This window comes from Zootoca vivipara, chromosome 3 (assembly GCF_965207765.1).
Source record: "Zootoca vivipara chromosome 3, rZooViv2.hap1.1, whole genome shotgun sequence".
Taxonomy (NCBI): Eukaryota; Metazoa; Chordata; class Lepidosauria; order Squamata; family Lacertidae; genus Zootoca; species Zootoca vivipara.
In genome coordinates this window covers 85,166,706-85,310,884 of record NC_142586.1, presented here as the reverse complement: position 1 = coordinate 85,310,884, position 144,179 = coordinate 85,166,706, and positions in this window count along the sequence as shown.

Genomic DNA, 144,179 nt, shown 5'->3' with positions numbered 1-144,179 from the left:
TCAACTGAGCTCACAGTTCATTTTCACACAAAAATTCCCTCCTGATTCCCTCCGTCTCTCTCCATTTCAGCCGTCTAATTTAGGTGGGAGAAAATCAGTTTGTTGTTGCTCTTGTTAAACAATTGGGACTCTGAACTGCTTGCTGATCTACTGCAAATCACCCCCCCCCCCCAAGATCTACCAACAAATCTTGATCTGGTTGATATCTATGCAGATGTTCAGAGGGTACCATTTTGCTTGCTGTGGTAATGTGGATTTTCTTTCTTTCTTTTAAAGACGCGTTTCTTTTGCTTAAGGAAGAAAAACAAGAGTCTGAAGAGTGACACTTATTGAGGGATTTCTTCCTCATAAATAACCATGCACCTAACCTTTGTATTGCACCGCATTCTTTTCAGCGACAATAACAATGCGAAGCCGATCATGATTAAAGGTTCACCAGCAACAAGAGACAATTGCTTTCGGGTAAGCAGGTAGTCTGCTTTGGAGAAGACAAGGATGGATGTGGAAATCCCCTAACATTTCAAATAGAAACCAAGCAAAAACCTTTGTAAAGTTTGAAAGGCGAGCAAAACAGAAGGCCCTGATCGAAGATCTGAGAACAGAAAGAGGAGACATGCAAACATGCACCAACACACACAGAGACATATCTTGGTAGTTGGGCATGTTTAGGAGCTCAGACTAGTCAACCAGGATTGATTTGGCTCCATAGGATGCCTGGTAAGTAAGATTGGAGGAAGAAAGTCAATTCATCTTGCATTTAAAGGCAAACTTACCACATTCACATTTGAGGAAACAATATGCATGCCAAAATACTGCTGTCCTTCAAAATGTGCACATCTGGATTTTGCAATGCAGTTCTCTAGCCAAGCAGTCTCCACTGTGGGAGGATGTATGGATCCAGAATTGGCCTCCACAGTCACTTACGGACTCACTGCTAAAACCCTGTTTTGGAAGACAATCTTACTCGGCTACGAGTGATCGCCAAAGAAGAAGACAGGAATGTATATAGTAGGTTAAAGTGTGCATATAAATGCTAATAATAATAGTAATAATTATTTACTGAACATATTTGTCATATTTTTTAAACATAACTCAGACTGACTTAAAATTAAAAATAAACAGTCAATCAAAAAGAGTCAAGAAAAAAAGAGGTTGCTTCAAAACTGGTGAGATTTTAAACGTACCAGGACACAGCAGGCCTCGGGATTCAGTCTGATGCCTGAAGCTACCTTACAGGGCCTGCATATAATTTCAAGGCAACAATGTGGTCCAAGTAAAGAGGAAGGATGCATTCCTTGTAAAGCTCCCTTGCCAGGAAGGATAGCAGAAAGGTCTGCAGAGATGGGTTCCCATCAAGTGGTTGAAATTAATATTCTGCTTGCAGAGTTGGAAAGCATTGGTGGAAGTTTAAAATTAAAAGGGGAATTGCTCACAGAAGACCCATTCAGCATGGGCTTCATCAATCTAGGAAACAGCTGCTTTGGTTGCTTATGAATACCCTCTTTATCTGGATTCATTTGCACACAGTTTGCAGGACGGTTGCACAATGTCAGCTGTCTATTGAGCATTCATTCTGATTTGTTTCTGGGAAGGTTATACAATGTGTCACCTAGCGATTGTTATCCCACACTTTCAGCACATTACCCCACTGCTTTCTTTACTGAACATTGTCTGAGGTTTTTTTTTGGGGGGGGGGTGAGAGAGAGTGGAGTGGGTTTGTTGTGCAACCTGAATTTGGTAAGTAAACCATTGAATTCAACCCACAAAATAGAGACTGCCTAGAAGATACTGCACTGCCGCTGTTAGTTCTCTTTAAACCACTGGTGAAACACACAAACACACACACACAGAGAGAGAGAGAGAATGAGAGAGAGAGCACATCACAAGCCATTTGGAGGTGATGCAAAGGTATTTATTTTCCCATGAACTATTTGGGTTCCTGCTTTCTTAGTTGGTGCTGGACTGCAAAACCCAGTAGGAAGAAAAACATCCCTTCTTAATTAATTTCATTTCAGTGCTCCATAAAATCTAGTGGGAGGCCATATGACATTTATTATGACTGCTGCACTCCCAGCTGGTTCCAGAGGTCTCTAGGCTAAAGACTGAACCTGCAAGGCATCTGTCAAAACTGGTTAAACTAAAATGCATAGGAAGAGAATTATTCACTGCTCTGGCCTTAAGATCATGAATACCATCAATAAAATATTGAACTGAAAAAAAATAAATTTAACAAAAAGGCTCTTCTGACTGTTTTTCAAAAAAACCTACCATTTCCACAAAGCCTTTGGCTTTAACCCCCCCCCCCCCGTATCATTCTCAATGGAAACAAGACCTCCTCTTGTTCACTTTATATCCTCATCCTTCTCCCACTTTTTCATTTTCTTTTGCGGCGTAACTTCTTTCTCTTACTCTGTCTTCACCTCCCTCTGCAGTACACTATTTTTGAACAAGCTGTACGGAACAGTGAACTTTTGTCTAGATTACAGAGTAAGTGCTGGGGATGGGATCAATTTGTTCAGTTCACATTTTAAATGCAAACCTACCTAACTCAACCTTCCTGAAACAATATGAGAACCAGCACACAGCTATCCTTCACAAATCATGCTTTTCTGAGTTTTGTGGTACGGTTCTCCAATCAAAAAGGGAAAGGTGTGCCCCCCCCCAATGCATATATAGGTGAAATTTATATACAAAATGCATTATATTCAGGGGAAATCCTTGCAAGAATGCACAAATTGGACACATCCTTTAGGAGAAATGTGTTTGAAAATGAACACAAATGTTTATGCAAATTTATGCAGAGAATTTGTGAGCCACAAATGGGGCTAGCTGAACTTAAGACCGGAAGAATGAGAAACTCAGAGAAGCCATTGTCGGAATCATCCATCCCTAGGGCCCAAACATCATCCACCCCACCAGTTCAAACATGGCTTCCCTTCCATACATATTCCATCATCCCATCTTACAGTGTACAAGAAGAGCCCCGCTGAATCTGGCCAATGGCCACCTTGAAAAGGAAACAGGGATCCAGTGATACCACCATGGTACTAGATGGTACTAGAAAATGTACCTAAGGTTGCAACTGCATGCACACTTACTGGGAGTAAACCTCACTGAACTTGATGGGGCTCTCTTCTGAGTTGACTTGCATAGGATTTCACTGTAAATATCTCGCAGCCGTTCAATCAAATAGAAAGATCATTTGCTCCAGATGCCTCAACCAAGTGAGAGGGACTCTTTGTTCATGGAATGCTCTACCCAGAGCGGCTTGCCTGATGCCTTACTTATGGCAATTGCAGCGCCAGGCAAGGAGCTCCTCCTCCTCCTCTTCCTTCTTCTTCAAACTCTTTAAACTGTGATCTTAATGTTTCTGAATTGTAAGCCATCATTTATGTGCCACATATTTTTATTCATGCCGTGAAACTGGTTTAATTTCTCTCTCTCTCTCTGCTCACAATTTGTATGCTGCGATTTGTTGTTTGATGACATTGTCTTTTGATAGCATGGCACTTTATTATTTTATGTCTGCCAGCCTATACATATGTGGCCTATATAAATAAATAAATAATAGAGCGCTGTCCCAGGAGCACTGAGGATTACATCACCATCCGCCTGGCCCTTAGTTAACAGACGAGAAGTGCAGAAACCAGTGACAGAGATTGCTGGATCTCCTGGCCATTACTGCCTTATTGCCTCCAATATATTCTCCAGTGCTTCGATTAGCCTAGCTTTACATGAGCTTCAATCACTTCCATTCACTAGCTAATGTGAAGCACCATGCAACTCCCCACTGGGAGAGAGGGATATATTTCAACATGGCTGTGCAAAGCTTAGTTTTCCTTTGTTGCATTTTATCACATTACTCATCCCTTAACAATGCTTTGCCGTTTCTTCAGCTGAGTTTAAATCCTTAAGTGCTTGCTAATGGCCAGTGTACCCTCTTTGCTCATCTATCAAACTGTGCACGATAGAGATCTTCAGTTACAGTACTTTAAATATTTCTCCAACTCATGCCAGCTTTTTCTTTTCTTTTCATGGTCTACCATTCTTCTGGCACCTTCAGGCACATCCTTAACTGGTGTAAACAGAATTACTAGTCTATGATAGTCCAGATATGCTGTTTACACACACACACACACACACACACACACACACACACACACACACACCTCGTTTCATTTCCTTTGAAACATCTCATTTGTGTACTTTGAGATTTTTGATATTGCATTTCAGCATAGCAAATCACTGAATGGAGAATGGAAGTCAAACTTCATTCTGTACAGAAGCAGATTTTTGGATGAGTAAATTCATCACAATAAGGTGTAGGGTCCAAGCCATTTCACACATTTTATGGCAATAAACTAGAGTCTGCTCTTGAGTGCAAATCAACGGGGAGGTGATTTTTCTATGATACATGCATTTGTTGTATTCACAAACTGCATGTTATGTTGGACTTCATAATGGAACGCTCAACAAAATTCTGTTTCTCAATATGGAATTTGGATCTGAGCCATGGTGCTTATGGGATTGGGGTGGAACCCTTTGCTTCCATGCCATTTCCTCAACCTCTGCCTCCATTGGCCACAGAGGGGGAAACAATGGACATCCATATGTTTCTTTCTTTGTGGTTGATAGCCACTTCAGGATGAGTGTGATATAAACTGAGACCACAGTTTGAGGGAAAAGGTTGGTCCTACTTCAAATGACCATCATCCATTTGCTTGAATGATAGGGCCCAACAACATACCCAGCACTGGCACAGGAGCCTTCCTTGATGAGAATATGAGAAGAGTATTCTGGATCAGGCCAATGGCAGACCAATGACCAATCTGGTCCACCATCCTGTTCTCACAGTGACCAACCAGATGCTGGTGAGAAGCTTGCAAGCTGGACATGAGCTTGCAACAGCACTCTGCCCACCTGTGATTCCCAGCATAATGCCTCTGACAGTGGAGGTAGAACACAGCCACATAGTGGAGGGGGAACATGAGGACAGGGAAGGGACCAGGCAGGGTCCAAAGAAAGGCAAGGCTATTCTGAACCTATCTTGCAGGCATAATGCTGTACACAGGATTTCCTAGCAAAAAAATGACTTTTTCAAATGGTGTGTGTGCGAGAGAGAGCACTAGTTGTCTGTATCCATCCCATTTGTCAAATGCGGAGTACCACCTTCGCTCCAGGGCTCTAGCATCTTATGCAGGAATGGCTAAGGATGTGGTATATGCCTGGGTGGTCTGTACTATTCCCTAGGATAACAAAGACCAGGGTTAGCAGGCTCCCAGAAACAAAGGCTACTGTGTGTAATGGAAACATGACAGATCTGCTATCGTTTCAAAGCTTTTAGCTTTTAAAAACTAAAAAAAATGCACAAGAAGGGCTTTTGCATTGATTTCAGAAGGTGACTCCATGCAAGTAACCTTGGCAATTTCCCCCTGACTCAGCTCCCCAGCTGGATGGCTTCCTTCCTTTTCTTTTTGCTGCACGAGTGACTCTGATTCACATAAGCGGGGGAGCTTTATGAGGCTACAAGAAGATTGCAATAATTATATTGTCTTGTATATGTTTCTATGAGATTATGAAGTTACTGCGTGTGAATTCTATTACTGAGTCTTTTCCATTTCATGTAGATGCAACTTTTGACCTCCTGTATGAGTTTCTGTCTGGTGCAGTTTTGGCCTACATAGTAATGATCATTATACCGACATCTATATCTTGAATACTGAAGCAGTAGAGAAATAACATTGATGAGTTTGGATGCGTACAGTACAAAGGAACTTAGTCTTTTAAGTTAATTTCAAACTCAAATGACTTGGACAGCTAAACACCTTGTCCAGCAGATGTCTAGGGGCCATAGCCATAGTTTTTTTTCCTCATAAGCTTTGGACTTTTAAAAATGATCCCTTCCCCTTCACTCCCCAATGTATTATTCTGGTCTGTCAAAATCTATTCACTAGTACCACTAATAACCCAAATCGCCAACTCTGAGCAGTCCCCTTGTGGCTGAATACTCCAGCGCCAAACTCTCCACAATTTAAGCCTCTCAATTACATGGGACACTGTCAGAAAACTGGTTTATTTTGTTGACAATGGCCAATAGTGGCCCTCTGGGGTTTCAGATATGAGCCTTCCCCATACCTGCCTGCAAACAAAGTATGCACTCCATCACTGAACTATGGCCTTTTTCTTGCGCTCCCAAATCCCAGGAATTCCATCTTACCAGGCTAAACATCCCTGCCATTCCAATTTCCTCCTCCCTATAATCTTTACCAGCCAAAGACCACCATCACGTATTTATAGACTTCACCCTGCAAATGCCAATTTCGTACTCTCCAAATTCCTTGATACCGTCATTTAAAAGAAATATAGGGGAATATGATGTTGAGGACAAACTCTGTGCCCTATTATAGGCATCACTTCCAAGCCCTGAACATCATTCTATAATTTGTGTGCAGAGTGGTAAGTAGCCCATCCATTTGGGACCCTCAAGGGGATTTATGTTAGACAATCATCAACCATCAAATATATAAATGCAAAATTCAAACTAATCTGTGTTGGCTTGTTGCCACTGTACCTTCTATTATTATTATTATTATTATTATTATTATTATTATTATTATTATTATTAGCAGTATTCATGATATTTGATTTGTTTATGTACTACAATTCAATGCCCACAGCATTTTACAGATATCAACATTGCAAATTTGAGTTCTTGGGATGTGACTGCAACACAAACAAACACAAGCCCCGGCATGATGTGAGCCAGTTGAGCTATCCCAGTGACAGATATCCAAGCCCACAGGCCTTATCTGCTTAGCCAATTGTGCCTGAAATGGTCTTCCAATTAAGAAGCAACATGTTAGTTCTAACAAAGACTTTCCAGACACTTTGTTGTTTGCCAGCTGTTCAGTAATCCACTCTTTATTAAGTCAAGTAAAGTCACTTACATCACCCGCCTGTGCTTCCACTTCAGCTGAATGGCTGAAATGTTTTAATGCAGAAAAGACGACATGTTGGAAGCAACTCGTTCGAATTCCAGTTTGTGAACTTTCCAGAACTCATCCTGGTTTTCTAGCTCCAAGATCAGCCTCTTGGCTTTGAGCTGAGAAAACAGGGGACACTCATTCTGATTTTTTTAATATATAAATGCTCCATCAATTTGAAAGATGATGGTGACAGCAACAAAAATTGGGGCTCCCTTTCTAGTTTAAAGAACCAACTTGCTTTGCCCCAAGGTGACTAGAGAAGTAACAAAAAACGAAGGGGGAAGGAGGAGATCGGCATCTCTTACGATGCCATCCTTTTCTGTATCTCGTCTGGCTATGCATTTATATTGCTCTGATCAGCTTGGATTCAGAGTGATTCATGGGAACTACACCGCTTGGGTTAAATGTATACATATGGCAACTAAGCGGAAATGGTATGCCTACAAATTCAGGGACATTTGGGTGCCTTTGAGCTGCACTATTCGCAGGCCATACGTCAAGAGCAGCCACACATCTGGAATGTGCGTCTTTGCTACTTAAAGGAGATGAGCATAACTCATTCTTAATAGGGCCCTCAAGGCAATAAAGGTTAACTGCACAGCACCACAGTAGCTATTAGGAGGACCTGCTCAAACCTTAAGAACCTCGGCTAGATTAACTGTTTGGGGATTTGTCACAGGCAGGCACCATCCTGCTTTTGTACATTCTGTAATGCGTTAGCATTGCCTCAGTAGCTGAACCTTGGTGTAATTCAGAGGCTCTTGACAATGCCCATCTCATTCATTAGCTGTGGAAGCAACTGTGGCTCACTATGTGGCAATGACCCGTGGGTACTGATGCTATCCACATGGAAGCAGCCTTCCTATTTTGTTTCCTATTCCCTGTGGGCCATCTACATCTCCCCCCTCTCATTGAACCATGCTTCTCTCCCCTTTCTGCCACTTTCCCTCGATGGTCCCCCACCCCTTTCCGTATAGCTCTGGGTTGAGAAAGGGCTCAATACCTCTGGGGAAAGGCTGGAGCTCATTGGTAAAGCAACTGCATCATTTGCCAAGGTCTCAACTCAGTCTGTGGAGGCAATGCTGAGTTGGACACACAGATAATCTCACTCAATATAAGGCAGCTTCCTATGTTCCTCTCTTGTCCCAAACACCTTCCCAGGACAGCAGGGGTTGGGAACCACCACATTCTCCTCTCGGCAATTTTCCAGGGACCACATTCGAGTGGTGGGCAGGGCCGGAGAGGAACGTGGGCAAAGCTGAAAATGTAAATTTTGCCTTATACTGTAAGCTAGTTTCTGCACACACAAACACACACACATAGCCCTCAGTCCAGGCAAGAAAGAAGCATTATCAGAATACAAGAACCCATTTCCACCAGGCAAAAACTATTGGGATGGGAAGCATTGTCAGTGAGGGGTGCAGCTTGGGGAGAGTTCTGAGGGCCAGAGATGGAAGACTGGAAGGTGACATTGGCCGCTGGATACATTATTCCCCATCCCTGTTTTAGGCCCTGGATGAGGTTAACTCTTTCTCTCCCTGCAACAGTCAAGACAAAAATCACCACTCTTGCAGCTACTTGCATTTCAAAGGAAGCCTCCATTGCTTCCAGTGGGAGCTTACCTTGAAATGCAGATAGCAACTTCAGAGGGGATTCTTGCCAGCATCATAGCGGGGAAGGAAAGAGCTGAACTCCCCATTCCCCTTGGGTTCCGAGGCTGCTCAGTTTTCACCACAGATGCTTTTTATGTAATTAAAACATGCACAGTAATTGCATTCACATTAAGGCTGTCTGAAGCTCTGAATAGAGGAGTACTCCTGATAAGGGCCAAGGATGCACTGCAGTGTTTTGCTGTGAGCCTCTATTTGGGTAAGCTGTAGAAACATTAAGGCAGAACATAGGACTGGGTGCTCCTCAGCTGCAAAAAACATGGTTTTTTATGTTCCAGCTTTGAGGATGGCCTCTCTTAGTTCAGATTATTATTATTATTATTATTATTATTATTATTATTATTATTATTATTATTATTATACAACCCACCCTACAGATAAAAATAAGAACTGCTATTTACATCAAAAAGCAATAATTAAAAAACAATTAAATGTTGATAGAATTAAAACTATACACATATATCAAATCTATTGTTTAAAACTGTGGAGCTGGAAAAGACAAGCACTCTGCAAGATGAACTGTTGGCTCTGGGTTTAATAGCCATCAACATTGCTGGGCTACAAGGCCCTATCTGAACTATGCATTTTAAGCTATGTTATACCACTTCAAATAGTCATTGCTTCCGCCAAAGGAGCTGTAATTTGTTGAAGGTGCTGGGTGTTGTTCGGCGAACCCTCTTCACCCTACACAGCTGCAACTCCCAGAGTTCTCTGGGAAAGAGGAATTGGCTGTTAAACCACTTTGAGAACTGGCTTCTTAGAAACACAATCTTGATAGCTGTATGAGCAAGAGCTCAAAAAGAAATTGACCATTGTAGTATTGCTATATTATGCCTGCTGTCTTTGTCAAAGGGTGTTTTCTTGGCAGGGATACTGGAGTGGCCTGCCGGTTCCTGCTCCAGGTGGATCATGATTGGTCAAAACTCTTCACTATGACCTGTCCGTCTTAGGTGGCCCTGCACGGCATAGCTCATAACTTCTCTGAGTTATTCAAGCCCCTTCGCCACGACAAGGCAGTGATCCATGAAGGAGTGAGAGCTGGACCATAAAGAAGGCTGATCGCCGAAGAATTGATGCTTTTGAATTATGGTGCTGGAGGAGACTCTTGAGAGTCCCATGGACTGCAAGAAGATCAAACCTATCAATTCTTAAGGAAATCAGCCCTGAGTGCTCACTGGAAGGACAGATCGTGAAGCTGAGGCTCCAATACTTTGGCCACTTCATGAGAAGAGAAGACTCCCTGGAAAGGACCCTGATGTTGGGAAAGATTGAGGGCACAAGGAGAAGGGGACGACAGAGGACGAGATGGTTGGACAGTGTTCTTGAAGCTACGAACATGAGTTTGACCATGCTGCGGGAGGCAGTGGAAGACAGGAGTGCCTGGCGTGCTCTGGTCCATGGGGTCATGAAGAGTCGGACACAACTAAACAACTAAACAACAAGTATTGCTATGAGGGATGAGAGGAGTAAGCACAGGAAACAGCTACTGTTGAAAAGCAACATAGATTTGTATACATCATTTCGTGTTTTTTAAAAATAAATCTTACCCTCTTACTGAAAAAGAATTACAGTAGATCTCAACAGTGCCCAAGGTTTGGAGTGTTGTTGTCTTTAGTCTATTGAATGTCATTTCTGACCTCCAACTGACTGCATAATTTGGCCTACTTAAAGCTTAGCATGAGAGAGAGAGAGAAATAAATAAATAGCATTGTGCATATATTCTTCACCAGCTTGCTGTGTCCCTTTATGAGAAATTAAATCTTAAAAATTCTTTATTGTAGAATTAAAAAAAAAATCAATCCCATGCGGCATGTTTGTGCCTAACAGAGTTTTCCGGCCAAATCCAATTTTGTCTTGCTGGTGCTGGGTGGTTGTTAGGGAGGGAGGGTGTTAGGTTAAGTGAGTTTCCCTGACATAAATTGGAAAGAAGGAGCATTTTGTTTCCATCAGTTAATGTGGAACGAGACTTCCGTGTACCGCCTGATGTTTTCTAATCCTGCCTGAAGTCTTGACAGAAGGTGCACAGTGCTCAGTACAGAAAGCTTGGCTTCCCCAAGGAAAGGAAAGAGGTAAATGAAAGGCAGTGAGAACAGATGAGGCTCCCACTTGGGAGGTAAAGGGAAGGAACTGTCAAGCCCACCTACTCATCCATTAGTTTATAGAAGTTGGTGCTGCAGAATACGGGATATTTTTGGAGGGAGGTAATAATGTTTCCAAATGCCAGTTGCTGGAAACCGAAGGAGAGGAGAGGAGAGGGTTCTTGTGCTCCGATCCTGATCGAATTTTCACACAGGGATCTGAGCCTCTGTGAGAACAGGATGCTGGAGTAGCCAGGCAACTGCGCTGATCCAGCAGGCTCTTCTATTCTTCTTATAGATGTAGGAAGGAAGGTGTCTGCTTTTGTGAGGCTCCCCCCCCCATTATCTTGGCCCAAAGACACAAGTGAAGTTCACTTTTCTATTCAGGATACTGTTAATACAGGAAATCATGGTGCCTGTTTAGAGTTGTCATGAAGAACCCTCCAGATGTTGCTGTACTAAGATGACTAAAGGTGGCATAATATAAGTTAGGATAGATCACATGAAGACAGAACATTCAGGAGAAAACTCAGTAGGTTTGGTCACCTACACTTGTGGCCAAAATTGTGGGAACGTTTTTTGGGGAAAATGTATTTCCGAGGTTTGATGGTTCGTAACACCTGATTGGCTCTCTAAACACTCATGCTCATTGGCTGCATTCAAATGCAGGAAAGCTACTGCATATCAACCTAAACAAGTTACAGGCGCGTAGCAAGGGAGGGGCAAAGAGAGCGGGTCGCCCCTAGCTCCGATCTGCCGGGAGCAGCACGGAGGCAGCGCCCCCGGCCCCCGGCCCACCTCTAGCCTCCTCCGCCCGAGCAGGAAGAAGCAGAGTGCACTACGGAGCAGGTTGCCAGGTGGCGGCAGTGGCAAACCGCTCTGTAGCGTGCTCTGCTTCAGAGCGCGCCAGCCGAGCAGAGCAGCAGCGCCAACCTGGACGGACTGTGCATGTGCGGACATGTGTAGTCTGTCCTGGCTCGTCACGGCGCATGCATCAGGATGCATGCGCGCTGCGGTGTGACGCCCCGGCCCCAGGGGGTGCCGCCTCAGGCAGCCAAGCAACACTGTTCGCCACTGACAAGTTGTGCTTCCTTTTTCTGGTTATTTGGCTATAACTTTTGATAGAATACAGATAATTGAACAAACTTTGTTGCATTACATTCTCCATTAAAGTATTTTCCCATTGATAGATAGTTTTATGGTATTACTCCAAAAGAAAGTGGTGTTATGACACATCAGACCTCAGAAATACACTTTCCCCAAAAGGTTTCCACAATTTTGGCCCCTAGCGTAGAGGGAGGATGGGGAACCTCAGTCTTCTTTTGGGTGTTGTTGGTGTCCTCTTCAGACTCGGATCCTCAAACCAGCACCATGACTGGAAGGTTTAAAGGTTTTGTTCAAATACTGCATCCCAGGGTAGGCCTACAGATGACAAGTTGATAAGGCATAACAGAGATCTACAGTACATGGATAGGCATGAGCAAAGACATTGTTCCAGTGACCGACATGCATTCTGCATTCACAACAGGCACAGCTATTTGATGCATTTGCCTTAGGACTAAACAAGCAAACGGACACTCCTCTGTAGATACGGGGCATTCAAGGTCTGTTCACACTGGCACCTTTGTGCTTACAGATGGAGGTAGAGTCAATGGAGCTAGCTTGCTGTTGGATTTATACCATATGCCTCCCCATAAGGAAATGGCTCATTGCTGACAGGGGAAGGAGCCTGAGCTACCTCAACAGGCAATGACTTTACACTTGGGTTATCTGTTTACATGGAGGCCATCAGAATATTCTCCTGGCAACCTGCTTCTTCCTTTCCCAGAATGCATATCTCCACCTCCCAAGTCACTAGAATCCTTTGCAGAATCAGACTCCTCCTGGTGTCTAGAATCCTCACACCCCAGTTAGAGTGTAGCTGGTTTAAAATGAAACCCATATGTGCTGTTTTGTGCCCCACTGAGAAATAGTAGGTTAAAAAAATCATCTAACAAATAAAATAATAATAATTTTGGATAGTCTTGCGGACATTTAATTTAAAAAATGTTATACAATGTGGGATATAATTTGTCAGCATAACTGGAGAGTGGCTTATGAAATAAAATATAATCAGTCAGTAAGAGTGTATTGAGGGGATGGGTAGGAATAAAGACTGGAGATATTCAGCCCCAAATATTATTATAGTAGACACAGCCAATATATTCTGCTATAGAGGCAGTATTCCTCTAGGTGTGCCTTGCATGTTCTGAAGGGATAGGCATGATCTAAATCCCACAAATAAATAATAAACAATCCACGCACAGTGATGCCATTTGGGTCATAAAGTTTTCCTGATGGCATCTTATTGCTGGTTCAAGTTCTCTTTGCTTCCCACCACATGCTCTCTGGAGCAACATCACACCCAAGCAAATCATCGCCATGTTGCAGGGAAAATGGTCCCCATGTTGCCTTTGAGCTTTCTGCTCTTGTTGTCCTTTGCGTTTTATGTTTCAACATTTGTTTGGATTAACTTTGTTACTGGCAGCTGAGATGCAACTGGAAAACCCTTTCCTCTTTCCATGAGCAATAAACAACTCTGCATTTTCCGCACAAATGACTATTATTTAGGGGATGCTGAAAATGGAAAGGAAAGGAGGAGGAAGGCTGTGTGCTGCACTCTGATTCTCATTTTTCAGAACTCCACCTTTCCACATCAGTTTGATATTTTTTTTAAAAAAATTCCTCATGAGGATTCATCAACATCGTGTGAATTTCTCCCAATATACGCATTTCATGCAATTTTGTGGTGTTACGGTTACAGAGTTGGACTTTGATCTTGGAGATCAGGATTTAAATCCCCTCGCAGCCATGAAGTTCACTGTTGTGATGGTCAGTTGTTTCAATCTGTTTTCAAAGCTGTATTTTTACATTGTTGTAACCCACCTAGGGACCTTAGGGTGAAGGGGTGCAGTAAGAAATTATTGTTAATAAATTATTGGCAAAATCAAATTTTCTTCCTTTTATTTTCTTTCTTTCTTTTTTTGCTGTTACATTTCAAAACCATTGGGGGGGGGGGTAGCAGAGTATGAAACCTATCAATGATGGAAAAATTCTAGGGTCACCAGCTGATTACTACTGTATTAGAGGAAGGGCAGTGAATATTATAATTTATTATGAATTTTATAAATGCTATTGAGATCATTTTAAGTTCACGTCCATGGCTTAAAAAGATTTGCAGTGATCCTATAATATCACGCTTTCATTATATGTGGGATAAGATTAAGAAGATTTAAGTCTGCATTATCTGCAATGATATTAGTGATTTTAAGACAAGAAGAACCCTCCTGGATAAGTACCATAACTTCCACATCCTCTTCCATCCTACAGTGGCCAATGAGATGCTTCTGGGAAGCCCCCAAGCAGACCTTGATGTCTCTGAACCTGGAGGTTTCATATATACAGCCTTTTATTATTATCTTTGTCTATGGAGTTTTCTTGGCAGGGATACTGGAGTGGCTTGCCAGTTCCTTCTCCAGGTGGATCACGTTTAGTCAAAACTCTCCACTATGACCTGTCCATCTTGGGTGGCCCTGCATGGCATAGCTCATAGCTTCTCTGAGTTATTCAAGCCCCTTTGCCACGACAAGGCATTGATCCATGAAGGGGATCAATGCCTTGAGGGCACAAGGAGAAGAGGACGACAGAGGACGAGATGGTTGGACAGTGTTCTCGAAGCTACGAACATGAGTTTGACCAAACTGTGGGAGGCAGTGCAAGACAGGAGTGCCTGGCGTGCTATGGTCCATGGGGTCACGAAGAGTCGGACACGACTAAACGACTAAACAACAAACAACATTATTAATTATTATTATTATTATTATTTTATTATTATTATTATTACCCACCCTTGACCAGCAGGTCCCATGGCAGGTTACAACAAGCTGATATTCAAAATTAAAACAATTAGAACAGATTACAATCACAGGAATAGGGTGGGCCCTGAAAACACACATCTCAGGTGTCAAAGGTAAAAATGTGCATCTTCAGTTTTTGCCTAAAGCTGTATAGTAAAGTTGCCAAGCAAACCTCTGTGGGGAGGGAATTTCACAACTGACTATGACTATCAAAACGAAATAAAAAAATCCTTCCAGTAGCACCTTAGAGCCAACTAAGTTTGTCATAGGTATGACCTTTCGTGTGCATGCACACAAAAGCTCATACGTATGACAAACTTAGTTGGTGTCTAAGGTGCTACTGGAAGGATTTTTTTTTAAAAAAAAAAAATTGACTACGCCAGACCAAAACTATTTTGTTTAAAAATATATTTATTAAGATTTTTTTCAAACAAATAAAAAACATTTAAAAAATACAAAACAGAAAAGAACATACAACACAAAAAAGTACAATACAAAAAATACAAAAAATATGAAAACAAAAATTCAGACTTATAACCCTAGTTGCTAATCTATTGACTTCCTCATTCCTCCTCCTTCTGCGATTCTTTACATATCTTCAGTAGTAAAGTCTAAATCTTATATACTTTCTAATTATTACTTTAATATTACCTTGTTTCTATATCTTTTACATCTTAACCTTACCTACCTTACCTTAACCTTACCTACCTACCTGTAACTATGACTATCAGTCATTGATGAATTTATCAAAGCTTGTGGTGAGTCTGTCACCACTTCTTGAGGCAGTTTCTTCCACAAATTAATTCTCTGTTCCGTGAATAAGTATTTTATTTTGCTTGTCCTGAATCTACTTAAATCAATGTCACTGGAAGACCCTAATTCTAGTATTGTGAGAGAGAAGGCAGTGAAATATTTCTTTCTTCACATCATACACAATATGAATCTTCTCGTGGCCAGCATTGTGATACTGGCAGTTTTATTCCTCATCCCTTTCCTAAGAACCAAGACCATGGAAGTGGCTTCTCTCTTTTACATCTCCCACATACTGATTTGCTACCCTGCCCCCATTGGACTATCTGCCCCAACCCCAAGGTATTATTATCATTTCTTATTATGATTTATTAAATGTGTGCGCCCTTCATCTGAAGATCACAGAGTGGTTCAAAACATAAAAATACAAAATGAGAATACGAAATGCATAATAAAGCAAACACACACAAACACACTAACCACCCTCCCACAAACACATTTAAATGGCCGTGGAGTGTTAACCTATTAGGAAATAATATTGGGGAACACTGGGTATTAATAGTGCTAACACAAATCATATACCCCAGTTTCCCAGTGGCCCTTCAAAGTACGCTTCACGCAGAGTTTATAGAAAAACAAAATACGCAAACAGAAGTTGACTTGGCTAAAATACACCACCAAGAGTTTAAAGACCAACCTAGCATGAAACCCCTGACTGGCAGTATACTGTTTAAAGTATACAGAAGATAAAAAAAAAAGGTTGGCTTTCTTTAACAGAAAAACAAACTTACTCGGAAGAGACTTTAAACTAAAGATAAACACTCTCTCCCCCAGCAACTTTACATACCCACATTCCAACCCTTCAACCCTCCCACACAACTACCACACAAAATGCTTTCCAACAGAGCCTTATATACGCCTGTGAGCAATTAAACAGAAATTACCGGCACCTGTTTTTCTTAAACAGACAGTATTGACATTAGACCGGCTCAAAAGCAACTTTGCTTATTCAAGAAACCCAACATAACCAGCGTAAGATTATAGAGAAACATTTTCCCCTGGTGCCTAAAGATGTGTAATGAAGGTGCCAGGTGAGCCTCCCTGGTCACCAGCATATCAGTTTCAGTCAGCGTGTATGTCAAGTTTGCAGAGCTTTCATTCAAACATGAAATGTTCTTAAATGGGGGGGAAACTTTTCTGGCTGTGTTTATTGAATAGGTTAGACACTGATTGAATGCCATTAAATTGTTCTGAAAGACTGCTGCTTACTCAACTATAAAGAATGTGTGCAAATTGGGAAGGGCCATAGCTTCATGGCAGAGCAACCATTTTGCATGCACAAGATCGCAGATTCAATCCGCAGCTTTCTCCAAGTAGAGCCGGGAGAGAACCCAACTTGAAACCCTGTAGAGCCCCTGCCAATCAGTGCAGACAATACTGAGCTAGATGGACCAGTAGTCTGACTCAGGATAAGGCATCATCCTAAATGAGAGGAATTTAATCCCTCATATTCCAGTATTTCCTGATGAGTCACAGGTTGGGTTAGGAAAAATCAGGTAGAAAGACGTGACATTTTCCAAGGGGAAAAACACATTTAAAGTGGTACAGCTAAGGGTCTCCTTTCTCAATATTGTGATGTTGTTTTGAAAGCTGACATTCCTCTTGAATTAATAATAGGCTATGCAAAAAGATGTAAATTTTAACATTACAAAAGATGTGGTGGAGTATGCACTTATGCAAAAAACCAGACATTCTGTACCAAGCGATTTAAGGAGAAAACTCTGGAACATATTGTCTACGTTTGAGGATCATTCAGATTTAGATCCTTTCAAATCACTCTTCTGTCTCTCTCTGCTTCAGAAATGATTGATTTTTAATATCGTGTAAATCCCTGTGACGGGGTGAGCTCCCGTTGCTTGGTCCCAGCTCCTGCCAACCTAGCAGTTCGAAAGCACATCAAAATGCAAGTAGATAAATAGGAACCGCTACAGCGGGAAGGTAAACGGTGTTTCCGTGTGCTGCTCTGGTTTGCCAGAAGCGGCTTTGTCATGCTGGCCACATGACCTGGAAGCTATACTCTGGCTCCCTCGGCCAATAATGTGAGATGAGCGCGCAACCCCAGAGTCGGTCACGACTGGACCTAATGGTCAGGGGTCCCTTTACCTTTACCTTTAAACCACTTTGAGATTTTTCTTTAAAATATAAAGCAGTATAGAAATGGGACATAGGTGGCACTGTGGGTTAAACCACAGAGCCTAGGGCTTGCCAATCAGAAGGTCGGCGGTTTGAATCCCCATGACGGGGTGAGCTCCCGTTGCTCGGTCCCTGCTCCTGCCAACGTAGCAGTTCGAAAGCACGAAGTGCAAGTAGATAAACAGGTACCGCTCTGGTGGGAAGGTAAACGGCTTTTCTGTGCATGGCTCCGGTTCGCCAGAAGCGGCTTAGTCATGCTGGCCACATAACCTAGAAGCTATACACCGGCTCCCTCGGCCAGTAAAGCGAGATGAGTGCTGCAACCCCAGAGTTTTCCGCAACTGGACCTAATGGTCAGGGGTCCCTTTACCTTTACCTATAGAAATGAAAATAATAAAAAATTAAATAAACAAGGGACAGTCGTGGTGTGGGTGGGAAGAAAGCCACCCAAGCAGAGAAGACTTACAAAGATATAATTTCATTTTGTTATACAGTGGTACCTTAGTTTATGAACTTAATCAGTTCCAGAAGTCCATTGTTAAACCGAAACCGTTCTTAAACCGAGGTGCGCTTTCCCTAATGAGGCCTCCTGCCGCTGCTGCCCTTCCACCATTCAGCTTCCGTTTTTAGACCGAGGTAAAGTTCACAAACCAGGACACTACTTCCGGTTTTGCAGAGTTCGTAAACCGAATAGTTCCTAAACAGGGCTGTTCTTAATTGCAATTAATAAAAGCATGTGCCAAAAGAATATGGACAAATATGTACATATAACTGAGTTTAGATGTTGCTGCTAACATGGCGGGGTGGGATGTCAGATGCTTCCCACGAGCGGGGAAAGGAATTCAGAGCATGTGCCTTGGACACATTAATGAGTAGATGGACTCTGAGGCTTAGTATTAATTAATGTAGACAATACAAATCCTGGATTTCCTTAAAGCTAACGAGGGGCTCTTTGGTGAGAAGATCAGTTACAAAGGACCCACCTCCTTGAAATACAGCTTCCTCATTAACTCGCCATCTTCCCCTAGTTAAAAGCAGCCAAGGGGAGAGTTATAACGAACATGACACATTTTGGATTCACACCAGCAACTGTGTGAGATCCAATAGACCTTGTTAGTGCCCTGCATGAATGGAGTGTGTGCTCAGAAGTTCTAGGAAATGCTCCCAGAATCCTGTGAAACATGAAGGGATTCAGGTCCCCTGAAGCTAGATGGGAGATAGACCAATGATTCGACTCTGTATGATGCAATTTCACATGAAAACAGTTTTTCCCGGTTAATCCTGCCAGACCTAGCTTGCTTCCTTATGTGATGGTCATGTGAGTCCCCGCATAGAGATGTGCACAAACACACTTCACATCCCCTCTAAGCAATAATCCTGACTCTAGGAGCAGTGATCTGAGTGCTCTCTAAAAACACCAAGCGCATCATGATGATAGGTTTGTGGCTGTGAATGGCCTATTCGCTGCATGTGATGGAAGGTTAAATTGGACATGGCAGTGAAATGGGCCATTGCAACAGAGCAATACTCTTATAGCAGCCAACATGAGCATTTTTCCTCTCTTGACAAGTTTGAAGCCATATGACAAGAGAGACTGAGAATACCCACCTTTTTCATTTCATTGTAGGTGAGCCAGGAGACAACGAAAGAAGCTTAATTAGGACTAATGGGATAAAACTGCTTTTAAAAACACACACCAAAAAACCCTAAGAGGAAACCATTTAGGTCATAAGGCTAGGAAACACTTCCTGACAGTAAGATGTATTACTGCAGGAGTTATTTTTTCTTAAAGAGAAGACTTGCTTTTAACTTAATAACATCGTTTATTAACTACAAGAATGGCAAATTAAAGAACCACCCTGTTAAGCCTATTTAATAGACTCTTAACTCTCAGGCCAATGCTCAAGAGATAGCAAAGCAGGTGTAAGAGAGTTTGCAGACAGCTCGTTTGGAGATGCAAAGAACTCACCATTCTCCACAGAGGCAAGGTAGCTTGCTAACTAAGTCATACCCAGAGGAGACCTATAGAACTCACTGGGCTTGTCCATTGAAGTCAATAGGTCTGCTCTAAACACAACAAACGTTGATACCATCCATTTTTAAAATGGTAAGTGGGCAGCTGTTTTAGACTAGGTCAGAAACTATAACTCTATTTAGGCACTTGTTTCCTTTAGGGAGAAAGAATGTGAGGGAGAATGGGGATGTGCTGGTAAGTCTCAGCATTATGATTTGAATTATTTGTTGTACAACCATCCTTGATGTCCTCCACACTTGGAGGGCTAACATCTAAAATAGGGTGTCTGGTGTAACTGCTTTGGCTCTGTATTAAAATTTGAAGCCTGCTAAATCAGGGAGTATATGCTAACACAGTAGGCTTCAGAAGTTAATCCTCTCTCTCTCTCTCTCTCTCTCTCTCTCTCTCTCTCTCTCTCTCTCTCTCTCTCTCTCACACACACACACACACACACACACACACACACACACACAGCACTACTTTTCTCTCTTAATATTAATAATAAAAACCCAACCAAGCTAGTCAAACTAGCCACCACACCCTTCTCCTAGATAGCTGCAAAGAATGTGCTTTAAGGTGTGGCTTTCAAGGAAACCGCTCTGAGCATGCTCAGACTGCCCCTCAAGATAGCTCTATTAGGCCAGTACTGAGACCGCTGGTCAGCCCTTGTAGCAACCCAAGCAGTAAGAGCTTTCCCCACAGAGGCAGGGCCCTCCCCTACAATTCAAATTGTTTTTCTGCCCAGAGACACATAGAAGGGACCTCTTTGCCCTTGCTATGCTTTTGGCAAAGTGCTACAGAGACCTGATCGACCAGAGAACAGCAGACTGACAGAAGTGTTTGCAGAGCTTCTCTGGATTAAAATAGAAGCATAAAATTGGGGGTGGGGGTGGGGTGGGATGGACAGGAAAGAGTGGAAGTGTGACTCCGGAATCATCACAGCCAGGAGTTGAGGAACCTTGACCTAATTCACCTAAATAGTGGATGAGGTGGTAACACTGTTTTTGAACTATTCCAATCTGCAGGGGATAGGGGCATCACATAGTTGATTGCTTCCTCTTGGGGTGATGGTGGGGATGAAATCCCTGCAGATACAAAGCAGTACTTCAGTGAGGAAACTAGATTACATTCCTTCTCTGTTACATCCAGTTTTCTATGTGCCTGCAGTCTGAAACAGAACAGGCTACAACATTTTGGGACCAGGTTTCCCAAGGGATTGCCTCACCTCATATGCCAGTGATGGCCAAACTTGACCCCCCAACTGTTTTGGGACTACAATTCTCATCATCCCTGACCACTGGTCTTGTTAGCTAGGGATGATGGGAGTTGTAGTCCCGAAACAGCTGGAGGGTCAAGTTTGGCCATCACTGTCATATGCTCCCTGTCTGACGACTGCTGAGAGTGCTGCATGCCCAAGAGGTGCACTTAGCTTGTACTAGAAACCAGACTTTTAGTGCTGCAGCTCCAGCCCTCTGGAATCCACTATGTACCTGCTGAAATTAGGCAGACCCCCTGCATTGTGGTGTTAAAGCACCCACCAAATAAGTGGTTTTTTTTGTTTTGTTTTTAAGAAGGCTTTCCCTGTGACATGGCCCAGTTATTTATGAAATATTCATTGTAAAGGTGAAGGAATGTTTTTATTGTTTTACTAGCTGGCCCTGCACACGTTGCTGTGCGTTAGTCTGTCAAATGGAGGGTAATAGGCCCCCTTCAGATCCCCCTGAGCCTCAGAGTCCCCCTGTTTTACAGGATCTCGTGGCGGAGGCGGGGTTTGTGGGTGTGGCGCGTTGTTGTGGCTAAACCCTGTGACTGCCCCCACATGTCCCGATCCATGATCTATTCTGTTTGTCCCCCCCCCCCGTGACCGGCGTATCTCATGACGTTTTGAAGGATGGTATTTATTTTTGTCTTATGGTTATTTGGTGGTGGATTTAGGGGTGGTGGTGCTAAATTTTAAAGTAAAAGCCCCTTGCTGTGCCCCCAAGTGTGTTGCTGTGGGTTACCCCCCCCGGGCCTAGTGGGGGCCTGGCAGGGGCCTACATTAAACAAAGGTCGTGCTGTGGCCTGCGATCCAAGCGCTTGTCCTCTCCTCCCCCCAGGCCTAGTGGGGGCCTGGTGGCCTGGCAGGGGCCTACATAAAACAAAGGCTGTGCTGTGGTCTGCGACCTGGGCACTCGCCCTCTCCCCCCCGGGCCTAGTGGGGGCCTAGCAGCCTGGCAGGGGCCTAGGCATGTGATAATGGCCGCCTTGGTTGTTTCAATTGCTTGGCTATTTGGTTTGTGGGTGTGGTGTAGATTTCACAGGAAGGGAGGGGGTGTACTGTGGGAGAAATTCCACTTGAGGACGCTGTTTTACTTTGTGGAAAAGCAGGTTTCTACCTGCCCAGGTGTGAAATTTGAGGGTTTTTTTTAACAACGCTCAGGGAGTGGCCTGGATCATTGTGTCAAAATTTCAGGACGATCGGTCAAGCGGTTACGGAGAAAAGTGGAACACACACTTTCACAATTTTTACATTTATATATACCGTGTTTCTCATATTTTAAGGCATCCCTACAAAATAAGGCATGGCAGGATTTTCCTGAGGTGGAAAAATATAAGGCATACCTCGAAAATAAGCCGTACCGGGTGGTGGAAGAAGGTCTGTGGCAAAGAAGGGTTGCTGCTGCCGCGTTAACCCCCGAGACCTGGCTGCAGCCTCAGCGCGCAGCGCGCGCAGCCCCAGAACCCAGCTGTAGCCTTTGCGCGCGGACACCCGGGACCCGGCTGCAGCTTCAGCGCGCAGCCCCAGGACCCGGCTGCAGCCTCTGCCTTCCGCGCGTGCAGCCCCAGGACCCGGCTGCAGCCTCTGCCTGCCGCGCACACAGCCCCAGGACCCGGCTGCAGCCTCTGCCTGCCGCGCGCGAAGACCCGGTGGGAGCAGGTCTGTGGTCTGTACAGATACCGGTACCGGTACTTATTTTTTAATTAAGACATCCCTTGAAAATAAGCCATGCTGTGTTTTTTTCAGGAAAAATTAATATAAGACATGACTTATAATATGAGAAACACGGTATATAGATTTTAGAGTTTGCATTATTTGTATTTTACCTTATTTCATTTGTACTGTAAACTAATGCGTCAGGCTGTGAAGCTGTTTATGAGTTTGAGAAAGAAAAACACAAAAGTTTGCAGTTTGGATGTAATGCAGGCCTATGTTGCTGCTGCCTCCTACTTTTAGAACAGCACCGTCTGGCAGCGCATGGTAGTATTAATTAAATCAGCAACAGATGAGAGGCTAGGACTGGCAGTGCCATGTGCAGTCACAGAACTGTAGTGATATGGATCAAGCAGTGCAGCGTTTGGCTGCTTTTTTAGGTGTTCCTAATCTTAACAGCTGGCTGTGTATTAACCAACCATCAAGAGATCCCAGATTGCTGTAATGATGGAAGAAGCCAAGAGGTCTCTCTGTGCTCCTGATTTACAGTGAAGAAATGAATCAGCCCTTTGCATAAAAGCACAGCCAAGTATATTTATGCGCTTCTCAAGGAAATGAGCGGAGGCATTTGGAGAGGACACTTTCCATATTTATGTTTGTCATGCTGCTTTTGTAATGGTTCGGGCTGTTTGAGGCATCAGGCAATGAAGATTAAGTAGTTTTGAGACATAGAAAATGATTACACCTTGGAAAGTTTCTCTAGTAAGGTTCAGAGCACATATCACTAAGCACCTCCTTCACATATTATTCCTGTGATGGTGCAAAGCAGGAAGAAAGGGGCTGCAGGGCCATGCTTCTGAACAGCACATGTTTTCACTTTGTCCCACCTTTGTCCCACCTCCATCATCTGGTGTACTGGGTGAACAGAGCAGTGCTGCCATGTTCTGCCACAGGTGCAACCTCCAGGCACCCCAAGGGTAGCCCCACAAAGTGTGCATTGCAGTAGTCCAGCAATGAGGTTACCAATGCATGAACAACTGTAGTCAACCTATTCTGATCTAGGAACAGCCCTATCTATCAACTATCTATCTATCTATCTATCTATCTATCTATCTATCTATCTATCTATCTATCTATCATCTATCTATCTATCATCTATCTATCATCTATCTATCTATCTATCTATATCTATCTATCATCTATCTATCTATCATCTATCTATCTATCTATCTATCTATCTATCTATCTATCTATCTATCTATCTATCTATCTACCTACCTACCTATAATCCAATTTTATTATAAATAAAGACAGTGCTCCAGAAATATACAGCATGAAGGAACAGCAGCAGAAAGGATTACTTTAGTGAGAGCCAGTGTGGTGTAGTGGTTAAGAGCGGTAGACTCGTAATCTGGGGAACCGGGTTCGCGTCTCCGCTCCTCCACATACAGCTGCTGGGTGACCTTGGGCTAGTCACACTTCTCTGAAGTCTCTCAGCCCCACTCACCTCACAGAGTGTTTGTTGTGGGGGAGGAAGGGAAAGGAGAATGTTAGCCACTTTGAGACTCCTTCAGGTAGTGATAAAGCGGGATATCAAATCCAAACTCTTCTTTTTTATATTGTAACATTTCTGGGTCCAAGGACAGGCACCAAGAATGAGGAATAGTTTTAACACAAGGGTGGTGAGACTGCGATCTACTCACAGTTAAAAACTGGCAACAATCTACCCCTTTTTGGGTTGTTGAGCTTTTTTTTTAGGAAGGAGGAAGGCCCATTTTGGGGGGGTTCGGGTCAAAGTTGTTGAGTTTTTTCCAGGGAGGAGGTAAAATGTTGAGCTTTTTTGTAGGGGAGCCACAGTTGTTCAGCTTCTTTGGGGGGAGCCAATGATCTACCAGTGATCTTACCTGTTGGACATGCCTGGTTTAACAGAAAGAGCTTTATTCAAAGGAGCCCCCAAGACCACCTACTAGAGCTGAAACTAAAAGCCTAAGGAGCTGCCTCCAGGGCAAGTCCTCAAATGGACAAATCCTTGACACTAATGAAATGTCAACAAATTGCAAGTTCTATCATCATATAGAGAGGGGGGGCATGACGGCAGTTTGCATTGCATTCTGTTGCAAGAGCTCGGATTGTGCTTTTTTATTTTTTAGGAAGAAGGGAAATAATAGGTTCCACTCCCCTCTCTTCCTTTCACTAACTTCTTACCTATGCTCGAGGAATATTTTCCTGGTAGTGCAAAATGCTAGCACAGGTTAGAGAAACAGCCAGATGACAAGCTCATTTGGCTAAGATTAAGTGAATAGAAAGTCATTTCACATGCCACTGATTTTTCTCCAAACTAAACAGCTCCACCTCTGTTTTGCCACATGCTCATAGATCTTATTATAGAAAGAACAAACACTGTTCCTCAATAGGGGAGGTAAGTGAAAGAAAATTGTCACCCCATCTCTCAGGGGCCCCACCAATTGACTTGGTGACTTCCCTATTGGTGGGGGTGATTTTTAGCTCTTAAAAATGGTTAAGGAAGCAAGGGGAGCAGTTCTTGTGGATGAATTTTCCATCCAGCCCTAAGATTCTGCAGTCCCGCATACAAACCTGCCTGGATCCTGAGATCACCATCTAAAACCTGTCTTCGTGTCTGGATGTAATGCTAAGCCAGGGCATGGTATGATTCCTGGCACTGTTGCATGAGAGAGGGAGGAGTGAATCACCTGTGATTTCAGCAACATGCACCAATGCACAGCATGCTCAAATCTGTATCATAGTTTCAGTGGTACCTCTGGTTATGAACTTAATTCGTTCCGGAGGTCCGTTCTTAACCTGAAACTGTTCTTAACCTGAGGTACCACTTTAGCTAATGGGGCCTCCCACTGCTGCCGTGCCGCTGCTGCACGATTTCTGTTCTCATCCTGAGGTAAAGTTCTTAACCTGAGGTACTACTTCCGGGTTAGAGGAGTCTGTAAGGTGAAGTGTTTGTAACCTGAGGTGTTTGTAACCCAAGGTACCACTGTATTGTTTGGTGTGCAAATGAGGTCATTGCCCATTAATGGCTGCTATACGTCAGGTGCTTTCAATGTCATAGAATCATAGAGTTGGAAGAGACCACAAGGGCCATCCAGTCCAACCCCCTGCCAAGCAGGAAACACCATCAAAGCATTCCTGACATATGTCAACTGTCAGCATTTGGAAGATACTGAACAATATGGAACTTTTAAGATGTCAAATAATGATGCTTGGGGGGGGATTGGCTTCCCTCCAAATAATTGTGGGAACTGTAGTTTGTTACGGTGCTGGGAATAGTTATGAGACCCCTAGAACGACAATTGTCAGAGTGGTTTAGCAGTCCTTCCTGGGCAACTCTGAAAATTGTTGCTTTGTGAGGGCAATAGCTGCCCCCTTATAACACCCACAACCTTTAATAACCCACAGCACCCAGGCTTTAGTCAGAACACTGTTGCAGGAAAAAGAGCCGAAAGAAAAAAGCTAGAGGGCTGCAGTAGATCCAGACTCCAGGAACAGCAGAAACCGAACACCAGGAGACTGGAAAATGCTTTACAGAGATTTGGCTTGAATAGGGAAACAGTCTAGACAAAGTTTAGCCAGATGCATCTTCCTATTTTATTCTCATTTGCTCTTATGATTAGCTGCTCGAACTGCTTTGAAACAAGTCCCCCCACCCATGAAAAAATGTTTTAAATTGTTTCCTTAAAATAAATGAAAAAAAATAGTAGCTAGATTTGTTTTAACTTTGAGATCTTGTTACTTAACTTACACCGGGGTCCCCAAACTAAGGCCCGAGGGCCAGATGCGGCCCAATCGCCTTCTAAATCCGGCCCGATGACGGTCCGGGAATCAGCATGTTTTTACATGAGTAGAATGTGTCCTTTTATTTAAAATGCATCTCTGGGTTATTTGGGGGGCATAGGAATTCGTTCATTTTTTTTCTTCAAAATATAGTCCGGCCCCCCACAAGTTTTGAGGGACAGTGGACCGGCCCCCTGCTGAAAAGGTTTGCTGACCCCTACCCTAACTGCTTTACTATACTAACCAGTGCAGAGAGTTGACTGGGCCAGCAAGTAAATTTCAGAGATTAAAGGTCAGTTCATTGGTGACAGCCAGATGGTCAATATATCCACTTGGTGGCAGTGCTGAGAAAGAAAGAAGAAAGAAAGAACTGGATTGGTTCGCATGCCTTCCCTTTCCAACACAAGCTATAAAGCAAGGACTAAAGTTAGTCACAACAAGTACAATTCCATCGCTTTCAAAGGAATTTACATAGTGACGCATTTTGATTGGGTTGTTCCCATTCTTTATGGGAGTTCAAAAAAGGAGTAAATCATCAGTTCATCTCTAATTAAAACACTTTTATATTAGAATGGATATTTTGAAACAGCTTTTCACTGCTCGTGCTAAATACAATTACGCATTCAATTTAATTTGTTTAATATATCTGTAAAAATAATAAAAGGCAGGGCAATTAAGGAGCCCTATGAAAAGACATAATGTTCATTTAGCACGGGAATTCAATCACAGTTCTCACTTTAAAAAAAGAAGACGTGAATGACTGGTTTTCATTAGACGTTTTAATTAGAGTTTGTTAATGGAAACATTACACAAATTATACTCAAAGACAAACGCCCAGAAACGTTACGAAGGGAAGAAACTGTGTCACTGAAGGAGATGTCGCAGGCTGGCTCCAGCAGAAGCTCTTCCAGAAGGAAGACTTGGGAAAGCCACTTGGCTCAATATTTATTTTGATAAATGGTAGTAGATGGTTTGCAGGCAGAGCTTCTATCAGGGGGACACACATCTGTGTATATACAGGTGAAACTCGGAAAATTAGAATTATTATCGAAAAGTGCATTTATTTCAGTAATGCAACTTAAAAGGTGAAACCAATATATGAGATACAGTGGTACCTCTACTTACGAATGTAATGCGTTCCAAACACACATTCGTAAGTAGAAAAAAATTGTAGGTCAAATCCCATAGGAATGCATTGGGAGAAAAAATCCGTAAGTAGAAGCAACCCTATCTAAAAATTCGTAAGTAGAAAAAATCCTATCTAAACCGCATCCAAGATGGCGGACGGAGCTCCATTCGTAAGTAGAAACATTCGTAAGTAGAGTTATTCATAAGTAGAGGTACCACTGTAGATGCATGACATGCAAAGCAAGATATGTCAAGCCTTTATTTGTTGTAATTGTAATTATTTGTCGTTAGGCGGGTCAATTATAAATGGAATGTAATTAATTAAATGTAATAGTGATGTTTATTTTATTATTATTATTATTATAACTATTTGTTTTATTACTGTGGAATTTCCAAAAGAAAGCATTTGTAAAAATAAAAATAAAAAGTTGCATTAGTTAGATAAATGCACTTTTCGATGATATTCTAATTTTCTGAGTTTCACCTGTAGTCAATGCAAATGTATAAGCAGCTAAGAACACAAAAAAACCCCTTGAAGATGGGAGAGTGGGACCATGCCACTGGCCGTGACCTGTATGGACAAGCCGGTGGCCCTGCAGAGGCGCTTTTCTCACCCCATTCTTTTCCTTGCAACACCAGTGCCTCAATTCCCCCTGGTCTAGAGGGGTGTGTGCAAATGTCCAACGGGTGTGTTTCAAACTGAATCTTTGACCTAGGTGAAAGAAAACCAATTTTTGCCCCTGAGGAAGGAGTCACAGGCAGGGCAGAAAAACCCTCTTGCTTGCCTGATGCCCAGTCCCTCTCTCTGCTCAACGAGTGGTGGATCATGGCAAGTTGGGAAGGCACCCTTCGGTCTTGGTAGGGAGTGGGGGAAGGCGATGCAATATCTGGGGTTTAAAAACCCAAACTAAACATTAGGCTCACCCCTGAATGGAGATCAGGGCAGGTTAACTTGATGCCCACCTCCCTGGATCAGAGCCGTCCTCAGCACAATCCCTGCCACATTGGGGGTGGTTTGTGGGGGGCAGCTGTGCACACTCTACTGGAAAGAGGAGATGGAAGTGAGGAAATCTGGCCCAGGCATTTGTCACCGAGTGATGCAGCAGTTGTTTATGTTTTAGATGTGATTCTGAAAACTAAAAATTGTTCTCAGGCTTGCCTGTCACAGTGGGGCACATACCGGTACTGACTCATGCAGACTTCAGATGTGATGAGAGCGGCATGTGTTTTGCACCCAAAGGAGCACCCATTGTTCATTCTGAAGCTGCACAGACCCCAATCCCTATGTGTGAAGGCAAGTATCTCCACAGTTTTCCTTCCCTGAGTGCAAAGTTCCATGTGAGAGCCCAGGTTAATGCAGGTAATAGCTTATAATCCAAAAAAACATTCAGAGAGCACAGAGTGCTTTTATGCGGAGGGTTTTCATTTTTAAATCAGTCATTGTACATGCTATAAAACCTAAGTACTGCAACAAAGATGATCAGATTCCACAATGCCAGGTGCCAGAACCCTCTCTGCCTCATAAGAGTGTTGTTAGGTTTAAGGTTTTGCACCATTTCGCTCCTCCAGGGGTTAACAACTTAGTAGGAGATTTGCTGCAGGTGGGAGAAGAGCTTGTTGTACAAGTGAGAGCTAACATTTGCCTAGGAGTGCAATGTGTTTTCACCTCTTTTTTCCCCTTTAAAGGAAAAGGAATAAGAAGATATGCTTTGAGAGCTTCTGGAAGGCATTGATCAAGGAAAGAGAGGGAGAGAGTTGCCTTTAGTCGTCCTGTAGATTCCCACCTCCATCCCCCAACAGTCAGCAGAATATTGCTGGACCGTCTCCAAAGGACTCTTGTCAAATTGTTGCATGAAGATGGTAAGTGATTTTGATGCAGCCTCCTTTGGGTATTTTCCCTATGGCTATTTAAGCCAAACAGATTATAGATGCACATATCTGACCCAACACATGGTTTTCTGCTCCGGACAGGGGGAATATGTGGGAGCCTGAGATTCTTCCCTTGTTATGAGCAGCTCACTAGCTGGAGAGGTTTATTAGTGACAGCCTTGAGTCTCCACAGGGGTGGAGGACCTATTAGAAGGATCTACCTGTGAAGGATCTGGATGGCTTCCTGATGTCCCTTGGTGTCCCAGCTGTCAGCGTCATGGCTGGTCTTTGTAATGGAGAGATGACTCAGGCTATTGACAGGATTCCACCCAAACACCCCATTCTTCTCATTTCCTATCTTCTCCTTCTCCAGCTAGAAGACCAAAGATGGACAATGTTGGAGCCTACACTGCAGCAGTGGTGGCAGCAAAGAAACTTCCTTCTCCACAACCACCACATCTGTAGAATGTCATCCTGTGGGGCTTTTCTGAGTGATGAGAGAGACATGCTACAATACATTCAACAGGAACTTAGGAAGCTGCCTAATACTGTGTTGAACCATTGGTCCTTCTAGCTCAGTATTGTTTACACTGACAGACAGTGGGTTTCAGGCCGTGGTCTGAGAAAGGCCTACCTGGAGACGCCAGGGATTGAACCTGGAACTTTCTGCCACTGAGACACAATACAGGACACCCTGTGTGGCCAATTTAGAAGACATTACATGATTATAATTTTATTTGCACCAACTTGTCTTCCATAGTTATTATAGAATTAGTTCCAGATAGCCTTACAGGGGATCTGCTTCCAGAAGGACTGTGAGGAAAGAAAGATCTTGTATTTGTCCTCAGGAGGTGGCTGCTTCCACCTGCCTTGCCTCACCTTCCTTCATAAAGGAGCTGCTTCCAGAAGCATTCTGTGGGGACTTTCTGGCATAAAAGGGGGATACAAACATCACCAGCTTTGGGGCTACTTTTGAATGTCAACTTATCACATTTTTTTTTCATTTTCTCTATTGATGAACTTTATGCTCACTTTAATTTTGATGCTTTTAAGATGAGTTGTTAATTGTTGGATTGTTTTTTGTAAGCTGTACTTTTTGTTACATATTGTTATTGTCCTACTATATTTTGATTGCTTTTGTGGAGAATGTGTGTGTGTGAATAATTTCCCTCGGATACCTTTCAGGTTATGCAACCTTGAGGGTATGGAGAAGATTGCTGGAGAGGTGAGAGATTTACCTCATGTCTTCTTTCTTGACATATGCCCTGTTAGGAGGGTAGAGGTGGGAGACTGGGTTGCCGAGAAAGTAAATGAGAGCACACACACACACACACACACACACACACCCTGTGAAAGTATCTTTTAAAAATAATAATAATTAAAAATAAAATCCAGCATCTAGTGTTTTTTATTGCCTGATTCCTATCACCCACATACCATTCAGAGTGTTGTTCCAACTCACCCCTCAGCATCTTTCCAATACATTATTCCCTGTCAAGAAAAAATAATAATGAAACAAGTCTCTCTTCTAAATCACTTAGATTTTTATATTGCACCTTCATGCTTGCTCATCATTTATGCTGGTGCTTTCTAATGAAGAGCTTAGGCTATTTTTTTTTAAAAAAAGAGTACTGTGCAAACATTGAGTAATTAATGAGAATTAATTAAACATTCCCTCTTTTAATCATTTTTTTTCAATCCTTCCAGTTCCATAATTACATTTTGTTATAATAACCAATTTGGAAAGAGGCACATCTTTATTTACTTCTTAAAAACAAACAACTTATGTCCTTTTAATTTTATTATTCTAAGAGCCAATATAATGTAGTGCCTAATTGTATGAGTAGTGAGTTGTGAAGTCTCACCTCAACCATTTATTTATTTTTGAAGAGCATTTATAAACTGCCAATTCATTAAAAGAATTGTGGTTGTGTATACTAAAACCATTAAAACATCATAAAAATATAGTCATAGAATACAGAATAAATGACCAATGCAGAATCATAGAATCATAGAACAGTAGAGTTGGAAGGGACCCTCACTGTCATCTAGTCCAACCCCTTGCAATGCAGGAATCTCAATACCAGGTGCCTCATCCAATTCAAAACCATACTGGACCCTGCTTAACTTTGCAAATGTGGTAGCAGTTTTATTACTGCACCATTAGCAAATTAAATCTCTAAAAATGCTTGGCAAAGCATACCTTTTTTTTCAATAGGTGATGAAATACCAGGATTATAGGTACTTGTCCGACTTCCATAGGAATAGCTTTCCAGAGTACTCACACTAAATTTATCTATTAATTAATTAAATGTGTATACTGCCCTTCATCCGTAGATCACAGGGTGGTTGACAACATAAAAAATATAAAAACACAAAATGCACGGTAAATAGAAGAACAAAAACCACAAAGCAGTAAACCTCCCTCTGCCACTCCCTCCCACAAACACATTTAAAAGATGTGAATCACATTTAAGATGTGAATTAGCCAAAGGCCTGGAACATTTTCCCTTGGTGCGTAAACGTGTATAATGAAGATATATAATAAAAGCCTTGGTTTGCATAGAAACTAAATTAATATGAGATGAGTCAGGAGGTCTTCTCCAGATGCTCATAGAGATGTGGTCAATGTATTAGCGACATGGCAGTGTATAAGGGAACCTGGTCCTGGCCATTTAGGGCTTTATATACTGTACTAAGAATAATAAAAAAGCTTAAAAAGCAGAGACATCACCTTGCCTACAAAGGTCCGTATAGTTAAAGCTATGGTTTTCACAGTAGTGATGTATGGAAGTGAGAGCTGGACCATAAAGAAGGCTGATCGCCGAAGAATTGATGCTTTTGAATTATGGTGCTGGAGGAGACTCTTGAGAGTCCCATGGACTGCAAGAAGATCAAACCTATCCATTCTTAAGGAAATCAGCCCTGAGTGCTCACTGGAAGGACAGATCCTGAAGCTGAGGCTCCAATACTTTGGCCACCTCATGAGAAGAGAAGAATCCTTGGAAAAGACCCTGATGTTGGGAAAGATTGAGGGCACTAGGAGAAGGGGACGACAGAGGACAAGATGGTTGGACAGTGTTCTCGAAGCTACGAACATGAGTTTGTCCAAACTGCGGGAGGCGGTGCAGGACAGGAGTGCCTGGCGTGCTATGGTCCATGGGGTCATGAAGAGTCGGACACGACTAAATGACTAAACAACAACAACAACAAGAATAATACCACAAGTTGCTTTTTGGGCCAATAGTCCCATCTAGGGACTCTCAACTTTTTCTACAGTTAGGGGAATCTGACTGTTAGGGGAGTCAGCTGCCTTGGCACAGTTTGTCATCATGCTCTTGTTTCTTGTTTCAAGGCTTACATCTATCCTGCCAGGGAGACCTTGAAGCTGGAGAGACTTTGATGCCCCTTTCTTCATTTTAGCCTACTTTGGGTTCAGGTTCTCAGGGGCCACAGCATGCCCCCATCAATATAGTTGGCATATCTCAATGCCCTGAGGCTGCCCAGCCTAATTGGAATATTTATGCAATTTGCTTGCTAATTATGCCAATCAAGGGCATGTGTTTGTTTGTTTATTCCAGGCACTTATCTCCTGCTTTCATCTGTTGAAACAAGGACAACACATACTAACACCAAAGAAGTAAACACATACGACAAACGATACAAACATGACAACAGAGTTAAAATAATCCTAAAAGCAGCTTAACATTCCCATCAATCCTATTAAAAATGGCAGTGATAAAATACAATTTTAGAAAACATGAGACCAGGCTGCACTTCTGTTGCCTTGGGAAAGGGTTTCACTTCTAAAGTCTAAAGCAGTAGAAATAATACCTGGCCCTTTATCCAAGCCAAGTCATTCACAGTCTTCATTTCTTCTCTGAGTCTTCTACATTCATAAAGATAAAGCGCTTCATAAGTCTTATAACACTGACACCAGATGGTGCTGTGAAGTCCTGTTTTTTGCCAATGGGATTTCATTATATGAAGTTTACAATGCAATTAGCTGAATCGCTTATTTGATGAGTCTAGATCCAACCTTGGTGAACACAGCAAAGCATTTTGAAGAGAGATGTGACTGGCTGCTGCTGCATCTCTACTTTTGCTACTGCAAAAAGGAAAGTTTCCATTGTTAGGAAAATAAAACTGCCAATACCATAATGCCATTAGATAACTCTATAGGACAGGCATCCCCAAACTGCAGCCCTCCAGATGTTTTGGCCTACAACTCCCGTGATCCCTAGCTAATAGGACCAGTGGTCAGGGATGATGGGAATTGTAGTCCAAAACATCTGGAGGGCTGAAGTTTGGGGGTGCCTGCTATAGGGCGACCACATGTTTATGGAAGACAATCTTACTCGGCTACGAGTGATCACCAAAGAAGAAGATTGTGGACAGTTCTGGTCACCTCATCTCAGAAAAGGTATTGTAGAGTTGGTAAAAGTCCAGAGATGGGCAACCAAAATGATCATGGGGATAAATTGACTCCCCTGTGAGGAAAGTTTGCACGTTTAGGACTTTTTAGTTGAGCCTTTTGGAATTTGCAGTTTGCAGTTTTGTTTCCCAGTCAAGTCATGTGTACAACAACACTTTACTTGGGTAAATATACTGTATTATTGAAGGGAACAGCCCAAAAATATTAGGAAAAATTGTTCTGCAAAAATCTGTTTATTAGGAGAGGTTTGAAGGAAAAAGGCTGATGAACTCGTGGAGATCTGAATTTAATAAATAATAAAGAAAAAAATTAAAATTTAAGATGGGAAAAATGAGAAACAGAGAAGAAGTAAAATTAGCAGATTCATCCATCCCTCTTACCAAATCACACTCTGTGTATGGATTTTTACTCAAAAGGAGAGGCACTGTAAATTTACCTGCTGCAGGCAATTTGCTGTTCCGCCTTAGGCAGCCAAGTATCTTGGGCTGACCCTGTTAGCAGTTGCATGCCAAAAGCTAAGTGCCCTCTTCTAGCCTGTAAAGTTTAGCCTTGGTTGGAAGGAAATTGGATAGCTGTCGCGTAATCAGCAAAAGGCATATTTAGGTTGCAACCTTATGGATTTCAGCGAGGTTTCGAAAATAATCGCAAACCCATCATCATGGCTGAGATTTTAAAATGAGCCAAGCTCCCCTTTGAACCTTGGTCTGCCAGACATTCCACTAAAAATGCCAGATAATTCCTCCATTCAACACAACTCAACAAGCAATTCCCAGAGAAAACACATTGTGTAGAGAAGAAAAAGGGTTACCCCACCACAACGGTTGGTCTGCTATTATCTCTCTCATTTCATGTCACCATGTTTTAATCCATAAGGCTTGCTTTTGGAGTGTTTGACCCTTTAGTGACCTTCCTATACCACCTGAAGAGTTTATTTGTAGAACAGAAGGAGCTCTTTGGTAAATGTATATGATTTTTTATTTTAAGGAAAGCATAATAGATTCTCATTCCTGAGTGCTTTGATAAACAGTCATCTTGACATATTTAGTGACTTTCAAAAGTTAGATGCTGTACACTCAAGCAGAAATCCTGGCTGATCTTTTTTAAAAAACAATTACTTATTATTTTAGACCAGGCATCCCCAAACTGCGGCCCTCCAGAGGTTTTGGCCTACAACTCCCATGACCCCTAGCTAACAGGACCAGTGGTCAGGGAAGATGGGAATTGTAGTCCAAAACATCTGGAGGGCCGAAGTTTGAGGGTGCCTGTTTTAGACACTTCAGAAACTTCAGATAGTATTTTGCAATCAAAATTCAAGAGCGCAGTTGATCTATAGCAGGGTTAGGGAACCTGTTGCCCTCCATATCTGAACTACAACTCCCATCATCCTTAAGCATGCTCACCAGGGCTGATGGGAGTTGTAGTGTGCCAACTTCTGGCACTGCAGACTCCCCATCCCTGGTTTACAACATTTTAACTTCTTTGAATTTTCATCATCTGTGATGGTTATGCAGCAGACCCCCTCCCCACCCCCAAAATACTGGCAAATGATTATAAATGTTGTAAATGAGATATTTAAATTAAAACCAGATCTGAAATTGTGTTTGCTAAACTCTGTGAAACATTAAAACCTGTAAATACTCTTGAACCTACTGTGTAATTATTAACAGCTGTAAGAATTACATTTGCAGAGTTTTGGAAATCTAATCTAACACCTAAAGAAAAGTCTGGTTGACTAAGATTAAGGATTTGATTATATTAACGAAGGACCTTATTATATTAGCTAAACTAAGTGCCTATCAGAAAGATGAACAAGGGTAAAAAAATTGCAAATTGGTAAACATGTGAAACAATATTTACGTCAAATAACTAATGAAAAAGACTATGCTAAGTGCTTAAGTTTAATTGAATAACACAGCTGAAAATACAGATGGGAAAATAACATAAACATTAGTGAATTAAACAATAATGTACAGCAATGTAAGAACTCCGTGCTCATGATAAAATAGGAAAACAAATTGTTCAATTTTGTAAAGTACATTGAAACATTGGAACTTGCCTTATACAGTTGGGCCAGTTAGACAGTTGGGCCACCTAAATCAGTACCGTCAACACTGAGTGGCAACAGCCCTCCAGGGATTCCTTTTCTGGAGACACCAGGGTTGTGTTGGCTGATGTGCCCAGTGGTTTGCAGGCACTTGCCAGTGCTAACATTTCTCACCCTGATCTGGGCACACCAGAAGCACCCCCCCATTCCTCACAAACTGGGAGAAGTAGCACTAGGCAGTTGTGTTTTATTCATCTATTTAAAATATTTCTATGCCTCTTTCATTACAAATACAACAGCACAGTGGCTCGGTAATCTGGTGAACTGGGTTCGCATCTCTGCTCCTCACACTTCTCTTAAGTCTCTCAGCCCCACTTACCTCATAGAGTAGTGGGGGAGGAAGGAAGAGGAGAATGTTAGCCCCTTTGAGACTCCTTAGTGCATAGCTGCCAAGTTTTCCCTTTTCTCGTGAGGAAGCCTATTCAGCATAAGGGAATTTGCCTTTAAAAAAGGGAGAACTTGGCAGCTATGCCTTAGTGTAGTGCTGACAAAGGTCCATATAGTTAAAGCTATGGTTTCCCCAGTAGTGATATATGAAAGTGAGACCTGGACCATAAACAAGGCTGATCGCCGAAGAATTGATGCTTTTGAATTATGGTGCTGGAGGAGACTCTTGAGAGTCCCATGGACTGCAAGAAGATCAAACCTATCCATTCTTAAGGAAATCAGCCCTGAGTGCTCACTGGAAGGACAGATCCTGAAGCTGAGGCTCCAATACTTTGACCACCTCATGAGAAGAGAAGACTCCCTGGAAAAGACCCTGATGTTGGGAAAGATTGCACAAAGAGAAGGGGACGACAGAGGACGAGATGGTTGGACAGTGTTCTCAAAGCTACCAACATGAGTCTGACCAAGCTGCGGGAGGCAGTGGAAGACAGGAGTGCCTGGCGTGCTCTGGTCCATGGGGTCACGAAGAGTTTGACACGACTAAACAATGTAACAATAACAACATTGTAGTGATAAAGCGGGATATCAAATCCAAACTCCTCTTCTTCTTCTTCTTCTTCTTCTTCTTCTTCTTCTTCTTCTTCTTCTTCTTCTGAGAACAAACTTAGTTGGGAAAAGGTGATGCTGCAGTGGTAGGTCATCTATGTCCAATCACTACCATCTTCAGGCAGGACTGTGAATGTCCACTGCTTGAAACCCTGGAGAGTCACTGACAATCATTGTAGACAATGCTATATTCTTCTCTCCTATGTTCCTCAAATCTATCATCTATCTATCATTTATCTATCTATCAATCATCTATCTCTAAGGTTCTACTGGACAATTTTTTAATTTATTTCAACTGCATCAGACCAACATGGCTACCTACCTGGATCTAGAATCATTGTCATTTTGTTCTGCTGCTAAAATAAGGCCCCTATCAACCCTTATGCAAAAGAGTGCTGCAATCTTTTCTTCCTCCTTCAAGCAGAGGCCAGAAAATATACACATTGCACCCAGGGTGTTATTATAACAAAATGAAACACTACATCACATTTACACTTAAGAAATCCCGTTCCTCTCGAAGTTAGCACCTTTTCAAGGACCTAAATGTGAGAGACTGACCTTTTAAAGTATGAGATGCCTTTCTGAAATGTTCATGGATGCAGCAATGAGCAAAATCAGTAGGAGGGAGCCAAGAGATACATTATCTCAAGTTTCTTTGGCACGTGTGAATGGAGAAAGAAGAAGCCTTGGCAGTGATCTCACAGTCCTGCTGTTCATGAAATGCAGGCAGAAAATAGAGATCATATTTTTGTATAAAGCGTAGGCCTATGTTAGTTGACTAGACAGTCAGATTTTATTTTTATGGTGAAGTGTTCTGGGCTGGCTTCTCAGCAGAGTAGATGGGACATCCTTTCTCACTTGCTGCAGCCTGGCAAATTGTTCAGGGTAAAGTTGAGGAACCTATTTCAGCCTGAGCATTGCTTCCTCTCTGGAGACTGCATCAATGGCATAGCATGGGGGTACTACTGGAGCGATTGCCCCGGGCACAACATTTCTTATGGGTGCGCCTCTGGAGCTGCTGCCCCAACCAGAGGCACTCCCCATTCTGCCCGCCCGCCTCACCTGAGCAGCACACTGAGCAGGAGCTGGGAGAGGATTGGACTTTGCATTCCTTGGCCATGCAGCATCCCCCACTAGCGGGGGGTGGGGTGGGTGGGCAGATGGCGAGACTCACGGTAGTGGCGCCCCAGTCTGGGGAGGTGCACACTCATGTCCCGTCACTGCTCCACAGTTCTGTCCGGCGGCAGCATCAGAGGTCACATGGAGGTGCCGGTTAGGGGGCACAATACTTACCATAGGGGAAGCAATATTTGCCTTGCCCTGGGTCCTGGCAATCCATGCATAGCTGCCAAGTCTCCCATTTTTCACGGGAAACCCCCATTTTTAAAGCCGTTTCCCGCTGGCAGCCCGGATTGAAAAAAATCCCGGAAATCCCCTGGATTTCCTATCTGCCAGGGAGGCTCCATTTTGGGTCCTGGTGCCGCCCGCTTTCCGGTGCCCAGACATGGGTAGTGCGGCACCGGATGTCGCTTCTACACATGTCCGGACATGCGTAGAAGCAACTTCCGGTGCCGCACTGCTGCTGATCCCGCATTTTTCAGCGGGAGACTTGGCAGCTATGAATCCATGCTATGCCACTGAACTGCATGCAAGCAGTGGGTGGGGCCAGTGGCAAAAGTGGGTGGAGCAATCAATGTGAACATCACCTTTGCACGGTAGGCTATATCCCAGCCATTTATAAGCCAGAGGTTTACACACACACACACACACACACACACACACACACACACATACAATCACAATTTTATCCATCCAAGAGGCATGATCACAGTGGGACACATTTCAGGCAGGCAAAAGCACACGGGTAGAGCGCGGGTGGCACTGTGGGTTAAACCATAGAGCCTAGGGCTTACTGATCAGAAGGTCGGTGGTTCGAATCCCCGCAACGGGGTGAGCTCCCATTGCTCGGTCCCAGCTACTGCCAACCTAGCAGTTCAAAAGCACGTCAGAGTGCAAGTAGATAAATAGGTACCGCTATAGCGGGAAGGTAAATGGCATTTTTGTGTGCTGCTCTGGTTCGCCAGAAGCGGCTTTGTCATGCTGGCCACATGACCTGGAAGCTGTACGCCAGCTCCCTCGGCCAATAACACGAGATGAGCGTCACAACCCCAGAGTCGGTCATGACTGGACCTAATGGTCAGGGGTCCCTTTACCTTTACCTAGAGTGTGGAGCAGGGCTGGCAAGAGGTGTGGCCTGGGGAGAGAAGGGTGTGGCCAGGGAATGGGACAGTATTGAGGGCCTGACAAAAAGATCTGGAGGGCCATATCCAATCACAGTTCTCCTGGCTCATATATGTGTGTGTGTGTGTGTGTGTGTGTGTGTGTGTGTGTGTGTGTGTGTATGACACAAAAGTAAAAGCAAAAAGCTAATCCTTTCCATTCATTCCCATTTTTAAATTCCTCTGGCAGTTTTTGTAGATCCTGCTCCTCACTTGTACATAACTTAAGGCTTTTTGATACAATTGGCTGTTTTATTACTCGCAGAGTTTTGTGTGGATGTTCAATTAGCATTCCAGAGAACTGCTTCCCTCTCTGCATATTATTCACAGGTTAAGTATTCCAGATAAAGGCTCCTCAAATCAGACAACCTGAATTGAACTTAATTAGAAGAACTTGGAGTACTCAGGGTGGAAAAGAAAAGGCAGAATGCAGCTTGCCAGGTCTTTCTGACAAGAAAAGATGCCGGGAAAGTGAGCATGTGGAGGTGGAGGTAAGATACTATTAGGGAAAATGCCTCAAGAAAGAAAGGAATGTTAACAGACACCAAATCTCAGTGAGCAGCCTACATGTCCAATTTCACAGCACTGAGAGCTTGTGAAGAACATATCACAGCTTTGTATTATAACAGGAACACATAGGGCCCCTGAATAAGCTTAAGCAGGGGTATATTCTCTCCCTCTCCCTCTCTCTGTCTCTCTCTCTCTCTGTGTGTGATGCAACCTTCTGTCCTATTGTATATGCCAGTGTAGCTAGTTTCTAAATCTGCAGCAGCAGCTTTTGAGGTAAAAATTGGGTGTGCAGAGGGAGAAACATGTATAATAATAATAATAATAATAATAATAATAATAATAATAATAATAATAATAATATATTTATACCCCACCCTTCCCGGTTCAGAAACTGGGCTTAGGGTGGCTAACAGCAAATTTAAAACATTTAATTATGATACAACATAAAAACAGCATAAAATACAGTATAAAAGCATGAAAAACAATAAAATTCAATATGGGGGAACCCATCCAATAAACATTAGATGGTCACCAGGGCTAGCTGGCTAAATTAGTCCTACTTGGGCCAGCGAGGAGGCCAGGGGAGTGTTAGCTGTGGGGTCCCAGAGCGGGTAATCTTCATAAAACGGGGAGGGGGAGGGAAGAGAAGGGGAATAAAAGATCAGGCTAAATTCAAATTGAAGGCCAGATTGAATAGCTCTCTTACAGGCCCTGCGGAAGGAGGTTAAATCCTGTAGGGCCTCAGTCTCATGGGACTGAGCATTCCACCAGGTCGGAGCCATCACTGAAAAGGCACTGGCCCTGGTGGAGGATAGTCTGACTTCCTTAGGGCCCAGGACCTCTAAACTATGGTTATTCATGGACCTTAAGGTCCTCTGCGGGACATACCAGGAGAGGCGGTCCCGTAAATACGAAGGCCCACCTACCCACAGTTTACTGAGTGGTGATCTGTGCATGGGGAAAATGTGGGAATGTTGAGGCTGGCAGGAGAGGATATATTGATTATTAATATCCCTCCTAACTCACGCTAGCAAGTTTCTTTATACAGCAGAGTGCATTCCCCTTCTTACATAGCAGAAAGATGGTTGCAAAGTAACAGGAAGTTCAACTGACTGGACCAACATCCTCTGCACGACCACTCTAGCAAAACAGGTAATGTTGCACTTGACTGCTCCCAGTGGATTACATCCCACAGAAAATCCATGTATCACTTCTCCTGACCCCTCTTTCTACCTACTCTGCCACAGGCGTAAAGATGGCCATCCAATACAAGTTTTTCCGCTTGGTTTTCCAATTTTCTGCTATAAGAACCGGACTACCCTTGTGGAAGGAAGAGAATTGCTGTTTTTTTGTGTGTGTTGTGTGTCCTGTTGTCATATATTTCATTGTCTCAGGATAAACAGAAGCAACACAAATGTACACAAACACACACACCAAGTTGGCAAAATCATAATTCATAATTGCATTGTCGGCTACTGGTTCTCCTTAGTCTCCCCATCTTAGAAGTTAGGCTCACTTGAGCTATTTGAGCATCCTTGGCTCAGCCTCCCATCAGCCTTTTAACAGACAATGGCTCCTGGCAGGCACAGCTCGACCAGCTCTAATTGGAGCTGGCTGTGGTTCAGATCAACTCCTTTCCTTGTTTTGCTTTAATTCTCCACAAATCTACATTTCTTCCATAGCTGCGAAGTTCTCCCTTTTTTTAAGGGAAATTCCCTTATGCTGAATAGGCTTCCTTGCGAGAAAAGTGAAAACTTGGCAGCTATGATTTCTTCTGTGTCCCACCTAATTGTTTATTTATTTATTTGCTTCCCTCCCCAGCTGGGCTCACAATCTCGAAGTAAATCTGACTGCAGAAAGGTGTTGGGATTTTTTAAAAGGGGGGTGGAGGGGGAATGAGACCTTGGTAATGGGCGACTTGGTAGGAAAAGAAGAGAATGAGCAAATTCCTGGTGCCCACTAACTCTCTTCTATGAATGCCCCTTCGGTCTGACATTCATTTCCACACAGCTGTGAGAATGCATGTATTTTGTGTCATTCTGTCTTGTTCCACCCCATTGTATGTATTTTGTGCACACGTATACATGAAATACATATTTTTCAATCCTTTTCAGTGTATTCACTGGGGGGGGGAGATACATATTTTATAAATCTTTTATATAAAGTATGGAATTTAAACACACTTTTTGTGCACTGAAAAGCCATTACAAAAATGGAGATGTGACAATCTGACTGGGAATTGCTATTCCGATCCACAAGCATTTTGGGAACTGAGTCTGTCCACTCTGAAAAGCAGACATAACACATCCCTAATATGTATCTTACTGCCCTATCTCTTGATAAGATTTTTTTTTAACACTACATATATTGGGGGGGGATTATTGCCCAAAGAGATCACATGTAAGACCCATGCATGATTCCAGATCAATGGACCCCCTTGTCCCAGTAGGAATTCCACAATGGTGGGTTTTGGTCATTCATTTTGTTATGAATCATACATTAAAAAAAGAGAGAGAGAAAGGAAAAGGGCCGATCTCCTCTGAAAGAAGTGAAAGAATACTAAGCAGAACGGGAGATGAATAGAAGCAAATGGACTGCTATCGAGCATGAAAGTGACATGTTTAGTCTTCATCTTCCAAGCCATTTAGCAAAGCAGATGGTCAATGATTTTCTATAGCAGGGCCCCAGTTAACTCTAAGCCTTTGACCTGAGAGAGCTTCGGGATTATCCACCCAACCTAAATAGCCTGCCAGGCAGGCTTGGTTACATTCTCATGCCAAGAGGATAAAAGACACATTCTAAAAGGACGTTCCCTTCCACAAGCCACGTTCGCTTCAATGGGCCTTCCACAAATTGTGTCCCCTAAAGAGTATTCCAGAAGCAAACACTTGAGTTACTTTTAAGCAGTGCTTTTTTCTGGGGGGGGGGGGGTACGCAGGGGTACCATTTTGTGAATCTAAGTTTGGCCTCATTGAGGGGCAGTATTTCAATATGTGTAGGAAAATGAGAGTACCTCTAAACTTTTTTTTAGAAAAAAGCACTGCTTTTAAGTTTTTCACTATCAGCAGCCCTCCTGAGAGCCAGTGTGGTATAGTGGTTAAGAGCGGTGGACTCGTAATCTGGGGAACTGGGTTTGCTCCTCCGCTCCTCCACATGCAGCTGCTGGGTGACCTTGTGGTAGTCACATTTCTCTGAAGTCTCTCAGCCTAACTCACCTCACAGAGTGTTTGTTGTGGGTGAGGAACGGAAAGGAGAATGTTAGCGGCTTTGAGACTCCTTCGGGTAGTGATAAAGCGGGATATCAAATCCAAACTCTTCTTTTTTATATTGTAACATTTCTGGGTCCAAGGACAGGCACCAAGAATGAGGAATAGATTTAACACAGGGGTGGTGAGACTGCGATCTACTCACAAACTGGCAACAATCTACCCCTTTTTGGGTTGTTGAGCGTTTTTTTAGGAAGGAGGAAGGCTTTGAGACTCTTTCGGGTAGTGATAAAGCAGGATATCAAGTCCAAACTACTCCTCCTCCTCCTCTTCTTCTTCTTCTTCTTCTTCTTCTTCTTCTTCTTCTTCTTCTTCTTCTTCTTCTTCTTCTTCTTCTTCTTCTTCCTTTGCCATAGCACTCATCCCAGTACCTCAAGTGTGAAAAAGAGGTGACTAGGAAGAGCACACGCATGTACACTAGGTGCATTTCCTGTGAGGCATTTTTCACCTGAAACACACACGCTGTTGTCTAAAATTAGTTTGAGTTTAGCTAGAGATTGGTGAATTGCCCCAGCCCCCTTCTTGTAGTGAGGCTGTGAGGCTCGTTTAAAAATAGAACAAGGGTGTGGAACCCCAGACCAAGGGGCCAAAAGCTGTCTCAAACTCTGGCCCTCACAACATTCTTCAGGACACTCCCTTTACCCTCAGTCACATCACTTACCAGCCTTGTTCTTCATTCACTATTCTTAAGTGTTTTTGCCTGGCTGGAACATGTCCCTGAATGCCAATAAGGCTTCTTGCTTGCCTCTATGGAGGATAATGAGGGGTGTATGAGCCTGTGTACAAACATATGTTGCTTTGTCCCCTTTTGCCCCAGGTCACACCCACCCCTGGCATGTGACCCCCCCAAAAAATTGCCCAGAAGGGGGAGTGTCCCCTCCTCAGCTGAATAATATTCACTATTCCTGATTTAGAGATTTATACCTCACATTTCTCCATGGAGTTTTCTTGGCAGGGATACTGGAATGGCTTGCAAGTTCCTTCTCCAGGTGGATCACGTTTAGTCAAAACTCTCCACTATGACCTGTCCATCTTGGGTGGCCCTGCATGGCATAGCTCATAGCTTCTCTGAGTTATTCAAGCCCCTTCGCCAAGACAAGGCATTGATCCATGAAGGGGAGGCATTGAGGAGTGCCTGGCGTGCTATGGTCCATGGGGTCACGAAGAGTCGGACACGACTAAACGACAACAACAACCTCACATTTCTAATGTTCTTTCACCATTCCGAGCAGATCAAAACAAGGAAAATATTACATTCCCATAATAAAACTACAACATTATAATGCAGAACAAACAGTATGCAAATTAACCCTGGCACATTGTGGCTTTATGGACTTTATTCTGGCAGAAAGTTTGGAGCAAGAAAGTTCATGCCAAGTCCATTTTGAAAAGAGCATATATGGGTATAAAGGGCTTCTTTGTTATTACTTTGTCTTTGATACATAATTGGGCACTAAAATGTGCTGGGATCTTGTAGTTGTGGATTTTCATCACAGAACAAAATCAAGGCCCCATTTTACTCCTTGATTGAGAACAAGTTACACAGCACATCCAGGTCTTTTGATAACCAGGGCTCATATACAGAAGGTTCTCTCACAGCAGAAAATTTGGTATCAGAATATTTTTTCCCTTGGATTAGGAAAGGTTTTATAATTTCAAAGAAAACCATGCAAATCGGGAATTGGGGTGGGAGGGGGGAGAAGGATTACAAGACTGTCTGTCACCCCACCCTGAAATATGTTTACTTGGATCAGAGATGCAGTAAGACTTGTTTTGTTTTCAAGTAAACACGCTTAAAGAATGTCTGTTGTAACATCTGGAGCTTGTTGAAGCTCCATACAAATTGTCCTGCTTTGAAACACAATGCTATATCTAACTGGCAGGTTTCAGATAAGGACCTTTCCAGCTGCTTTCACAGGAGCTGTGAAGCATTTGTGTAGGAAAAGAGCTAGAGAGTGCGTCTTCGTTTAGCTTCTGAGTGATGCAGACACAGTGTCAAGTGATCTTGCTGGCTGCAGAATGAAGGCAGTCCTATTTATTTACCTTGTTTAGTCCGTCTGCACTCTTTAAGCCTGTTGGCCCACAGAGTTTCCTCCTTTTATCACTTTGGAGGCTAATATGATACAGGTTAAGATGCAGTAATCATAAATAACATCAGTCCTGGATGAGAGGTTTCACTTTAATTGGCAATCAATATGAGGCATATACCACACATGGATTACCTGGAGTATCCTCATTTTTTGCCCTTGGTGCTTCCTATCTGCAGAGGAACCTGAATACGAATGAATCACCAATGTTGTCCTTTTGTGACTTTCCAGCTATTATAGAGGAGGCCACTGGCATCATCCTTTAGCTCAAGTGGTGAAGGTTCCTGCTCATTAAATTGTTTTAAATAAGAAGCCTCTAGCAGAGTAGCGCTGTGGCAGGTGATCAGGGCTTGCTGATCAGAAGGTCGGCAGTTCAAATCCCTGCGATGGGGTGAGCTCCCGTTGCTCGGCCCCAGCTCCTGCCAACCTAGCAGTTCGAAAGCACGTCAAAGTGCAAGTAGATAAATAGGAACCGCTATAGCGGGAGGGTAAACGGCGTTTCCGTGCACTGCTCTGGTTCGCCAGAAGTGGCTTTGTCATGCTGGCTACATGACCTGGAAGCTGTACGCCGGCTCCCTCGGCCAATAATGTGAGATGAGCACCGCAACCCCAGAGTCGGTCATGACTGGACCTAATGGTCAGGGGTCCCTTTACCTTTACCTAGCAGAGTAATAACATACATAAGATTGCATTAAAATAACCACGGAGCACAGAAAAGACATTCTTATTCTCCCCTGATTCAGCAATTCCAAATAATACTCCCCCACCCCCCGCACAAGGCTGCTCAGTTGTCAGAGTTTCAGTAAGCAGACTCAGACTGTTGTACTACCCCCACTCACCTGCAAGTAATTCCATTCAGTGAGACTTACCTCTGAACATATGAGCACAAGAATAGTTTGCTGCATCAGACCAATGGCCTTTCTAGTCCAGCATCCTGTTCTCAGAGTGGCCAGCCACATAGACAGATATAGGATTGTGCTGCTAAGCGTTAGTTTTGTCATTTGTTTTTGCTGATTGTTAAACCGGTCTGGATAGTCTAACTCTGGAATGGGAAAACAAAGCCCACAAGTATCCTAGAAAAAAATGGGATAGTTCATGCTCTCATGTGAGAGCATGGGAACCATTTGGGGGGCCATGATGCCATGCAATTGACGCTGAGATCTTGGCCCGAAAAAAATGTTTCTGAGTTTTGGGACTCAAGCTGTTGGAGGTATGGGGATAGGGGTGTCCTACCGACTCTCATCAGCTCCCTTAACAAATGACAGCTCCCAGAATTCTCTGGGGAAAGCCATGATTGTTTAAAGTGGTGCTATAGTGCTTTAAACCTATTACGTTAATGTTTAAGCCTCTTTCATGCTTCTCTTCATTCTCTGCATCACTTCTTGAGATTTACATAAAAGCCACTGCAGGCAGAGCAAGGTGGCAGCACCATAAAGTTGTTGTTTCAAAGAAAGTATTGCCTTTCAATAGGGCATCTTCTATGGCGTTCAATTCTTGCCTCTAACCGGCTCACAAAATTTATCCATCTCAGTGGCTAATGACTGCAGTCTTTCTTCTCTACTTGGTATAAGGTTTCAGTGGCCAGAGGGTGGCATGTATGGACATGTACATGCCATGGCACCACATGAAAGGTTCAGAGCTCTCCAGAAATCGAGCAGACAGGCTTATAGGCCTGGCTACAACATATGTAGGCCTGCACCCCCCCCCCATGCCTCAACCGGGTTATACTGTGCACTGTCAGGCCCCTTCACTCAAGGAGACAACAATATGCCCTATGGCGTCAGTATCTCATATTTTGAACTCAATTTGTGGCACATTTGCCAAGGATGTTGGCCATCACCATTCACATGCTTTCCTTTCTAGCTCAGAGTCCATGTCATGCATTGTGTATGCCATAGAGGAGTCTCTCTTTGTGTCAAGGACTGTGCTGAGGAGGGCTGCACTGAGAAGGAATGGTAGGAGCCGCCCCTCCCCCTGATCCTGATCCTAAATCTTCCCAGGAGCAGGAGAACAGTATAGATTTGGAACAGTGGCTTGCAGAGGGGCATAGTTCAGAAGGCAGAAGCTGGGAAATACTGGATGGAGAACAGCTAGGAGAAGAAACACTGGAAGAGAGAGGTTTAAGAGATTCACAGTTGCTGGACAGCATTCCTCCGACCCCCCCCCCCCCAAGTAACAAAGATGTTCTCAGAACAGAAACCGCAGATGGTATAAGATCAGATTACAAGACATAGGAGTGGCATAGATTAATAGGGACGGAAGGGGGTGTGATGGAGCACCACCATTTCTAGGAGATGTGTTCTCTCGCTGTGATCATTAAAGTTTCTAACTGGTAATACATTCCTTTCTTTGATCTTCTTATCTACTGCCATTGGGGGGGGGGACTGATTCCCCAAAGCCTGACACTGTGTCACTCTGGTCCTCATGGAACTCCAAGATGAAGCACTTGCAAGGGATTGCAGTGCTGAATCACACCCTCAACCATCTGAAGCAGCACACCAGACCACAACACACAGCACTTTCACCAAAGTGGCTCACGATCCTCCACTCTCTTGCAAACTAAGCACAATTCATCCCAGAAGATCTTCTGTGTACGTCCTCTGGCATTTCACATCCTATATGCAGAAGGATGCTGTGACTACCAACACCGACCTGAGTTGTGCTCTGTTTAATTTGTTCTAAACCTTTGCGGTAGTTTCCGACACCTTGAAGGAATAAGCTGTGCTTCCCGTGACCTTGAGAGCGTCTCTTCTGATTAGAGCACAGTTTTGCCACCGTGGCTTTTACAAGCTGTTTTCAGGATGTCAGAAGAAATAATGTTTAGAATGTCAGCCGGATGAGGAGAAGTAACACAAGAGACAAAACACACAGCACAGACAAACAGCCCTTGAGGCAAGGAAACTTGCCCTCCAAGACTAGTGGATCAGAGAGCCACAAGAGGCACATCTTTCTTTGCTGTTTCGCTTGTCACCTTCAAGTTCTTAAGGTAGAATGGATGACAAATCCTACTTACTCTGCCTTGTACTAAGACAAACAATTTAATGTCTTGAACTACAGAAGTACCTTACATTTTTATTCAAGTAGACATGCCTCACATCCATAGCACTCAGCCGTCTCCATCTACAGGAAGCTGAAGCCACTGAACATGGCTAAAAAATAATAATACTTACTATGTTTCTATCAAAAAATACTGGTGGAGACTGTCTGGATCTCTGTTTTAAGTGGAATTTCAATAATATTTAATTCAAATGTAACAGGGGATCCTGCTTTCTGTTAATTCTCTTTATTAGGGAATGAGAACAGGAAACCTGCCTTCTAGGGATCTTGTAACTTTTAGGTTAGTGGCTGCCAGGCTTGCAATAATGCACCACTAGAAGGAGATAATAATAATAATAATAATAATAATAATAATAATAATAATAATAATTTATTTATATCTGGGCGGCTTCCAACAAAACATTAAAATGCAGAAATCCATCAAACATTAAAAAATAAGTTGTCTGTGGACAAATGGTATGGGAAGTTTTGGAATGTTTCCAGGAACTTACAATTTATAAATGGCAAATTGAGTCAGCTTCCCAGATTGTTGTGATAGCTTTCACTCCATGCTGCTGAAACCTGACAGACTTCAGATAGCTTAAAAGGTATTGTGAACAGTTAAATCAGGCATCCCCAAACTGAAGCCCTCCAGATGTTTTGGCCTACAATTCCCATGATCCCTAGCTAACAGGACCAGTGGTCAGGGAAGATGGGAACTGTAGTCCTAAACATCTGGGGATGCCTGAGTTAAATAGTCAGATATGCCCTCAACCCATTGCTTAACATTTTAAGCTCATTGTAGAGTAGTTGCTTTGGAAGATGATAATCAGGCACAACGTGACCAGTCCAACGAAGTTGATGTTGAAGAATCATTGCTTCGACACTGGTGTTGCTTCTTCCAGTTTGCCTGTTTTCCCAGGTCATGTGCACAATTTTTCAGAGACACCGTTGATGGAATCTTTCGAGGAGTTACCTATTCATCTACTCCTGCTGGTATGCTTTTGAACTGCTAGCCTGGCAGGAGCTGGGTCAAAGCAACAGGAACTCACCCTGCTGCACGGATTCGAACTGCCAACCTTAGGATCAGCAAGCTCAAAAGGCTCGGTGGTTTAGACCACAGCACCAACCATGTCCCTTAGCACCAGAGTAGCCTGTACATCAACTCCTGTATAACAGGAATATCGGGTTGAATGGCACGAAGCAGGACTGAAGGGGAGGGGGCCCAACATTTTCAGAATACAAATATTGGAGTGAGGAAGGAATGCCTAGCCTGTTGAAATTGCTGTTTAACCCAGTAAATCAAAATCAGATATCTGACACAGCTAATATCAAAGAACTTGCAATGGTTGTGAGATACAATCAGAAACAAGTTAATATTATGCTTCTGTCAAGCAACACACAAAGTAGCTCATGCAATATCTGAGGAGCTCCATCTCTTTTCTTATTTTATGTAAAGCAGAGATTTTTCAATTATCTCATTCATCTGGAAGTCTCCATATGCTGAATCGGATGCTCAAATTCCCTAACATAGGGATGAGTCCTTCTCACCTAAATATTTTTTTTCTCTTGCCCATTTCTGAAAACATAAGCTTGCATTTATATATTCATTGCACATCATGCCATTTTCCAGCTTCACGTTTTCTACCCATTGCATTTCCTATTGCATTTTTAATTCCCTCCCAACCCAGTCCCTAATTTACTTTAAATAAAGGGTCTGCTGTTAATTTGATTGAATGTAGCCTAAAGAGAAAGAGAGAGAGGAATAAAGATGGAAAAAAAGCTGTAAAAAGCCAGAGGGAAACCATTTTTGTCTGCTTTATAGCAGTTTTATTATTGCTTTATCCTTTTCAGTGGAATTGTTATTCTCCCGTGAAAAGAAAGTGAGGGTTTCTCATGCTATGTCTGCCAAAACCAGTCTCAGCAGCGAGTCTCTGGGTTTCTAATTTTCTCGCTTCTTCAAATGATGCTAATTACAATGATGACTGACTCCAGGTATTTTCCTGCGAGGCCTTGAAAGAGCTACACATATATAGCTGCTGGTCACACTATTTTTTCCATTTTCAGTTACAGGTAGGTAGCCGTGTTGGTCTGACGCAGTCAAAACAAAATAAAAAAATCCTTCCAGTAGCACCTTAGAGACCAACTTAGTTTGTCATAGGTATGAGCTTTTGTGTGCATGCACACTTCTTCAGATACACTGAAACAGAAACCCATTCCCACCTCCCTTCTGATTAATACCCCTCCCCACCCTCTGACTATACATAAGGGTCTGGTGACTTCCGTTTCAGTGTATCTGAAGAAGTGTGCATGCACACGAAAGCTCATACCTATGACAAACTTTGTTGGTCTCTAAGGTGCTACTGGAAGGATTTTTTTATTTTGTTTTTCCTTTCAGCTGAGGGTAGGATGTCGGAATTGAAGAGAAGCTATGCAGATGACATCAGCAGCATGCAAGGATATATTAGCAAATGAGGTAACACCATCCTTTTATCTATTTCATTGCTTTGTCCCAGAGCTGCTTACCTGTATTATTATTTATTTGTTACAGTTATATCCCACCTTTCCTCCAAAGATCTCAAGGTGGCATACCTACTTTCCCTCCTCTATATTTTATCCTTACAACAATCCTGTGAGGTAGGCTAGGCTGAGAGGCAGTGACTGGCCCAAGGCCACTCACCGAGAGCCAATGACTGAGTGGCTCTCCAGTATAGTTGAAAGACAACCACCCATCCAGGCAACGTACCGAGGCAGATTTGCTTAGAACTGGAGCAAACCAATGTGATGACCTCCAGACATTGAGGGTGACAACACCTTGCATGCACGATCATTGGCCATGCTGGCCTGGGCTGATGGATCTTGTAGTGAAAAACATTTGGAGGGCACCACACTGGCTGTCCCTGACCTAGGGCATGTGAAGTTCATGACTTTGGGGCTTCCAAACTGAAGAGATTCACCTTTTGGCTGCTTTCATCAGCCAAGTCACCGAGGTCCACTAGGGGGCAGTACCCTTTAAGAAGGTAAGAAAAGGTAAAAAGGATAGGAGTGGTGCTGTGGTCTAAACCACTGAGCCTCTTGGGCTTGCCGATCAGAAAGTCGGCGGTTTGAATACGGCCAACGGGGTGAGCTCCCGTTGCTCTGCCGCAGCTGCTGCCAACCTAGCAGTTTGAAAGCCCACCGGTGCAAGTAGATAAATAGGTACCGCTGGATCGAGAAGATAAACTGCGTATCCGTTTGCTCTTGTTTCTGTACTGTATTCCATTGTGCCAGAAGCGGTTTAGTCATGCTGGCCACATGATCTGGAAAGCTGTCTGTGGACAAACTCCGGCTCCCTCAGCCTGAAAGGAAGATGAGCGCCACAACCCCATACAGTCATACCTCGGGTTAAGTACGCTTCAGGTTGAGTACTCCGCGGACCCGTCTGGATCGGATTAATCCACTTTCCATTACTTTCAATGGGAAAGTTCACTTCAGGTTAAGTACGCTTCAGGTTAAGTACAGACTTCCGGAACCAATTGTGTACTTAAACCGAGGTACCACTGTAGTCGCCTTTGACTGGACTTAACCATCCAGGGGCCCTTTACGTTTGCCTTTTAACTCTTAAGGAAGACTATCAAACATCCATCAGCTAGAGAAGGAGAAGGTGCAGTGAGCTTGCTACCAGGAAGAGCACTTGGCCACGAATCCTAGTTGCCTTGGGCTTGCAGAACCAAAGGGAAGCATGCTAGGACACCATCTATCAGACGGCGAACTCAGGGCTGCTCTCTGTATATGTTTCTGTTTCTCCCCACCAAGGAGAGGTTATATTCAAAGTTTCATTTTCACTGGACTGGGAAAAAAATAAATACTTTACTTTTCTGTGTATAAGACTATGTTTTGCACCCATGAGGTGCAAGGACTGAAGGTCCCCGCCTTCCCATAGATGCCTAGGTCCTCGCCTCCCTGGGTCCCCCCAGGGGCGGAGCTACCTGCCCTGGCACCCAGAGCAGCACTGGGGCGGGGCTAGCCACCCACACTGCAAGCGCCCCTAGCTGTGTGCCGCCTGCGCGGTGAGCATGGCGGTGTGTGGCACGGCGATGTCACCCGCCCTCACGGCTGACACCCAGTGCGCACCGCACCCGCCTTCCTCCGCCAGTGGGTGGGTGTCCCCCAAGCAATTGGAGACTGAGTCTGTGTGCAACCAATTTCTCTGCTGCTCTTTTCATTTCTCTATGTGTTTTAGGAGGCCGGGGGGGGGGGCTGGGCAAACAGGAGGGGGAAACTCCTTGGATTCTTCAGCAGCCTGCCTCATATCTGTCTTTTGCTCCCACTCCTCTCCAGCCTCTGAATCAGGACTGCCCCAGCTCACGATACCCAGTTGTCTCTCCAGTTTCCAACACCCCCTCCTCCCAGTCTGCCCCCTCTTTTCCCTCTGGCCACTCATTGTCATCCCAGCACCAGTTCCCTGGCTCTGAGCCTTCTTCCCCTGGGGTGCTCTTTGGAGTTTCCCAGCTGCTTCCCACCACTCCTCTGCATACAGTCAGTCCACAACATTACCTAGATTGGCCGGGGTGGGGCTACATGTGCACTAGCAGAGCCCGTTCTGTGTTCTGCTGGTGCATCCATGCAGCCCCAGGTAAGCTGCAGTGCTGCTGATGTTGGAGGAATGTCTCTGCTCCAATACACCAGTTGCTACCTGCATAAGATGGGACAAATATGCTTAAAAAGCAGAATATTTTCCAATGGCCAGCTGTTTGGGGAGAGTAGCAGGCTGGATAAAGCTCCTCTCTTGCGCCTTCTGTTTTTGTGAGGTTTTCACTTTTTAGAAAGGGCTCCAAAAATACGCATTTGTCAGTTCTTGGATCAAAGCCCCATTATATTTATTTTAAGGTGTCATTGAAAAAAAAATGGTAATCTAAATTAACTGTAGCTTTCAGCTTCCAGAGTTCTGTAGTCACCTGTTGAAATACCCCAATGGTAGAGGGGAAGAAGTCCCACTTCATGCCAGACTTTAGAATATGATCACCTGAGATGTTCAGCTCTCACTGCAATTATTTACAGGAGAGGAATCCATTAGCTAATCAGTCCCTTAATTTTGTTCATTAATTACCTTGATTGAATTCACTGATGGGCTCTTGGAGCAATCATTTTATTTGCAGAGATTAGACCTTCCACCTGGTGAACTTCCAGCAGTTGCTTAGCCAGTTCTTTTTATAACTGATTCCCTTGTCTTCAAATCAGTGGGTTTTTTCTTTCTTTATTTAAAGAATTGCTCCAGCATTGAGCTGGCTGGATTATGAGGAAGATTTTGTGAACTAGGGGTATGGCTTTATTCAGTGGGTGAAGAGAACCAAATGAAAATGTTAACACTTCCCTCCATACATGACTGGCTGTTGGGGCGAGTAAGAAAAATGTTTTATAAGAGGATCATTTTCAATAATGTCTGTCAAATCTGAAAGCGACATGTACCACGTAATGTGCTGTTGTGGGGGAAAAAGAAAGTTGTTTGTTCAATAAATGGTTTAAAAGGTGGGAGAGAGAAAAGTGCATGCATCAAATAACACACAGTTGAGCAGTGACTTCCTTAACTGTGGTTTGTGTGGTGTTTAGGGAATACAACGTGGGCTTTCTGTGGTTAGGTTATCTCCCTGAATGGCTCAGTTTCCCTCTCACCGACTCTGCTTTTTCACTGGGATGTCAATCATGCACCCCAGGGGCCTGATTAGACTCATTTTGAGTGCTCCATTGTGGTACCCTCAACACAAAAGTTACATCCATTTTGAGGGTGAGGGAACTAGGGCTGTGCATCAGATTCAGATAAATCCTAAATCCCAAGGTGAAATGGAAGGCCTCAGAGGTGTTTTGGGCTTTCCCAAAGTGTCTGCTAAAAGGAACAGTAGAGTCCCAGAAGTTTACCAGTTCTATGATTTATAATGTTCCCCATCTTGCTGCACTGGGCTACCAGTTTCATTGTCTGCCAATGGAGTACAACAAGGCTATACACCCAAAGCAAATAGCATACTGCTTTAAACAATTAAGGCTTCCCATAAAGAATCCTGGTAAATGTAGGGTTTTTTTTTTGAAATATTTTGATTTGCATTTTCAATACAGAAACAAAAAACACACATTCCCTTTCCTCCACTCACCAATTATACAGTTTTCATACCAGTCATGACATAGTGACTCCCCTTCCACCCTTTTCCTGGTTTCTTTACTTTTCTACTAAATCACATATTCAAAATTTTAAATCATCAATTTTCTTCCTCTGTTGATTTCTATTAGTTCCTATTCTGCTGGATTTACTCAAGACCTGCTAGGTTATTTACTTGTTTATACTGGTTCTTAAAATATTCAATAAACATTTTCCAATCCTCCTTGTATTCTTTATCAACCTTTTCTCTTATTCTATTTGTTATACCTGCCAATTTAGCACATTCAAGCATTTTAAACTGCCACTCTTCCTTAGTGGGTACCGTACTCATTCTTCACCTTTGTGCCAATAAGATTCTAGCCACAGTGGTGACATATAATAATAAATTCTTTTGTTTTTCAGGGACTTCTGTTGTTACCGTTCCCAAGAGCAATGTCTCAGGCTTTTTTGTGAAGGTTTTTTGAATGTATTTTTAAATTCATTATAAATTACTTCCCAGAATTCCCTGATTACTTTACAGGACCACCTCATGGTGGAACTGCTCATGGTGGAACTGTGGTTTGTTATGGGTGCTGAGGGTTGTTAGGGGAGTTACAATTCTCAGAGTGGTTTAACAATCAATCCTTCTTCCCAGGGATCTCTGGAAACTGTAGCTCTGTGAGGGGACCAGTCACCAGGGGGCTTCTAACGACTCTCAGCATCCTTAACAAACCACAGTTTCCAGTATTCTTTGTGGGAAACCATGACTGTTTTATGGTACTGCTTTAAATTTACAGTGCAGGCGAGGCCCAAGATGGGGAGTGTTTGCCAATGGTCTGAAACATTCACGCCTCCCAAGAGCACTTCAATGTAATTTCAGGCTCCCTCTCAGCAAAAGGAGGGGCAGGGTTCAGGGAATTTGAAAAAACAAAAACCAAAAACCACAAGTCCATGAATACCAGTACAGTCATACCTCGGTTTAAGTACGCCTCGGTTTGAGTATTTTCAGTTTAAGTACTCTGCGGACCTGTCTGGAATGGATTAATCCACTTTCCATTACTTTCAATGGGAAAGTTCGCTTCAGGTTAAGTACACTTCAGTTTAAGTACTCTATGGACCGTCTGGAACGAATTAATCCACTTTGCATTACTTTCAATGGGAAAGTTCGCTTCAGGTTAAGTTCGTTTCAGGTTAAGTACAGACTTCCGGAACCAATTGTGTTTGTAAACCGAGGTACCACTTACCTCATTTCATCTTGCTTCTCAGCAAATTTTCTCTTTTATTTTTCAGAATTGTGACATTCTAAATGGAAACATAGGGACGCAGGTGGCGCTGTGGTCTAAACCACTGAGCCCAGGGCTTGCCGATCAGAAGGTTGGCGGTTTGAATCCCCACGATGGGGTGAGCTCCCGTTGCTTGGTCCCAGCTCCTGCCCACCTAGCAGCTTGAAAGCATGACAAAGTGCAAGTACAGTGGTACCTTGGTTTGCGACCACAATCCGTTCCGCGGAGGCGGTCGTTCGCCGAAGGCACACTTCTGCGTGTGCGCGAAACACCGATAGAGCGCTTCTGCGCACGCAGAAGCTCTGCAGATTGCTTCTGCGCACGCGTGAGCTGCGCAGATCGCGTTTGCACATCCGACGCCGTGGAACCTGGATATAAACACTTCCGGGTCCGCGGCAGCCGCTCGCCAAGGTAGGCGTAAACCGAGGTTTGACTGTAGATAAATAGGTACCGCTCTGGCGGAAAGGTAAAGGGCATTTCCGTGTGCTGCTCTGGTTCGTCAGAAGCGGCTTAGTCATGCTGGCCACATGACCCGGAAGCTGTATGCTGGCTCCCTCGGCCAGTAAAGTGAGATGAGCGCCGCAACCCCAGAGTCAACTGGACCTAATGGTCAGGGGTCCCTTTACCTTTACATGAAAATGTGTTCTGATAAGTATGAAGTATTTATATTGGTTTTAGGAGTCTTTTCACCAGTGTAGCCTTTGTGTTCCTATGGCTTTCTCACTGTCTCTTGCCCTTACCCTTGAAACACACGTGGGGAGTTTTACAGGCTTGCAGGCTAGCCTGTGCTACAGCAGAGAAAGGGAGCAATAGCAATGCATGCTAGAAAATACTGCACTGCTTGATTTTTTACTTTATTACAGCCTGCAATCGCCTCCCGTTTTAAAACCAAAATTATGCTTATGGGCTGATTTGTTAGAAAGCATTAAATTAACCCCCCCCATCTTCTTTTTACAACCTGTTTTTATTATTCTAATATATATTTACTAACAAAATGTGCAAAAGCAAATTCTTTCAGAGGCAATCTGTTTGCTGTTTGCACTTTTCTCTCCCATCCCCTCCGTTTATTGCAAGAGGTTATATTTTCAGGGAGAGTCTCATTATCCATACAACAAGGAGCATGCCATTGTGTGCAGATGTTAAGAAAACTGACAGGCAAGAGGCAAGGAGATTCTGTTCTGGTAATTGAGTCGAAAGCACTAGAGGTGTTGTATATTGCACAGCACTGCGTATCCTAATGGCACGAAATGCACACAAAGCGTCTTGATAATCAGATGCTTGAATTGGCTATTTGCATCTGCATAGAAGCACTGTATTTACCCAAGGAAATGTTTTAGGAAGGCAAAACAGGGGACAACATTTTGCAGATGCAGAGGCATTTGAAATCCCAATGAAAAAAATCAATGCAAATTGACTGGAATCCACTTTGCTTCTGTCGGAAAAGAGGGTCGACAAACTGTGGAAATGCAATCTGTATATGCAGCATAAAACTACAAAACACATGATGCAGTGTGAGTGCGAGTATACTGTTCTCATGTGCCCTTGTCGACACAGGAACAGGTGTACCAGCTGACATGCGAGGTCTTGAACTCAGAGTCATGTTGCAACCTGGTGCTAATTACCCTTATTGGTAGCCCATCCTTAAAGAAGACTTGAGATACAAAGTATCTGGCAAAATGGTTATATTTATTAATACATTAATACAAATGTATACATTTATATTCCTTAAACGTAACAAATTAGAAGATTTGCAAAACCAAATTACCTGATTAAGGAAATCATATAAGACCGGGAAGGTGGGTTTATCTAACGGGGAAGGATCATAAACCCTCCGCACACATTTCCTAGGCATGTTTACAGTAGTAGCTACACAGCAAAGGATTGGAGGAAGTTCTGCCTCCTTGCTACACGAGCATTGGGCATGTGGGCGTACTGTCTGTCATTGCCCAATGATCATCAAAATGTACATACCAAGCCTAAAGGGCGCTCCTGAAGACCCACCCAAACAAAAGGCAGTGCAATAGGTCTTAAAAATTCCCTCGTCTGCCCAGAGTAAATGCCAATTAAACCAAATGCTCACAATGTCACTGCAGAAAGCTACTTAGAAGCACCCAGATGTGTGAAGTCAGTGAAAAAGAACCTTCCCAGTGGCCCCCAAAGATGGCTAGCAAAGCCTACACCATGAAGGGAGGGCAGGTGCTGCAGAGGAGAAGGAGGATGAGGAGGAGGTTGAGGCAGAGCCAGAATCCAGAATCCTAATACTTGTCCTTTTCTAATTGAGCTTGAAAGTTCCCTCCCCTGGCAGAAACCACTCAATGCTTCTCTAATAAAGAAGGATGCATGTGGCAAATCCACCGCCATTCAAGAGTGAGACCGCCACACCAGGGAAAATCAGTGTCGTGACAAGAGCAGAGAATTTGCAACTAGCTTGCAAACTGTTACCACACACACACACACACAGAGAGAGAGAGAGAGAGAGAGAGAGAGAGAGAGAGAGAGAGAGCGCATTCCAGTTGGACTAGCAACATAGGGGTTAAATCTAAGAGTTAGCACAGGTGGTAGGGCTCTAACACTAAATATGATGATGCAAAGGCAACAGGACCCAAGTGGGCACGCATGAGTTAAATGAGAGAAGGAGATTAGAGTAAAACAGCTCTGGCTGGGAGTTTTTCTTGGGGAAATGAGAGCGATGGGAAGATAGTACAGAGTCAGAACAAAGAAACGGAGCACATACATTGTCTCTATAGAAGGGAGTGAAAGCATTTCCCTGGTAGATTCTCCTAAGTTCCTAGATACTAGATGCTTGGATAGTTTATGGTGGGAGGCAGCGGCATAGCTAGCCGCCTGGCTGCCCAGGGCGGCAAACCTGAAGGCACCTCGCTGGGGGTGGGGTGTCCGTCGCGTGCATGCATTGTGCGTCACGACGCATGCATCATGACATGCAATGCACGCAGCGCGCGGCGCATGCGCGCACAGGAGGCATGCAACGCGGCATCGTGGCAAACACTGTGAGCAAGCCGTGGAGTGAGGCAGTCTCGGTTGCATCGGGGCTTCTCCTCCATGGTGGCGGTGGCAGCCGTCAGAGGTGGTCAGCCCCGCCTAGCCTGCTGCCCGGGGCGGCGTGCCCCCGCCCCCCTATTACTACGCCACTGGTGGGAGGCTGGGGGCTACTGGAGGCCTTCCTAGAGCAACATCCAGGCAGGGACATTCTGTGGCCCATGGGAGCAGTGATATAACTGACACAGCTGGGTGGAAAACAAAGCAATTCTTTCTTGACAATCACAGGCAGGTTGGGTTGGCGTGGTAGTAGGGCAAGGATCAATTCCTCATTCCACTCAGCCTTTGCTGATGGAATGGCACTCTGCCAGAGTGTGGGAAACACCCCAGGGCCTTCCAGGCTGGGGCAGAGCAGGGCAGTGGTGAGTTCAGGACTGCTGGCGCATCTCTACAATCTTACGATGCAATCTCGGTGTAGCAGGGCCTTTTCAGTGGTGGTTCCCCAGTTGTGGAATGCCCTCCCTAGTGAGGTGTGCCTGTCAGCAACATTATCCACTTTTAGGAGGAATTTGAAAAACACTTCTGTTTACCCAGGCATTTGGCTGAAGTAGTGCTGTAACTCCTTTTAGATATTTTTTCATTGTACAGTAATAGTTTTTATACTGGTTTTTGCTTTGTTTTCAGTTTTAAATTGTGTGTCCTATTTGCTGCCCTAGGCTACTTGGGCAGAGTGGGATCCTGCTCCATCCCCATTCAAGTAATCTTCAGTGGCGCCAATGTCCAGAAGGCAGCTCACCCCACCCTACTGTACTGCCTCCAGAACCAGTGTGGTATAGTGGTTAGAGTGTTGGGCTAGGAGCTGGGAGACCAGGGTTCAAATCCCGGCTCACTAGGTGACTTTAGGCTAGTCACAGTCTCTCAGCCTAATCTACCTCACGGGGTTGTTCTGAGGAGAAAATGGGGAGCAGGGAAACCTTGTACACCACATTGAGCTCATTAGAGGAATGTTGAAATATAAATGTAATAAATAAATACATGAGATCAAACATTATTTAGCATTATCCAGATCATTTTTTAACATAAGATCTGGTATGGGGAGATTGTCTAAGGGCATTAGCCAAGTGCATTCTCTTTGGCCCAGTCCCCCTGACCCTTATTTGGAAATGAAGGCCACTGATAGCCCTATCCATATGCTCTCCTCTTTACCAACAGATCGGCTGACAGCGATCCTCATCTGCCTCTCTTGCTCCGTGTCCTATGCTGTGCCATGAAGGTGAGCTTGAATCTCTTAACGGCTCTTGTTATTTTCCCCTGGGCACGATGAGAGCACTACTCCAATGCGGTTGATTAAAAATTGTGCTGAGCTAATTTATTAATTCCATTTCAAGCCCGGTGTATCTCTCCACAGCTCTTTCCTGTGGATATTAACAGATTATAGATTGCAGTAATTATTTCTCCAGAAGAGCTGTGAGATGAAACTTTCTTTCCTCAGTGAGCAAAAGGATGCCTGAGGAGACTGCAGAACATCTTTGCCAACGAGGTGTTGAAATAAACTGTTGAGGCAAAGGAAGGAAGAAGAAGTGAGGCAGCAAGACCATGTTTCGGAAATGCTTATAAGCTCCAAAGGATGGGCTCAGGAAGAAGGGGCAGGCTTTGAGATAAACATAGCGGAAGAACCAACAAATACTCTTTAGTAGGAGAAATCCTTTTAAACAAACAGAATAAGGTAACATGAAATGCTATTAACTGCTCAAAATATGGCTTCTTTTCTTCGGCGAGGTTCCCCTACACAGCACAAGAGTCCCATCCCATTACAATACAATTCAATGCGTGTTTGCCCAGGGGTGGTGCCAGACTTGGGGGATGGTGCCAATGATGGGCCCCCATCCCCAGACCAGGACAAGGGCAGGCCTCCTTGTGGCACCATGGAGGCAGCCACCTCATGTGTTCTGTGCCACCTCCACTGCTTAAGCAACAGTGGCACTTACGGCCTTCCACCAAGTCCACAGAATGGACTTGGTGGAGGCTTTTAGTGGTGCAGTGGGGTAGCAGCACTTTTGAATGGGAGCTTGGCTCCCATCAGTGGTGGCTGCCTGCCACCTTAAGTTTCCCAAACTGCAATGTTCCTGCCTATAGTCGTATGATCTATTCTATTGTCATTCCCGGACTATACATTTGGGTAACTTAAAATGCTGGGTGGCCACTCCCGAAGGGAGTTGAACTTGGCTCCTGCTGAAAAACAGCTTGAGGTCCAGCAGGGAAGACATTGAATAGAGGCATGGTGAGATCAGGCAGAGGCGAAGCAACCTGCTCTGGTACCCGGAGCGGCGCTCGTCCCAGGGGGCGTGGCACATATATCAGGGGGCGTGACACATGTCCTGGGTGTGTGTGCGGTGAGCGGCACGCACCCCGGGGGGTTCCGCCAATCAGGGGTCACTATTTTCTCAACTCCCCTTCGGAATGGTACCTGGGATGAACCGCCCCCCCCCGCCCGCCTTGGAACGTCCCTGAGATCAGGCCACTGAGGGGGCCTTCCAAACTCCTGGGGGTCTTGATTAGTGCCTGACCTGACAGATTGCTGGTGCCAGGCCTGGTATGTCTCACTGAGTTCATTGGGGCTTATGCCTGGTATGTGGATGTATGGTTCTGGTCTTAAGAACTGAAAGATGAATAAAATTTGCATAAATATTCACTATTTTTATTCTGGATGATCGAGATGATGATCATTAAAGTATATATGAATAGAGAAACTTTAATCCACAATTATTTGTGGGGAGGTGGGAGTGGGAAGTCTGAGCCTTTTCATAGGGCTGAGGCCACTTCAATCCCCCCCAAAAAATATTTGAGGGGGATGCCCCCAAAAGTTGATGGACATTGCCATTTAAATGGTGTGCATGTACCATACCTTGTAATCGATTATGCTGGGCGGGACTTGCCTGCCCCTGCCCCAATAGTTTATTCAAATTCGCACCCCTGGCCTTAATACAAGCAAATTAGTGAAATTGATAAAAGCTAACTTGATCCTTTGGAAATTCAAAGCAAGGCCTGGTATACCTGGCATGCACTAACTACTACCCATAGAAGGATGGCAGAAGCAAGCAGCCATGTCACAAGAGCAACACAGAAAAAGAAGATCTCCAAAATCTAGCAAGTGGAAATGGTTACGAAGTTGCCAAAACCTCAACAGGGATAACTTTGCAGGAAACCAATACATGCTTTGAGAATGCCCAACACAATAGCATTGTTTAAGCCAAGAAGATGTGAACCAAATCAATAGCTGGATGGAAGAGCATGGAGGACTGCAAGCTGCTCCCCAAAAACAAGAAGATGTCACTGTGAGAAATAGTAAATAAAGAAATGTAGGTCTTTAATTGTGTTGAAATCACTGCCAGCAACAAAATGCTGAAAGAAACTGCTGCTGCGAGGGTTGGGAAAGGTCTAAGATAAGAAATGTGTGTTACTTGGGGCTACAGAGACTGTGAGCTTCAAAGGTATCATGGTTGATATCTGAGGAGACAGAAGGGCAGCAAGGCTAAGAGGCAGATGTCGGGGAAAGCCTTATATAGAGTCCAAAGGCAGGAGGGTATGGATGTTTTTGATAGAAAGGGGTTTGAGGTGTTGAGAAAGAATGCATGTATCCACTTATTATTGTTTATAGTAATACAAATCATATATATAAGTCTGGTATTGCAAATGTGGCTCACAATCCCCATACATGTCATGGACTGGCTGGATGAAGAGGAGTGGTGAGAGGGACCAGTTGGGGAACCCCCAAAGGAGACCCCAGATGAGGAAGGCTCAGAGCCAGTGGGACACTGAGGAGAGGCCAGAAGGAGGGGTGGATGCTGAAGGGGCAACAGGGCTTAGTGAGCAGGGAGAGTCAGTGACAGAGAGCAGTTCAGACTCCAAGGCTGAAGCAGAGGAGGAGGGGTAAAAGGCTACTCCATAGGGGCAAGACCTACTGGAAAGGGTTGTTGAGATATATGCCATTTCATCTGACAGTGGAGCCCTACATCTGACTCCAGCCCTGACATTAGACCTCTGATGGCACCTACAAGGTTTTTGCACTCCCACAAAACATTTTTCTCCCTTTGGAAGTTGGGTTACATCCTTAAAAAGTACTTGGACGGGGGAGAAGTGGGTTGTTCTTTGTCACTTCCTCTCTCAACTCTATGAATTTTTCAGACTGAGATTGGAACTATGTCACCATCTTATCACAACAAAAACACTTTTTAAAAATCCAGTTGAAAAGCCACATGGAGCTAACATCATCTGCCAAGCAGGAAAGCTCCATGTGTGTATATGTGTGTGTGTGTTTGCTTATGTTTGTGTGTTTGCATGTGCACACATACACACACGCACCTGCCTGGGATGTGTTTGGAGCCACCTACTGCTGGTGGATGAATTCTCTGCCTATCTCACTTTTCACATTTTATGCTCCTCATAAAATGGTCCGACACAGTGCATGATGCTGCAGGTTATAATGCTAAGCAGGTATTGGTCTGATCAGTGCAGGTATGGTAGAATACTTCAGAGCCCCAGAAAAGCTGCTCTGAGTTGTCCAAAAGAGCAGTGTGATATGAAAGTAATGATAATAAAACTTGCTGTTCATTTAAATGTGTTCTCATTTAAATGCATGCAAATTACAGATGCCATTGGAAAAAAAGGCCAGGTTGTGACTCTAACGGAAAATTATCTTCAATATTAATATGTAGGGTTCACTATGAATTCCTTATTGTTTTATGGTTTGCCAATTATGACGTTCCACCACTGGTGATTTTTGCTTCATGTCTAAAAAATCCATGCCTTTCTTTTCTTTTCTTTTTTTAGTGAGTTGATGGTTGAAAGCCATCTTTGTCTTTCTGGTAAAATGTTTCAAAGTTTATGGATTGATTAGCAAAGAATACAGATAAAAATAAAAGATTCAACACCCCCCATTAATTATATTATATAGTAAACATTTCATCCATTAACAGAAGAGTCTGGGGTTTATTTGTTTATTTATTTATTTGAAAAGCTACAGCCATCTGCTTCAAGTCAGCGGCAGATGCTTGCAGTATTCATAACTGCTCCTATCTGAGTGGCTTTCTTGCTTATTTTCCCAGCCAGTGAGAGGGTACCTTCCAACATGCTGAAGTTGAAAATGTAATAGCGTTTCAATATGAAACCCCTATCCACACAGTAAAGATCGCTGTCTTGCCCTACCCTCCAGCCTTAAGAACAGGGCTGTCTTAAGCATATGTGGCACTGGGGTGCAAAGATCTGCCTGCCCCCCCCCCCGGTTGCCCAGTCCCAGGCAAGCAGGAGGGCGGAGCCGGCCGGCTGCCTCAGCGTCTTGCTGGCTCAGTCGCCCCCGAACTCACGGCGCAGAGCCGCCTGCAGCAGAAGAGCCCATCGCGGCACTCTGACCAACGGGCGGGCTCTTTCCTGGACTCAACCATCGGGCCCTGGACTCTCAGCCTAGTGCCCTTGAGAGCCTGGTGCCCAGGTGCCCCACACCCCTAGCGCCTATGGGTAAGACAGCCCTGCTTAAGAACTTTCATAAAGGAGCTGTTTCCAGAGGTAGAACTGTCAGGGGAGAAAGACTCTGTTAGCCATCAGCAGGTGGATGGATTGACCTGTGCAGCCCCACCTCTAGCCCAAGGAACTTTCAGAAGGGAATTGCTGCCATGGGAATATGGGTATGGGTATTTTAATGATATGAAACAGAGTGAAAGATTATGAGTCATGGTGGTGTGGAGAGAGAGTGTATGAACTCGACAATGCTTAGTTTATTTTTTGGTTGCTATTTTGTTGATGTTAACATTGTAAATGCTGCATTGATTTGTTAATCATATACAGTGGTACCTCGACTTACGGATGACTCGACAACCGAATTTTTTGACTTACAAATGGGGGCAATGGCCGTGCGCTTATGAATGTCTCAACATCCGAAAGAAAACTGTGGCGGTTTTAGATAGGGATTTTTTGACTTACGAATTTTTAGATAGGGTTGCTTCGACTTACGAATTTTCCAGTTTCCAATGCATTCCTATGGGAAATCACGTTTCCAATGGCGTTTTTCGACTTACAAATTTTTCAACCTACGAAGGTGCCTTTGGAACGGATTAAATTCATAAGTCGAGGCACCACTGTAATATTATTTCTGCTTTAATTGTGATGCTTAGCTTGTTTTTCAGTTGTTGCTTTGTTAACAGTGTTTTGCAGATAGAATAAGTAACAAAACAATTACTATTTGATTTAGGCTTTATCTGTGATGTTCCATTATGTTCTGGCATGCTGTTTTTATTTATTGTTTGTAAGCCACTTTAGGATTCATTTGAATGAAAAGCGGTGTAGAAATATAATAAATCAAATCAAATCAAATAAAAAAATTCCTTCAGTAGCAGCTTAAAGACCAACATCACTGAATCAAATCACTGCTTGAGCCCTCCTGCTCCACTTTTGCACATGGCTGAAATCCATGTGTTGCCATCTTCTTTGTTCATTTGCAACAACCTGCCCTCCACTGGCTTCAGAAGCAGTGCATTGGCCCATCTGCATGATATATTTAAAGCAGAATCATACCACTTTAAACAGTCATGGCTTTCCCCCAAAGAATCTTGGGAAGTGTAGTTTGCTAAAGTGTGCCAAAAGTTGTTGGGAGCCCCCAATCCCATTCCTCTCACAGAGTTCCCTGGGAGGAGGGATTGTTAAACCAGGCTGAGAATTGTAGCTCCTCATCAATGGCATGCTGTCTCCAGTGTGGTCCACCAAGCACCTTCGATGACATCATTTCAGCATTTCCAGGTAAAAACCTCTCTCCATCCTCATGCTTTTGATAGGCTGAGATGATGCTGCTTTTGTTGCTTGTGTGCTGCCAAGCTTCCTGTGCCTGTTATGGGGGCTGTTTATTTCTATGGCATCATTAATGTTTTTTTTAAAAAAATGTGTTGCAAGTTTGTTGGAGACCTTTAGGTAACAGGCAGCTAATAAGTCGAATAATTATAATAATGATCAGAGGTGTTTTTTTCTTTTATTTTTCACATTGTAGAGACAGGGTAGAACACTCTTATGAATGGTCACATGGTCACAGATCAGGAATAGACTGGTCCTTCCATTCCCATTATTTCAAGCAATTTCCTAATGATCCAAGTCCTAACTTTCCTGTTGTTGTTCTTTGCAGGTAGGTATGAATCCCCTGTGGCATGAGTCAAGGGGCTTTCTGCTGCAGCAAGCTTTCCATTAATCAGGCTTTTATTGTTCCCACCAGCTTGTTGGTTCCACCATCCTCCAGAGAGATAAGGATGCCTCCGCTTTGCATAACAGAAGAATGAATGTGGGTTGTGCTGGCAGCATTGAAATTGGCCGCATGGGGAGCCACTGCCCACACAGAGTGCTATTTTCTTTTATTTATTTACTATATTTTTATCCCACTTTTCAGTGGATTGTCAAATCCCAAAACACTTCACATTAATTAAAGATGGGTGGGGGTGGGGGAGACACACACACACACACACACACACACAGAGAGAGAGAGAGAGAGAGAGAGAGAGAGAGAGAGAGAGAGAGAGAGAGAGAGAGAAAGAGAGAAAGAGAGAGAAAGAGAGAGAAAGAGAGAGACGGGGGGAGGGAGAGAACCCGAAGAAGCTGAAAAAAGAAGACACACAAGGGAAAAGGGATTCAAAAATGAAGGTAGGGAGTTGAGGTCATTTCTTCCAAGGGGTTAGCTACAAACATTTTATATCAAATTTGGACTCGTCTGGTCTGTGATACAAACACAGAATTGTAGAGCTGGAAAGGGTTCAGAGGTTCATTTAGCCCAACTCCTTGCAAGGCAAGGACGCTGGTGACGCTGTGGTCTAAACCACGGAGCCTATTGGGCTTTCCAATCAGAAGGTCGGCAGTTCTAATCCCTGCAATGGGGTGAGCTTCCGTTGCTCTGTCCCAGCTCCAGCCAATATAGCAGTTCAAAAGCACACCAGTGCAAGTAGATAAATAGGTGCCACTGCGGTGGGAAGGTAAATGGCATTCATTGAAAGTAATGGAAAGTGGATTAATTCGTTCCAGACGGGTCCGCGGAGTACTTAAACTGAAAGTACTCAAACCGAGGTAAGACTGTAATTGCCAAGCTCCAACTAGAATATATGCATTGGGTTGTAGAATAAGTTCAGGAAAGCACATGGTACAAAGGGTCCCTCCACACTGTTGGGTTTTTTAATTGTTCTTATTTTGTGGGTGTATTTTGCAACATGTCATTAATGCAATGATAGTGCATTAGTGGGGGGCTTATACTGGACCTTGCACACTTCATTCTGCTTTATGAGCTGTTCTGCAATGCTTCCTCAATGCTACTGTGTTGTCAGTGTCTGAGGGAGGGGTATTCTTCCACTGCAGCACAACAGAAGCAGGACAAAACAAAACTCAGAACATTTGTGGTCTGAAAAAATACAGGATTTCAGCAGGAAGTCATTAGACATGAACTGATTTGAAACAAGGCAGTATGTCCACCCCAAATATTTGCTTGCACAAAATGTACAGTGGAACACCTCAGTTTATGAATTTTCGGTTTACAAATGCCGCAGACCCGTCTGGAACGGATTAATCCCCTTTCCATTACTTTCAATGGGAAAGTTCGCTTCAGTTTATGAACGCTTCAGTTTATGAACAGACTTCTGGAACCACTTGTGTTCATAAACCGAGGTACCACTGTATTGAAAACAGGATTGTGCATATAATCACCCCAACACTGCCACAAGCACAAAGTGAGTAGGACTCTGTTAGCATATAACACCTCTACTCGGAGATCTGAACTGGTTGCCCATTTGCTACTGGGTGAAGTTCAAGGTGCTGCTATATTCCAGCGAATAAGACGACTGGGCGTATAAGACGACCCCCAACTTTTCCCAGTTAAAATATAGAGTTTGGGATATACTCGCCATATAAGAAATACGACCTGGTGTATAAGATCACCCCCGACTTTTGAGAAGATTTTCCCAGGTTAAAAAGTAGTCTTATATGCAGGAATATACAGTATATAAAAGCCTTAATGGCTTGGGAGCAGTTTACTTGTGGGCTTGCATTTGTCATGGCAGCGCCTACATTTTGGAACATCCTGCTTATTGAGATCAAGCAGACACCTTCACTGTACTCTTTTCATCAGCTGTTAAAAACATCCCTGTTTAGACAAGCCTACCCAGACACTTAGAAAGTTGAGGGATTTTTTTTCTTTCTTTCTGTTTTAGTATTTTAACTTTTGCATGTTTTAAAGCAGGGTTGTGAATTGTTCTTGATCTCACTGTTTTGAGGTTTCCTTTACAATCCAGCAGTGTTTGAGATTTATGAAATAAATGATCTTAATGTTTTGTATTTTTCTAAATGCTTAGTGGTTTTCCCGCAATCAAGCAGTATATACATTTTGCTAAAATAAATGAACAGAAAAAAGATCACCGTGCATGTATAGTAAAAAGGGCATCTGATTACAGGAGGGACCCATAGAGCTTCCAGGGAATGTATCGCTGCAGAGTGTGAATGCTGCTATATGTATGACAAATTGCATGCATAAAGAAAACTGGCATATTAGTGGGAGGGCTAATTAAGGGTTGTTTATTAGTAATAATAAGGAGGTCCTTGATGTGCTAGCTTTTCAGAGGCAGGCGTGTTGATTTTTGTAATATATATACAGGAGAGAATTTGAACAAACTACTAACATCCATCTACATTCTGAAGTGATAAACCAAAGTGCAGCTTCTAATTGGCTGCAGGAAGCCAATCGTAAGCCGCAGAAGCCCCATCAGACATTCGGCTTCCAAAAATAGTCGCAAACTGGAACACTCACTTCCGGGTTTGTGGTGTTCGGGATCCAAAACGTTCAAGAACTAAGCTGTTCGAAAACCAAGGTAGTCTCCCAAAAGCTGTATCATGTGTGGCAGAGCAGCTGAGATAGAGAGCGTTAAAAGCAAGGCCTTGGTGCTAGATTCCAGATACCGGTTCTGCTTATCAAAGCCTCTTTAATGCAAGCTCCGTGAAAATTTACTGACAATGAAATACTGACATCTTCCTCTGTCAAATCCTCACTAGCTGTTTGGAAGGAAAGAATGCTATAATGACAGTATTATCCACTTTCCGCACATGGCACTGAAACTTCTGGGTCAGCTCCCTTTGCTTGTGTTGTGTATATGGAATTCTTACAATATCCAATGCGTTTATGCTCTATCAGCCGGAGAGAGTACACACCAGTGGCCATTTAAGAAAAGTGGCATTTCACTGCACAATTCTCAAGTCAGCTTGAAAGGACAGTCCCTGAAAGAGAGTAATTCACCCATTAAATTTTTCTCCCTAGAGCTACAAAAATCATGTTACTCAAGTGTACTAAATAAGTCATATACTCTGCTGGGAGCAAGAGCAAGACAAGAAACTCAGTTAGAGGTAGATGCAAACCCCCTTCCTCTTCTGATTAGGGATGGGCCGAGCTTCACCTTTTATTTCCCCTGGACTGTATTCAGTGGTGCCCTTCAGTGAACCTAAGAACTCCATCCATTCACGGAAGAACCTTTGGTCTAGCAGAGGCCTCCCCTAACAGAAGAGGACTGGAAGTGAGTTTTCCCCTTACATGCTGCATTCAAGGGACCTGGTGCAGATTTGGGAGGTAGGTGCAGTGCGGCAAAGGGAATCGGGGGGGGGGATTGGCAAAGGGAATGGGGGGGGGATCTGCTTCTTCCCATTAGTGGAGGTGCCCGGTGGATTTCACAAATGCCATAGTGCAATTAGATTTAACTCTCATAGTTGCTGTAGACATATACAGTGGTACCCCGCAAGACGAATGCCTCGTGCAACGAAAAACTCGCAAGACGAAAGCGTTTTGCGTTGTGCGAGGCGTCTCGCAAGACGAAGTTTCCTATGGCCGCACTTCGCAAGACAAATAGGAACGCATTAATTAAATGGATAGACCGGGTAAACTGAATAAATGGTAAACCACGCTTTGCAAGATGAATTTTTTGCTATATGAAGCAACTCACAGAACGAATTAATTTCGTTTTGCAAGGTACCACTGTAAAAATAAAAATTATTTTTATTTTTATTTTTTTTATTTTCCATTTTCCATTTATTTTATATTTTATTTTATTTTTCATTTTCATTTTTTCATTTTTATTTCCCATTTCCCATTTACACACACACACACACACACACACACACACACACACACACACACACACACAGTATATATATATATTCTACTGCGTCAGAGCAACACAGCTACCTACCTGAATCTCATAGTTGCTGTATCTCCCAGTCCATAGTGCTAGAAATTCATGGTAGCTTCATAGGATTTCACAGATTTACTTTGAATTTATTTAAGGGTTTGCTAGTCAGCTCTGAAGGCAGCTCACAAAGTCAGAAACTACAATCCAACAAAGTTTAGAAATATATAAATATGCAGTACTTTTTTCCTTAAAAATAAATAAATGTTTAGAGGTATTCTCATTTTCCTACTCATATTGAAATACTGTCCCTCAATGAAGCCAAACTTAGATTCACAAAATGTTTAGGGGTGTGCGTATCCCTGCATCCCCCCCCCCAGAAAAAAAGCACTGCAGATGTGAATTACAGAGTTGCCATATTTTAAAGAGCAAAAAAGAGGACACACTTGCCAACTTCTGCTTTAACTATGAATCGCTATGGCGACTCTCATTTTACATACCCATGAAAAAGAGGACATAGATGGGAAAATGAGGAGATATGACAACCCTACTAGCGGAACCACGACAACACACCCCTCATTCTAATCCTTGCTGTGCACATTGGCTAAGGTGGAAAGGTGGGGGGCAGACAATTTGGTGTGCCAGATCAGCCCCTTCTATGCTCCTGCCCTTTTGAGGGGCTTAGTTCAGGCAGAGATGCCTCAAAGCCCATTATCAGTAAGGAGGTGACTGCTAGAGGGAAAAACAGCTCCAGATAAGATTCAAGGAGGACCCTGCATGCACAGGAACTAAATTGAGGTGAATAAGTGTTTTCAAGGAATGAGGTTGGATGGTGAGATGCTGGGGTAACAAAAGGTTGATTGGCTAGAGGATGAAACAGCTAAGATGATGTGTTTTCCCTACATGGAATGTGTGTTAATCATAGCTGCCAAGTTCCGGCCTGAGAAATAAGGGACTGGACCGGAAGTAGCAGACTGGAAGTAGCGCTGCCACCATTTTGGAACTGGGCAGAGCATGCTCAGAAGTTACTTTTGATGCTGCTCTGCCCTGTTCCAAAATGGCCACCGCACCAGAAGTCGCGCTGCAGCCATTTTGGAACTGGGCAAAGCAGCATCAAAAGTAGCTTCTGAGCATGCTCCGCCCAGTTCCAAAATGGCCGCCGCACCAGAATAAACCGGAGGAAAAAAAAATCCGCTTTTTCGGCTGGGAACAGCTGGAAAAATGGGGGTTTCCCGGGGAATACGGTAGACTTGGCAGCTATGGTGTTAATGGATATGCTCTCACACACTATTTTGGACTCTGTCCTGTTGCCTGACTAATTGGGAATCTAGTTTGAATCTCTGTATTGAACCCCCAAAGGATATTTCTCCCACCTGCTGGATTTCCACTTGCCCAAACGTTTGGTGAGCAGAACAGGGCATGCTGGCAAAGTAACACTGGCTTTGCTCCACAGGCAAAAGCCAGCAAGGCTGGGCTGAGAGATGGCTGTGTCCAATCCACCCCACTGAGGCACAAAGGGTGTTTGAATTGCACCCTAAGCCCCAAGATGAAAACAAACTAGAGAGTTGGGGCAAATAGAAAGCTATTCACCTGGTATGGGAATGACGTCAGGTGAAACTCCAGGGAAGTCACCCTGTGAAGGTCATTTCACATTTAAAGGTTACCGCCAGCACTTTCATCAGTAAGCTGCAGGGAAAGAAAATGAACAGAAGGAACTGAAAGCTGCAGCAAATTGCACTTGAACCATTTCCAAAATTAATTTTAGAAATTCCCCATGCTAAATCAGAAGGAAGGCAAAACAGAATGTGTGAGAGTATATCTATGGAATGGAGAATATCATCTTAATAGGAAGAAGAGTTTGGATTTGATATCCCGCTTTATCCTACCCTAAGGAGTCTCAAAGTGGCTAACATTCTCCTTTCCCTTCCTCCCCCACAACAAACACTCTGTGAGGTGAGTGGGGCTGAGAGTCTTCAAAGAAGTGTGACTAGCCCAACGTCACCCAGCAGCTGCATGTGGAGGAGCAGAGACGCGAACCCGGTTCCCCAGATTACGAATCTACCGCTCTTAACCACTACACCACACTGGCTCTCGATGCATTCATTCTGCCCTGCCCCTCTTCTCTGTTGCCTCCATACTTTTCTCTGATGCTCTGAAGAATTATCAGCCTCGACATCAAATTTCCTTATGATACCACGAAAGGTGCAGTATCATTTTATTTAATGTCAAAAGGAACGGAGGGGGGGGGGCTGTAGACACCAGGTAGGCAGGACAGCTGATAGATGTGGGAAGAAAATCAAGGCTTTGGATTATTCTGGCCATGACCTGTTCAGTTCTCCTGAATTTTCATAGCAGTTCCTTCCCCAAAGCACCATTCACATCATCACAATCCTCATGGCTGCATTGCCGTGTATGTGATTTATCCTCAACACAATTCTGTGAAGGAAATTCTCTCTGAGTAAACTTTCCAATATGAATTCCCAGAGCAAAATTTTGTTGTCACTAGCCTGAATTCTATACTATAATTCCCCCCCCTCTAATGTAGGGATTCCCCATAAAATTTGCACAACCCAAATTACAAGGAATTGATCAAAAATTAATAGAAGGTTATTGGCTTTATTAGGACCAACTAAAATGTCAGAAAAATAATAATGAAGAAGTAGTGACAAACAGTGGCATCTGTATTATACCAATTATACATGTCTGCTCAGAAATAAGCTACCTAATTCACATTTTCTAAAACAACATGTGGACCAAAATACTTTATAGTGATTCTTCAAAATTCCCAATTCTCTGAATTTTGCAGTGTAATTCTCCAGTCAACTAAGCCAAGAGTACAAAAATGCTTACATTCGGGATAGGTATACATAAAAATGCATATATTTGTAAATAAATAAATAAATAAAATACCAAAAATCATTTAGAGAAAGCTGCATACAAAAATGTGTCTATTAGGAGAAATTCACACTAAAAAGCCAATAAAGTTTCATGATAACTTTTTCAAAAAAATTGAAACAGATCTATAATTATGGAAAACTGAGATTGGAAAAATGAGAAATTGAGAGAAACCAAAACTGCCAAATTTGCCCATCGCTGCTCCCAGGTAAGTGTGCATGGGTTTAAAATATATCATATTTACTGCAGCCTTCTTCACGTGTTCACTTCCAATTGCGTAAGGGCTCAATTGGTAGAGCATGAGACTCTTAATCTCAAGGTTGTGGGTTTGAGCTCCACATTGGGCAAAATATTCCTGTATTGCAGGGGGTTGGACTAGATGATCCTCATGGTCCCTTCCAACTCAGCAATTCTATGATTCTGTGTTAAGCGGTCTGTAGGAAAGTGTAGTGTGAGCTCAGCCCCCTGGCTATCCAGAGTTTCTACATCTTTGTATAAATCCTACAAGTGATAAATGTGGCCCTCTTCAGACTCAGATGATCACACATTGGATCAAGCATTGCTTGTATGAGGTCACTGCGGGGGTTGAACTCATCTCCCATCCCCACCATTTCTACAGCCCCCTCGGCTTATTTTGAAAGTATGTCTGAAGAGGGTAAGGGTAAGATCTTCCTTACTACCAGAGAATCTTGCCTGAATATGTCTTCACAATGAAATAGAAGCAAGTCACTCAATTTGTCTTCGTCTGGTTGGGCACTTTAATGATCCGGCCTTGATTATATTAGGTACATAGACACTGAGTTGTTTGAAATGTTTATCACAAGCAGAAACAGTAAGTCTGCATGTCATTGTCAATCTTCTTGATGTGTTTTGAGAGGAGGTGTGTAAAAATGAGATTTGTGTTCATGACAAAGCATTGAATTTATCCGTTTGAAAAAGTCGGGGTGCGTGGGATATGACTCATCCTGCATAGAGTGCCATGTTAATGGGCCCATAGGATAATAATAAAAGTAGTCTTACATTAGGTTTACCACCATCTTAGATCTTAAAATGCATCATACTTTTTTCCATACTACATTTTCCATACTCTGGTTAAGAACTTAATTCGTTCTGGAGGTCCGCTCTTAACATGAAACTGTTCTTAACCTGAGACACCACTTTAGCTAATGGGGCCTCCTGCTGCCACTGCGCCGCCGGAGCACAATTTCTGTTTTTATCCTGAAGCAAAGTTCTTAACTTGAGGTACTATTTCTGGGTTAGTGGAGTTTGTAACCTGAAGCGTTTGTAACCTGAGGTACCACTGTATTTGGACCAGACCTTTAGATCCTTTACATACCGTACATGCTCGAGTATAAGCCGACCCAAATATAAGCTGAGGCACCTAATTTTACACGAAAAACTGTGAAGACTTATTGAGTCGAGTATAAGTCTGTTCACCACACTACAGACAGGCGGAGGAGGAGGGAGCAGCCCGAAAAGGCTGCTTTCAGGCTGCTCATTCCTCCTCTTCTGCCTTTGCCGCTGTCGAAAATGCGCTCGGGTGGGACCCTCACTTGAGTATAAGCCGAGGGGGGCTTTTTCAGCATTTAAAAAATGTGCTGAAAAAGTCGGCTTATACACAAGTATATACAGTACTACCTTTTAAATAATTCTCTGTTGCTTGAATGCTTGCATGCACTTGCAAACAGAAGCTTTTCCAAGATCATTTATCACTTTACTAATGTTATTTTTCTCCCTCACCCCTCCAAAGTGAAATTTTATTTTTCATGCTGACATATTGGCCATAGCTCAGTAGCACAGCAGATTCCTTGCATGCACAGAGGCCTCAGTAAATCTGGTTGGTGGAGATGCTGGGGAGTCACTGCCAGTCAAGGTAGATAATACATTGTTCAGCCCAAGGGCCACATTCCCTTCTGGGCAACCTTCTGAGGGGCACTTGCCTATTGCGGGCAGGGACATAAGCAAAAGTAGGTTGGGCAATGTGTTGACCCAAAAAGGTGAGCTGGTTTGGAAGGGTTGCTTGCAGCACATTGATGGTCAAGAGTTAGGCTACCTGCCTAACTGGTAGCAGCTCTAGCACTGAGGTAATGTGTTACAGGTAGGTAGCCGTGTTGGTCTGAGTCGAAGCAAAATAAAAAAATTCCTTCAGTAGCACCTTAAAGACCAACTAAGTTTTTATTTTGGTATGAGCTATCGTGTGCATGCACACTTTGTCAGATACACTGAAACAGAATCCTGTTTCAGAATTCTGAAACAGAATTCTGTGTTTCAGTGTTAATTCAGTGTTCAGAGGTAATGTGTGTTTCACATGCTTTGAGGTATCCACAGGCCCCAGGCATGGCTAGAGAGGGAGGTATTGGTTAATACCAGCCACCCGTGATCCCATGTGATGTAGCCTGTTTGGTCCTGTAAAGATTATATGCATCTTTACTTGGGTGCAGACAAGCCATCTTTCACTGTGGAGTCCATCCCACAGAATGCTGTGGGCAGCAGTGAGGAGGGAGCTATATTAGTCCTTTGCTGTAAGTTTGTACCCTTCTTCAGTGCTTTTTTCTATTAAAAAAAAGTTTAGGGGTACTCTCATTTTGACTCAAGAAAAGCACCATTTTATAGTTCAATTTGGGGGAAATGCAGTAAAAACACCATGACAGGAAATGAGGCCGCCGTCAGGGGTAGCAACGGAACTGACAATTCACCGTACTAGAGAAGAAACTAAAAATGTAATTTGTTAAAGTTTCTTCTCCCGTTAGATTCACAAAATGTTTAGGGGTATGCGCACCCCTGCGTTCCCCCAGAAAAAAAGCACTGCCCTTCTTTAATAAATCATTAGACTTGGTCACTCAGGCCACTTCTTTGGAATTCCTGCCTATCTGAACACCCATGTGCCCTCCTCCAACTCTGCAGGGTGTTTCAGGCAACAAACGTAAATATTATCTTTGTACAGTAGCCCAGTTTCTACACAAACACACACACACCTCTCTCTATCCTCCATCCAGACAAACAAGAAGAGGTATTATCAAAGTTTGAGGACACATTCCAGCCAGGCAAAAACTCTTCAGGTGCAAAGCTGAGCAAATGAGGCGTGTGACCTGAGGAGAGTTTCCAGGGCCAAATGCAGAGGCCTCTCTTGCTGGGTTGCCAGAAAAATGGCTACAAGAATGCATACAAAATAGCTCAGCGCTCTACAGCGCTAACTATTATTAATATGTTTCAATCCTAACCTATACAGAGATATAAAAACAATTTTCTAAACAGAACTCTAATCATTTCCTGCAAATGGGACTATCGTCCCTTCCTGCAAAATAAAAGAAATGTTCAGAATGTTTCCTGCCTTAAAACCAATTTATTTTTGTTTTTGCAGAGCCATCTGAAGCCAGGAATGTACAGATGGGCATAGCGGTGAAAAAAATAAATATGTTAAAATATATTTAAAGCTGGCTCAAAGCTCTTGGGAGGCACAGGTTAACTCCTGATTTATGTAAGAAGAAAACCCCCAATCTGTTCTTCTGATTTTACCACAGGTATGCGATGTTCAGCTGAAAATTGCTTCGTTTCATCCTTGAATGGTTTCTAAATTAAGGCAATGCAATAAATAAATAAATAATAAATAATAGCCTGCATGTCGCTTTCATATGCTTCTTATAGGCAGGGTGCTATTCCTTAGCTCTCCACATACACACTGGTTATAAACTGGATTCTGTTGACAGCGTGGTCAAGGATTCATAGCAGCAAAATAAAGACTAATGCAATAGTCTGAGGGTGGCAATCAGAAAACACAAGCCTCAAAAACATTAAGCAGTTCCCCAAAACATAGCTGCCAAGTCCGGGTCATAAAGATCCGGGATCGGCAGCGCACGATCTTCCGGTGGCGCTTCGCCCTTCTATGGGCATCAGAAAATGGCGGCGCCAGCGCCGGAAGTCGCTTCCGCGCATGACCGGAAACACGTAAAAGCGACTTCCGGCGCCGGCGCCGCCATTTTCTGATGCCCATAGAAGGGCGAAGCGCCACCGGAAGTCGCGTCATGCAACTTCCGGTCATGAGCGGAAGTGACTTCCGGCGCCGGCGGCGCCATTTTCTGGTGCCCATAGAAGGGCAAAGCGGCACCAGAAAAATGGCCGCCGGGAAGAAGCGCATTTAAGGGAGAATGCCGGGATTTATCGCCAAACGGGATACTGCCGGGAAACAGTAAGAAAAAAGGGGTTTTCCCGGCGGATACGGGATACTTGGCAGCTATGCCCCAAAAGCACCCCAAACACCCCAACCACGCAGTGTAATTCTGCCCCCCCCCCTGAAACTCTGGCCTTTTATCTCTGTTAACTACGGTATCTCTCCCCTCCGAAAGAGGCTTTCCCCATTTTCTGTCCTGCCCGGAGAGTTTCTATTAATGGCCTTCCTAAAGGATTAATGGCTAGACCATCATCAGCTTTGGTTTTTTTAATGATTCCCACCCAGTTAGCTCTGCTGGCCTGGCTCGTTAGCATAAACTGAATCCATGTTTGGCACAGTTTAGTCAAACTTTGATTAATTCTTTTACTTAAGCCAAGAATCATGGGTGACTTGCACCCACAAACTCTGGCACCCAGAGCCTCTTACAATATTATCTTACAATTTTCAAAAGCATTCCAAAGGAGGTTGACTACAAAATGCACATTTAACACAGCTAAGCTAACTCGTACACCCACCCACCCACACTTCAAAAAAAAACAAAAAAGCCAAATATTAAATGCACATTTGAAACAGCACAATTAACAAGAGAATAAAATATTGTCATAAGCACAGAACATGTCTGCTACTGTTGCTACCAGTCCTCCAAATGGTGGTTCGTGGTGGTTGGTGGCCGCGGAAACTCAGGTTTGATGACCTGTATCTGCACTAAGAGAAAGCCAAGATACAGTCGTACCTTGGTTTTCAAACAGCTTAGTTCTCGAACATTTTGGCTTCCGAACACCGCAAACCCGGAAGTGACTGTTCCAGTTTGCGAGCTATTTTTGGAAGCCGAATGTCCGACGGGTCTTCTGCAGCTTCCGATTGGCTGCAGGAGCTTCCTGCAGCCAATCGGAAACCATACTTTGATTTCTGAACATTTTGGAAGTCAAACAGACTTCCGGAAAGGATTCCGTTTGACTTCCAAGGTACAACTGTATACGCAAAGTGTGTGCTTTACCGCTATGGGCCTTTCCCAAGAACTGAGACAAATTGGTTCTCAAGTTTCAACGATAAACACTTGCTTTTTGATAGGCAGGTTGGAGACCAATCTTCCTGGCCTTGAAAAGGCAGACAAGGGAATTACTTACATTCGAAGGACTGCAAAAAGAAGAAGAAGAAGGTAAAGAGCATCATAATATACTTTGTACACTGAGGCAGGTTGACAAACCACATAGTCAATGTTCAGGACCACATTCACTTTCATCAGGCTTTGATTGAAATCTGGTAACTCCCTGTGGCTCCAGTATATTCGGGGATGTTTTCTGATTTGTCTGCAGCAAGTGAAACCCTGTCATCTCCATCTGTAGCAGGCTTGTCACAACTTTTACACATCATGGTGGAGTCTCATTTTCCTTGCTAGACATATGTCTCGAAAGCGCCTTCCCTCATTGAAAGTGGAGCTCTGTAATGGATTTCATTAAGGCAGAACAGTGGTCCCTCAGGACGCTTCAAAGCTTCCCTCTTTCCAACAGCTGCATATTTCTGAATTCAGCAGACATAGGCGCCCTTATATATAAAAAGGATGTTCTGTGGAGAGAAACTGTGCAGCCAAATAATTTATCTTTTTTGTACAAAATCAAGAAAAAAAACAGGCTCCTTTTCTTTGCCTGGTCACTTCTTCCTCTTTTGTCCATTTAGCTTGCATAGATGTAGAAAGGAGAGGGATCACTTTTTCAACAAGAGGATGGTTGCCTAGGGATGAAGAGGGGGGGGGAATCATTTGATTCACCACTGAAAGCAAGCTGGCCTAATTGGCTGGATCCAGACTTCTGAGTAGATCAGAACGTGGCTGAAAATGTAATCTCGCACTTCTCTGAATTTTGCAATGCAGTTTTGGCTCAAAATGCACACACAGGAATCTATGTTTTATGAGGAAATGTGCACAAAACTGTTTATTTTAGAGGAATGAATACATTTTTGTGTGTGTGCAAAATGCAAACGATTTAAATGAAATGGTGGTGGTGTTTTTGAATCTGCAAAAAAAAAAAAGCAGCATAGAAAGGATGCATAACTGAAAGCACACAGAACTGAATGCAGTATGGAAATAAGCTGATTTGTCATTTGCCTATAGCTTATGCTGCCTTCTAATAGTTTTATTTTGACAATGCCATCTGACTTTTTTTTTTTTAAAAAAAAAATACCTCCACTTGCCCAGTCAAATACTGGAGAATATTATCTGACAAGAACAAGCCTGCTGCCTTGGCCCCAGGATCGAGGGTGCCTGGGGCCACGCATGCTGTGGGTGCATCTGACATCAGCACACCCTCAGCGCACATGTCCAACACCAGCATGTCTTCTGGCATGCTTGCCTGACGTCAGCATGCCCTGTGATGCTAGCATCACACACACACATCAGTGGATGTGTTAACATTGGACATGCATACCCCTGTGGTGTGCGTGGTGTCGGCATCCTTCGGGGGTCGAGAAGCCAGCTGGCTAGCCCCCAGGTGGATCATGCCTTTCCAGGCAACACACTGGAAGATCCTCCGACCTCTGGTGCAACGTAAATCAGTGACCCAGACTTCAAAGCCTGGGCACACTATATTAGCAGAGACAACAACGCAAACAGAATAGGCGCAAGGCTTGTGGAAAACATACTAACAAGCTACGGATTCATTACTCATAAATCAGGACAAAGAAAACATGTCGTCTCTCTGTCTCCTCCAAGAGAGTCTCAAAAGCAAACACAATAACACAGTGGAAGTTCCCAGCATACTGCTGGAATGTAAACAGACATGTGACACACAAGAATCCCATGTCTGCAACAAAAGGTGGAATGGAATTTTCCAACGCATGGCCCTGGTACAAAAATTTGTGAGTGCCCGGCCCCTTAATGGGGAATGTTGGGGGGGGGGCTGAAACACCCAACCCCCTGACCACCACCCGATGCCTTTGGCCAAGAGAGTTCTTCTATGTGTGGTCTAAATGGAGGGTTGATTATTGCCTGAAACAGTGGGTGGGAAATGTTGTGGGAAATAGAAAATAGTGGAGGATAAATTAGTGCCCTGATTAGCCACAATGACTATGTTCTACTTCTACTGGGGATCTCAAAATGGGCGAGTGCTGTGGTACTCAGGTCCTGTTTTCAGGCTTCCCACAGGCATCTGGCTGGCCACTCTTGAGAACGGGTTGTTGGACTAGATGGGCTGGATCAGACCAAAGTTAGCATCTAAGCCAGCATTCTCCTTCCTACAGTGGTCAGCAAGTTGGCTCTTTTTAAACCCACAAAGAAGACATGAGGGGTTTCATGCATACAGGATGTCGTTATTGCTTAACCTCGCAAAAGAGAGGGAGTTCCTCTCTTCCTTCCACCATGGAAGTGTTGACCGGAAATTTCAAGAGCTAATATCACATTATGACATAAGATTGCTTCACTTGGTCTGATGATCTATGGCAGGTAGCTGGATTATCTCAATTTGCTTTGTTTTTAAGGGGGCCCCTTCAGACTCTGTGCTTTTGTGAGTGGTTGATATTTATCAGGGCTTCACCCCCACCGGCCAAAATTCAGTTCTGGCCCCTCTTAAGTGGGCGCCATTGCCATTATGCTGAGTTCCAGCACCTCTTTTTCTAGAAAAAAATAGCACTGATATTTATACTATTCTCTCATTCAAGGTCAGTATTATGAATTACGATGTATTAGCCTATCCCTCCTCATTGCCCAGATATCATTATCTATAATCAGGGACAGTAGGAACTGTCACCATAATGATGGAGACAGATGAAGCCATCTTGTACAGCAAACAAGAGGCTGACTTTGTCACAGACGGAATTCTGCTTGCGAGTCAAACCTACTTTTTTGGGGGGGGGGTTGCTGCAAACTTCAATGTTGCAAATTAATGTGGAGCGCATACTTTGATGCTTAACATATTGTTTCAGTCCCAAAGCTCCCTTTAGGACTCAATCATAATTTCTCAGTGCTCACTTCCAGGTATATTACACCATTTCTGAATTTCAGTCAAGAACAAGCTGCCCTTCAAGGGGCAGGGCCAGTGAACCCTACCAATTCAATCTGTGCTATAAATGCAAGAGAACATTAATGTACCAAAAAATTAAAAAAATTAAAAAATCAAACCACACAACAAGAGAAAGTGGAAACATAGCTTTCATGTTAAAACACATTTACTTACTTACTTACTTACTTACTTACTTACTTACTTACTTACTTATTGCATATAATCTATACCAAGGAGCTCAAGGTGACACACATGCTTCTTCCCCTTCACATTAAATCCTCACAACAGCCCCATGAGGTAGGTTAGGCTGAGAGGCAGCAACTGGCCCAAGGTCACCCAGTGAGCTTCATGGCAGAGTCGGAATCTGAACCCTGGCCTGCCAGGTCCAACACTCCTAAGCAACCACAGCACCCTGGCTCTCCAGTTTAGCATACCATAGTTTAGCCTAACATGGGTGAGGTGGAAGGAGCTTGATCTAACCTTGTGCTCTTGCATTTACCTTCCCCTATCCTCATGTAGCCAAGAATACTTTGGTAGCCAAGAAGAGGACGTCTTTTTTTGGGGGGGAGTATTAGCTTTCTTTGTTACTATGATTTGGTTTTTGTTTTGTTTTTATATTGCAAACCACCTTGTGATCGTTGGATGACGGGTGGTATAGAAATTTAATAAATACATAGAGTTTCACTTTTCCCGAGTCTGCAAATCTAGATCAGATTGCATTGTCCATTGTAAGATAAAAGGACCCCTGACCATTAGGTCCAGTCATGACCGACTCTGGGGTTGCGGCGCTCATTTTGCGTTATTGGCTGAGGGAGCTGGCGTACAGCTTCCAGGTCATGTGGCCAGCATGACAAAGCCGCTTTCAAACTGCTAGGTTGGCAGGAGCTGGGACCGAGCAACGGGAGCTCACCCCATTGTGGGGATTCGAACCGCCGACCTTCTGATCAGCAAGCCCTAGGCTCTGTGGTTTAACCCACAGCGCCACCTGTGTCCCTATTGTCCATTGTAACAACTGATAAATTAGAGTGGCAGCGATTCTTTGAACTGAAGTGCTTTGCAACTGATCCATTTGGGGCAGGTGTCAAGATTGTGGAATTATGGTTGCTAAAGCACATGAATAGGTCAGGTGTTGTTTCACCCATATACTGCATATGGCCCCTGAGCATTTGCACTCAAGGGATATAAATTTCACTTGCATTTGCTGCATCTCCAGGGTTCTCTAAATGCCCCTTTGGCTACAGAATTCTTTGGTTCACATCAGAGCAGATGTCAGCGAAGTTCAGTTGCTGACAGCAGAAGAAGATGCAGGAATAGGGAGAGGACAGTTAGAGTGGAAGGCAGAAAGGAGGGGGAGAGCAGCTGTAATCTGAGCTCGGAGCAAAGGGGAGGAGAAAAATAGGACGAGAATAACAGGCAGCTGTGTGAGAGCGACAATAGTGAATCAGACGTTGGAATGCAGGAAGCATTCTCTCCCAAATCTCCTAGGATCTCAAAAGTGGTCAAGACCCGAGAAAGATACCAGAAGAGAAGGTGAGGGCTTCCATGCTGGGGAAGGGGGAGGAGCTAAGTCTGGGCAACTCCATCTTCTGCGGAGGAGATGAGTAGAGGAACTCCATCCTAGTTTGTTGTTTTAGCAATAAAAATGAAATAATTAACAGCCAGAGTCATCTCACATTTGTGGGAGAGACCAAGCCATAACAACAGCTGAAGAAGCCGGAAGTTGGAGCATTTCAATATAAGAAATTAATCTCTGTTTTGTGTATCACTGTATTAAATATATGATTTTGGTAATTAACTGCATCTTAGCAGGACCCAGAGCAAACTTTGTTTGATTCAAATATGCTCTCCAAAAACTGATGTGGTATATAGTCTATCAAAAGCTGTAATACACACATGTTCTTCTGTTCATGTAGCATGACTCATAGTAATGAGAAAATGGCATTCTGTACACGTTTAGAGGCACTCTCTATTTATATCACTTATTGCATGTCAGCTATTACACACAGGTTCTAGATCACCCCCAATTAAATCATCCTTAGAAGGGATCTTGGGTAGCAGAAGACCTCCAGGTCTGGATCAGCCCTTAAAACTACCAGTTTAGTTATATGATTTCTTTCCAAAATGTATTATTACTATGCTAATTATGGTAATTATACCATGACTAATGTAAAGACACTTTTTTTCTATGAAACTCTTGGCTCCCAAGGGCAAAACTCAACTCTCATTTATATTGGCATAAATCTGAAGCAATTTGACTAATGTTGGCTAAGCCATTGATTTTTTTCATGCTGACACAAAAGGGAGTACAAGACAAGGATTTCATCAGCAAACCAATAATGTTTTACCCTGACAAATCATTTATATATTGGTCACAATAAGCTTTCTGCTTAAAATGAAATGTGTTATTTCCAAAAAAAAAAAAAAAATTGAAGCACTTGACCATGTGTGATACAATAATCTCCCGGGCGACAAGTGAACAAAGGATTTCTGCCTAGCACCAAGAAAATAATGCCCGGATTGTATTTCTTCCCTGCTGCTTAGGAGATTGGCTATTCCAAAGGTCCCACTATTTTAACTTAGAACTATGAATTACCCAAACCCTATGTATTCTAAGCTAGAAACTTTGGGCAGAGGTAATCCATTCATTTCCAATGAATCTCTAGAACACATTTGGTCCTTGGATTCCACAATCCATTCAAAACATGCAAAGTTAGGCAGCTAGGTAGCAGATCTAGAGGAGAGGAATAGCACTGTACATCAGAGATCACTAGCCAGGATTCTAGGTGGTTCTAGAGATATCGCCCCTGCCTTTCAAATATCTGCTTTCTCTTACTAAAGTGTAGTGACTAGGGATGGGAGAGCAATTAAATTCACCTTTAAAGATGAATTCACCCAATTCACACTTCTGGAACAATGCATGAAATGAAACACAGCCATCTTTTGGAAATCCAAAGTTCTCAATGTATGCAAATACAGTGGTACCTTGGTACTTGAATGACTTGGCTCCTGAACAAACCGGCTCCCGAGCGCCACAAACCTGGAACTAAGTGTTCCAGTTTGTGAACGTTTTTCTGAAGCCAAACATCCGACGCGGCTTCTGTGGCTTCCGCTTGAGTAGAAGCTCCTGCAGCCAATCGGAAGCCGTGATTTGGTTTTCGAACAGTTTCGAGAGTCGTATGGATTCCCGGAACAGATTAAGTTTGGGAACCAAGGTACCACTGTATATCTTAGTGAAAATAACAATCCTATGCATTGTAATTCAGATGTAAGTCCTACTGTGTTCCATTGGGGCTTACATGCAGGGAAGTGTGCATAGCATTGAGCTGGAAGCCGTTTTGCAATGTGTTTTGCTAGGAAACCACAGGGTATGGCAGAAAAAACTGTAAGGGGAATTGGTAAAGGGACTCAGTAACTACACCCAAAGGGACACAGGTGGCACTGTGGGTTAAACCACTGAGCCTAGGGATTGCTGATCAGAAGGTCGGCAGTTCGAATCCCTGTGACGGGGTGAGCTCCCGTTGCTTGGTCCCAGCTCCTGCCAACCTAGCAGTTCGAAAACACATCAAAGTGCAAGTAGATAAATAGGTACCGCTCCAGCGGAAAGGTAAACAGTGTTTCTGTGCGCTGCTCTGGTTCTCCAGATGTGGCTTAGTCATGCTGGCCACATGACCTGGAAGCTGTACGCCGGCTCCCTCGGCCAATAATGCGAGATGAGCGCCGCAACCCCAGAGTCGGTCACGACTGGACCTAATGGTCAGGGGTCCCTTTACCTTTACCTTTATAAATTGCATGAAGAAACCACAATAAAGAATTTTATTATCAAGCACAATAAAGAATTACCAATCTATAATAAATAAAAATAACAGCAAATCACAATGCATAAAATACCACAAAATATACAAAACCAGGTAAAACGATCATATTGAGAAACAAGGACACATAACTTTTAAAAATATCCCCGAACTCCTCTCTTCCTAGCTGCTGCTGCTATTGCTCCTAATCTCGAAGTCATGGTCTGGGAAAGGCTTCCAGGGCTGGAAGGAGGGGCAAGGCAGGTGGAGAAGCCATTGCCTGATCAAGAACAGGAAGCCTCTCTCCCCTCACAGTTTAGCTAGAATGAGTGCACTCTGTACATTCAAATAAAGCAAGGCAAAGTGTGCAATACATTTCTTGCCTATTTGTTCATTTTTTAACAATGACTTCATCTCAGTCATAATGGAATGCATACACTTCAGTGTTTCACTTTCTGTAGACATCTGAGTGCAAATTTCAAGGCACGGCTCCAAGCCATATGCATAAAATAAATTTGCAGAAACCAAACATGAAATTCACGGGTGTCAATGTTTATATTATAAGTGTTCAGTCAGTCGGGAAACAGAAATAGGACCATGTGACTTCACCTAAACAATTAAACTCTGGTTCAATGCAGCTAGAAATTCACATTTTGCTTACTGATCTGAGGCTTGAAAATGTGAAGCACTATTTGTTATTTAACAAATGTATTTGGAGAAAATTACCATCTGTCGTGAATGCTTAACTCATGCAAAAGGAGGGAGAGGAAAGGTCCTCACTTTATCTTGCATATTCTCATACAGTTCCAGGTAACAATTTTTCTGTCTCAAACTTTCTGTGACCAATAGAGCAAAAATATCTAATAATGCAGTGGATGGATAAGAAGAGGATTGCTAACTAAAGAGTATGCACTGGCTAACTCTGTCTGAACTAGAGCTCCCTCTCCTGTTAGGGACAGCACTTTAAGGAGTCTTGCTGTACCATTCAGACATGAATTCCTGGCTTAACCTCTCCCATCCAATCAGTTCTGGGTTCATGACAAGACCAGGATGTGATGGAATAGTGAAGACAGTGCAAATCTGAGAGGGAAGAAGGGAACAATCCTGGATGCATGGTGGGGAGGATTGGGGTGGGTGGGTGGTGTAAGGGATGTGACTGAACTGAGCGCAAGGGAAGAGTCAGGCAGAGAAAATGAACAAAGAGAGACAGAGAGCTCGCTGCCAGAGCAGGGAAGGGAGAGTCAGACCCCTCCCCCTTCACAAAGAAGGCACAGACACTAGTAGCTTAATAGCTCCCAAGAAGGGGGAGAGTTAGAAGGATGTCAGAGGGTTGTTAGGCAACCAGCAGAGAGACAGTAGACAGAGAGTTCATTTAATGGATGCGGAGGGGGAGAGAAGTCCACCCTCTCAGTCCCTGTTCTTGGAGACTGGAAAAGGTCAAAGTGCAATGGAAGGGCAAGAGGGGGAGGGCAGGACTCTGGCGTCCTTCCTGCTGTGAGAGGGGCGGAGATTCAGATTGACCAACTCCTTCAATGAGAGCAGGCTAGTGGAGAGTCAGTAATCTTATCAAGGCTTGCTTACCTGCCTGAGATCATAACAGGGGGCGACTTTGTGGAGTACTGTCTTCTTCTACAGCACAGTCCTATTTCCCCATCCATAAATATATGCCCACTGAAGTCCCATTTAAATCAATACAGAGCCCAAGATGATCATGCCACTCCCCATCTCGTCTCATTCTATTCCATTCCATCTCCAAAGCCAAAACAGAGCATATAACAAACAGTTGCCAGCTATTTGGGCAGCCAGTTTCAGCATGTCAGCAGCAGATCTGAGAACCAGCCTGGAATTCAACATGTTAGACCAGAGGTTGCCAACCCTTCTGAGCCAGTGGGCACAATTGGAATTTTGAGGAAGTGTTGTGAGTGCCAGTCAAAAAGTGACTGCCATGGGGGCCTGGCACAACACAGGATGGCTGCCATGGGTGTGCAGTGTAACACAAAATAGCTGCTACATCTAATAATGTGGAAAAGAAGACAGGGCCACAATACAGTGTGGGGATGCTCTCCCTATCAGTGAAACAACAACAACAACTGCCACTGGGCTAGCTCAAAGAGAGAAGCTCCTGCACCACCGTTCAGAATGGCATCCAATGAAATATGGGTACGTCTGAGCTGGCATGCTCAATATAAGAGAGGCAGAGCCAGCAAGGGCAAGCAGTCACTTGTGCATTGTGGATTTTTGAAGGGATATATACTGAGATCTTCTGCAGGCTCCATAGGCAAGGTGCTGCATTGGCAACCTCTGCTTAGATGAAAGGAAGTGTGTCATGGGACCATATGCCTTTTACACCATATCTGGAGAACTTAGAACACATCAGGGGAGATAAGAGGTGCAGAAGGCTTGGTAAGGGGCAGGTGGCACAGGCCATGTGCCAGCCCCTCCTCCAATCGCAGTCGTCCTTATCAGCCAGCCTTTGAGTCTGTGGCTGCTCTTGCTTGATGCCAGGGTCAGCTCTGAGTAAGACCTCCCTCATCCATGATCTCAATCCAGATAAAACTGAGGCACTATTAGTGGGTGGTGCCCTAAGACTGGATAGATGGATGAGAGGTCTTGATGGGGTTGCACATCCTTTCAAGGAGTGGGTCCTTTGGGATCCATTGCTGCCACTTAAGGCTCAGGTGGGCTTTGTGGTATGGAATGCCAGTTTTGGCTGGAGGGGGATAGCCTAACTTCTGTCATCTATGCTTTGGTAACCTCTAAGTTAGATTACAATGCATTATACCTGGGGCTGGCTCTAAAGATGGTTCAGCAGGTGCAGGTTGCTCACTGGGGCAAGAGGGTTTGAGCATAAAACACCAGTTGTAAATTAGATTCTGGGGCCAATTCAAAGTGTTGGTTTTGACCTATAAATCTTTCTCAGGGCCACAATACCTTAAGGATCACCTCTCCTCATAAAAACTGACCGCTACATTGCTTTTCTGCAGTGGTTCCCTGCTTGTGGAAGGCTCACCCCAGAGACACTCGCTGAATGCCTTCCTTGCCTATCTTTAGGCACCAGGCAAAAAACGTTCCTCTTTCCCCAGATATTTGGCTAATTAAACAATCTATGGCCTTTTAAGTGTGCTTTCCGGGGGGGGGTGTTGCTTGCTATTATGTTATGTATTTGTGTGTTTTTATATTGTAAGACCCTGTGATCCTTGGATGAAGGGTGGTGTAGAAATTTACTAAATGATAACAATAGCAGCAGCAACAACAGCAACATTCTTTCCTTCTTCATGTGGTACACCACCATTGTTGGAGCAGCACCATCATCACCACCCTAAGTGGGAAGGTTGGGAAGGGGGGGAAGACTTGGGGGTCAGCAAGGGTAAATGGAGCTGAGTGAGAAGGATCTATCCTTGCCCCTGTCTCCACCTATTTGGTCTTCCTGCCTTCCACCCTACCAGTTCCAAACAGCAACAGCCACCACTGGTTTTTATACAGTGGTACCTTGGGACCCAGGTGGCACTGTGGGTTAAACCACAGAGTCTAGGGCTTGCTGATCAGAAGGTTGGCGGTTCGAATCCCTGCAATGGGGTGAGCTCCCATTGCTTGGTCCCAGCTCCTGCCCACCTAGCAGTTTGAAAGCACATCAAAGTGCAAGTAGATAAATAGGGACCGCTCTGGCAGGAAGGTAAACGGTGTTTCCGTGTGCTGCTCTGGTTTGCCAGAAGCAGCTTTGTCATGCTGGCCACATGACCCAGAAGCTGTCTGCGGGCAAACGCCGGCTCCCTCGGCCTATAGAGCGAGATGAGCGCCGCAACCCCAGAGTCGGACACGACTCGACCTGAAGGTCAGGGGCCCCTTTACCTTTACCTTTACCTTGGTTTTTATACAGTGGTACCTTGGTACGTTGGAAATCAGCCCCGAGTGCTCACTGGAAGGACAGATCCTGAAGCTGAGGCTACAATACTTTGGCTACCTCATGAGAAGAGAAGACTCCCTGGAAAAGACCCTGATGTTGGTAAAGATGAAGGGCACTAGGAGAAGGGGATGTCAGAGGACGAGATGGCTGGACAGTGTTCTTGAAGCTACAAACATGAGTTTGACCAAACTGCGGCAAGCAGTGGAAGACAGGAGTGCCTGGCGTGCTCTGGTCCATGCGGTCACGAAGAGTCAGACACGACTAAATGACTAAACAACAACAACCTTGGTTTGCATACATTTTGGAATACAAACACGTCAAACCCAGAGGTGTGTGTCCCGGTTTGCAACCTATTTTTTGATTACAACCCTTTTTTTTGGATTACAAACAAATTTGTTTGGGATGCCCCATTGGCGAAAGTGCGCCTTGGGTTACAGCCTGTTTTGGTTTACACATGTACCTCTGGAACAGTTTATGGTTGTAAACCAAGGTACCACTGTACTTGTAATTTGTATGGTTTGTAAGTTACTTTGGGCATGCTTTACCTGTGGATTTATTTATTATTTATTTTTTAAACATCGCTAGTTCTTTTTTCTTCTGCTGTTTTCCATGCTTAGACCATGGTTGGTGGATTAGCATAACAAACAAACAAGTTGTGCTGTTCTAAGCTATGCCATAATGGTGATCATTTTAGGTTGGTCATAGGATTTCTCAGCTTGAATCAAAGAAATGAAAATATATTGGGTTGGCTTCTTCATTTGTCAGTGTAGATACCTCCCCGTGCACTCCTACTCCCACCCACCCCTCAGCTTTGCCTAAATCTAATTTTAAAATAATTCATGCCACGAAGCTGCTAAGTGTTCCTTGGGAGTATCATAAAATTGAGAGACCACAACCTAGATGGATATTTTTGGGTCATATGCTGCCCTTCAGTACAATAAGCCATTTTATTCCACGTATGTGTTCTCTGACTTGGATAATTTTCTCAGCCCCAGTTCCCTTTAATGCTTTCTAATAAGCCAGCCCATCTGGCCCCTGAATAATGTGTTTTTGCTGCTCCAGAATCCTTTCCTATTACTGACAATTTTCTGGCACTGGGACATTTCAGCACTGAGGAGAGCATGCTTGGTAGGAAGAGGTGAGGGATGTTGCAGTGGCTGCCAAGTAATAGATTCTGTCTGCTAGAATGCCCTTTGCACTCTGTTACACAGAACCCATTATCGTCTTTCACACATTTTCAGAATCTATGGCCCTTAACACACACACACACACACACACACACACACACACACACACACACACGAGTGTTGATGAGATAAATCATATAATATATATTCCTTTGCACTGTACATTGTAGTATTCATTTTACTTTAAGCATGGTAGAGTGGAGAGTGATATTTGTGACTTTGTTCTGTTCCACAATGGGCAGTTGCAGCTAGGACATTGGGGTCTTACAGTTATTTACATCTTATGGTTCAGCACTTTTGCCCCTAAGTGTGGAACACTTCTCCTATGTAGAAAAAGTAAAAGGTAAAGGACCCCTGGATGGTTAAGTCCAGTCAAAGGCGACTGTGGGGTTGCGGCGCTCATCACCTTCTGCATGCAAAGCAGATCTACAGCCTTTTTGTCCAGGTTTAATGCGCATCAAACAGGTTGAATCTATTGCTGGCTATGCTATGTATATGAAATTATATATTTTGAAATATCTTTATTCAACATATTAATTGTAATTTAGCAGAAACATGGTTTTATTCCCATGTTTACGAAGCTCAGCACGCATTCCATTGAAACAGGAGGAAAGTAACAAGAGAGGTAGGTGAACTCTAGCCATTAAAATTCAGGTAGCAGCAAATCAGTCACACTATAATTTAGGCCGGGGAACAAAGTTGTATGAATTGTCTATTAGCGTCATTTTTTTCTTCTTAGGGAAAAATTCACAGAAGTTGAAAAGCACTACTAATCACTAACACATCAGTGTTTCTACACAGATATCTACAGAATGGTTCCATATTGAAAACACCACTTGTTTATTCTAATGTTTTGTCTCAAAGCCATCAATCTTTAAAATGCCCCAGGAGCAGAAACTGGAGGAGTGGAAGCCCAGGACCATCCTTTTGCACCCACATCTCCTTAAAATGAGATTTAAGAGGCTGAATTTTAGATCATTTTTGCAGTCTTTTAATTGGCTAAGAAAAATGACCTGAGAACTTTTTCAGCAACAACAACAGCTTGGATAATTTCCAAGTTCATTTGAGGTGAACTTGGGAAAGGTCACCTATCTCTAATCTCATATTCAGGTTCTGTTGCAGTATCAAGTTTTGTTGCAGAGCCTGAGATATATTTTTTTAATGTGTGCATAACCTGATCTTGCATCACTTACTCAATGCCTGATTATTTGGTGCCAGGTTTGTAGCAAAGGACTAAGTTGCTATTGGGTGAGATGAAAGTACTATCAGAATCTTCATTTCACCCAATATTGACATGTCAAAACACAGTGGTGTTTGACGCAATGATGATTAACCTGCAACAGATTATTCACACATCCAGGTCATCACTTAATGCCAAAGTCAATAAATGTATGAATTCATGTGTGGACTGGCTCTTTGACACATTTTTTTATTTTATTTTTTGTTCTCAGTTTCCAAGGATGTCAGCATGGACAAAAAAACACAATGGCTTCTTGTATCAGTATTGGCTACACCAGGCATCCCCAAACTGTGGCCCTCCAGATGTTTTGGACTACAATTCCCATCTTCCCCGACCACTGGTCCTGTTAGCTAGGGATCGTGGGAGTTGTAGGCCAAAACATCTGGAGGGCCACAGTTTGGGGGTGCCTGGGCTACACCATCAAACAAGAGTTCACTTGAAAAACTCTATTAAGAGCTGCACCCTTTGTGTTTCTATAGGAGGATATCAGAATTGGCAAAGATTAATTGTTTTGACAAAGTTCATCCTTCTACAGCTGGTCTTGGAAACTGTACCCAAACAGAAGAGTGAACATTTGAAAATCAGTTCATGCTTCACAGTTAAGAACTCTCTTGGAAATCTGTAAAGGGAGCCAACATCTGTGGTTCCCTCCAGATGTTGTTAGAGTACAGTTTCTATCATCACTGACCGCTGGCCATGCATTTTGGGACTGATGGGAGTTGCAACCCAGCAATGTCTGGAGGGTACCATATTGGTTTTTCCTGCTGTCCAGTACAATAAGAAACCAGAAGAACATTTCAGCATTCAGATTCATTGGATGACCCCAGGTTCTAGTATTTTGTCCTGTCCCCCTATTTATCTTTTTTCTAAACTGAAAATTCCCAAACATTATAATTGTCCCTCATAGGAGAGATGATCCAGTCCCTTGATCATTGTAGTTGCCCTTTCCTGAACTTTCCCCAGCTGGTCACAGTGGTGACCAGAACTGTGCATAGCACTCCAAGTGTGGTCACATCATAGATTTGTATAATGGCATTATGATATGGACAGTTTATTTTTCAAAACCATTTCTAATGATTCTGAACATGGAATTCACATTTTTTCATAGCTGTTGCACACCAGGTCAATGCTTTTATTGAGCTACACACCATGACCCCAAGATCTCTTTCTGGGCAGTCACCACCAGTTCAGACCCCATTGCAGCAATAATAATAATAATTTATTATTTGTACCCAGGCCATTTGGCTGAGTCTCCCCAGCCACTCTGGGCGGCTCCCAATTGAGTGTTAAAACAATACAGCATTAAATATTAAAAACTTCCCTAAACATTATTATTCTGGGGGTCATGTAGCCAGCATGACATGGCCGCTCCGCCCCCTGGGATGCTTGCTCCGCCCCCACGGGTGGCTAGCCCCACCCCCAGGTGCACAACATGTCTGCCACTCCAGGTGCCAGAGCAGCTAGCTCCTCCTCTGTACCTAGGGCAGCACTTCTGTGAAGATGGAAAGCACAACCCCTTTCCAGTGTTGCCTTGCTGGGTGGGCAGTTTCTGAAGGAGGAAAGATATAAAGGAGGAGCAGAGGGCTTGTGGAGAGGCACATTATTCTGCACCCTACTGCAAATTCCTGGGATTCCACCAATGCCAGCGCAAGAGAGGATAATTAGTGAAGAACAACACAGCATGTGTCTAGTGATCTTAGGCTGCAAGCCATGCCCTTGAAAGAGAAGGTATTTGTTAAATCTGTGTGCTAGTAAAAACAAAACAAAACAAAATCACAGAAAGGCAAAAGATCCCTCAGTAATTTGCTGCCTCCCTTATCAAATATGATTGTGCCATATACACGGTCTTAACCTGTTAATTGACAATTGCGTGTCTGTGCACAGCCTTCTTTCACCTCCAACAATCCATACACCCCTGATGTTCAAGAGAGCTGTGTTTAAAAGCTAATGGATCTTTGGGGGAGGAAGAATGAACTACTGTCACCAACACCCAGGAGAGATATTTTTTGGGGGGGGTGAGGCAGGGGGAGGGTTTGGTTGCTGAGCAACAAGCTATTCAGCAGGAAGCTAAGCACCTAAGCTATGAATATAACACAAACACAAACAGGAATAAATCAGCAGCTCTATTAGCACATTGCATGATTGGCCATGACCCATGGGGGAGAAAGGGGGCTGTGTTTCCAGGGATGACAGCTCGGGGTGGTGTGCACTTGCAAGGTATCTAAAATAAGAGCGCCCACAGCTCAGACACGCAATTCATAATTAAAAATGGGGGCAGAGATGTTGCTGGAATGAAAGTCAAAAAGCATCATTTTCCTCTGGTGGAAGGCAGGCTTTTTGTCAGCAGAAACACACAGGTTCCCTGTTGTGCCAATATGGTTTAGGACTACAGAAATAAAACTTGCCTCATATTTGTGCCAAGGCAAAATCAGCTCATCAGATTGCAGAACCAAAGTCTAGGGGTGGAGGGGAAATTAGATTCAGTTTGTATTTAAAGACTAGCACATCTCAGTCTCACTTTCTGAAACAATACATGGGCCAAAATCCTCTCAAATTCCCACTTCCCCAAATTCTGCAGTGCTGCCATCTAGCCAAGTAATGTGTACAAGAATGCATATACCAGGGGTCAGCAAACTTTTTCAGCAGGGGGCCGGTCCACTGTCCCTCAGACCTTGTGGGGGGCCAGACTATATTTTGAAAAAAATTATGAACAAATTCCTATGCCCCACAAATAACCCAGAGATGCATTTTAAATAAAATGACACATTCTACTCATGTAAAAACACCAGGCAGGCCCCATAAATAACCCAGAGATGCATTTTAAATAAAATGACACATTCTACTCATGTAAAAACATGCTGATTCCCAGACCATCCTTGAGAGAAGATCAAGCAGGCACACAGGTCAATTGGTTCCGATCTTCCCTTCTAAATTTGCACGAATTTTTTTTTTGGCCTCATTTTGGGTGGTATGTTTCCTCTTTTGGCGTGTCACATAACTGGCCACCCTATCATGAAGCAATAAGACAATGAGAAGGGAGAGAGAGAGAGAGAGAATGTGTGTGTGTGTGTGTGTAGTGGGGAATGAATGCATGTCATCAATCAGAAATGCCATTGCTACTATTACTAAGTTCACCCAGCACTTTCCAGAATTCCTTTGGGGTGTTTTGCAAGAGACCACAACACGTATCAAGTTGGCTAGCATGCTGCAAGGTGTAATGAGTGCAGTGCTCCATTTCCACAGAGCTCCCCTAACACACAACGAGCAAATATACCATGGAGTCCTGCCAAGCCACCCACATCAGCACAGCCATGGAGGAATTCTTTATTTCTTTTGGGAAAAGTGCAATATTGTGAAAGCTGGGAGCATTCTTTCACCGAAAGAAAGGATGTTTCCTCAAAAGAGACAGCAGGTAATAATTGTGTATTATTACCTTATCTGAACATGCTGCTTCGCTTGAGAAATGTCAATTTATTGTGAATGGTGATAATTTTTATCGTCTTATTTTCAAATACATCTAGCTACATTGGGTTTCCTGAATTAGGAGTTGATCCTGCATGCCAAAAACGCTAGTGTATTCATCTGCATGCCCTGAATAAGCATCCAACGCTGCACAGAGTGAAAAGACAGGCAGTGTATCACCTGATATGGTGCACTGAAGAATTCTGTTTCCACAGTACTGCTTAGCACAGGCATATTTTTTGAGGGGGGTGGGGAGCTCTTCATGCACCAGCATAAGCATGGCTAAGCACAGTGGTGTCTGGCACCTATTGGGACTGGTGGGGCAGAAGGCAGAAAAACCAATATTAAGGGGAGCCAGAGCCAATGAGGCTATCTTCACACCATACATTTAAAGTGTTATGATACCTGTGGCAGCGAGAAATCCAGAATCAGAGATGGAGCTGAAGCAGGACAATGAGATGAGGCCAAGAGGCAGAAATGAATCAGCCTGGTAAAGAAGCACGGGTGTCTCTCCCTCCTGCTGTGACAATCTCCCCTCCTTCCTGGTTTCCTAGAACCAGGAGAGGCATGAAGAGGGCAAAGGAGAAGATTGCGTCACACAGGCGCAGTCTCAGATTGCCTGGGGAAAGCCCTAAAGAGAAAGGAACTTGGGCAGCTGTAGGAAGGCTTCTTAAGATGAGTTGCTGTGCTCATTAGGCCTGACACTCCTTTGCAGATCCTGTTTCTCCTAAAAGCTAATTCCACTTGCTTTGTGTGATTGACTGCTGGCTTGCTCCTTACAACAGGCCACACCCCTCACCAGCCTCGCCCCATGATTTCCTAGAGTGCTTTTACCTTGCTAGAATGTGTCTTTGAATTGTGAGGAAGTCTCTTACTTGCCTGTTTGGGGAGGATGGAGATATGTGTGTCTGTCTAAACCAAAATATTGTCTGACATGTGGCTGAAATGTTGCCTCCTGTACGGCAGCAAAAGTCATATCCATCGCTCCAACCAATTGGGCCTCTGGCTCCAGCCACCACTAGCATGCAGTCCCCCAGGGGGTCTACAAGGGAATGCAGTCCTTGAGATGCAAAATGTTGCCTACCCTTGCCATCCACCATCAGCTCTGCCGTCTCCAGGGGGAGAAACACAAGCCTTCAATCGTCCATAACCTTTTCAAAACATAGCATCAAAAACTTTATGGCGAATCATAAAATGTTCACATTTTAACATTAGTGTGCATTAAAAAAAACAACCTGAGAAACAGCAATGCACTTTATATTGTACATGCATATTCATAAGAAGAGAAGGGAAAAGGTTGAGAGGAAGAGAATGATCATGATGTTGCAGGTGTGGTGTAAAATAAACACAGCATTTATTGAAAATGTCAGGGATGTATATAGAAGAGGCAAGGCTTGAAAGATGCCTTTTAATAGAGTTATGTTGCCAAAGACAAACATGGGACAGATGAGCTATTCTTCTCTCTCTAATCATAATCTGTTCAAAGGTGTCTCTGTCACATTTCTTTTTGTCACTGCCTTATCTCTCTACTTGCCTGTAATTTATCTCAACAGCCAGGAATGTTCTGCTATCTCTAGAACAGGGATGTGGAACCTTGGCCCAGGGTTCAAATGCCACCTTCCAGTCCTCTCTAGCTGGCCTCAGGAATTCTCCACAGGAACTTCTCCATACTTTGAGTCTGGCTGGAATGGGTCTTTGTGGTCTGATAATGCCTGTTGCCTACCTGGAGGAAGGACAGAGAAGGGTGCATAAGTGTGTGTAGAAACAAGCCTATTGGACAAAGGTAAAAGGTATGGGAGGAATTCAACATTGAGCTGTTACAAATCTTCCATAGAATTATCTCCCCAGTTCTCCCCCTGCATGCTGTTCTGGGGGTTCTCCTGACACCCTAGAACCAAATGGTGGAGTTCATGGAGGAAGGAGAGGGATAAAAAGTCCCATTGCACTAGTGGATGTCTTTGTGTGGGCTTCCACTAGAAGGACTAGTTAGTTGAATCTGCTCTGACCATTTTTGCATGTGGCTCCCACCAACCACTGGCACATGACCATTGGAAGGTTGTCCAGAAGAGCATGTTGTCCTTCAGGCTGCCCAAGATTCATAAGGCAGGACTGGGTTTGGCCACTCCAGTCTTGCCAACTGCACAACAAACTCAATTGCTCTTGATGAACTTGGTTTGATTCAGGAGTCTTAATTTCATTTGCATTTGGAGGCTCCAGGAAGATCAAGAGAAATCATCCATTGCTAACTATCCAGAAACTGCACACCGGCCTCAGAGGCTGTGATATGCTTGCAACATTTTCTGGCTATATAATGCCTGGCTTCATTCTTTACATCTGGCTACTACCTCTCCCGCCTGTGAAAAGTTAAAACATTTTGGGTCAGGCCTCCTTCCAGAGAGGAATTGCCAAATTTGGGGGTGGATTCTGTATAGGTGAATGAAGAACCTCTCCCTCAGTTGATACCTAGATAGAAAGAATCACAGGATCCCTCTCTCTCTCTTCACCCCACCCCCAAGATGACACCTCTTAATCCTTTTAACATTTTAATTAAGATCCAATGAGGCACTGGCAAGTGGAGACACAACTGTTGTTTTTATTGTAATCGTTAAAGACAGGAACAGGGATAAAAAGATGGCTGGAAGCCACTGAATCTTTGCTCCAAGGAGACCTCATGAAATATTATGAGACAAGTCTTTGTGTGCTGTGTGCTGATCCAACCTCTGCTCCCAGCCCCCAATCTTGTTGCTACAATGTCTCCCCAGACACCAAAGCTTTGATCGCAAGCCATGCAGACTAAGTCAGGTATATCTCTTAATCCCCATTATCTCCCCAGCGGGTGCACCAGCCTGCTGAAACTCTGTTTCTCTGTTTGTTACTAACATTTGTTAAGCTACATTGTACCTTTCAACCATCGTCCACATTGAGAGGAATAGGCTCTTTTGTCGGAGCACCCAGGGCGATTGCTCTGACGCTCTGAACTCTTTACCAATCTGGTGACATCTCTTCCTTACACTCGTTCTCTCAGTGACTCACATTGTGTTTTCTGTCCTTATGATCCCAAACTCATGCACCCTACTGAGCAATCTTTGACGTAGCCTCCCATAAAATCTGCTCTATCCACTACCCAAATTGCCCCAAGGGACCACTCAGTTACATATGTACACAGGCACACAGATTGTACACTTGAATATAACATCTGAGTATTCCTGTAGTTTGGCTTATTGCGATATATGAACCAGTCCATTGTATGATGCACATAATCATACTACAGTCATACCTCAGTTTAAGTACGCCTCGGTTTGAGTATTTTCAGTTTAAGTACTCTGCGGACCTGTCTGGAATGTATTAATCCACTTTCCACTGCTTTCAATAGGAAAGTTCTCTTCAGGTTAAGTACGCTTCAGGTTAAGTACGGACTCCCGGAACCAATTACACTCATACTTCGGGTTAAGTACGCTTCAGGTTGAGTACTCCGCGGACCGTCTGGAACGGATTAATCCACTTTCCATTTCTTTCAATGGGAAAGTTCGCTTCAGGTTAAGTACAGACTTCCGGGACCAATTGTGTTTGTAAACCAAGGTACCACTGTATCTGATGCTTCACAAGTAGAATTTTTTATATGGATAAGCCTGCAGTGTTTTTAAGTTGCTTATTTTATTTTAAATGGTGATTCATATTTCATTTGATTAGGGTTATGAACTATTTTTTTTTTTTTTTGCATTGTTGGTTTTGACTATTTGCTTACTGATGATGTTTTATCATTTTGTCCACTGCTGTGGGATCACAGCTCGAGAGAAACGAAATGAAATAAATAAATGCTCTTTCTGTGGTATTTCCTCCCCTCATTTAGTGACATATTTTCATGTGATTGTAATGCAAGGTTACAAATTAATGCATAAGATAACAATGATTAATGGGGAGCTTGGCAGCATCATTAGTATTGCATGGCAATGTGGCATAGCATCACAGTACAAATGTCTCAATCCACAAAACCCTCCTAAAAACAAAACACCCCTCCCATGTATACCTTAAAAAAGGTAATGGGACCCCTGACCATTAGGTCCAGTCATGGACAACTCTGGGATTGCGGCGCTTATCTTGTTTTACTGGCCGAGGGAGCCGGCATACAGCTTCTGTGACCATTACACTCTTCCTAACTGAATCTAAATCAAACCTGTGGCTCTAAGTGAAGGCTTCACTGCCCTTGTTCAGGCTCTGGGTGAATTAGAAACAAAAAACAAAACAATGCAAACCGTTCTGCAAAGATGATGATCCTTTAGTAAGTACCTGCTGTGTAATGATCCATGCTGAACTCAGCTTTAGTACTTGAGTCGTCTAAAATAAATGTTGTAAGTATTACAGAGTGCTGCACTAAGAATTCTGAACATTGCACTGGCTGGTAATGCTACTGCAGTGATTCTTGGAATATTATAGAATGCTGCTGTTAAAAAGTGAAGCTGACATGGCTGTTGTATGTATTGCCACCTTTTTAATTATTTCAGCATTATTGGGAGAACACTTTGTCGTGGTTTCAGGACCAAGGAGAGTGACTGGCACATCATACTATTCCTCTCTCTCTCTCTCTCCCTCCCTCCTATGGTGTGATGGGTATGGGACAAATTTAAGGTCTCTGCAGACATGACATTTTTGAATACTAAACAATCAACACATGCGGTTGTGTCAGAGTTGTGGTAGCAGACCTTGTTTGTCATCTTACATGTATAGAGTCTATGCATAAGGGCATAAGAACATTAGAAGGTGAAGTATTTCTGGAATGTAGTCATTTCAGGAAATTGAGAATATAACTAATCAACACACAGAGCTGCAGGGTAGCACAGGTGGGACAGGACAGACCACATGCAGGGCCAGCCTACCCATGAGGCAAGGTGAGGTGGCAAGACCTACGAGGGCAGCAGATCCGAGTGGAGGTCATTGCTCTCCTAGTGGTGTGTGCAGCAATAAAACTGCTAGCACATTTGCAAAGCTAATCAGGGTCTGGTATAGTTTCAAACTTAATAGGAGACTGCATACAGTATTGAGATTCCTGCATTGCAGAGGTTGGACTAGATGGCCCTCAGGGTCCCTTCCAACTCTACAGTCCTGGGATTCTAGGATTGTATAATGACATTAAGGGCCAGATTCAACTAAACCATAGGCAAACTAAGGCCTGGGGGCTGGATCCAGCCCCATTGCCTTCTAAATCTGGCCTGCGGACGGTCCGGGAATCAGCGTGTTTTTACATGAGTAGAATGTGTGTTTTTATTTAAAATGCATCTCTGGGTTATTTGTGGGGCATAGGAATTTGTTCAGTCTATTTTTCAAAATATAGTCCTGCCCCCGACAAGGTCTGGGGGGACAGTGGACCGGCCCCCTACTGACCCCTGATCTAAACGGTTGTGCTAGCAGAAGCCAGCAGAATGAGCTCCTCTTCTCTCTCTCCCCCCCCTGGTCAAATCAGGTTTGTGGGGTTGCCAGAATCCCCCAAATATCGAGGGGGGGGGAAGAGAAGGAAGATTATTTTGCATAGCAAACCAAAATGCTGACAGAACAATTGTAATAACATGACATCGGAATCTTCCCTTGTTTTCTTTCTACTGTACTTTGTCAAGGGTAATTTTTAATGGTTTGCCTGTGCCTATTCATCTCTGGAACTGAATTTCATGTATATGTTAATTATATTTTGTGTTTTGTTCTTTGTTTCTATGGGTAAAATCCGTAATAATCAGTAATAATGTGTTTTTTTTAAAAAAATGTAAAATAAAGAAGAAACTGCTGGAGCAGGACAAAGGCCTATGGCAACCCAGCATGGTGTTCTTCCTCACAGAAATCTCACTACTCCCCCCTTTTTCCTGTGGCCCACTTCAAGGCAGTGAAGAGAATGGTGCCAAATTGTTATGTTGCAAACAGTGCATTATCTGACTAATCTATCACTGACTGTTAGCTCTGTAAATTAACTGGGACTTGACTTCATTGCCATTTAATGTAGTTACTTAATGAAACCAGCTGTCCCTACAAAATGGTCAGCAGCAATTTCGGAACAAAACAGAATGAGAATTCTTTTCAGCGGCTAGGGCATGGGGTGGCAGTCTGTGTTAGATTTCTCTTAATATTTCAGGGAGTGAGATAACAGGGAGAGATAAAAACGGATATTCTGAGCGAGACGAGGCTATTTGTAAAAAAGTAAACTTTTAATGTTTAGATGCAAAATGTGCCATGAAGAAAGGCAATCCAATAATGTATTCCACAGAGGAAGATAGGGAAACTCTGGTGCATCAGTGGATGTGGCTATGAACAGGCCCAGTGTTATTTTTCTAAAAAAAATAGGTACCGGAGCTCACCATGAATTTCTCCCTTGTTCTCTTAGAAACGCAATGGTGCCCATCTGAGAGGTGCCAGAGCTGAGCTCCAGCTGAAAAAAAAAGCCCTGGGCAGAGAACAATGGACCTTCTAGACAACAATGGGCCAACACAATAGAGATGCCTATCTTGAGTGGCTGGTTGAAGATGAGTAGTGAGAGACACCAGCTGGGGAACCCTCAAGGGAACCTGCAAGGGAAGAAGGGTTAAAGCGAGGAGATTGGTGCTGGGACTATGATAGGGAGAGAGGGAGAAGAGAAGAGGGGGCCGGGCCGGCTGGGAGGAGGAAGGGTCAGAAGCAGAAGATGCAACAGGGTTTAGTGAGCAGGAAGAGGCTGTGGCAGAGAGCAGTCTAGAATCAGAGACAGAAGTGGAGGCTGGAGAGAAGGGGGCAAGAGGCAGCAATGAGTTAGACTGGTGAGGAAGCCAAGCTGCCTCCCCCTGGTCTTCCAGAACCCGAAGAGGTTGGAGCAAAGACAGGCAAGATGAAGGAGCCTCAGGAACCAGGGGAGGATGAGATGTAGAGAGCTGCGGGAAACTGGGGGCTTTCAGTCTTTGCAACTGTCTCATTGGAGCAAGATTTACTGGGATGAGTTGTTGAGTTCACTAGGCCTGAGCTATTTTGTTTCTTTGAATGACACCTTGTAAGCTATTGCTGACCTGCTCCTGATACCTGCCTGACACTGAGCTTCAGCTGTAGCTGAAATCAGCATGCATAATGCACTATGGAAAAGAGGGAAGGCAGACAAACTATTATGAACATTGGTAAATTGTGAACAAGTATGGAAGGTATGGTTTCCCCTGGAACTGAGCTCTGAAAAATGTATGGGTCCTGGCTGATATGAGGCAGAGGAAAAATAAGTCTATCTGTTAATATTGAATTGCAGTATTTTATACATTTCAGTTAAGGGGGTTGCTTTCCTGTCAAGAACTTAGATTCACGTAACCTGGATTTAATTTCAGATCAGTGAAACCTAGTCTAATTACATTCTGGCAAACTAGAAATCATTGGGCCTGCTAGATTGCTGGTGTTCATTTGCTTCAGGTGAAAAGGGCTGTTACTCTTGCACTGTATAAGTGTGGCAAAACTGGAAAAACTGTTTGTTTGTTTGTTTGTTTGTTTAAAAAGACAAGAGAAATTTTCAATAAAAATACAGAAATCACTTAGAATGCCCAATCAACAAAGCATATAGCAAATCAATGAAGATGAGCAACAGCTAAGCTCCATAAAAGCCTTTGGAGAAAAGCAAGCCACACAATTAAACATTGCGACACACAAGGGGTGTTAAAGAAGGCACCAAAAGAAATAATAATAATAATAATAATAATAATAATAATAATAATAATAATTTATTTTTTTATACCCCGCCCATCTGGCTGGGTTTCCCTAGCCATTCTGGGCGGCTTACAACAGAAAAATGAAATAAACAATTAAACATTAAAAGCCTTCCTAAACAGGGCTGCCTTCAGATGTCTTCTAAAAATCTGGTAGCTGTTTTTTCTCTTTGGCATCTGATGGGAGGGCATTCCACAGGGCAGGCGCCACCACCGAGAAGGCCCTCTGCCTGGTTCCCTGCAACTTGGTTTCTCGCAATGAGGGAACCGTCAGAAGGCCCTCGGTACTGGACCTCAGTGTCCGGGCAGAACGATGGGGGTGGAGACGCTCCTTCAGGTATACTGGACCGAGGCCATTTAGGGCTTTAAAGGTCAGCACCAACACTTTGAACTGTGCTCGGAAACGTACTGTGCTCGGAAATGTGGGAAAGGAATCTACACATACAGTGCCACAGCTAGAAAGGCTATGACACTAGCAGCTAACTTCCTGCCTAAGAGCATAAGAGCTCTGCCTGATCAGACCAGCAGCCCATCTAGCCCAGCCTCTTGTTCCTGCAAATGGCTATGGATAGTATATCAGTGAGACATAAGCTCAGCAGCACTGTGCCTGCCTACTTACAATTTCCAGCAAGTAGTATTCAGAAGCACACTGCATAGACAATGAGGGCAGAACATAGCCTTTGTGGTTAGTAGACACTGATAGCCTTATCCTCCATGAATTTGTTTAATTCTCTTTTGGAGACATCCAGTTGGTTTTCATGATTGCCTCCTGTGGAAGCAAGCTCCATAGTTTACCTATGCTTCCAAGCATTCAGCTTCATTGCATGCCTGCCAGTTCTAGTGGTATGAGGTATGGAGAAAATCATTTATCTCTATCCACTTTCTCCATGCCATGTATGATTTTGTGAACTCCTATCAAGTCACTTCTCGACTTTTCCTTAACTAAAAAGCCCCAAACACTGAAGCCTTTCTCACAGGGGAGTTACTCCACCCCCTTGAAAATTTCGGTTGTCCTTTTCTGAGTCTTTTCCAATGCTAGTTAAAAAGATTGTTAAAATATACATTCCCGAAAAAACCAGAGTTATTTCTGTTGGGTTTAATAGGAAATGAAATAAGAAAGGAGGATATGAGATTATTTATGTATGCCACCACAGCGGCCAGAATGTTATTGGCACAGAAATGGAAAACAACTGAGATTCCATCAGTAGATGACTGGAGAGGTAAAATGATAGAGTATATAGAATTGGCTAAGTTGACTGGAAGGGTAAGAGAACAAAAAGATCAGAAAAATCAAAAAGAATGGAGTAAATTTGCAGAATATCTTAAAACGTACTGTAAAACACTAAAAACACCTACAGGAATGTTGTAACACCTGCATTGATAACAATAGAGACTACATAGACGATGACAAGGTATACTTAAACAAAAAAAATATGGAAATATAAGAGCACAAGATGTAAAAATATGACAAATAAAACCAAAAGTTGAGAGAAGGGGGAAGTCGAGTTCGGCAGAACAAATGTTGAATATGTTGTAATTTAATAAGATATCCCTAAAAATTTATAATTTGGGATATAGCTATATGTTTATATTATGTTTATGTTGTTATTATGGTTGTGTTTACTTTTGAGAAACCAATAAAAAATATTGTGAAAAAAGAGAGTCTTTTCCAATGCTGCAATATCTTTTTCGAGGTGATTTTGCAGACCAGAACTGTGCATACTTTCATCACACTTCAGAAGTAACTCAGAGCAAGTCTGCTCATATCCCACTGAGCTCAATGTTATCTACAAAATAAGAAGCGAACTTAGGGCTGTAGTGTGATTGGTTCAGGAATAAAGCACAATAAGCAGAATCTTCCATGGCCTCTTTTTTTGGGCTACTATTGCTATTCTCTGTCTCAGAGCTGCAGTGTCTTAAGGGTGCTGAGAGATGATAGGAGGCCCTTATTGCATCTCAGAGCTACAATTCCCATGTGAAGAGAGATTTCATCATTAAACTACTCAGAAAAAGTGGTATCATAGCACTTAAAATGTGTGGTGGGAATGTGGCTGCAGTCTCCCATATCTGACAAGCAGTCACTGTGCACCATTTCACAATTATATTTTATTTCTTTAAAGCAAGCATCTTAAAATCCCTTGGCTTGCAGTAGCCGAATATTACCTCAGTGCTGGGTGCTAGAGGGAGAGGGAGGGAGCAGCAGAATGAAGGAGACTAGGCCATGTGACACATCTCATTCTATGAGTGCAAGTGATTGTTTTGCCACCTTGTACAGCACTGTGGCAGCTTTTGATATCAGCTTCACACCTTCAGATCTTTGGTATGCTCGGAATATGCACTTTGATGGGCAGAGCTCTCTTCCTGTCAAGTGCCACCATGTTGTGCATGCAATCAACAGACTTTCTTTTTCAGGTCCACAGCAAACATCGCCAGGGCAGGAGGCAGAATGCCATGCTGCTTGAAACTTGTCCCTGAAATGGAGACTGCTGTATCGGTGAGTTGGAATATCTTGTTTTCCTCACAGCAAGCTGTCAAGAAGAGTAACTTGGTTTGGTTTAATTAACAAATTCGAGACGCTCAGCATCAGCATATTCTGAGAGGTAAATGCTGGGTAGGGGAGAATTCCAAAGGAGCAGCAAAAAGTTTTTCATAACTAACATCCTGACAATAACAGTTTGGGCAGTGAATGATGCACATTGAAGGTTTGGCATGCCACTGCTTAAGTAGCAGCTGAGAGCAGCAAAAGGGGGCCCTGCAGATCAAAGCTGTAAAACAGAGCAGCTAACTCTCCAGCAGTTTTGGACTCCAAATCCCATCATTCCCATTCAGCATGGCCAGTGGTTAGAGGTGATGGGAGATGTAGTCCACAAAATCTGGAGGATAATAAATTGGCTAATCCTGAGAGCTGTTGCAGATTGTGCTGTTATGAATTGGTGATGCCACTAGCCTTCACAGTATGCTGTAGACCAGGACTGGGGAACCTGATGTTGTTGGACTACATCTTCCACCATCTCTAACTACTGGCCATGCCAGCTGGGAATGATGGGAGCTGGAGTCCAACAATATCCAGAGGGCCACAAGAGCACCATCTATAGCACAAGTCTTCATTGGAAGCATTATTGGTATGCTGTCAACATAGCCTGGAGAACATAGCCAGTGCAATTAGAGAGTAGGAATATATTGTACACCACATAAGCCCTTCCCAGTAATTTGCCTAATCTTCTGCCTCCCCTTGAAACTTTCTGAGCAAAACACCCTCACCCTTCACTCAATGCCATCCCACATCCATTTGGAATTGTAAATATATGTGTAATGCTGATTTCATTTTTTCTTGGGGTGCCAGAATCCTGTAAAAAATAAGACTGTGCTGTGTTGTTTCTAAATTATATATGACATTGTAGATGATATTAATGAAATTGTTATGTGGCAATAGCTCTCTGGTATGGTGCTCAAAGCTCTTTTAAAAACAGATTGAGCAACTGTGTTGCTACTTGCAAAACAGAAAGTGAGAATGAGATCTGAGAGAAGTCAATAATGGGTGTTGAGTTTGCTATAGGTTTGAGTTGGTTGGTACATTAAGCCTCAATTAACCCCAGAAACAAGAAATAGATGCATTTCCATACTGATGCAAAAACATTGTTCTTCTCTCAGGCCTTTGCTCATTAAACAATTTGTGGCCTTTTCAACTGTGTGTGAGGGGGTATTGTTTTGGTTTGTTATTATGGTATTTCTTTGTTTTTATATTGTAAACTGCCCTGTGATCTTTGGATGAAGAGTGGTATAGAAATTTATTCAACACAACAACAACAACAACAACAACAACAACAACAATAGAATCCTAGAAGTGTAGAGTTGGAAGGTACACCAAAGGTCATCTATTCCAACTCCCTGCAATGCAGGAATCTTAACCAAAGCATCCATGACAGGTGGCCATCCAACCTCTGTTTAAAAACCTCCAAGGAAGGAGAGTCCTCCATCTCTTGTATGAGTCTGTTCCACTATCGAACAGCTGTTACTGTAAGAAAGTTCTTCCTGATGTTGAGTCAGAATCTCCTTTCTTGTAATTTGAATCCACTGGTTCAAGTCCTATGCTCCAGAGCAGAAGAAAACAAACTTGCTCCATCTTCCATGTGACAGCCTTTCAGATATAGGAAGATGGCTTATCATATCTTCTCTCAGTCTCTTCTTTCCCAGGCTAAACTAGGCTTTACCAATTCCTTCACCCATTTTTCATAAGCCTTGTTTTCCAGAACCTTGATCATTTAGAAGACTTGGGGCTTATAATTCACAACACAGGAAAGGCAATGAATACAATCATTTCCAACCTGATGTCTCCCATATGTTCAGGATAACAACTCCCAGCACCCCTAACGTTTGGCTTTGCTGACTGGTGCTAATGGGAGCTGGAACCCCAAACTTTGCAAGGTAGGCCTAGTATAAACTTGGAAGTTTTTTCAGCTCTTTGTACTGAATATATCTCAGCAAAACAATGCTTCTTCTCTGCAGATGATCATGCAAACTCTTAGACAATTAGAGATGGGACCAGGCAGCATGCTTGATGATGAGGCGGGAGCACTCTCCAGTAATCACGCAATGCCTCCTTCACACAAGTAATGAAGCCATTGTTGGAATAATCTGCTTGCTCTGCTTGTTACTTAGGAACAGGAGAGGCCACTGGGGAGTGGTGGTTCTGTGCATCTGGTCTCTCATCAGTAGCATTGCTGCACGTACCAGAAAAGAGAGGGGTGAAGAGGTATGGAGATCACTGTGGTGCAGACACACCATCAGAGCCAATCTGGCATGCTCACTGCTGCAACCACACCAACCTCTCCAGCAATTTGTTCCCCTTCTCCCTCCCAGTAAGTAAGCACCATAACGCTATGAATGGAAAACCAGATGTGCAGTGGCACCTGTAACGGATTAGCCCCAGGATGGAAGATTTATTACACCCTGGATTAGAAAAAGTTAATCCACCTCCAGCTTAACTGACAGCGCATCTTTAGGAGGTGGGACGGTGCCCGGTTTAAAAAGGAGGGAATAACCATTTTGGCAGTTGGAAGAGGAAGAGTGGGAGTGTGGTGACGAAGAGGGAAGAAGAAGGGTGTGGGGCCAGGATAGTGGTGGTTTAGGTTAGGCTTAGGATAACTTGAAGTTAAAGTCTGACAGAGTTAATGTATAACTGTAACTAAGCTTGTAAACTTATGCATTGTTAAGAAAAGAAAAACCTATGTTCTCAAGAAAATAAAATTCATCTTCTTTTTGTGCCAAAGAGTATGGTCTTGGTTATTCCAGCAGCGTATTAAAACTCACAGAGATGGAGACTCAGAAAAGGGCAAAACTTACCTAAGGAAAAGGGGATAGTTTGTTTCCTAGAGTCACACAGGAAGGGCAGTATGGTGAAAACCTAGAGTGCCACAAGTTTGCCAGGGTGATATGGCAGACTGATACAATGGGGATCTGAGTTGAGGGAGTCCCTGTTCTGTAGGCAAGAGGTTGTTCATTCAAATAGCCCTGAGTGTTTGTGAGATCAGGCCACGTAAACTGGAATTAGACTCTCTTTACTGAGAAGCCCAGGATTGAGGGGTTTATTTTAAGGCATAAGGAATTGAGTGGGGATTGCTTTACCACTGTACCCTTTCGTCTCATAATCTATTGCAACATCGGCAAGAGGGTTCATCGCAGCACCCCTCCCCACTGGACTCTCCTGCTAAGGAACATGTTTTTCCCAAGCAATAAATGATGTGTATTGACTTTGCTTAAAGATAGAAACCCTTTGTCTTCATTAAAAATATACAACAGGTCACCTGTATAAAGACATTATAGTCTATCTTTTCACAGACTGATAAATCGATTAATCAGTAGAAAAGATCAGAAAAAGGCAAGCAGTTAATGGGCCACAACATTTTTAATTGGTTGATATTCATAACTGTGAACATTATGGGTAGTTCTGGAACTTCTCAGCATGCTGAGTAATTGGGATCAGAGCTCTTTCCTAAAGCAATCACCAGTTGGCAGGTGATAACAATTTCATGAAAATCTGGCCAATATATCAATTACAGAAGGTTTGGAGCTTGACTGATCTTCCAGGCAAAATCTACAGAGTATGGATTTTATAACAACAAAATCATGCCCCAGTTTTTTACATCTTTAGGGGAAACCACTTAGACTTGTAAGCGCTCCATGCATCACATTTTCAAGTAGATGATTATTTCCATTTTTATAAAGCTTTGTTGCTGGTTGGGAACATTTCAGGTCCAACCAGGGACTAACTGATGATTTCCCCAGGTTAGCTGAAGATATGAATTGTGTTTTGATGTGTTTTGTGTTGAATGTGTAGTGAAGAGATTTCATGATAGTTTTGCACCGAAGTCTTTGTTAGCCCACAGTGTGTTGAAACCACTACTGCAATACATCAAGATGCATCTGAGTACAACTTGAAGTACTGCAACAATGGTTTCAGTTTGTGCTTTCTGCAACGTGGACTGAAGTCAGGGTACTTCCAGGTGGTCTATTGATTTGCACAAAAATTGGTTGTTATCCCATAAAATTTTATCCCAAATCCCCCAACTCTCTGCCCAGCCATCAGTCACCTGAAGTCATATGGTGGCCGGTGATTTGACTTCAAACTGAATTCAAAATGTGCCAGATTGAAACAGAAACCCTTTCAATTTGGTGTTGTGGTATTATATGCCCTGCTCTACATCTGACATCATATGGTGTGAGGTGATTGGCAGGTGGGTGTGGCTTGGCCCAAACCAAGCCATAGACCAAATGGGGAGAAATGATGGGCTTAATAACACCTGTGGTCTGGAAGTTTCCTATCAATAGTCTAGTCCAGCTATTCCACCATTTTGCTAATCTAGTTAAACAAGTAAAGAATCCAGCACTCCTGGCTTTTGGACAGCTCCATATCAGCATATTATACTAATGCTGAATGCCCTGCACTGGCTGCCAGAACATTACTGACCTAAGTTCAGTGTATCAGAAGAAGTGTGCATGCACACGAAAGCTCATACCAAAATAAAAACTTAGTTGGTCTTTAAGGTGCTACTGAAGGATTTTTTTTATTTTACTAAGTTCAGTGTATTACTGTTAATGTACAAAGTGCCCAAACTACCTAGAGCCAGGTTACCTGAAGGTCTACCTTCTCCCTTCTACACTGGCCAGATCACTGTAATCATGTGAGAAGCCCTCATGACTGCCCCACAGTTATCTCTTATTCATTTAATTTTTGTGCAAACCCAGACTTATCGCATAATGCCACCAGGAATTTGGAACACTGTTTCAATAGCAATCAAATGGGGACTTATCATGTTTAATCACCTGCTGAAGACATATTTTCCGAGACTCAGATTTGGTGTTGATCATTTGTTCTACATTTTATTATTTTCCAATATATGACAATTTAATCATTTTGTTGTACACAGCTTTGGGTTTTGTTTTGTGTTTTTTTTTTAAAAAAATGAGCTGGTGGGTTAGAAGTATTCTTATATTTAAAAAACCTGCAAAAAGTCCAAGGAGAATACTGATGGAAAATTGAAATGGAAAGCACAGATAGCAACCAAATGCTGGTTATGTCATATAATCTTTGCATTAATACATCCACATGAATGCCCGATAAACAGTTGGTCTGGAAACTCCCTCAGCCCTTATGTAAAGCTAATTGGCCCACATTGATTATTCTTATAAACATTTTAACTGAGGACATAGTCGCTAGTTATTTTGATCATATAGAATACACACACATTTAAATAGTTCCCCGTAACTCTTGTGGTTTCTACACATCTTTCTGTCTTTATTTCTGGTAGCATGCCTCACTGACCCAGAATTTTGGATGCAATATGCCTCTGAATACTAGTGGCTGGGAATCACAGGTGGTGAAACCACTCTTGTAGACATTCTAAGTGCACATGGTTGGCCACTGTGAACTAGGGGGGTCTTCCTGATGTTTGGTTGATCCAGCAGGGGTCTTTGTATGTTCTAATATACTATTATGTGACCTATGGAGCCTAGTTGGTGGTTGGTTGCTCCATTTCTGCTTTTTACAGTGGAGTAGAAGATGGGCCATCCTTTTCTGAGGATGTAACAGAGGCGCCAAAACCATTTCTTATCACATCAGGGAAAGTTGGTCACAATATGGGATGAGGATTGGGAGCAGTGCACATTTACAAATATTGGGCAAGACATTTAGGGGGTGCATGAAGAAGGTAGTGCTATGTGGGTTCTTTCTGTGTCATGTGTATTCTTGAATCGGATGGCAGGATACTGTGGCCACATTCACACCATACATTCAACACACTGTGATACCACTTTAAACAGGCATGGCTTCCCTCAATGAATTCTGAGAGATGTATTTAAGGGTGCTGAGAATTGCTAGAACACTCCTATTCCCCTCACAGACCTGCGATTCCTAGAGTTCCCTGTGAAGAGGGATAATAATAATAATAATAATAATAATAATAATAATTTATTATTTATACCCCGCCCATCTGGCCGGGTTCCCCCAGCCACTCTGGGCGGCTTCCAACAAAACAGAAATTCTAAAATACAGAAATCCATCAAACATTAAAATACAGAAATCCATCAAACATTAAAAGCTTCCCTAAACAGGGCTGCCTTGAGATGCCTTCTAAAGGTCTGGTAATTGTTGTTCTCTTTGACCTCTAGTGGGAGGGCATTCCACAGGGTGGGTGCCACTACCGAGAAGGCCCTCTGCCTGGTTCCCTGTAACTTGGCTTCTCGTAGTGAGGGAACCGCCAGAAGGCCCTCGGAGCTGGACCTCAGTGTCCGGGCAGAACGATGGGGGTGGAGACGCTCCTTCAGGTATACCGGACCGAGGCCATTTAGGGCTTTAAAGGTCAACACCAACACTTTGAATTGTGCTCGGAAACGTACTGGGAGCCAATGTAGGTCTTTCAGGACCGGTGTTATGTGGTCTCGGCGGCCGCTCCCAGTCACCAGTCTAGCGGCCGCATTCTGGATTAGTTGTAGTTTCCGGGTCACCTTCAAAGGTAGCCCCACGTAGAGCGCATTGCAGTAGTCCAAGCGAGAGATAACTAGAGCATGCACCACTCTGGAGAGACAGTCAGTGGACAGGTAGGGACTCAGCCTGCGTACCAGATGGAGCTGATAAACAGCTGTCTTGGACACAGAGTTGACCTGTGCCTCCATGGACAGCTGTGAGTCTAAGATGACTCCCAGGCTGCGCACCTGGTCTTTCAGGGGCACAGTTACCCCATTCAGGACCAGGGAGTCCTCCACACCCGCCCGCCTCCTGTCCCCCACAAACAGTACTTCTGTCTTGTCAGGATTCAATCTCAATCTGTTAGCCGCCATCCATCCTCCAACCGCCTCCAAGCACTCACACAGGACCTTCACCGCCTTCACTGGTTCTGATTTAAAAGAGAGGTAGAGCTGGGTATCATCAGCATACTGATGGACACCCAGCCCAAACCCCCTGATGATCTCTCCCAGCGGCTGCATATAGATGTTAAAAAGCATGGGGGAGAGGACAGAACCCTGAGGCACCCCACAAGTGAGAGCCCAGGGGTCTGAACACTCATCCCCCACCACCACTTTCTGAACACGGCCCAGGAGGAAGGAGCGGAACCACTGCATGACAGTGCCCCCAGCTCCCAAACCCTCTAGACGATCCAGAAGGATGTTATGGTCGATGGTGTCAAAAGCCGCTGAGAGATCCAGCAGAACAAGGAAACAGCTCTTACCTTTGTCCCTAGCCCGCCGGAGATCATCGACCAGTGCGACCAAGGCAGTTTCAGTCCCATGATGAGGCCTGAATCCTGACTGGAAGGGATCCAAATGGTCCGCTTCTTCCAGGCGTGCCTGAAGTTGTTCAGCAACCACTCGCTCAATCACCTTGCCCAAGAATGGAAGATTTGAGACTGGGCGATAGTTGGCCATATTGGCCGGATCTAAAGATGGTTTTTTAAGAAGCGGTTTAATAACCGCCTCTTTCAGCGGGTCTGGGAAGGCTCCTTCATGGAGAGAAGCATTTACCAACCCGCGAAGCCCATCGCCCAGCCCTTCCTGGCTAGCTTTTATAAGCCAGGATGGGCAAGGATCAAGGAGACAGGTGGTTGGTTTCACTCGTCGAAGCAGCCTGTCCACATCCTCGGAGGTAACAGATTGAAATTGATCCCACAAAACTTGACTAGACAGGACTCTAGCACTCCCCCGCCCCGGCCCTGCTCCCACGGTGGAGTCTACCTCTTCCCGAATCTGAGCGACTTTATCTGCAAAAAACTTTGCAAAATCATTGCAGGAGATCATGTGGCCCGTACTGGGCCCGGATGGAGCAGGTGGTTCCGCTAAATTGTGAACCACCTGGAAGAGTCTCCTGCTGCTGTTTTCTGCAGATGCGATGGAGACGGTGAAGAAGGTCCTCTTCGCCGTCGCCATTGCCACTTGGTAGGCTCGAAGTTGAGCTCTAGCCCGTGTCCGGTCTGATTCAAAATGAGTTTTCCGCCACCGGCGCTCTAGCCGTCTCAACGACTGTTTCATCGCCCTCAGCGCCGGGGAAAACCACGGGGCTGTCCGGGCTCCATGCAATCTGAGAGGGCGCTTCGGAGCCAGACAGTCAATAGCGCTGGTTAACTCCGCATTCCAGCGGGCCACCAGGGAATCAGCTGAAAGGCCATCGACATGGGATAAAACATCCCCTACCACTCTCTGGAAGCCAATTGGATCCATTAAGTAGTGGGGGCGGACCATCCGAATCGGTCCCACCTCCCTGCAGAGGGGAAGGGTTGCGGAGAAGTCCAGTTGCACCAGAAAGTGATCTGACCATGGCACTTCTTTTGTTTCGCTTTTACTTAATGTCAGATCACCAACATCCATAGAGGTAAACACCAAGTCCAAGGCATGTCCGCGGCTATGAGTTGGGCCAGACTTATTCAGGGACAGCCCCATGGTGGCCATGCTTTCCACGAAGTCCCGAGCGGCTCCTTGTAAGGTCGTGTCGGCATGGATGTTAAAATCCCCTAAGACAACCAAGCTAGGTGTCTCCAGGAGCACATCCGACACGACCTGAAGCAGCTCGGGCAGGGAATCCTTGGTGCAGCGGGGAGGTCGGTACACCAAAAGGAATCCTGTACTGCCCCTATTGCCCAACTTCCAGAACATGCACTCAGAAAACTCCGTCTTACCAATAGGACGCCTGGTGCAAACTAATGACTTCCTAAAAATCACTGCAACCCCCCCTCCCCGCCCAGATGGCCTGGGTTGCTGTGCATAAGAGAAACCTGGTGGACAAGCAGCGCCAAGAACGGGCCCATCGGCTTCATCCAACCAGGTCTCTGTCACACATGCCAGGTCAAATCCTCCATCCACAATCAGGTCGTGAATGGCAGTGGTCTTATTCATCAGCTACCTGGCATTGCACAGCAGCACCTTCAGGTCATGTGGGTATCCCTTGCTGATTCCAATATCCGTCCGGTCAGGACCAGACCCGGAGGCAGGGATAGTCCTCAGACAACGACTAAGTCTGCCTCCTCGGTAATGACATGGTCTGGTCTTAGCCTAACTCCTCCTCCTACCCGTGACCACTGGGATTGATTGTTAACTCTCTCTGTACGTTGTAGCTCTATGAGGGGACTAGGGGCCTCTAAAAACTCTCAGTACCTTTAACAACACCCAGGATTCTTTGGGGGAAAGTCATCATGGTTGAAAGTGGTATCATAGCGCTTTAAATATATGATGGGAATGTGACCTGAAGCAAAACAGTTCTGAGAATAGTCGTTGAGGAGTCCTTCAGTCAGTATCCATGTTCATATAAACGGATCCTGAGATCCATCCAAAATGGAACTGCCTTTTCTTGATCAATTTAGGTGTTCATGTGAGCTGAATTCCATTTTCCTGCTTTGTTCGCCCAGAGGACCAGGAAGCTGACAGCTCTCATCAGCTTAGCTGTTGGGGCATATGAAATGCATCTCTTGGATGACGATTCTTCAGAGCTTCTCATTGCTGATCAGATTGATGTAGTGGCAAAGACAATATATTGCTTTGCATAGCCCAGGTCAATTAAAAGAAGACTGTCTAGGCACGCTGCCAAGACTGAGTGTACATAGAGGGTGGATTCCTACTGGCTTGCCCTTTTAGAACATCAAGTGTCATCAAAAGATTAGACTTGGCATTGATTCTCTGTGTTTTGATGCCAGCCTGGTGGGTGAAGCAGAGCCTTAACAGTAGGGACAGGAAGCAGTGGACTTTAGAGAGAAGGTATAATTCTGGAGCGATGGGACTTGCAGCTCAATACTTGTGAGTGGGGGGTGAAAGAGCATTTCTGCTTGAATGGACAGCTGCTTCCAGTGTCATTGCATCTAGTTAGAATCATTTCTGAGAAAAGCAGCTAGCCTGGAAGAATTTGGGTTATTTTCTATGAGGAATGCCAGATAGAGTAAAGAATAAGATCCCTCTGCAATTGCTACACCCTTTTATAAGATAGGCCAGCTACTAAAGGCAGGTGGAAGGGCCCCAGCTCAGTGGTAGAGCACACACATTCAGGGCAGAAGATCCCAGGTTCAATCCATGGCATCACCAGGTAGGGCTGGGAAATTCCCCTGTTTGAAGTGCTAGGCCAGGGTTGGTTTATCCATGGCCACATGGATGTCAGTGGGTTCAAACATCCTGCATGGCCAACCTTCAGGAATGCTTGAGTTGTATTTCAACATCTAGAGGGCACCACATCATCTACTTCTCCCCTACTGTAATTGACAGATGAACCAATGGTCTGATTCAGTATAAGCTCCAGTTCACCGCAATGTGACTGAATTTCCAGAACACAGAGTCTTAGAGAGCTCCTGCTGCCTTATCTCTGAGAAATACTTATGCAGTATTCATCCTTTTAATGTTTAAGGTGCGTTTAGTTCATTTCCCATTACATTAGTAAACTTTTCAAGTGAGTTTTTATGAAAATTCATGGCCAGAGATAGTCTGACGGTTTTTCACATTCTAGGAGAAAATTCCCTCATTTCACTCCTCTATTTCAAAGCATAGAGCCACATGGTCACCCGCTGAAGCTATCATTTTGACCTGTGGGGTGGGGAATCCCTGGCCTGTGTGAGCTTCATTAGACCTGGCAGGCTACCCAGTCCATTTCAATGGATGGACCCAGTCCATTTCAGTAGTCATTCCCAGCTATTCTACACCTGGTATTAAATATCAGAACTGAGATGGAGCAAGGAAATACCTGGCTCCGCTGAAATAGGATTCACAGGCATCAAAGAGCTCTGCATAGGGCTTCACAAGACATTAAGATCAGCTGCTTGCCAGGTCTTGAAAATCCCATTGCAAAGTGCTCTGCAAATCTTTTAGGCCCTGTGAAGCCTTTTGCAAAACAGGGTCACCTACCATTGCGATGTCAGCTCTGCACACTTGTCAAGCTTGGCCCATGGATGTAAGGACATAAATATCTGACCCATCAGCTAGAGTTCCCCACCCCTGTGTTAAGATGCTAACAAATCCTGCTTCTTCCCTCACTAGGTTTCCCCCACATGATGCCCAGCAGCTGTTTAATGTGTATGATCAGACTCCATTGTACAGCACAACACAGCACCCTTCACAGCTAGACCCTTGTCAATCAGACCCCTATTTTCTGTTGAGGCCTAGGTCTTCCTGTCCACCAGTCATTTAACACAGCACTGGCCTTCAGATGCAACATCTGTGCAAAATAATCTCTTCTCCATGCTAAGCACACCTAGCTTTTTACATTTCCTTGCAGGACATGGTCTCCAGGCCCCTTGCCACCTCTGTTACTCTTCTCTGCATTTATCTGAGGACATAGGAGTTGTTACGTCATCACATGATGTAACAATATGGTGGTTGCTTTGCCAGGGCCCAGATTTAGGGCCCATTTTACTATGTCACTGCTGGGGCGCAGTCCCTTGGAGTGTGTGCAAAGTAGCTTTGTGTTAGTAGTGATTATACATAACTGGTCCTTAATGTATGTCTGCATTACTTCAATTTTCTTCCATGGCAATGACAGCTGCAGAGCGTTATTTCTCACTCCTTGACAATCCCTATCAGAAGTGAACCTTGCAGTATTTTCACTTGCTTCCTTGTGCTTTGCCTCAAAAGTCACCTGCTCACCATGATCTTCTGAAATATGAAGGTTTGGCTTCTTGCTTTTCTCCTTCACTAACTGCCCATCTGTTTTCAAACCAAACCCTGTGAAAGCATGTTTTCTCCCTCCCTCCTCTGTCTGTACCTCTTAGTTTATCTGCTGCTATTTATAACTTTGCAGCTTCCTTGGGAAATGCATTTTGCATGGAAGAACCCTAGCCAAAACAAATATGAATTTGTATGAATATGTTTCTCTTGCAGCATATCTGCACATGAAGAAGAAGAAGAAAGCAGCCAGAAAGTATACCCTCTTGGATCCTAAGGCATGATGGAGTTCACAGAAATAAAGTCTCCCATCCTTTCCACCCCCTGCAAGCACCAGAACTTTTCCCTAGCCCAACTAGACTCTATGGAGAGTCGGGGCACCTTCCTGGAAAATGTGAGTTGGGGCATGAGAGCTGCAGGGATGTGAGGGGATGATGTGTCCCCATGGAGAGGATGAGGGGAAGTTCTGAGATTCAGAGGAATCTCTTTATATGGATATACTTCTTGATTCTTTGTTTATAACTTTATATTTCTAAAACTAATAAAAATGATTTCGAAAAGAAAAGAAAAGAAAGAGACTTGGCTTCTCTACCAAAACAGCAATCCATATCTCTATTAAGAGATCTGTTTTTGTTGGTCTTAAGTTCCCATGAATAGGCAAAGCTACAATAATTTCTCAATGAAAGTTCTTTAGAAACAGTGTACCTGGCTTTCAGGGCAGCACACTGTTTTTTAAGTGGCCCTGATATCATTGCATTTCTGGAAAATGGTGAAGATTCATGAAGGTCTTAAACCTAGTTGTAGCAAAGTCCGGATCATCATTATTCCATGTAGATATTTCTTTATTGCTCTAAGAATGTATCTGTCTATGTCACCAAGACATCATGTTTAGTGATTTTATCAGGCATTCTGAGACAGGGATTATGTTTCTGGGAGCTGATAGTGACCTGGGTTTCAAAACTTAGAATGCCTGCCAAATCTTGCTGGATTCCTTTCTTGCACAGGATTTAAATGTGCAAACATAAAATGGAGCCAAGCAACTGATTTTCCATTTGGTGTCTAGATTCCTGAGAAACTAGATAATTGGTTTTTCCTGGGTATCCTGGATTTTTAAAAAGGCTTACAAAAGCAGCATTCACTCCTTGCAGTTTTTCTTTCTCTCTCTTTGGTAACGGAAGAGCAGATTGCCCTCCTTCATCTTTTCTAATTCAATTTTTTCCCTGGTAATACTTTGTTATTTACTTTCATTCCTGCCTGCTCAGCAATTTAGGAAATGCCCCTTTGACATCCTTCCTCAATCCCCAAGACCAACATCTTCTCAAAGTGCCTTTTGTTCTTGGGGATTCAGTTAGTCAGAAATTGTTTTTGCAATCATTAAATAACAGCCAAGCCATTAAAATGCAGCATGCGTAGATATGTAGGTAACTTCAAACTCTCGAAATACACAAGGAGAAGGTCCTTCTTTTTCCCTTGCTTTCCCTCCTCTTTCATGTCTGCCTGTCTTTTGCCCATCCATCTCTCTCTCCGCTGTTCCATCATTCTGTTTTGAAGGCACATGTTAGAAAAGTTGAAAAGGGCACAGCCCCTTTGGGGTTACACTTTCAGGGTTGCTCAGGCTTCCTGGGAATGCTTATCAGGACTGCTGTAGAACACAAAGTACCCAATTACTGTCTCCTTGATGCGGGAGGGATACACAGTGGGAAAGAATTAAACATTATGAATTGGTCTTGATTTGCACAAATAACAGCTTCTGAAAACGGGCTAACCACAAAGTCAGAGTAGAGAGAGATCAGAGTACTCACAGAAGTCACAACACAGCAACTTCTGTAGACAGCACACACTGGGAATTTTGAAATGCTTGTTCATGGATGATGATCCATACTTCATCCATCCATTCATTCATTCATATATCTAATGGTATTCCACCTTTCCGATCCAACGACCCCTAAGGCAGCTCACAAGATCATCAAAAAACAAAACAGTAAGAACTTAAGTACCCTACTGAATCAGGCCAGTGGCTCATCTGGTCCAGCATCCTGTTCTCACAGTGGCCAGCAAGACACCCACAAGCAGAGCCTGAGGTCAACAGCACTCTCCCCACCTGTTATTCTCAGCAGCTGGTATTCAGAAGCATACTGTCTCCAAGGTTGGAGGCAGAAAATTAGGCATCATGGCTAACAGCTATTGATAGCCTAATCTTCTGCAATGCAGTTTAAAGCAGCCAGTAATCGTGTTTAGCATATAAGAACGAAAAGAACAAGATTAAACACAGAGCAACGGCTAGAATATAAAACCGTAGAAGTGTTGTTCGCACCATTCACCCAAGTGAATAGCCCTGTTGAGGTGTTAATACTGTGTATTATCTCAGCATATGATGGGTGTATGTGTGAAGGCTACCTCCTCCATTACTGCTCCCATTGCCCTCAGTGAATTGGTGAGACTTCCATATCTATGAAGGCTCTATATGTGATGTAAACCTTAAAATCTTGAGCACAGGAGGCTCCCAGCTGTAGACTGTCTCCTTCCAACTCATGGAAGGCAGCTGGGATAGTGATAGAGGTAAGAACATAAGAAAATTTCTGGTGGATCAGGGCAGAAGCCTACCTTGTTCAGCATCCTGTTGTCATTATGGCCAGCCAGATGCCTATGGGAAGTATGAAAACAAGACCTGAGTGCAATAGCACTCTCCAACAGTGGAGGGAGAACATAGCTATAGCTAGTAGCCACTGAGGTGGAGTTAGCACACTTGATTCTCTTGTGGTTGAGTTAATAAAAAAGACAAAGGCCAGAATAGGGTTAACAAGACAGGTAAATGATAGTGCCCTTACCTTTGTGGCTCCCAAATCAAATTGGCAGCCTTGACAGATAATGACATAATGAAATTGCTTCAAGAGCCGTACAGATCTATTAGGGATATTTACTGTAATTGAGATAGAAACACAGTACATCACACTGTAGTGGGGAAGGCTTGCCTAGGTGTCCTGTGTGCCTGCTAAGTCTACTATGCAACTGGGACGTGGATGGCACTGTGGTCTAAACCACTGAGCCCCTTGGGCTTGCCGATCTGAAGGTAGCCAGTTCAAATCCCATTGCTCTGTCCCAGATCCTGCGCTCTGGTTTCCGTCACGGTGTTCCATTGTGCCAGAAGCTGTTTAGTCCTGCTGGCCACATGACCCAGAAAGCTGTCAGTGGACAAACACCGACTCCCTCAGCCTGAAAGTGAGATGAGCACCGCAACTCTATAGTAACCTTTGACTGGACTTAACCATCCAGGGATCCTTTACCTTTTTACTATCCAACTGTTGATGGGCAACTTCCAAAGCCCCGTTATCCCTTCTTGTGGTCCCTTATCTTTTAGCAAGATAGGAACCGGGAAGTTCTTTCATATAAATGCCTCTTTCAAAAGAAGGACTTACAGCCCTTTCAATAGAGGAGTTTCCTCTGTAAGAGGAAGACCCTTATCCACCCCCCAGACCTTTATGGGTTAGGTAGAAGTCTTCTAGGGAGAACACTCTGACATTTAGCTCTAGCTCCTCCATATGATAAGGAATGCAAGGCTTCCACCTGCATGTAGAGGCCTATCTCATGTCCAGCCAAATGTGCATAGACACATGAAGGTCTGGGCCTGGGGAAGGGAAGCCACAAGGATCAGGGGCAATGCAGGTGAGGTCAGTATCCATCACCCTGTTCCCTCTTCCGCACAATTCTTGGAATTTACAGAGGTTAACTTCTAAATAGGACTAACACGAAAGCAGCTTCAACACAACTGTGACCTCCTTATTTGCTGCTGGAGTCTTTCAAATACCTCTCCTAAATTAATTTATTCTTAAAGGGGGGGATATATGATACTCAGCACTCTAAAAGGGTTGGAAACATGGGTTGTTGAGATTTTTCCCACATAAGTTGCAAAGAACTGCAGTTCAGACAGTTGAAGTTTCATTCCTGCAAGAGTAAGCAATAGCAATCAAAGCTTTTCAGATCTGGAATGGAGGCAGTTTTTTGTCTGTGGAGTTTTGAATGCCACTGCATGTGAATGCTTTATCTCACATCGCTTTATCAGTCCGTACACTTTGTGTAATTCACCATTCCAGGCAAGAAATAACGGTATCAGTTTATAATTGTAGCTGGGCATCAGCACGATCAAATTCTCTTCTCTAATTAATGGCATTGTAGATACTACTTTGTGATTTTCACAGAAAGGGGAGGCTTTTCATTCAATTTACACTGTGTGTGTGTGTGTGTGTGTGTGTGTGTGTGTGTGTGCAGCCCAAAGGTATTCTCAGGATTGAAGGCATGCTTCAGCTAATTTTATAACTTGGGTGGAAAAATGAGGTTGGCCAGAATGCTTTCACCTCCACATAAAATAATGTTCAGTCACGGAAACAAGCCATCCAAAAGAAATGCAGAGATGTGTCAAAGCACCCAACCACGACTCAAGGATTAAACAAAGCACTAATTATTACTTATTATTACTTATTGAAATTATGTCCCCTACTTCCTCCCCCAAACTACCCAGGGTAGCAACCAATACCTTTGTTAATATTTGTTAAATTTTAATAAAGTTTAGTTAATATCTACAACAAAACTTTTTAAAAACAAAAAAAGCATTTCTAAAAAAACTCATAAAATATTCTAAAGAACAGTTACAGTTAATAACATCCTAAAAGCAATTAAACTTTTTCTCATCTGGATCTCAAGGCTGTCAGGAACAAACAAGAATGTTTTCAAATTCCTCCTGAAAGTCAGTAATGATGAAGAAACAGGCACACCTAGCCAGGGAGGGCATTCTAGAAATGGGGAACCACCACTGAAAATGCCCTGTTTTAGATCGACACCAATCTGGGTCACTAACAAGTCCTAACCTACTGATTGTAGAGTACAGAATAGTTGATAACTGGGGAAAGTGCGCTTTTAGGCACTTGATCCCCAAGACATTTAGGTCGTATGATAGTACATACTAAGACCTCAAATTGGGCCCAGTAACTCACTAGTGTATCATGGAGTTCCATCAGGCTGCTTCATTTAGCAGCCTAGCAGCTGCATTCTTCACTAACAACTTCTGGACAGTCTTCAAGGGCAGCCACACATACAGCACATTACTGTACAGTAGTCCAGATGGGAAGTCAGCATGAATAATGAGCAGCTTTACAACTCTTAATTCTGACAAGAGTTCATTAGCACTAGCAAGAATATAACAACAACAACAACAACAACAACAACAACAACAACAACAACAACAAAAATTTATTATTTATACCCTGCCCATCTGGCTGGGTTTCCCCAGCCACTCTGGGCGGCTTCCAACAAAAAAATGAAATAAAATAATCTATTAAACATTAAATGCCTCCCTAAACAGGGCTGCCTTCAGATGTCTTCTAAAAATCTGGTAGCTGCTTTTCTCTTTGACATCTGATGGGAGGGCATTCCACAGGACGGGCGCCACCACCAAGAAGGCCCTCTGCCTGTTTCCCTGCAACTTGGCTTCTCGCAACGAGGGAACCGCCAGAAGGCCCTCTGTACTGGACCTCAGTGTCCAGGCAGAACGATGGGGGTGGAGACGCTCCTTCAGGTATACTGGACCGAGGCCATTTAGGTCTTTAAAGGTCAGCACCAACACTTTGAACTGTGCTCAGAAACGTACTGGGAGCCAATGTAGATCTTTCAAGACCGGTGTTATGTGGTCTCGGCGGCTGCTCCCAGTCACCAGTCTAGCTGCCGCATTCTAAATTAGTTGTCGTTTCTGGGTCACCTTCAGAGGTAGCCCCATGTAGAGCGCATTGCAGTAGTCCAAGCGGGAGATAACTAGAGCATGCACCACTCTGGTGAGACAGTCTGCAGGCAGGTAGGGTCTCAGCCTACGTATCAGATGGAGCTGATAGACAGCTGCCCTGGACACAGAATTGACTTGCGCCTCCATGGACAGCTGTGAGTCCAGAATGCCTCCGAGGCTGTGCACCTGGTCCTTCAGGGGCACAGTTACCCCATTCAGGACCAGAAAAGAATGAGAAAACATTATCAGGCATTGCAGGAAGGAGATACATGTGACCTAGATGATGTACAGCAGATGTGGGAAATTCTTGCTTCTCCAGATGTTGTTGAACCATCTCAGTTACATGACAAGCCCGAAAACTGGATAGAGATTGAGACCAGCTTGGGAGGTGATATTTTGCTCTTCTCCCCACCCCCCCCTTTTTTTTGTTCCAAATGGGTAAGGAAATAGTTGATTAAAGAGTGGTGGAAAAAATGCAATGCAGATTGAGAAGTATTCCTCTGACCTCATCTTTGGGTGGGTGGTTAAACCTCCCTTGGATATATTCCCCAAGCTGCCTTAGGACTGCCCGTGAAAAGCAGCAATACCGTGTTTCTCATATTATAAGGCATGTCTTATATTTATTTTTTCCTCAAAAAAACACACACTATGGCTTATTTTCAGGGGATGTCTTATATTTTTCCTCCTCCTCCTTCCATGGCCGGTATTGCTGCTGTGCCTATCACTATGTCTTATTTTCGGGGTATGGCTTATATTCCTTGAATGCTTAAAAATCCTGCTATGGCTTATTTTATGGGTATGTCTTAAAATATGAGAAACAGGGTACTATCCGATTTTTTAAAAAATCATCTGAAAAAATGCCAATCCATTTCAGAGGAAACGATAACACCAATCAAAGCCAATCCTTAAAATCTGTTTAAAAAAAGGATATTTGAGCCGTTTGAACTTGGGTTTTTTTGTGAACTTGGACTCTGACTGACCTTACTAGGTGCAATATTCCAAAGCACCAGAGCCACGATAGAAAAGGCTGTTCATTCCCCTAGTGATCTTACTTCATAAATCATAGAGATTCAAAGCAAGGTCTCTCGTCTTCAGAGGATTTTAATAAATGGGGCTGCTTATACTGGGGCAGTGCCAGGATCATCATTCACAAGTCAATCATATAACTTCAGGAAGTGGGATGGTTTGGCTGGTAGAACATCAAGTCCCCTGCACTGGAGAGGAGAGAACTGCCTAATAAATATATATGAGGAGCTTGTGGGTCTTATGCCATTGCTAATGGCTGGTCATTTTGCATTGCTCCTTGCCTGGAACAGTCAGGGAAGATGAGAGAGGCATCACAAGAAACCTATGACCATCCCCTGCTACATGCCCAGAGCCAAAATCATTTGTTGGTGTAGCCCACTTATAAGGATTACAACTGTGGTTTGGTATTACAGTGGTACTTTGGTTCTCAAACTTAATCTGTTCCGGAAGTCCGTTCCAAAACCAAAGCGTTCCAAAACCAAGGCACACTTTCCCATAGAAAGTAATGCAAAATGGATCGATCCATTCCAGACTTTTAAAAGCAGCCCCTAAAACAGCAATTTGACGTGAATTTTAGTAACTAATGAGACCATTGATCCATAAATTGAAAGCAATAAATGATGTATTGCAGTCGCACAATCGATCAGTCAGTAGCTGAACTGGGTTCCATACAGTCACCTACCCCCCCCCCAAAAAGAGCCACAAAAACGCAAAATAAATAGCAAAAACAGACAGACCTCAACATAACACTCAAAACGGAAGTGTGGCACTCAAATTGGAAGCGTAACATTCAAATCGGAAGGGTAACACTCAAAACGGAAGGGTGACACTCAAATCGGAAGCGTAACACTCAAAACGGAGCATGTTCAGCTTCTGAAAAACAGTTGCAAACCAGAACATTTGCTGGTTTCGGGTTTGCAGTGTTTGGGTTCCTAGTTGTTTGAGTACCAAGGCATTTGAGACCCAAGGTACCACTGTACATCAATGTGCCTCCCCCCCTTCTTTTCACCCGTGTAAGGGGATATAAAACTACTGCTTTCACCTTAGAACTAACTAGTTCCCTGTGACACCTGTACTCAGAGAAACATGGTTTGTCCTAATTGCTCATTTCATAGCTAAGGCTTGGTGCTGGCTTGTTTTAACCAGACAGTTGATGATGTGTTTTAGCCAGACAGTTGTTGACCTGAAAGGAACAATGATGATGTGGCTTTCTCTGTTCTTAAATTTCCCAAGGTCATAGATTTCAAATTCTGAAGTCTCCAAAGGCAACAGGAGAAACATAATGTGCCTTACTCAAAGAGCTTCTGAAGTAGTTGAGTTCAGAATTCTGCACTGGGCTTTAGCACTAGTTATTTCCCCTCCCCCGAGAAATCAATCAACCTGCAGTGAATTACTGTGTCTGAGTGAATCACATATACAAATACTTTTATATACACTTCTGGAGGAAAAAAAAAATTGAGGGTTTTTTTTATCAAGGCTTTATCTCTGGGTGATACTGTGTAGATTTCCCCCAGAGCATTATGCATTTAAACATCCAAGTTAAACTGTTGGTAACTGTCTCCTAGGGACCATCTCAGCAAGAGAGGATGAACATCATGCTACCTAAGGGATATTCATATGCTGGGATGATCTTCAGCTATTTTTCATAAAACAAAGCAGCTGGAACCATGTTAGCTCTCACAAACACAAGTGGCAAACTTCTACTTAAACTGTACAAGTTCAAAATGAACTATACAAATCAAATCAGGTAAGTCTCTGCTAATAGAAAACTTGGGGGTGGAATTCAGTGTTGTGCTATGAGGAATGCTCTGTGTACACGAGCATTTAGCCTGCAAGATCGAACAATTTCCCTCTCCTCCCACTGCATACTGTTCTGGGGGTTCTTCTAAACCCCCCTCCAAGTGTGTGTGTGTGTGGGGGGGGTAAAGCTATGGGGCGGGCTCATTGTGGCATCCCACCCTGGATCTCTATTATCACCCTCTCCCCCTTAAAGCAATTCATTCTGAGTACATGCAAATGTTCAGCTCATTATAGAAGGCAAAGAGCAAACTGACAAACCCCAGTAGTTCTGGTCATTAGGGATGGGAGAGGAATTTGTGCATTTCAAATTTTAATGCAAATCCACCAAAAGCAGACTTCGGAAACCAATAGGTGAGCCGAAACACAGCTGTCCCTTGAAATTCAGCCTTCCTTGAATTTTGGAATGCAGTTTCCCAACCAAAGAATGTGTACAAGAATGCCTATTTTAGGGAAAATAATATATGAAACAGCATTCAGTTAAGGGAAAATGCATATACTAGGCAAAATAGCAAACAAAAATGTGCCTATTTAGGGAAATGCACACACAAATGTTATGAATTTTCATGCTAATAAATCAATACAACTTTTTGCATTCATTTTCTTCTTCTGGCACTTACAGCAACCTATAATGCAGGTTGGTATTTTATTCCTATAGCTACCTTTTATCAAAACAGATAAAATTCAATGTAATGATTGCAATGCTCATAGTCAATATATGTCAAAGTTATCCTTGAGATTTGGTTCCACACTATTCACTTATGGAGACAGAGGCTACAATTCAAAAACAATATATCTAGCAGCAAGTTCCATTGAACTCAATGGAACTTAATTCCGAGTAGATACCATATTTTTCCATCTATTTTGGGGAAATCAGATTTAAGAAAATGGGGGGAGATGGCCGCATGTATAAGACGCCTCCTAATTTTTGACATTATTTTAAAGGGGGAAAACCTTGTCTTATACACGGAAAAATATGTGTAAATTGTGCCACAGATCTCATTCTCTTTTCATACATTTTCTCAAAATAGCAGATTTGTAAAACTATTTTTCAAAAGGTGCTCTGGGTGATGAGTGGATCTGGTTTAATATTCTCTTAATAGAAAATGTATTATTTTCTACTTAAGTCTTGTGATCTCCTGATTTGGATGAACTGGACAAGACTCAGAAGTTGTCAGAAAAAGCATTCAGGATGCTGAATTTGTAGTTCTGTCAGACTCTTAAGATTCACTGCCTGATATAATCAAAGTTTACTTTAGCTGAGGATATTGTTTGCTAAAGAGAAATGATTCTAGCTGTTCTTGCGGAAGCTATTGTTGCAAGGAAACCACTGTTTTCTTGCATCACTTATTTGGAGAAATGCTACATGGAGTTGAAGTGTCCCCATAAAGCTGTGATTTCACTGCATAGGTTAATACATAAATATGCTGATCAGCAGAGAAAGCATCATTCAGTCTTCCTGTTTGTAATACTGTATTTGCACTTTATTGTTTTTAAGAACACACACACACACCTATCCTAGTACCTGACTCATGTATTCCAAGCCAGAAAAAACACCCCGTGTGTATTCCACGAACAAATATTGTTTTCAATCAGTACAGACCCTCCAAGTGCTCCTATTTTCCAAGGACAGTCCCAGATTTAAAACCGTCCCAGTTTCTGATTTGATCCTGGAATGTCCCGCTTCTCCTTAGGACGTCCCTCTTTTCATTGGATAAATATTGGAGGGTATGGTAAGACCTCCCTCTTTTCGTCGGAGAAATTTTGGAGGGTATGGAAGTAAGGAACATTTTCAGCCCAAAGGCCATTATCCCTCACGACAAACCTTCTGTTTAACTCGTAAGAAAGCAAGAGCATCAAGTCAAAGGCCTATCTGGTCCAGCATCCTGTTCTCACAGTGACCAGCCAGAAAGACTTATGGAAAAGCTCACAAGCAGGACCCGAGTGCAACAGTGCTCCACCCAGTTGAGATTCCCAGGGGTATACAGTGGAGGGAGAACATAGCCATCAAAGCTAGTAGTCACTGATAGCCCTATCCTCTCTGTTCCATGAGAGGCATGTGGGTTTATAAGGGGCTTTCCATGACTGTAGAGATCCATGTTTCAAATAAGCTAACTTGGAATATATGCATGGGATTAGATTCCCCACTTCCTTCATGCTTCTGTATTAGCCAAGAATGGTAAGGAAGTCCACCACTTCTTCAGCTCCAGGGCTGACAAACTCCTCTTTCCACTACTTCAAGAACCATTTTTAGGGAAGAGGATCAGCCTACAATTGTTTCTGCAGGACATGAACTACCGTACTTCCCTCTCCCATTTTTCTGTGTTTAATTGTTCATAGAGGAGAGCATGCCTGTGGGCATGAGGATTACGGTAGCTCATTTGAGAGAGGGAACCTGGGGATTCAGTCTGCCTCCCTGGTGTTATCAACGTTTCCTTTAAGCTACAGCCTAGCAAGGGAACTGGCTTTTTTTTCTTGGATCGATTGATTAGTAATAATAAAAAAGGTTATGGAAAACTCCTAGCTGGATATGGGTAAAATAATAGCACTTGCTATTTTAGCACAGTTTTTAGAATAATTGGCTTTATTACTCTTGTGCTGCAATGCTCGTTTGAGCCCACTAGCCTTCTCACTAGGGATGGGGAAGAAATTTGATTTTGTTTACATTTAAAGTGGATTTTTATTGAATTCACACTTTCTGAAACCATATGAGAATTGAAATACATTCATCCTTTGAAATTCATAGATTTTTGTGTGTGTGAAAATATTCAAGAGACCCATATTTTCTTTACTAGATAAGTTGCTCTTTTTTTCTTTAAAAGTTGTTGTTCTTATAATTAGTTTTAAAATTAATTTATTATATTTATTTGTTTCATAAAATTGATATACCATTTGACTGTAAAACAAACAAACAAATCTCAAAGCTGTATAAAACAACAACCCTCAAGGCAGTTTATGAATTTATGAATCACCTTTACATGTGTGTCAAGGCAATTTACGAGCCTAGCCTAAAAACAGCTAAAAATACTTATTAGTAAAAATAAAATAAAAATCACTTGAGATAGGTTTTAGAATCAATACAAAATGACTGCCCTAGGCAGCGACTAAAGCTTGTCAAAACAAACATGTCTTCAAGTGTTTCTGGGAAGTGCAGATAGTGGTCATGGCCTTCTTAAATTCCTGCCCCCAACTGTTCTGAAACTATGCCTCACAGAACAGCACACAATGCTCTCATGGCAAGTGAATCACAGCAAGTTCAAGTGTTCCTTCTCCATTGTTCTGTATATCACACAAAGCAGGTACCATGAGGCTTAATGAATTGATGTTTGCATAGCATATTGAGCTTCTTGGATGAAAGCTGCAATAAAAGTGTAGTTCTATTATTATCCCCCTCGGTCATCTCTTTATCTCTCTCCACCTAAGTGATATTTATCTGTTCCTCCTTCTTCCTTGGTGAGACACCATGGGACAGGGCCTTTTATGAGTGCTGCTTACTAAAAATGGCAACTTTTAGCACTTTAAATGGTACCCAAGGGCATGCCCCAGTTATTATTCTCCTGTGTCCTTCATACAGCCTCTGAAACCAAGCCAAAATCCAGCTTGATAGTCCCAATGACATCTTGAAAAGAGGTAACACTTGTGTGACTCACAAGTTTTAGAGTTTTCCAAAGTTACCTTTGCTGAGTTAAAAGGGATGCAGGTGGCGCTGTGGCAGAGGGCTTGCCGATCAGAAGGTCGGCGGTTCGAATCCCTGTGACAGGGTGAGCTCCCGTTGCTTGGTCCCAGCTCCTGCCCACCTAGCAGTTCGAGAGCATGTCAAAGTGCAAGTAAATAAATAGGTACCACTCTGGCGGGAAGGTAAACGGCGTTTCCGTGCGCTGCTCTGGTTCGCCAGAAGCGGCTTTGTCATGCTGGCCACATGACCTGGAAGCTGTACGCCGGCTCCCTCGGCCAATAATGTGAGATGAGCACCGCAACCCCAGAGTCGGTCACGACTGGACCTAATGGTCAGGGGTCCCTTTACCATGTTAAGTTATTTCACACCATTTGTGGAGTTAAGTATTTCACGCCTGGAAAGCAGGTTCTACCCTTAAAGTAGAACATGGGTTGTGGAAGGGTTAACAAGATATCCCAGGCTTGAAGAGGCGGGTCAGTTTGGATGGCCACATGGTCGATTGGTGGGTTGAGCTGTTGCTGGGGAATTTAGTATGTAGCAAATGATTGATTGATAGCTTCTGCATTTAAATAGGTTGAGCAAGTAGCTTTTTCCCACTTTTGCTGCTTGCATCGAATCTCCCGCCCGCCCTCCTCTTAATTTAGGCGTTCTCGCTTGACCTTGCTGCGCCTTTCATGGGGTCGCCTGTTTTGGATCAGGGGCCTGGTAGGAATTTTGCCACTTGGCTGATTGGCTTGTGCCAGGTGGTTTTTGCCTACTACGCTGCAATAAGTCACAACTTGTAAGGTTGGCGGTTAGGCATTGGTTCAGATTAATTGGTGGAGGGGTATGGATTTTGGCTGGGCCTTCCCCTCATGGTTGCTGCTGCCTTTAGGGGTATTCCTTTAAAGGAATCCTGGGGCTCTACATGTTTGTCCGTCTATCCCCGGCCCGCTAGGGGCCAGGATCGCGCATGAGCCTCGGGGAGCATTGGAGGGACGAGGTCAAGGGCTTGGGCCCCTGCCCCGACCTCTCCCAGAGGGTGCTCACCTACTGGCTCCCCTACTAGGCTAGGGGAGTCAGATCTGTCCCAGGCAGGGGACAGATGGCAAGAACGAATGCCTAAGCAACCACTCACATTCAGTTGTATTTAAATAAAGTTGTGGCCAAAATTAATACCAAAACCCTCAAACTTAAATAACGTGTGATGTGTGAGTTATTGTGGGGATATCATGGTACCTTGGCACGCAATTAGCCCAATCAGGAAATAGCCACAATATCCTGACCTCTTTGGGTTTTTTTTAGATATGAGGTCTACCTACTTGGCAGCTGCATTTCTGCTGCTCTGTGGGAGGGAAGGGACAAGGCAATGGCCCGGACAGAAACTATTCCTGCAGCTCTGTTCCACCAGGCAAGCTATGCCTGCCCCACCTGCACCCTTCACCCCCAAGAAAATGTGTCCATTGTAACCTTTGTAAAAGAAATGCCGAAGGCAGCCCTGTTTAGGGAGGCTTTTAATGTTTAATAGATTATTTTATTTCATTTTTCTGTTGTAAGCCGCCCAGAGTGGCTGGGGAAACCCAGCCAGATGGGCGGGGGTATAAATAAATAAATTATTATTATTATTATTATTATTATTATTATTATTATTATTATTCCTGCTCCCCAGCACCTGGCGTGTAAGGCAGTCACCTCACCTTGCCTAATGGCAGGACCAGGCATTGTTGTTGTTGCTTAGTCGTTTAGTCGTGTCTGACTCTTCGTGACCCCATGGACCAGGCCTAACCCTGCCTATTTAACTTCATTTCTGACTTTCCAGGGTTCTTCTTGTGGGTTGTGCCGCCTGCAACAAATAATATTGAAACGCTTCAGAGGATGGTATATGTTTTGTTAATTTCTTCCTGACCTGACCTGATGATGAGCTTACTCTGGGAAACATCAGGATTAATGACCCCTGTAATTTCATCCCAGTTAGCACCATTTCCGATATAGTTGCAGACTTCATCAAAAATGTTTGATGAAGTCTGCAACTAATTGACCTCTTTGCTTCACATTAGCACACCTGCCAAGTTGGGGAGGAGGGAGGAATGGGTAAATATATATTTGATGGAGAGAGTTTTGCCCAACATTCAGTAAATAAATCAGATCAATCAATGAAATATCATTTGGCTGATTTAAAAAAAATCCAGTTTGTTACTCTTACAGCAAGTTTTTTTTTTAAAAAAAGAACAAAAACATAAATAAATAACTATTTTTAAATATAAGTGCCTTTAAATAAAAACCGTGGGAGGTAAGTGCCAAACATTCCCTATCCTTTCTCACACAGTGGAAATATTTATTCTAAGACAGAGTCTGCTGTGTGATCAGCAGTGCCTTGGGGCTGCCAGTGCCAATATGAAGTGCCCCCAACCTTCTCACTGCTGCCTTGTCATGCCCTTTCCCTGTCCTGAAAAATGCAGTCCCCCTGTGGCCAGCAGGAGATGCCACCATCTTCAGACACCTTTCCCGAGCTGCTGCTGTGTGGGATTTTGTGTACATTACCTAAAGGCAAAGAAAGAATCCCACCCACCCCACATTCTGTTAGAGCATTTGTGCTCATATGTTAGTACAGATTTAATCAACTGATTAACTGGTTAATCAGTTAGAACACATGCAATTTCTCCACTAAGGTTTCTTCAACTGCGACAGATGAAAAGGAAATCTGAGATTAAAAACTGAACAGATGGCAAGTCTGTGGGCCACGATTTAAGACATTTAAAAGTCAGCAAACTGAAATTTTATGGAAAATAATTAAAGGACAGTAGTTTTTATTTGATATAGATATGACCAAGGGACACGAGCCATCTAGAATTTTCTACTCAACATCATATTGCTACTGAAATAACACTGAAAATGGAAACAACAAATTCCAGTAGCACCTTAGAGACCAACTAAGTTTGTCATTGGTATGAGCTTTCGTGTGCATGCACACTTCTTCAGATACACTGAAACAGAAGTCACCAGACCCTTATGTATAGTCAGAGGATGGGGAGAGGTATTACTCAGAAGGGTGGTGGGAATGGGTAAGCAGGTTTACCACTCCTATCAGCCAATCACCCATTCCCACCACCCTTCTGAGTAATACTCCTCCCCACCCTCTCACTATATATAAGGGTCTGGTGACTTTTGTTCCAGTGTATCTGAAGAAGTGTGCATGCACACGAAAGCTCATACCAATTACAAACTTAGTTGGTCTCTAAGGTGCTACTGGAAGGAATTTTTTATTTATTTTTTGTTTCGACTACGTCAGACCAACACGGCTACCTACCTGTAACTGAAAATGGAAAAATAAATAAATCCACAGCAGTATATTAAGAGAACCCAAAAGCCACCCATTACAAAACATGAGAAGCTGTTTATATGGAGTCAGTCCACTTGCGAGTCTGGCTGGCAGTGGCTCTCCAGGGTTTCAGACAGGAAATCCCCAGCCCTACCTGGAGAACAGGTGGTCTTCTGCAGGTAAAACCGATGCTCTACCATTGAGCTATGACCCTTCCAAAGGAAGCGTCACCATTTTAAGGTGGCTTGTCGAAGAGAAGAGCCCAGTGGCTTGTGCCCAAAATCTCTTCCAATGTTTTCATTCATCATGAAATCAGCTCACCAAAGGGTGGGGAGATCAGCTTAAAATGACCACAATCACCATCTTTTCATATGATTGGGGGAGCTAGCCTATGGCAGTGTTTGAAAAGCATTGGAAATCTCTAACCGCGCACCAAAATTCACAGAGTAGTGGGTTCAGTTATTCACAGGGGGAATTTAAACAAATCAACTCCAGCTATTTGAGCAAGTTGAGGAAGAAAACCTCGAATCATGTTGGAACAAAGTTTGGAGGTGATTGAAACAATTTGGGGTTGACAAAGAAACCACAACTATGGGTCCTCCTTTGCTTTTGACCCTTGAAGAAACCGTGTAGAAACCTCTGACTTTGGCTTTAGTCTACTGCACAACAGCATGAGTCACATCCATTGCTCCATCCACCTTCCAGTCCCACCATGCATGAAAAGTTCCGCATGAGGTTATGTGGCCCTTAAGACAAAAAGTCTCCCCCACCCCTGCTATAAAGGAGTCGTAACTTATTATACCTAGCCAGGTCCCCCTCCCCCCTTATTTTCTTGTTTTGTCCTTATCTTATAATGGGAGGGGGGTTCTATCCCCTTGATCACTCTGCTCGCCAACCCCCCACCAACCCCACCAGAAGACGCTTTGCATATCGAGGGCCCATGACCACCCTGTTCCCTAAGATGTAAATAACCAGACACCACACAGGATATTGGTTTGGGATCAAATAAGGCCACAACTTTATTGGTTACAGATGTGAGGTTTGGCCATAGGGATTTGGGGTAAGCAAGAGTACATGTCACTTCTGCCCATTGCCTGGGAGTGTTTTTGAGGGTGAAGCTGGTGGGGGGACGGACACCCTGTGACCTACCTCAAATTGGGTCATCCGCCAAGCGGTTCCCATTGGAGGAAACATATGGCCCTAGCCCCTGCCTGGGTATCGGACAGGAGCCACTCTTCCCAGATCCTTTTAACGGGATACCCTTACCCGTGGAGGGGCAGGCGGAGGCTATAACCTCCCCTCCAACCAAGACTAGGCTTACCACCCATGCCTATCCGCCATACAAAGTTGTGACAATTGCTATGAGGTAGGCAAAAACCCAAATGGTGGTACCAATTAGCCAAGGGGGGATAATCCCTGCCCAGAACCTGAAAATGAGGCAACCGACATTGTCCATAGCAAGGTTGAAGTGTCCCCCCCCAAAAAAAAACCCCTAATCTTAGGTAACGTCCCTCTGGCCAGGCATTTAAACATCCCCGGGGTGCGGTGCCAAGGGCCGCAATTGGTCATTTGGTCCCGTGTGACCAGCAGAATGCCCGCTAACGTCTGCCGCCATTGACCCCTTTGGTGGCAGGAATTTGATCCATCTTCGATAGGCCAGTTTACCAGGGAGGCCTGGGGTCGGCCTGAAAAGCTGCCCACCCGGAAAGGGGGTAAACAGACTTCCTTTCTGAATTGTCTGCCCAGCCCAGATATTATCCCGACTTCTCCATTCTGTTCTATAGCTCCATGAAAACCCCTGTTTTCACCTTCACTCCAATTTCCATGCCTCTTCCCCCTCCTTTTCTGCAGCTCCTCCTTGCACACATACGACCCACGTGGTAATCCTCCTACCACACCTTACAGCTACCAAGTACCCTTTCATCTTCTCTTCCTTTTTGCAGCGCGGGTTCCATTCCTGTTGTCACATTCCCCCCATTTCCCCCTTCCTTCTCTTTCCTCCTTTTCTCAGCTACCCTTTTTAAACAGACCACACTCATTTCGATGCCTTCTCCTATCCTATACTGCAGCTCCCCTTTGCACAAGCAACCCATGTTCACCTTCACCCCCTGTCCCTCACTTCTCCCTCTTTGTTCAACTCCCCATTGCGCATAGACCACCTCCATTTTCATGCCCCCCCCTGTTCTGTGACACCTTTTGTGTGATATGTTAATGTGTCATTAAGATGAACAGAATCTTAACAGCAAGCCTGTCAGCTTGTTTAGTTAGGAAAGGTTGGATTCTGTTTATGGATGTTGTACTTGTATGGGTGTTTGTTAATAAAATACCTAAATTACTATATTGAATCTGGAACTTCATGTTGAAGACAGCACATGCTATCAGGAGTGAAATATGTGGCATGACAGTACAATGGAATATATGTGTGCTCCTAATCCTTCATTTCTTGCATGAGGCAGCTGAGGAATGGAAGAGGGAGAATTTTGTCTTCCTCCCCAATCTATTCAGAAGTCTCTCGGTGCTTTAAACCACCACTTTTCCCCTCACTTCTCACTTTTGTTTTGCTCCCCTGAAGCACCCTAGCTTTATGCAAATCCAGGATTGTGATGTGGTGCTACAAATCTTCCAACAGGGACTGTGTGATGACACTCTGGTGCAATTATAGTACAAAGATTATTTGTCATTATTGGAAGGATTCAATTCTTGTGTTTCAATTCTCTCTCTCTCTCTCCCCCCCCCCCCAACCTCTGTTGTTGGTAGAAATAAATGTTATTAAGAAATAAATTTAAAGCAGTGCTTGCCAGAAGGGACAACTGGTAACACGTAAGAGATGTTTCCTTTGGATGGATAAGCAGCAACTGTGTGACTGGATTTCAGAAAGGCAATGGGTAAAGAAATATAAGGAATAATCACATATGCATTCTAACACCCTATGGTACAGCTGCATCATATTTACCTAGAGTCAAATTCACTCACAATCTCAAAGCCACAATTCTCATGACCCTTAAAAAACTACATTTCCCAGGCTCTTGTAAGGCATGTACTTTAAATATATTGCTTGTATGCACCCTATCTATTAAATCATCATCTTGTTCACATATACATGTTCATTACTCGAACTCTCCTGCATTGGGATAACACGGAAATGGGATTAGATTGTCACATATCAAATAGAGGAATGGGGGTGGCACTGTGGTCTAAACTACTGAGCCTCTTGGGCTTGCCAATCAGAAGGTCAGCGGTTTGAATCCCTGTGACGGGGTGAGCTCCTGTTGCTCTGACGCAGCTCTTGCCAACCTAGCAGTTCAAAAATACACCAGTGCAAGCAGATAAATAGGTACTACTGTGGTGGGCAGGAAGGTAAACGACGTTTCTGTGCGCTCTGGCACTCATTATGGTGTCTCGTTGCTCCAGAAGCAGTTTAGTCATGCTGGCCATTCTTCAACCTTGGGTAGCAAGGGGTGATTCTGTCCATTATGATTTAACTCAATCTCATTTTTTCTGATCTTGAGTTTGATTTTCCACATTGCAGTTCTGTTTGATTTTTTTAAAAGTTCCTGAGTTGATTAGAGCAAGGTTGCAGGTTCGGTCCTTGTATGGGACAGCTGCATATTCCTGCATTGCAGGGCATTGGATTAGATGACCCTCAGGTTCCCTTCCAACTCTACAATTCTATGATTCTATGGAAATTCTGTAGCATTTTAGTGTGAATTTTTATGTAATTTTGTCTAATATAATGTAATATGATTATTTTTCAAGCAATTTGCCCTGATTTAATACATTTTTGTGCTATTTTCACTAATATATATGCATTTGTAAGCACATTCTACCCCAATAAATGCATTTTTGTAATCGACTGGATGACTGCCATGCAAAATTCAGACAAGTGAGATCTTTGAAGGACTACTGCATTTCAGTTTCTGTATTATTTCAGGAAGCACAAATTAAGTAAGTTCACCTTTAATTGCAAACTGAACTGAATCTCTCCTCCATCTCTAACCTCAGATGTTGTTGGACTACAGCTCCCATCATCCTCTGCCAACTTAGGGGTCAGGGGTTATGAGAGTTGAAATCCAATAACTTTTGACAAATCAAGGTTGAGAAACTCTAGTCTAATCAACATAATATATAACTCTTAGGTAGGTTTGTTACACATTCTGTCTTGAAATGGTAATTTTACATCTCCCCACCCACCCTGTGAAGATCAGACACACAAAGACAAAATCTCTGTATACTTTGCAGCAGCTGATGTTTCCTTTTCCTTCTTTTATAATTCAAGAGAAGTTTAATTTTGTTTTCACCTCAAGGAGTCGAGTAGCTTGCAGTCAATTCACGCTCTACCTATAATTGTTATTATTAAAAAATAACCACCAGCAGTGAGCCAACTAATACATGTCACGAGATAAAAGACTGGCAGGAAGTAGTAGAAGCAAATTGTCATCAATTTCTTTCTCTGCCTTTATTACACAAGTGCTGGAACTGTGATTTTAAGAAGCCATGGACTGGGTGAGAGCTAGTAAACTGAAGATGAATCCTGATAAGTCAGAAAGGGGTTGTCAACTTTATCAGGGCTGGTGTACAAACTGGAGAAACAGCAAGCACATACAGTCCTACCTTTGTTCTCAAACTTTATCCATTCCAGGAGTCTGCTCTATTCCCCAAACCATTCAAAAACCAAGGCGTGGCTTCTGATTGGCAGAAGCTGCATCAGACGTTCAGCTTCGGAAAAATGTTTGCAAACCGGTACACTTACTTCCGGGTTTGCTGCATTCAGGAGCTGATTTGCTCGACAACTAAGCTGTTCACAAACCAAGGTACCACTGTACTACTGTTTAGGAGAAGCAAGCACACACTGCAAAGACACACCACAACCTCTTGTTCTGCTAAATGGTTGTCAAATTCTTTCTCTATTTCCCTTGCCTTTAGTATGCGTTGCATCCAAGACTGTTGTTCCAGAAGGGCAATAGATTTCCATTTGTGCAATGGAGCTTTTTTCTCCTCCCCCCTACAGAGTTGTAGGATGCCCCAGAGCAGATTTTAAGAGGGCAAACTGGGCAAGGAAGTGAAATCCCATTGCATGAATGAGTAGAACTCCCTGCGCCCAGCACTGCATACAGGGGATGCAAATACTGAACCAATGTCTTCTGGCAGCAATGGGTGGGATGAGGGCCAATAACCTGGATCTGAATCTAGACATGTGGCTGGGGTTTGGACTGCCTTCCTCTCCTGCATTCTAAGACCCACAGGATTTTGCCACATTGTAGTTGCCACGAAAAGAAGCAGAGATTGCATGAGTCTTTTTCAGATGAGAATCTATGGGTGAATAGTGCTGTTCCCAAACTGAATGATTTGAACTATGCTAACAACTCCTGTCAGCTGCACATTTGAGGCTGCAGCAAAGAAGTTGGGGTCACAAAACTGCAGAGCTGGCCCAAACCATTTTGCCACCCAATACCAGGCAAGACCCGTCACTGCTGACAGTTGCTACTTACTGCAGGCACAGCTGAGAATCTGCCTCAAATCTTGCCAGGCTTTGCCATAGTGCCCAGTCACAATGGTGTCTGATCATTCTGGCAGCCTGGCCAGGGCTAGGGCTGGTGGCATGGAGAGGGCTTCAATTCCGCTGCTCAGTGTGGCTCATGATAGGACTGGCACTCCAAAGCTGCCATATCCTTCTAACATACGTTATTGTTTCTTCAGGAGCAGGGAGTCACCCACTTCTATTTCATATACTTCTCTAGTACCCTAATGGTACTCTAAGAGTAGCACAACAGTAGAATCAACTACTGTGTCTGAAGATCATGCATGGCATTTAACCTTGGACCGCAGCCTTACGCTACAATGGCAATGAACAGAGTTTCCTTCACAGTCTCCTTCTCCTTGCTGCATGTTTTTAAAGGATGGATATTACACTACCTCTACTGAAACCCAACCACACTAAAAAAATATCAACTTGTTTCTCAGGCACACAATCTCCATATGCCTCTAGTCAGCAGGAGCCACTGTTTATTAAAATAATGTTGCACTGCATGAGCATAATGGCTTTGCTAGAAGGTTTTACTATGACATGAAGTTAATTGTATAGGGATGATGGTAAAGATGGTACATAGGAGGAGTGTGAATAGATAAGGATAAGGAATGATGACTTTGTGTTCTTTTTTTTTTTTTGTTTATGATGGTGGTGCTTTTCTCTTAAGGTGCTTGTAGGAAGCAAGGCATCTTCTGGTCCAGTGTGTTTAAAACAAAAACTGTAGAATAAATGCTCTAAGGTTCATGATAGCTGAGATAGATTATGAAGATCTCCTAAATACTGCCTTTACTTTAGTGAAATCTATAGAACTGAGGCGTGCTACTTAGCATTTTTAAAGCACTTTTTACGTGTAGGGTACTGTACAACTCTAAATTATTTCAGAATAAGAGAGAGTAGCACAAGCAAGATTGGTATGTGAGTTTGTGGGGTGGGGATTCCATATTTCTTCCACAAATGGGGATACAGCTTTAAACTTTCCTCCCTGTGTGTTGGGGTCCTCAATTGTGACCCGTCCATCCCCATGGCTGCTGTAAAAAACAGATACATGTAGGGTACATCTGAACTTTTTTGTGGAAATGGAAATTGAGAAAGACCTCATATAATTAGAAATATAGCATAACTATGGGGAAATCTGTGACTCGGTCTACTACCCAAGGGTTGTCAATGGGCAACTTCAAGGCCCATTCTTTATCTTTGAACCAGACTTGGATCAGGGAGCCCTTCGGATAGCAGACTCAAACATACAGAACAGTCTTCCTTGGTTGGCGTTGTTGGGCCGTAAGTCCCATCATCCCTTACCATTGGCTAAGTTGTCTGGGGATTATAGGACATCTGTGGACCCAAGGCTGAAGAACTGGGGGACTGTCCCCTGTACAGTAGATACATGTCATGCAATCATGCATGCCACTCATCATGTAGTTTGGCTCTTAGGTCCTCTTCCATTTTTTCCTTCTGGAAGCCTGACACTCCCTTTGCCTGCGTGCCTAAATGTTCCTCACTCCTTCTGCATTCTGTCAGCCTCCACACCATAACTGACATTGAAAGACAGGGAGAATACCTGCTACTATTCCCCTCTCCCAGAGATAAAGCATTCACAAGATAAGAAGAGAGGTGGCAGAATGTGTTTGTCTTGTCAGGCGACACTTAAACTGGAGTTCAACTTCTTTACTGCTATGTTTGTACAATTTTTGCATAGTGAGCGATAGGAGCTAGCAACACCCAGCAAAGTCTGAGGAGATGGTTCCCTCCCAGAGTGGTACTGCACATTTTCTCGCTTTCTGCAGCAGAAGAGGGAGCAGATCTGTTTCCACAGAACAGCTTGCGCCCGTCACTCACCATATTGGAGGCTGATGACATCTTAAGGCTGCATTTACTTGAGAGGCATCTTATTTTCTTTATTGGGGCCTCTTTAAAATGCATTATTCCAGCTTACTGCGACAAAGGGCTCAAAGTCTATTCTATATTGGGTCATCAATAGCATCAGTGCATGAGTCACTTAAGTTTTGATTGATGGCCAAGAAAAATATAATTAAACTTTTATCTCCTTCCTTCCTTCCATTCTTTGGAACTACAGTTGGATCAGATAGGCTTATAGAAGTGGCTGCCAATGTGACTATGTAATTGCCATCTTGAAACAACTGTGCGATTTGCTTCTGAGTCCAATTCATAGTGCTGGTGATGACCATTAAAGCCCAGCACCAATCACGTTCAGGAGGTGGTATTCAGATAAGCTTTACTCAGTGGAAACATATTACAATTAATGAACATAGCTAATTCCCAGCCATTAATTTCAGTTACTGTACTCAGAGTAACACTTTGTGGAATACCATTTAGGATACATGAAGGACTACATTTTACTAAACAACCTTCATGCCAACTGAAATATGATATAGAGGCACTCTTGTGTGTCTCACACCTGCTGAAATACTTCTGCTTGGGAACAGTGAAATTGCTTTCTCAGTGGCTATGCCCAGGCTCTGGAGCTCCTTCCCAAGAGAGGAATGCATTGCGCTTTCCTTAATGACTTTTCACCATATTGTTGAAACCCCCCCCCCCCAGAAAGCCTTTGAGCCATAAGTTTTTAAAGTTGAATTCCACTTCCGAGGATCTTCTGGCAGTTTCCTCACTGCAAAAAGTGAAGTTACATGGAACCAGGCAGAGTGGCGCCTTCCCTGTGGAATGCCCTCCCATCGGATGTCAACACGATAAAGAACTATATAACTTTTAGAAGACATCTGAAGGCAGCCCTGTATCAGGAGGTTTCTGATCTAACAGAAAATGCTACTGAAAGCATGGCAGATTCAGGCGCGTAGCAAGGAAGGGGCATAGGGGGCGGACCGCCCCTAGCTCCAGTCTGGCAGGGGCAGAGCGGGGGCAGCGCCCCTGGCCCCTGGCCCGCCCCTCGCCTCCTCCACACAAGCAGGAAGAAGCAGAGCGCACCGGCTGAGCAGAGCAGCAGCACCAACCTGGACGGACTGCGCATGTGCGGACATGCGCAGTTCATCCTGGCGCGTGCGCCGTGCATCGTGATGTCACGACACATGTGTCATGATGCACGTGTGCTGCGGAGCGACGCCCCGCCCCCAGGGGGTGCCACCCCGGGCAGTCAAGCGGCACCGTTCGCCCCTGGGTAGATTTTGATTTGACATCCAGTCTTCTCATAGCCAACTCATGATCAAGTACAGATACAGTCAACACATGGATGAGAAGCAGGATTTTGCCGCGTTTGGGATCATGCACACTGAGTCAACATAAGTACACATGCACATGCATAAGCTCATACAACTTGCTGCTTATATGCAATTTTTGGATTGAATAGGGCTAATATTTGACCTGAATTCTGCTTTTGCGATGTACTTCAGCCCTTTTTCTTTAGACATCATAGATGCAAGAAGTAATCGAGTGTATGAAAGATGTTAATTAATGGTAGCAAGAACTCTGATGGTCACATTAAAATAGAGTTTAGAAAACTGATGAGACCGGTGTTTCATGCACCCTCTTTCATTTCGGTATTTAAAAGCATGGAACACGAGCACTTCTGTAATGCATGCTGAGTGCCTTGGATGAATAGTGCTGTGCACTCATAACACATTGTTGCAACAATAACAATTCTTGGCTCAGCTCCACCACAATACAACACTCCCTGACATGAGAGAGAGATGACAGAGACCTTAGGTTATAAATAAGCAGCAGGAACAGGCAAGCCTTGAAGAGCAAAAGCAGTAATGGTATGCAACCGTCACTCAGAACACAATGTAAAAATATAAAAAAGCAAAAAGACAAAGATTAGAAAATAATGGTAAATACACTATTAGTCTCAACAGAATCCATTTAGAAAGGGCTTTTTAGAGACTGGTTTAAGGTTTAATACCTATTCACATTTAATTTTAGCCCATTCCAAAATCTTACTGTCATTTGCTTCAAGGGAAGAGAAGGTGGGAGAGAGGAAAGAAGGATATGTGTCAAGGATTACAACTCTAACTACTCCGGGGACCTGGTCAGAATAGAGACATTGGATTCTTATCTCATTATACACGATAAAGCTATCTTTAGCCATCTCACCTCTTGCTTTTTCCTGTAAGACCAATTGCATTCGTTAACAGTGGTCAACAGGTTTACCACACGTATCAGTCTATCACCTTTTCCCACCACCCTTCTGAGTAATACCCCTCCCCACCCTCTCACTATATATAAGGGTCTGGTGACTTCTGTTTCAGTGTATCTGAAAAAGTGTGCATGCGCATGAAAGCTCATACCAATGACAAACTTAGTTGGTCTCTAAGGTGCTACTGGAAGGAATGTTTTTATTTTGTTTCCACTCTGGGGACCTCACTGCCAATCTGTGGTCCATGTGGTACCTACATTGTCAAACAATCAATGGGTCATTGTGGGAAGCAGCGGGACTTACCCAGAAGTACGTGCGTAACTACATTATCTTTGTGGGTGTGAGAAAGATGTGAGAAATCATACCGGCTATTCTCAGATATATTCTCTTACATGCGAGATCGTCTTACATCATATACCCTCACCCAACCACTTCAGTCTGCAGAAGTGATACCATTACAGATGCCACTGTCGGGCAGCAGAGGAACCAACCTGGCAGGTCGCCAGGAATGGGCAAGACAAGGAAAAGTCCTTACCATCTGCTTTTCTTCAGTATTCACAGAGAGAGGCTTGGGAATGTGGCCTCTTGGAATAATGGTGTTGCTCCGAGTAAATCTCCACCCCCTCCCACTTCCTCATGAGTCATCATTATGGGTGCTGGAAAGTGCCCTCTGCCTTTGAGCTCTTTGCTCTCCTACTTTCAATGCCCACCATCTTCAACATCAACTTCGTTGTGCAGATGCCTGATGATTGTCTTCCAAAGCAACTACTCTATTCCCAACTTTAAAATGGAAAGCGTAATGCTGGTGGTCAACAAAAGAGGTTTAAATACTGTCTCAAGGCAAATCTTTAAAAAATGTAGTATAAACACCGACAACTGGGAAACACTGGCCTGCGAGCGCTCCAGTTGGAGAACAGCCTTTACCAAAGGTGTTGTGGACTTTGAAGACGCTCAAACACAGGACACAAGGGAGAAACGTGCTAAGAGGAAGGCACGCTTGGCAAATCCACACCATGATCAACTCCCGCCCGGAAACCAATGTCCCCACTGTGGAAGGACGTGTGGATCTAGAATTGGCCTCCACAGTCACTTACGGACCCATCGTTAAAACCGTGTTTATGGAAGACAATCTTACTTGGATACGAGTGATCGCCAAAGAAGAAGAAGTGGAAATGTACCCTAGTGGCCTCTTGCCTCTGTCTAGATCTAGATCCTGGATGAAAATTGGGGAAATCCTGCTACTAGGCCATTGGGATCACTACCGTACAGGCCTGGGAGATGGGAAATCCTGGGGCTACCTGCCATCCAACTGGAGGAAGTATAGCTGTTTGGAACTCATCTCCTGAGAAATGGTGCACATTGTGTTTAAACTCTGCTTTGTTTTCCTCTAAATTCATTAAAATGGACATTTAAAGCAGCAATTTCTTTGAATGTGAAATCTAGTTGTGGATTCAAGTTAGAGTTGTCAGGTCTAGACCTTGAGAATGTGGTCCTGTACCTTGGACAATAGCAAAAGCAGGTTTATTTCACCAGGTGAAGAATGTATAATCAAAAGTAGAGTACTGGCAGGAGAAGTTGTACCTACTATCTGAATTCCCCACCTTACTCTACCAGCACCCTGTCAGGGTCTCAGCTTGGCAATTCTAACCAGTGTTAAGAGGAAAGTTTCGATTTAAAAATGAAGAGAGAAAGGATGTGAATGCAGATGCTGTTATAAAGAGCAGCCCTGTTTTGTTTTATAGTTTGTTTCTGAAGCAGTGATTAAATCTGTTGAGAAAATGGCATGGTCCATTGCGGCCATCTGCCACTGAGCTTCAAGCCTTGCTTCACATTTCATTCATAAAACACACTGCCTTGAGATTGATCAAACGCCTTGCAGGTTATGAGCAAAGCTTTTGAAACAGGAAAATGATGTTGTGGGGAGGAAAGGAGATTGTTCTTCCAGCAGCAGGCTCCAAGACTATGTACACCTCGATACTGTGCCCAATCTATCAACTGCATCCCTTTGCTAGCTTTTAGGGCTGGATATGTGTGGGTGTGTTTGTGGATGTGCAGGGGCATTATTCCTGTAAGAGGCAAGGAATATAGGAGGTACCATGATCAAAGTGTTTGTGCAACAGTGAGAGGGGGAGGGACTGGTGCAGCTGGTGAAGATCCATCACTTGTGCCAATGTAGGAGTAAAAAAAACACATGCGACCCCCTTAATGTAATAATACACAATTTAGGAGTAAACGGGGAAAGAACAGATTGCAAGAAGGTAATAGACATATGGATTCAGTTACTGGGCAAGGTGAATGAGTGATGCTTAGAATATAAATGAGCATCCAAGATGCCAGGCTTACTGTAAAAGAAAAAAGAGAAAGACTAAAAAGAAGAATTCTATTGCTACACAGAGCTTTAGAGTTATCATTAAATGCCAAAGTACGATTCCTCAGAACTGTGTGCTGGTAGGAAGGCAAAGAACTTATCCCATCATCCTGTTCTGAAGGCACAGACCCCCTACCCGACTGAACTGCGGAGGAATTATTATTAGCAGCGCAGTACAATATTAGCATTATCAGCAGGGTTCATGAGTCAAGCTGAGCAATCTGGTTTCTATCGAGCATTCCTCAGACTCTCCTTTCCCCATCGGCAGTCAGTCGATTTGAGCTCCAAAATGAAAGACTTTCCCATCACAACTGATTTTCTTTATGAAGAAATCACACATACACACACACCAAAAGTGCTTTAAAAACAACTGAACCTTGGAACTAATGTGTTTATCTCCTCACTAGGGAAGGTGCTACTTCTTTCTGTTTAGAGATGAAGGAACAGAGGCCAGGCCCATCCCTACCAATGACGATTTGGACCAACTTCATATGCCACCCAATATTAGTCTTTGTATTTTAATTTTGATTCTTTTAATCATTGACTTATTAATCACTTTCTAAATCACCACCTCAAT